This window comes from Mirounga angustirostris, unplaced genomic scaffold (genome assembly GCF_029215605.1).
Source record: "Mirounga angustirostris isolate CCGP_5_RB_7025 unplaced genomic scaffold, mMirAng1.0.hap1 SCAF_4, whole genome shotgun sequence".
Classification (NCBI taxonomy): domain Eukaryota; kingdom Metazoa; phylum Chordata; class Mammalia; order Carnivora; family Phocidae; genus Mirounga; species Mirounga angustirostris.
In genome coordinates this window covers 94,311,382-94,455,560 of record NW_026991712.1, presented here as the reverse complement: position 1 = coordinate 94,455,560, position 144,179 = coordinate 94,311,382, and the positions used below count along the sequence as shown (strand labels likewise).

Sequence of the window (144,179 nt, the reverse complement as noted above, 5' to 3'; positions counted from 1 at the left end):
TCCCAGGACCCTGGGATCATGACCTGAGCCAAGGCAGACGCTTAACAACTGAGCCACCCAGGCGCCCCTGACTGGTATCTTTCTTAAGTAAACAGAAAGTCTATTCTCATTCAAATTAGTGAGGGAGTCCAAGAAATAGGCATTTGGGGTATTATCAAAATGCTGGGGGAATAGCAAGATGGACGGTCCTAGTTATGAAACCCAAACTACCTCTTGTTGGATTAGACTCTGGATTCTGAAGCTGCTCGCCTGGCAGAGTGGGAGGACTGGGGAATGTAGCCCCAAAGTCCTATTAACAATGGTGGAGTCAGTGTGGGACCAAAGGGTGGGTAACTGTACTTTTATTTTAATGGAATTGGCTATTTGTTTTTTATTTTTATTTATTTATTTTTTAAAGATTTTATTTATTTATTTGAGAGAGAATGAGAGAGAGCATGAGGGGGGGGAGGGTCGGAGGGAGAAGCAGACCCCCCGCTGAGCAGGGTGCCCGATGCGGGACTCGATCCCGGGACTCCAGGATCATGACCTGGGCCGAAGGCAGTCGCTTAACCGACTGAGCCACCCAGGCGCCCCGGTTCCCTCATTTGTAATGCCCTCCTTCTTTTTTCCCCCTACAATCTAAAGCACTTTGGAGAGCTCAGTTTAGACCCACCTTCCGCTTCCTTACAGTAGTCTTTCACCAACCCAGCCCATATCCATCTCCTCTTTCCTCTTAAGTTCTTTTTTTTTTTTAAGATCTTATTTATTTATTTGAGAGAGAGAGAATGAGAGAGAGCACATGAGAGTGGGGAGGGTCAGGGGGAGAAGCAGACTCCCTGCCGAGCAGGGAGCCCGACGCGGGACTCGATCCCGGGACTCCAGGATCATGACCTGAGCCGAAGGCAGTCGCTTAACCGACTGAGCCACCCAGGCGCCCGGCTATTTGTTTTTTAAAACATCAATGTCATCATCTAATGTGCTGCAAATCTTTCACAAGTATGCTGATCAATTTTGATCAATATGTAAAACCATATGTGGTGGAGTACAAATTTACTTTTATTACACAGATGTGTACAGAAACTGTAGCTTATTTTCTATAATCTGCAATTTCTTGTGAACCCCTTATCCACCTTATTAGGTGGAATGGAAAAAAATAATTCTAGCTTTTAGTTGAGTCTGATAAGCTTAGTCTAATTAAGTAATTGAACAATTTCTTTAGGTAAATCAGATTCTTATGTGTGGTTCAGTTTTTCAGATTTGGCCCCTGAATTTTGATAGTAGAAATGGCCCTTAACAAAAGGCCCATATTCTAGATTCCTGATTGATGGAGTCATCTCCCCTGTTTTTTAAAGAGTTATCTCCAGAGATATCTTAACAACTTACCTGTGGCCTTCAGACTTATTATGACTCCAACAATCATGTCAGATTCCTTTGTGTATGTTCATACGTCCATTGCCAATCACCTAAAGACCAATTTGCCAAACAGATTATATCAACAAAATTCTGGAAGAAAATTCCCACTACCGTATCTCCTCTAGATAACATTGCTGGCCCACCGACCTCACCATTGCAGAATTTGCAAACAATACTTTAATATGGTCTTTTACTAAAACCCACAATTCTATGCAATGAAGGCTCTCCTGCAATTTCCTACACCATTGACCACAACCCTGTAGGACATCTACATTATGCAAACCAGAGGTGCTAAGTATGCACAACCACAGTGGCCCACAGGAGGGGCAATCCAGTGGAATTCCCTGTCTAATTCTCTTCTTGCTGTGCTTGTATAATCTGTTCCTATCAAAATCTGGAAGATGACTTTTTGGGTCCATTCAAAACCACCGAGGTAACCAACTCCATTGAATTCTACCCTTCATTATGCTAGTCTGTGATATTTTCCCCTATTACCGTTCTGTGTTGTGCCTCAGGAGGCCTGTCCTGCCCCCCCTTCTCCTGACGTGGGAAGCCAAAGTTTACAGCAGAAGATAATACTGGTTTTATGGAACCATAAACATCTCTAACACCTGGTCCACTGGAAAGGATTAGACCCAGAAGAGCTGTCATTGGAACCAAACTCCCACTTCAATAAGAATAATAGCAATACTGATGTTTAAAAAGTGCTTACTATGTGTCAGTCACTGTTCTAAGGACTTTATATTAATTAACTTATTTAATCCTCATGATTATCCTATGTATTAAATTCTTTTATTTCCTCCAAGTGATGCCTTATGCATTAGAGAACTTTAGTATTATCTGTCAAGCTCAAAATTTTCTTTTCTGATATTCACTACATATCCTAAATCAGTTTTTTTATTATACAAGCCCATAATTTCTTATTCAAAACCTTGGGCACCATGTGTTCTGAGATTCAGAAAATTTAAGATTTTAGAAAGGCACTAATCTCTGTGTATTGTACATTATATAACACCCCTGGCAGGATCTGGGGAAGTACTCATAATTAAACACAGATTTCTGCAGCAAATAAATGCATATTCATTTAATATGGATATTAAAGATTATATACAACCTCACTCAGTTTAGGCCACCAAAAAAACTCAAGTCGTGTTTTTTTGTTTTGTTACTTTTGAATACTAGCTTTTTTGAGATATCCATGTACCCTCAATGAATTTCACCCTCCAAAAGCCTATGATTCAGTGGTTTTTAGTATATTTTGAAAGTTGTGTATTGATCACCACTATCTAATTCTAGAAAATTCATTACCCAAAAAGAAATTCCATAACCATTAGCAGTCACTCCCTATTTCTCTCTCACCCTAGTCTTTAGCAACCTCTAATCAACTTTCTGTCTCTAATGATTTGCCTATTCTGAGTATTTCATATAAATAGAATCATAGAATAAGTACCTTTTCAGTCTGGCTTCTTTCACTTAGCATAATGTTTTCACAGTTCCATCCATGTTGTAGCCTGTATCAGTACCTCATTCCTTTTTATGACTGAATAATGTTCCATTGTGCAGATGTACCACATTTTATTGATCGCTTCATCAGTTGATGGATATTTGGGTTGTTTCCACTTCGTGGCTATTATGAATAATGCTGCTATGAACATTTGTGTACACGTTTTTGTGTGAACATAGGCTTTTGATTTTTAAAAATTTTTTATTGTTATGTTAATCACCATACATTACATCATTAGTTTTTGATGTAGTGTTCCATGATTCATTGTTTGCGTATAACACACGCAGTGCTCCGTGCAGTACGTGCCCTCTTTAATACCCATCACCAGGCTAACCCATCCTCCCACCCCCCTTCCCTCTAGAACCCTCAGGTTGTTTCTCAGAGTCCATAGTCTCTCATGGTTCGTCTCCCCCTCTGATTTCCCCCCCTTCATTCTTCCCTTCCTGCTATCTTCTTCATCTTTGTCTTTTTTTTTTTTAACATATAATGTATTATTTGCATCAGAGGTACAGATCTGTGATTCAACAGTCTTGCACACTTCACAGTGCTCACCATAGCACATACCCTCCCCAGTGTTTATCACCCAGACACCCCATCCCTCCAACCCCCCCCACTCCAGCAACCCTCAGTTTGTTTCCTGAGATTAAGAATTCCTCATATCAGTGAGGTCATATGATACACGTCTTTCCCTGATTGACTTATTTCGCTCAGCATAACACCCTCCAGTTCCATCCATGTCATTGCAAATGGCAAGATCTCATTCCTTTTGATGGCTGCACAATATTCCATTGTATATATATACCACCTCTTCTTTATCCATTCATCTGTCGATGGACATCTTGGCTCTTTCCACAGTTTGGCTATTGTGGACATTACTGCTATAAACATTGGGATGCACGTACCCCTTCAGATCCCTACATTTGTATCTTTGGGGTAAATACCCAGTAGTGCAATTGCTGGATCGTATGGTAGCTCTATTTTCAACTTTTTGAGGAACCTCTATACTGTTTTCCATAGTGGTTGCACCAGCTTGCATTCCCACCAACAGTGTAGGAGGGTTCCCCTTTCTCCTCATCCCCGCCAACATCTGTCGTTTCCTGACTTGTTAATTTTATATGTTTTGATTTTTATGGGCAAATACCCTGGAGTGGAATTGCTTGGTCATAAGGTCATTTAACTTTTTGAGGTACTGCCAAACTATTTTCCAAAGCAGCTACATCATTTTACATTGTCAACAGCAATGGATGAGAGTTCCAGTTCCTTTATATCCTTGCCAATACTTGTTATACAATTTTTTTTTAAAATTAGAGTCATCCTAGTGGATGGGAAATGGTATCTCAGTGTGTTTTTCATTTGCATTTCTCTAATGACTAATGATGTTGAGCATCTTTTCATGTGCTTAATGGCCATTGGTATATCTTCTTTGGAGGAGTGTCTATACAAACGTATTGATTATTTTTTAAATTGGATTATTTGTCTTTTTGCTGAGTTGTAAGAATTTTTTGTGTATTCTGGATTCAAGTCCCTTATCAAACATATGATTTGCAAATATTTTTCTCTATTTTATGTTTGTCTTTTTAGTTTCTTTATGGTATTTTTGAAGCACAAATGTTTTTAATTTTGATGAAGTCCAAATTACCTATTTTTAATTTGTTTTCTTATGTTGTAGGTGTAATATCTAAGAAACTATTGCATAATCCAAAGTTGTGAAAATTTACTTCTTTTTTTTGTAAGAGTTTTAAGTTCTTACATGTGGGTCTTTTATCCATTTTGAGTTAATATTTGTATATTATGGGAGGTAGTGAGGTTTGCTGCCAAATGAGTTATGAAAACAAGCTTTCATATTTCAGAGATTGTTGGATTTCAGAAGAATACTTAAGGCATGGAGGCTCTTATGATCCTGCCCTCTGACCAAAGGTGATCAAACTAGACATAGACAAATCACCTAAGCTGGAAAAAATGTTATTTTAAGGACAGTAGCCAGTCTCTGTATTGTGTGATAAAGCTTGGAATTGTTCTGTAAGCATTTTAGTGATCCCTTTAGTCTTGGAGATGTTGAGTAATGAGTAATTCTACTTAGTGTGTTGGGGAGGGTCCTGACCCAGTGAAACAAAACAAATTAATATGATTAATTTTGAGATAATAGATGTTTGGTTTAGTATTATGAATTATGTGCATCTTCTACATTGTGTGCATTTTTTTTTTTTTTTTATGGAACAGGCTGCTTACAGTTAGTTGTTTTCTTTATAATTCCAGAATTAGGTTGCTTTATGACAGAATATAATCATTATTTTTCTTTGGGAATGTGTCTATCATATAAATGTTTGTTTATGAGAAATTGGAAGAGCAGACCATAAGAGGAACATGAAGATCTGAAATCTTTTCATTGTAACCTGGAGGGAAGTGTGTGAAAAGGAGCTGGACTGGATCTGACATGGTGGCATCTGAGTGGGACCGTCAGTGAGCCACAGGTGATCTTAGTTAAGGTTGAATAAGTCAGACTTTCGAAACTCTACTGTCAACTATTATGGATTGGCTTCCTGCAGCCAGGGTCCATATCATATTTTGCATGGTGGGAAATAGGAGATCTTTTCTGAATACCATGCTCATTCCCACCATCAGTCATCCTCAAGGAGGAAATGTGGCTGCTAAGTAGAGAAGGCCAGCCTTTTACTCTGGCTGGGTTTGGGAAAGAGAGGGAAAGCCCATGGTCTGGGAAAGAAAAGATAACAACTGTTGAAAGGACTCCTAACTTTGGGAGGAGAACTGTCATTCTACAATACTATGGCCAACTGAAGATCATTTGTAGGGAACCCTCTGTGGTAAAGTATTGCCAGTAGATACCAGGGCAATGATGACTAAAATTTTGTTTTAAATAATCATCTTTTCCTGTGTTGTAGATTCTTTTATCTTTAAGTCAGCAGTTACACTGATGAACACTAAAGACTCAGGTTAGCTGTGCTTTGAGATTTTAGGGAGGTGCCTATGTCTACACTTGGCGCAAAGTTTTAGGTGGATACCCTGGGCAGGATGGAGAAAAGATTTTAAGATAGTAGGAAGAGATCTTGTGAGAAACAGAGTGGTAGGCTGGAGGAAGAGATGGCAAGAAACAATAATGATATATTTGTGGGGACATGTAAGCATTTCCGAAGGAATCTTAGAAGTACTTGGGGAATGGACAAAACGCTCTGAGGTCACATAGGATGGAGGCTTAAGCTGTGTTAGCTGGACATAAAAGAGAAAGGTGATCCCCTCATTTCTTCGGAATTTGGAGGATATTTGAAGGTTATATTTATAACCCAAAGAACCTTGGATACCAGGATATGTTAGAACATTTTAGAGGGAAGGAATCTGGGACAAGCCCTGGTTTTCTAAACCTTGGCAGGGTAGGTCTGAATGTGGGAAGTGAGAAGCTTTCCTGGGTGCTACACCTTTAAGTCAGTCTGGCAAATGTGAAAATGTCAGCTGTAGACAGGCTAGTACTGTTTGTGGTTATGTATTGAACTTCATTTCCTTTCCAATTCTGTTTCCATCTGACCCTAATTCTTGGCTTCACCTCTTGTTTACAGTTCTGCTCCTGCTCATTAGACTGGCATTGGTATTTGGTATTCCCTGTTGGACTTTTGGCCTTTCCTCAAGGATGTGGCTGACAGCCACTTTAGTATTTCAAGTCTCAGAATCAAGCTTTGTTTTGGGGTGATGAAAATGCTCTAAAATTAGATTGCGGTGATGGTTGCCCAACTCTGTGAACATACTAAAAACCACTGACATGTACACTTTAAATGTGTGAATTTTATGGTATATGAATAATAAATATGGTATGTGAATAAAGCTGTTAAAAAATCAAGCTCTGGATTACTGGCCAGTGCACAATAAAAATAATAGTAGCTTATATTTTTAGAGTATTGAGTATGGGCAGCAAAATGGTCTGAAGACTTTGTTCATAATTTGCACCGCAACTATATGAGGTAGGTATTATCATCGTCCTTACTTTTACAGAAAAGGAACATGTAATTTTCTCTCAGCCTTACAGCTTATCTGTGCCAGAGCCAAGATAAGAATTGGAAGTCTGGCTTCACAATCAGTACTCTTTGCCACTATGCTATAGTGTGGTGTTAGGTCAGGGTGGGATTTAAGTATGTCTGTTTTTCTCATGTGAAAAAGGAGGTAAAATTAGGCGCTGAGAATGGTAGTGGGGGTGGTCATTGAATGGTTGGAATAAAGTACTGAAGTGAATCAGAAGTTGTATCATTTATCTATTGCTACATAATAAACTACCCCCAAACTCAATGGCTTAAAACAATAACTATTTCTTTTGTTCACGTGTCTGCAGGGTAGTCCTTGTGGTCTGGGTCAGGCTGGGCTGATTCTGGTTTGTGATTGGTTGACTGGCAGGGGGCTAGATAGGAAAATATTTAAGTTGATTTTTCTGAGGCATTTTATTTTATTTTTTAAAGATTTCATTTTATTTTAGAGAGAGAGAGAGCGCAAGCGCATGTGGGGGCAGGGGTGGGGAGGAGCAGAGGGGGAGGGAGAGGGAAAGAATTTCAAGTAGACTCCCCTCTGAGTGCCAAGCCCCATGCAGAGCTCAATCTCACGACCCTGAGATCATGACCTAAGCCCAAACCAAGTGTCCGATGCTTAATTGATGGAGCCATCCAGGCACCTCTATTTTCTTAGGCATTTTACATTGGCTTAAGGAGTAATATAGAATATTATCAATTGAAGCGTAGTGGAAGTTCAGTTTTCCAAATCTTATTTAACAGTTATTCTTAATCATCTAGGAGAAAGAGGATACAATGTGTATTTGGGTTGCCAATAAATGATTGAGCCTGTTCGCTTAGATTACTTACGTTAGTTCCTTTTGAGACTTCAGTCTAATCTTTCATTTAGACACTATCCTGAAGATATTTTATTATCCTATGTTTCAGTTATTGAAGAAACATTCCTGCAATGTATCTTGGATAATCAAGTCTCCTCTGAAGCTCTATCATCTCATAGAATAGGAATTCACTTTAGATTCAACTCCCTGTGACTCTCTTAGTAGTCTTAAATGCCTTTTTCATACTTGACTTTACTGATCTAGCTAAAAACTAGAGGATCATTTCCTTGGCCATTTGGGGTTTACGAGATACCCAGGGACTTCTATTTCTATTTCTATTTTGCCCATTTCCATGATTTTTTCCCTGATGGATGGTTGCATGTCCCAGTGGATGTGAACTAAACTGTAGTCTTACATTTATGCCATAATACTGCCTTGGTAGACCACTCAGCTTAGTCTGTCAGTTCTTTTGATGGGTCTTGTATGAGATAGGCCATGTAGGACAAGCCGGGTTGTCCACCAGGTTGCTCCTAGGAAATGAGGATTGTGGTTTTTATTTCAGGCCTCTTTCTTTTCTGGGGTCACAAGGCCATACGTATTGTGGTCAGTGTTTTTTGTTTTTTGTTTTGTTTTAATTTAAAATTTGAGTATAGTTGACATACACTGTTACATTAGTTTCTGGTGCACAACATAGTGATTCAACATCTCTATGTTATGCTATGCTGTGATCAGTGCTTTTTGTTTTTGTATTTTAAGATTTTATTTTTAAGTAATTTCTACATCCCCAATCATCCAGGTTGAACTCACAACCTGGAGAGCAAGAGTTGCATGCTCCATTAACTGAGCCAGCCAGGCACCCCACTGTGATCAGTGTTTTGAGGAGGATAGTCCAGTTTATCTCCTGTGTTAAACTATTCCTTCCTGAACCACTATATAGGCCTTGGAGTTGAATATACCTAGATTTTATTTGGATAAACACCTACCAGCTGTGTAACCCTGGGAAACTGAGTCATTTAAATTTTCTGAGCCTCACTTCCCTCATCTATAAAATGAGGATTACACTAGTACCTGTGTAACATGATGGTTGTGGAAATTAAAGAGGCAATGTATACAAAGAACCAAGTATAGTGCCTGGCCCATAATTAGACTGATTGTGCCCATCTGGCATGATTTCAGGGCTAAACACAGAAAATTGAGGTGTAGAACTAGTCAGTTTATTGAGAAATGACTCATAAAGAAAACAGTCCTAAGATGAGGCAGAAGTAGAAAAACTGACCGTAGGGCTGGAAACACACATCCTGCCATGATACTCTTCAGTCATTACTGCAGATACCAGCTTACCCTGAACAGTTATCCATCCAGATTCCTGGGAAAGTTCCTTTCTGAAGGGGCCAAATAGCAACTCTGCCTCTTTTAGACTGCTCATCAGTTGAAGCCTGCTGGCGTCTGATGCTTTGGACAGCCCAAGTACCAAAATCCACTGAAAGTGTTTTGTCTCACAGCATGGACAGTAAAACACCAAGCAATCAAAACAGAACCCAAGACTTCTGCCTTCAGCTGAGATGTAGTAATGAGGACCAGATTCAACCTCCTGCCTGTTTTGAACCAACTAAAAAATCCACGAAATACATGCCACAATGATTTTCAAGACATTCGATATCAGCCAACATAGGAGAGTGGTCTTGAGAGAAGGGAAATCAGCAAGGAGAACCTTATGATTGCCCAACTTAACTACCTGCAGAGAGATTCCAGAAACAGCACAGGGAGGAGCTACCCAGGCAGCGCTGAGCTGAAGAGAAAGTGCTGGGGATCTGGGGAGGTCAAGGCATCCCAGAGTTGAATGGGCTGAGTATGGGAGAGGAGAAACCCTCAGGAGACAGAGAGAGACAGAAGGAGAGGGAGGGAAAGCGAGGGAGGGAGGAGGGGGGAGAGAGATGAGGGAGGGAGGAAAGGAGAGGGAGAGGGGGAGATAAAGACGGGGAGAGAGAGAGAGTGGCACATGAGCAGTGAGAGTACTCTGGAGCTTGGGACAGGGCTGGGACTAGGGTGAGGCGAGAGAGAGAGATGCCCACACCACAGACTTCAAGGAGGTACTCATTCTTAGGTTCTTGTTTGAGCCTGAGAGTTAGGGCTTTCTCAGATTTTTGGCCCTGAGCACCTTGCTTGCCTTACTCTAGTCCTGACCCTAGATCTGCAAAATGTCCCCTTAAATTCTTCAGCCAAGTACTGATCAGCACAAGCCTGTGAAGAAATTGCCTGAGGCTGGAGAAAGAACCACCTAAAAGATTAGAGGGCATTGTGCTGGAAACTCCTGGGTCAGAGATGAAGGGCTGTCTTTTTATGCTCTATAATCTCAGTAGCCAGAATATCAGCACTTTTGTGCTTTTCCCCAATCATCGATTCCCAAGATGACGTAGAGGGCCAGATGACACCTGCACCTGTAGAGGGGTGTGACATGAGAGCAATCTGGAGTTTAGGGAAATGAATCTTTTTTTTAAATTTTATTATGTTATGTTAATCACCATACATTAGGTCATTAGTTTTTGATGTGGTGTTCCATGATTCATTGCTCCATGCAGAACATGCCCTCTTTAATACCCATCACCAGGATGACCCGTCCCCTCACCCCCCTACCCTCTAGAACCCTCGGTTTGATTCTCAGAGTCCATCGTCTCTCATGGTTCATCTCCCCCTCCAATTTCCCAATGAATCTTTTCTTCTTTTTTTTTTTAAAGATTTTATTTATTTATTTGAGAGAGAGAATGAGAGAGAGAGCACATGAGAGGGGGGAGGGTCAGAGGGAGAAGCAGACTCCCTGACAAGCAGGGAGCCCGATGCGGGACTCGATCCAGGGACTCCAGGATCATGATCTGAGCCGAAGGCAGTCGCCTAACCAACTGAGCCACCCAGGCGCCCTCCCAATGAATCTTTTATAATGAGTAGTAAGCATGTGAGTAGTAAGCATGGCTCCCCCAGCCCCGCCCCGTTTGGTCTGGAGGGAGGCGCTATCTTCTCTTTGAAGGCTGTTTGCTATTCAAACATCTTTGAAAGGATAGTATGAACAAAGGGAGTGAGTGTATAGATTACAAGATGTGCAGATATATAAGCAATCCCTGGGGAATTGTCTCTCAACAACAAATTATTCCAAATACATACTATTTCCTTTTAGGAGTTGTAAACTCAAAGACCAAGAGGGACCAGACAGGAATTGTGAATGAGTTAATTGAGCTAAGTGCTAATAATAGGGAGTGGAGGGCCCTGTGGTGAAGGTGAATTCAAGGGAGTCTGCTTCCCCCACCCCCCGCCAGCCCTACCTCCTAAAGGCATTCAGGTTAGAACATTGAAAAAATACAGTGCTTGTCAAATAAAACTATGGTCACTGTTCACACCCAGTCAGAGATGAACACAACTCTTTCCTTACACATTTGTGTTTGTGGGCTCTCTATAAGACATTTGAAAAAATAATTGACCCATTTAATCATTTTCAAGTTGTCTTCTATGATTTTTCACCAAAAACATAAATACTTTTATTTTTTGAGAAGGTTAGGTAGGAAATAGTAAACATTTTATAATATAAGAATCGACTAACTGGAATAAATATTTAATTATATGATTTGATAAATTTGGCTTTAATAGTTAATTGAATAAAATACAGTATTTATTTATTTTTATTTATTTTTAAAGATTTTATTTATCTGACAGAGGCAGACAGCGAGAGAGGGAACACAAGCAGGGGGAGTGGGAGAAGGAGAAACAGGTTTCCCGCGGAGCAGGGAGCCTGAGGCGGGGCTCGATTCCAGGACCCTGGGACCATGACCTGAGCCGAAGGCAGATGCTTAATGACTGAGCCACCCAGGCGTCCCTATACAGTATTTATCCTTAGGTTTTTGCCAGTGTATCTAAAAAAACTTGGGTGTTTCACAAATATTCCATATATATTATGTATAAATGTATATAATAGATGTTAAATATATATCCAATTTATATTTAAAAGAATAACCCTTACTTATTTATACTGCTTCATCTGTTCCAAATTCAGAATATCCCAATGTGGGCCAAAATACCCAATTTCTAATGCTAGACCATAATAAGAAAGATAGGAAGCCCTATGAGTTAGTGTGCTTTGATTGTTAAGGGAGATTTTCCCCAAACTAGTATTTTCATTTATGCTTTTGTTTGATGCTCTGGAAGTATAACCCAGGGAAAATGCCATGGTAAGTTTTGGGTTTGATGAGAGCTATGTATTTCTTTTGTAAAGTAGAATTATTATTCTTAGACATATCAGTCTCATTCTTAGACATATCAATTGTAAAAAAAAAAAAAAAGGCTTCTTGGGGATCTAGAAATCCTGGAATGATGTAAATGTAGAGTCTGCTTTTAGGCAAACAGGATTGAGCAATAGAATATAGAAAGGGTCTACAGCAACCCCTAGCTGGATACCGACCGGCCCCTCAGGCGACCCACCTCAAGATATCCATAGGCCTTCACTGACCAGTGGGCTACTTACAACCAGGCACAGTTACCAAAAAAGGGAGAATTCCACAGTCACCATGCCTCCTCATTTTTCCCCTTTAAAAACCACCGCCACCCACCACCTCATGGCAGACAACTCTCCTCTGCTGTCCTCCCCGCTGCTCCCTTGTGATGTATTCAATACACTTCTATCTCCTCTGTTCAGCCTCAGGTGAATCGTTTCCCTGCTCCAGTGCCACTGGCCTCCACCTGATCCTTGCCCCACATTTGGGGGCCCCCATCCAATCGGACAGACACCCCATTTAGATACCACAGTAACGATGTTGTTGTGTGTTTCCAGGGGTACTGTATCCTAGTTTGTAGACACCAACTTACATTGTGCCCTCAGGAGCACCCTTTCCTTTGTGAACAAATTCTTTGTCTGAATTCTTCAAACTTATTTTCCAACTCACTCCCTTTTTTGAAGGTTGACTTTACCTTGGTAATGTTAGTCCCTTTGAACTCTCTCAGGAGATGGCTGTTAAAGGCAACAAAAGCAAAAATAAACAAGTGGACTACATCAAGCAAAAAAGCTTCTGCACAGCAAAGGAAATCCTCAACAAAATGAAAAGGCAACCTACTGAATGAGAGAAAACCTTTGCAAAATGTATATCTGATAAAGGGTTAATATCCAAACTAAAGAAATAATTTATACAACTCAAAACCAAAAAATCAAGCAATCTGATTAAAAAATGGGCAGGGGATCTGTATGGATATTTTTCCAAAGAAGACATAGAGATGACCAACAGACACATGAAAAGATGCTCAACATCACTCATCATCAGGGAAATGCAAATCAAAACCACAATGAGATATCACATCACACCTGTCAGAATGGCTAAAATCAAAATGACTTGAACTAACAAGTGTTGATGAGGACGTGGAGAAAGGGGAAAACCTGTGCACTCTTGGTGGGAGTGTAAATTGGTGCAACCACCATGGAAAATAATATGGAGGTTCCTCAAAAAATTAAAAATAGAACTACCATATGATTAGCAATTCTGCTTCTGGATATTTATCTGAAGGAAATGAAAACACTAACTTGAGAAGATATCTGTACGTGCAGGTTCATTGCAGCATTATTTACAATAGCCAACATATGGAAACAACTTAAGTGTCCATCAATGGATGAATGGATAAAGAAAATATGATACAGACACACATACACTCACACACACCCAGAGAGAGAGAGAGAGAAATATTCAGCCATAAAAGAGAAGGAAATCCTGCTATTTGTAAAAACATGGATGGACCTTGAGGGCATTATGATAAATGAAATATGTCAGACAGAGAAAGACAAATACCATACGATCTCAATTATATGTGGAATCCAAAAAACCCCAGAAAAACAAAACCAGAATAGTGGATACAGGGTATGGATTGGTGGTTGCCAGAGATGGGAGTGGGGGGGTAGGTGAATGGATGAAGTTGGTTAAAGTACACACTTCCAGTTATAAATAAATGAATCCTGGGGATGTAATGTAAAGCATGGTAACTATAGTTAGTAGTACTGTATTGTGTATTTGAAGATTGCTAGGAGAATAGATCTTGAGGGTTCTTACCACAAGAAAAAAAATTATAACTGTGTGGTGATGGATGTTGGCTGGATTTATTGTGGTGATTGATCATTTAGCAATGTATACTTATATTGAATCATTATGTTGTACACCTGAAACTGATAGTGTTGTATGTCAATTATATCTCAATGATTAAAAAAAAAAGAGGTGGCTGCTGCTCTCTCTTGGTCTTCAACTCCCTCACAGTTCCAGGAGATGAGGCATCTAATCCAATCACTGACCTAACAGTATGTTTTATTTTTTTGAGTGTAGTTGATACACAATGTTACATTAGTTTCAGGTGTATAACATAGTGATTCGACAAGTTTGTACATTATGCTATGCTTATCACATGTTAGTTACCATCTGTCGCTTACAACAATATTACAATATCATGGACTATATTCCCTATGCTGTGCCTTTCATTCTGTGACTTATTCATTCCATAACTGGAAGCCTGTATCTCCCACTCCCTTCACTCGTTTTGCCCAACCAACCCCAAATTCCCCTCCACCCTGGCATTAGTTTGTTCTGTGTATTTATAGGTCTGATTCTGCTTTTTGGTTGTTTATTCATTTGTTTTTAAAATTTTATTTATCTTTGTTTTGTTCTTTAAATGTTTTTATTTTTTATGCTAGTTTATTTTTTTTAAGTTTATTTTTCTTTATAATCTCTATACCCAATGTGGGGCTCAAACTCATGACCCCAAGATCAAGAGTTGCATAGTCTCCTGACTGAGCCACCAGGCACCCCTAGATTCTACTTGTAAATAGAATTATATGGTATTTGTCTTTCTCAATCTATCTTATTTCACTTAGCATAATACTCTCCAGATCCATCCATGTTGTCTCAAATGGCATAATCTCATCCTTTTTCATTGCTGTACAATATTCCATTGTGTGTGTATCTCACATCTTCCTTATCCATTTGTCTACTGATGGACACTTAGGTTGCTTCCATATCTTGGCTATTATAAATATGCTGTAATAAACATGGGGGTGCATGTTATCTTTTTGAATTAATGTTTTTGTACTCACCTTACACTTTCATTCTTTCATTTCTGCCTGAGATCCTTCAAGGCCCAAGTGAAATGTTTCTCATCTTTTGGATCTCAACTCAAGCATCTTTCATCAGGGAAACCTTCTAAAATCTTAGTTTTGGTTAGGTTCCTTTATTATATACTATCTTGTCTCAGAGCATTTATTTCATTTATGATGATTATGATGATTAGGATGATTATGAGATTACTTTCTGTTTCCTCACAAGATAGTCATCTGTATGAGTAGAGAAAATGTTTGTTTTGCCACCATTGATCCCTAGCACCTGCAGAGTGCCTGCAAAATAGTAATTACTGGATAAATATTGTGGAATAAATGAATGATGCCCTGTGGGTCTCCTGATCAAATTCCATTACTTGAATTTGAAAGCTCCTCATTTTGGTTCTGATAGTTAGACTTAGGGACTGTTGCTCTAACTACATTATGTGTGACAGAGGGTTTTGCTTTATATTCTGGACTTGGTCAGCAGGTGAAAATATGACTAAAGAAAAGCCAGCTACCATTTTTTAAGTTCTGTGTCCACTAAGATTATTAGCTGTGAACTGTAGGAAGAAATTCTGGTTGGTATGAATGGAGGATTGTTTATTTTCAGGATATTGGGTTGCCTGTGGAATCACTAGGAAGACTGGATAATCAGGTTCACAGTTGTGCGACCAGTAACAATGTTCTAGATCATGTTGCAGAACTTGTGTAGTGGAGACAGTATAATCACCCTCCTCATCAGTAGGTGGTTGGACATGTTCTACATACAGTCTGAATACCTTTGCTGCAGCTGCTCTAAGAACTTCATTTACAATTGCATTAACTACCACAGAGAATTCTGTGCTGTCATTGCTGTTGGGCATAGGTGGTAGGGGAGATGTCTGATCAGTTGAGCCTAAGGCATGGGCGCATATTCTAGGTAAAAAGGAAGATAGAAAAGCCACATTTTTAGTTTCCATAGTGGAAGTTGGGCTCTGCCTTACTGAGACTCGTAAGGAGAGGGAATTTTATAAATGAAAAATTTCAGATACCAGGTGGCTAGAAAGAGTGATAAATGTCAACTACAGATGCTTATTGTGGCCTGTGCTGATTATTTGTTTCTTCCTTTGCTATGTTTTCATAATTCTTTGTTTGCATAGAACTTATGACATTCTACTCTGTGTAGTATTACTTATATACGTGTCCTAGTCTCCCACTAGAAAGGAATTATGTTGCATTTATCTCTGCATTCCTCTAGTAGCCAAGGAAGTGCTTTGGTTATGGTCAGGTGGCAAGAGATTTGGGGTGGCAGTAATATTTGTTGTGAACCTACTATTGAGGTGTGCTGTGAATGGCTGAAAATTGAACTGAATTGAATTTGTGATTTCAGGGGCTGCTATCTAAAATAGTCTGATCTCAAAATTCTTTAACCTGGAATTCTTGTGTAATGTTTAATAAATCAAATCCTGATACTATCAGTTCTATAATCTTGAAATTCTGAAGATAATTGTAGTGGATGTTTCTAGAACAATTCCCTCTCTGACACTAGTTTCACCAGTGGTAGGTGATTAGAATTATGTTAACACTACAACAACTATTTCTACTGTCTCTTCCTTCTAATGCCTTTATTTCTATCACATTTATTCTTTCAGGTTGAAGAGAAAAGATCAGTTGTTCCTAATTTTTAGTGTTTAACTTCAGTTTGATAAAATACTGATGTGTGGGTACCAAGTGAAAAATGAGGTTGCTAAAGGTTAATGTTTTAATGCTTTTAATAACTATTAGTGCCCCTTCTGCATCTTGTCAAAATGAGACAAGTTCATTCTGGCGGGACTCAGAAGAGCTGCTAACAAAGAATTACTTGATTTAGTTAAACAACAAGAAAGAGCAACTATCCTCCTCCATAATTAAAAAAAAATACCCCTTGTGGGAACCCTCCTACACTGTTGGTGGGAATGCAAGCTGGTGCAGCCACTCTGGAAAACAGTATGGAGGTTCCTCAAAAAGTTGAAAATAGAGCTACCATACGATCCAGCAATTGTACTACTGGGTATTTACCAGAAAGATACAAAAGTAGGGATCCGAAAGGGTACGTGCACCCCGATGTTTATAGCAGCAATGTCCACAATAGCCAAACTGTGGAAAGAGCCAAGATGTCCATCGACAGATGAATGGATAAAGAAGAGGTGGTATATATATACAATGGAATATTATGCAGTCATCAAAAGGAATGAGATCTTGCCATTTGCAACGACATGGATGGAACTGGAGGGTATTATGCTGAGCGAAATAAGTCAAACAGAGAGAGACATGTATCATATGACCCCACTGATATGAGGAATTCTTAATCTCAGGAAACAAACTGAGGGTTGCTGGAGTGGGGGGTGGGGTGGGAGGGATGGGGTGACTGGGTGATAGACACTGGGGAGGGTATGTGCTCTAGTAAGCGCTGTGAATTGTGCAAGACTGTTGAACCTCAGATCTGTACCTCTGAAACAAATAATGCAATATGTTAAGAAAAAAAAAAAGAAGAAGAAGAAGGTAGCAGGAGGGGAAGAATGAAGGGGGGGAAATCGGAGGGGTAGATGAACTATGAGAGATGATGGACTCTGAAAAACAAACTGAGGGTTCTAGAGGGGAGGGGGTGGGAGGATGGGTTAGCCTGGTGATGGGTATTGAGGAGGGCACGTTCTGCATGGAGCACTGGGTGTTATGCACAAACAATGAATCATGGAACACTACATCAAAAACTAATGATGTAATGTATGGGGCTTAACATAACAATAAAAATAATAATAAGAAGAAAATACCCCTTGTAACTCTGGCATTAATGTAAAGAGAAGTGCCAAGTAATCATAAACACTACATTAAAAATGTGAATAATTTTTTATCCTTACATTTAGAGTCTGAGCTGATCTGTCAGTGCTGCATCACACAAAACAGACTGATAATGCCAAAAAAAGTCTATGCAAATCATGTGCATTTCTATAGTATTAGGCCAAACATAATATTGGTTAAAGAAAAGGGAAAGTATAATGGAAAAAAATTTAGAGTGTTTAATTCTGTATTTTTAATGTGCATTTATACAAAATATCTGACAGTCTAAAACCATGGGGAAATTTCCAGGTAAAAAGTGTTAGTGTCATAAATGGTGACTGAAATTCTCCCTGATATCATTTAATTCTTTAATTCATTACAGAGGAGATTTACCTGCCTCTTTAAACCAGATGGTGTGTATGTGTATATATACATATATATATATATATATATATTTTTTTTTTTTCTCAGAATAAGGACCCTTAACAGGTGCTTGTGTACCTTTGCCACTTTGGAGAAGAAGTAATATTTTTTTCATATAGATTTTCACTGGTGTTATGGAAAAATACTGGGCAGTTTTATTTTCCAGTTTTATCTTCCTTTATCTAAATTCCCAAATAGAAGAATTGTAACTGGAACATTAGAGAAATTTTCTGCTCTTGAAATTGGGGTTGTTATAAAATTTAATTTCTTCATTGCTCGTTGTATTAATATGATTTTTAAAAATGTATAATATTCTGCAAAAGACAAATGAAGAAACTTCATAAAATATTATTTAATGCTAATTAGAAGACATAAATATTTGGAGCCATTTCTTCATAACCCAGAGATAATAAGATTTTGAAAATACATTGCCATAAATAATTAGAAATACCCATGTCATTATCTACAGATTTCTGTATTCTGAAAGGTCTGTACTATATTAATACCCTAGAAATGACATTAAAATGAAGAAGAAAATATTTTAGAAAAAGTATAAATTTTGGGTTCAGCAAGCATTTACTGAGTATCTCTTACATGCAAGTCACTGTATTAAGCACCAGGGAAATGAGAATGAACATGGTATTTGCTTATAAGGTATCCATGATTAATTGGTTAGATAAATATGAATGAAAACAATTAAAGCCTAGGAAGATAAAGCACTAACAGATGCATAAACAAAGTGTCAACTACTAGTGCTCAGTTTTCCTCCTACAAAATGAGGATAAAGAAATCTTGAATTCAAAACTGAAGGTGTAAGATAATGAGCACCTTAACTGAATATTTTGACTTTCTTGAATGCTAGAGGCATTACTTTATTACATCTTCATTTTTAGTTTCTGCATAGTTAGCTCAGTTGGTTAGCATAGCAGTCATTCATTCTTCCTTCCTTCCTTCCTTCCCTCCCTCCCTCCCTCCCTCCCTCCCTCCCTCCCTCCCTCCCTCCCTCCTTCCTTCCTTCCTTCCTTCCTTCCTTCCTTCCTTCCTTCCTTCCTTCCTTCCTTCCTTCCTTCCTTTATTCATTCATACAAGAAATACTTACTGAACACCCATTATGAACCAGGCCCTGTGATGGGCACTGGCAACGCAGATTGCCACAGACCAAGATTCTGGTGGAAGAGTAATGAAAAAAAGATCACGGATTAAATCACCCTATGAGCCTTTTCATGCTTCATTGCTACTATTGATCTTTTAGCTAGCAAAGTGCAATTGTGAACTAGAAAAGAAGCTCAAAGAACATGCTCAGTTGATGATCTGCCACTAGCATCATTTATGTATATGAAGTTTGCATCTCACCATTATCCCTTATATTCTGAGTTAACATTCTATTTTTTTGCCTTATTTATCTAAAGTAATAATATTCTAAACTCTATAAAATATGAAGCCTTGGGGAAAAGGATTACAATAGTGGAGCATGTTTTCCTATAAATCATTAAATCATTTAAGACTTTGTGGTATTCTCATTAAATGCCAGTAGAACAATCTTTCAGAATACTTTAAATTTGTTTTTGGATATACAAGCTGTAATTTTGCTTGTATAATTTCTTAAACTAAGAAATATGTCTTAAACTATCTCCCATGCTCTTTTTTACTCAGTCAACTAAAAATTAAGTAGAATATAAAATAATGTCTCTAAAGGTAGCTTGATTAAATAGGAATTTGATTTTTATAATTTATAGACATAAGCAGCTAAAAACTCAGCTTTTCACATCAGTGGATAAAAACTATTGTTAAAATAATTTCTCTTGTATAAAAGAATTCAGATAACTATGCCAAGAGAAATGCTGTAGGTCCTGAAGGAATCTTTCATAATAAATGGAAAACAACAACAAAATAACTAGAATACTTTATAATTAGTTGCAGTAGATTTTGAAGAGCTGTTACTTTGCCCAGATCCTATTCTTTGTTTAAATTTTGTTTGACAAGTATTTTATAAATGATTATAGGAGGTGGTTTCTGTTTCATTAATGAAGCTGATAATGGTTAATTACTAAAGTGGAGTAAACAGTTCAAAACCAGATCAAGAATGAAAAGCCAATTATGTAGAAATGATCCAGCTGTACTAAATATGATTTCCTTTTGCTATTAAAAATCTCAGAAATATTTTAAAACTCTTAAGAAAAAAACCCAACCAAACCACCTATCTTGACTTTCTTACTGTTTTGTTTAGAATTGAAAGCCACATTTAGTTTAGTTTTCAAATTCAGTGAAATAGTTCCAAAACACAAAATTGAATTCACTTGATCTTAACATAAAATGAAAATCAGTACAACTTAAGAGAGAGACATTCTTTTTGACTGCTTAATATGAACTGCAACTGTAGAGGCAAATTTGGATCCTAGCTTTTCTTGTTTTTAAATTGAGATTCATGAAACTTAAAATTTACCATTTAAAAAGTGAACATTTCATTGGCATTTAGTACATTCATAGCATTCTGCAACTACCACCTCTATCTAGTTCCAAAACATGTTCATCACCCCAAAAGGAAAGCCCATACTCATTAAGCTATTACTCCCCACTTACCCCACCCCCAGCTCCTGGCAACCACCAATGTGCAGCCTGTCTTTATGGGTTTACCTATTCTGGATATTTCATATAAATGGAATCATACAATATGTGACCTTTTGTGTTTACCTTCTTTTACTTAACAGTGTTTTTGAGGTTCACTTACATTGTACCGTACGTCGGTACTCATTTCTCTCCCCTTTTTTTTTTAAAGATTCTATTTATTTATTTGACAGAGAGAGATAGCGAGAGCAGGAACATAAGCAGGGGAAGTGCGAGAGGGAGAAGCAGGCTCCCCACGGAGCAGGGAGCCCGATGTGGGACTCCATCCCAGGACCCTGGGACCATGACCTGAGCCGAAGGCAGACGCTTAACCGACTGAGCCACCCAGGCGCCCAGTACTCATTTCTTTATATGAGTTAATTAATATCTTATTGTATGTTTATACTACAGTTTGTTTATCTTTTTATCTATTGATGGGCATTTGTTCTGTTTCCATCTTTTGGCTAAAGTGAATAGTGCTGATATGAACATGTATTTGAATAACTGTTTTCAGTTCTTTTGGGTATGTACTTAGGAGTAGAATTTCTTGGTTATTTGGCAATTCTATGTTTAACTTTTTGAGGAATCACTGAACTATTTTCCATAATACTGAGCTATTTTACATTCCCATCAGCAATATACTAAAGTTTCAGTTTCTCCACACACTCACCAACATTGTTACTATTTAAAAAAAATTTTTTTTAAAGATTTCATTCATTCATTTCAGAGAGAGTGTGAGTGAGAGACCACAAGCAGGGGGAGAAGCAGGGGGGCAGGGAGAAACAGATGACCTGCTGAGCAGGGAGCCCGACATAGGGCTTGATCCCAGGACCCCAGGATCTGAGCTGAAGGCAGCCCCTTAACCGACTGAGTCACCCAGGCACCCCTTAGTTACTATTTTTTTAAAATTATAGTTATACCCTAGGGCGTATGAAGTGGTACTTTATTATGGTTTTGATTTGCATTTACCTCGTGGCTAATGATGTTGATTTTTTCATGTGTTTGTTGGCTATCTCTATATCTTCTTTAGAGAAATGTGTTATCAAGTCCTTTGTGCATTTTTAAATCAGATTTTTTTGTCTTTTTTGTTGTTGAGTTGCGAGAATTCTTGATATCCTGGATACTACATATATGATTTGCAAGTATTTTCTCCCATTCTGTAGATTTTATTTTCACTTTTTTGAGAATGTTCTTTGAAGCCATAGAAGTTTTTAATTTTGATGAAGTTCAATTTATCTACATTTTCTTTTGTTATTCAAAGTTTTGATGCCAAATCTGGGAAACCATTTCTGAATCCAGGATCACGTCAGTTTACCCCTTTGCTTTCTTCTAAGAGTTTTATGGTTTTTGCTCTTATATTTAGGTCATTAGCCCATTTTGAGTTAACTTTTTATATGATGTGAAGCAGGGGTCCAATTTCATACTTTTGCATGTGGATATCCAGTTGTCCCAGCATTTGTTGAAGGGACTATTCTTTCCCCATTGAATGGTATTAGCATTTTTGTAACAAATCAATTAGCCATAGATGAATAGGTTAGAGACTGGTTTTAAATTACTGCAAAACCAAATGGACATTTTTATCTTACTACAGAGATTCTAAAAAATTTGATCCCATTTTTATCTTACTACAAAGATTCTAAAAAATTTGATCCCAGACTAATGGGGGTGTATAAGGATTTTCCTGGTGTTACACATTCTGGTCTTTTGGTTTAGTTCTTACAACAGGATATGGTAGTGAGGAAGCATTTGATAGTGGAAAGAGCATTCTCTGTACACTGCCTAGGGTTTGAATCACATCTCTCTGCATTTACCCTTCATTGATCTTAGGCAAATAACATTACCTGCTTCTTGAGGACAATGTCTAGAGGTTTCTTAGTTGAATTTATTATTATGGTGGTCATTATTGGTAAGCTGCCAAACCCTGCAATCATGTTTCTGAACTTTGTTCTTCTACTGCAATGACAACTGTGTGGGAAAGGGTGTCCATTGGATCTTTGCTCCATGATAGTGTATTGTAGAAGAAAGAAGTTGGTGTTTACTTTTTCATTGTATATTCTGTTCTCCCTCCACCTTCCACTTAGTGGTGTGGATTCACAAAAGCAACTGTGTGCACTTTTTCCCAACTCTGTACTCTGTATCATCATGTTGGTAGTTTGATATTGGCCATGGTGGGAGTATATACACACCAGGGGAATGATCAAACACTACAAATCAAATTTGTTTTTTCCAGTGAGCTGGCTCAGTAGCTTACCATTGCTCCCACTCCTGTCTTCCTTATTAATTTTTAATAATTCTTTTAAAAAGATTTTTATTTATTTATTTGAAAGAGAGAGAGAGCACAGCAGGGGGAGCAGCAGAGGGAGAGGGAGAAGCAGGCTCCCCACTGAGCAGGGAGCACAACATGGGGCTTGATCCCAGGACCCTGAGATCATGACCTGAGCTGAAGGCAGATGCTTAACGACTGAGCCACCCAGGTGCCTGAGATTTAATAATTCCTTAAAATTCAGTTTAAGTGAACTCTCACTTTGGAAGTATGTGACTCCTCTCTGCTTTCAGAGAAACCAGTGCATAATTTTATTGCCTTTTCAATGACTTTTTTTTTATTCTTATGTTAATCACCATACATTACATCATTAGTTTTTGATGTAGTGTTCCATGATTCATTGTTTGTGCATAACACCCAGTGCTCCATGAAGAACGTGCCCTCCTCAATACCCATCACCAGGCTAACCCATCCTCCCACCCCCCTCCCCTCTAGAACCCTGTTTGTTTTTCAGAGTCCATTGTCTCTCATGGTTTGTCTACCCCACCGATTTCCCCCGCTTCATTCTTCCCCTCCCGCTACCTTCTTCTTCTTCTTTTTTTTTCTTAACATATATTGCATTATTTGTTTCAGGGGTACAGATCTGAGATTCAACAGTCTTGCACAATTCACAGCGCTTACCAGAGCACATACCCTCCCCAGTGTCTATCACCCAGTCACCCCATCCCTCCCACCCCACCCCCCACTCCAGCAATGACTTTTTAAGGAGCAAATTCAATGTCAGGATTTAACCAGAGAAGCAGAACCAGGGATTCTAAGGGAATTATTGCAAGGAATTAGCTGCCACAGTTGTGGAAGGTGGCTGAGTAAGTCCAAAGACCATAGGCAGAAAGTCAGGGAGAAAAGATCACAAGTAGGTTGGAACCCATGGGCGTGAGCTGTTTGGAGTCGTCTTCTTCATTCTCTTGACTCTCGTAACTGCATCGTTACACTCTCCTCTCTTCACTACCATCATTCCTGTCGTCTTACAAACATAGTCTGCTTCATGTTAAAAGCAACCTTAAATCTGGACCTTAAATCCCAGTCTAGATACCATCCCACTTCTCTGCTCCTCCATGCAGCGAAACTTCTAGCCAAATGAACAGAGAATGTTTCTATCTGTTGTGTTTTGCTACCTCTCCTCCAATTCACGTTTTTTTTAAGTCAACAACTTTTATTATAATTAATATATTTTATAGAAACAGGAATGTATCAAAGGTCAGGGTAATATGAAAAAAAAGTTTTAAAACTTCAAGTTTGAGCAGACGCTGTGGCCCTCCAGTTGCCCCCCAGCCGCCCCTGAAACCCAGCCATGATCAACCCCACTGTGTTCTTTGGCATCTAGGAAGACTGTGAGCACTTGGGCTGGGTCTCCTTTGAGCTGTTTGCAGGCAAAGTTCCAAAGACAGCAGAGAACTTTCGTGCTCTGAGCACTGGGGAGAAAGGATTTATTACAAAGTTTCCTGCTTTCACAAGATTAGTGCAGGATTTATGTGTCAGGGAGGTGACTTCACAGCCAAAATGGCACTGGCAGCAAGTCCGTCTATGGGGAGAAGTTCCATGATGAGAATTTCATCCTAACGCGCACGGGTTCTGGCATCTTGTCCATGGCAAATGCTGGACCCAACACAAATGGCTCCCAGCTTCTCATCTGCACTACCAAGGCTGAGTGCTTGGATGGCAAACGTGTGGTCTTTGGCAAGGTAAAAGAGGGCATGTGGAAGCCATGGAGCGCTTTGGGTCCAAGAATGGCAAGACTAGCTGGAAGATCACCGTTGCTGACTGTGGACAACTCTAAAACATTTGACTTGTGCTTTATCATAACTACACAGACCATTCCTTCTGTAGCTCAGGAGAGTACCCCTTCACCCCCATCTGCTCGAAATATCCCATAATCTTTGTGCTCTCGCTGCAGTTATATGGGTTCCCTATTTTCCTTACCCCCCTCCAAGTCCAGCTGGATTGCAGAGTTCAGTTTATGATTATGAAATAAAAACTAAACAACCACAACAAAATAAAGCTGCGGGTTTGTATGTGTTGCTCTATTTACATCTGGAACAGGCACAGCAGCTGCACTTGTCCGATGCCTCCTTGCAGATGCAGCCCTGCGCCCACGTGGCACCACCCACTGGGCAGCAGGAGTAGCAGCTCTTCTTCAGGAGGTGCATTTGCACTCTTTGCATTTGCAGGAGCCGGCGCAGATGCAGGAGCAGTTAAGGGTCCATTTTGAGCAGAGGTGAGGTTGTAGGTGCCAAGCAGGTGACACACAGGGAGACATGCTGGAGGCGTGGCTCCAATTCACTCTTCAATCTCCTATATAACCTGGTTTTATTCTCACCACAACTACTAAAACTGTTGTTTTCAAGGTCACCATGGCAGGCACTTTTGATTGACGAAGGCTTTCATTCCCAACCCCCTTTTCCCTTGTCCACTTTCTCTGTAGAGGCTAGAAAAATTAAACTCTCACCTTCCCAGAGCTTCCCTTGGAGTTCAGGGTGGCTGTATGACAGTTCTGAATAATGAGATCCAAAAGAATTCTGAGGATAGGAGTTTCTTTGAAAGTTTGTCTTTCACTTTTTTTTTTTTTTAACCTGGGCATGGAGCCCAAAATGCGGCTTGAACTCAACGGCCCTGAGATCAAGACCTGAGCTGAGATCAAGAGTCAGATGCTTAACTGACTAAGCCATCCAGGTGCCCTGGAAAGCTTTTCTATTCTCTCTCTCTTTTTTAAGATTTTATTTATTTATTTGAGAGAGAGATAGTGAGAGAGAGCATGAGCAGGGGTGGGGAGAGGGAGAAGCAGGCTCCCTGCCGAGCAGGGAGCCCGATGCGGGGCTCGATCCCAGGACTCCAGGACCATGACCTGAGCCGAAGGCAGACGCTCAATGGACTGAGCCACCCAGGCACCCCAAGCTTTTCTAGTCTTAATAAAGGGACATATTTGATGGGCTCCACACCCTTGCGTTTTCCCCCTTTGCCTTGTACATGAGTCCAGAGTAATGACACCCATCATGCAGCCATCAGGGAAAGTTGCCCCCCAGGGAATCACAGCAGCTCCAACATGCAGCTGCCAACTAGTGCCTGTAGCAGCTCATCTCCAGACTTTTTGTTGTGTGTGTGGGGGGGGGAAAGCAAGATTCTTATTTGGGTTCAACTTGATTTTTTGTTGTTGTTTCTCGATTCTGAAATCAGTTCTTATTAATAGAGTCATCACCAACTTTCATGCTGCTAAATTCAATAGACTCTTTGCTTTCCTGATCTTTTTTAGATTCTCAGCAGCATTCCATGCTGTTGAGCACCTTCTTCATGAAACATACGTCTCTTTTAATTTCTTATTTTTATTTTTATTATTATGTTATGTTAATCACCATACATTACATCATTAGTTTTTGATGTAGTGTTCCATGATTCATTGTCTGCGTATAACACACCCAGTGCTCCATGCAGAACGTGCCCTCCTTAATACCCATCACCAGGCCAACCCATCCTCCCACCCCCTCCCTTCTAGAACCCTCAGTTTGTTTCTCAGAGTCCATAGTCTCTCATGGTTCGTCTCCCTCTCCGATTTCCCCTCCTTCATTCTTCCCCTCCTGTTATCTTCTTTTTTTTTTTTTTTTTAACATATAATGTATTATTTGTTTCAGAGGTACAGATCTGTGATTCAACAGTCTTGCACACTTCACAGCGCTCTCCATAGCACATACCCTCCCCAATGTCTATCACCCAGCCTGTCTCTTTCTTAGTTTTTCTTTTTCCTTTTTAGCTACTCACTCTATTTTGCAAGTTCACTCTTCTTTTTTTTTTTTTTAAGATTTTATTTATTTATTTGACAGAGAGAGACACAGTGAGAGAGGGAACACAAGCAGGGGGAGTGGGAGAGGGAGAAGCAGGCTTCCCGCGGAGCAAGGAGCCCGATGTGGGGCTTGATCCCAGGACCCTGGGATCATGACCCGAGCCGAAGGCAGACGCTTAACGACTGAGCCATCCAGGCGCCCCTACAAGTTCACTCTTCTTAAACCAATATTAAATATTGGAGTTTCTCAAGGCTGTGTCTTATTCCTTGGTGATCTTATATATTTTAACAGCGTTAAATACCATCAATATCCTGAAAGCTTCCAGATTATTACCTCTAGCATTGGCTTCTCTAAATTCCAACTTCATATTGTCTAATTCTCTGCTTGATATTCTAGATGCTTCACAAACATTTTAGTCTCAATATATCCAAAGTTGAGCTATTGCTTTTCCATTAAAAATGTATTCCTCTTCCCCTCTTATGTATCTTACTAAACTAATACAGTCCGTCAGTCAGAAACCTGGAAGGCAACCATGATTCTTTACTCTCCAGCATCCTTAATATGGCAGTTACTATGGGTTGGCTCACCTAACGCCCACCGCAATAAACTTCTCCCTGCTTTTCTCTGTTTTAAAGAATGGAAAATGAAATACTCATTTCCTAGCCTCCCATGCAGCTGAGTGCCAGTGACATAGTTTTGATCAAGGAAATATGGATAGATCTTTTAGAAAGTACATAACTTTTTTTTTAAAGATTTTATTTATTTATTTGAGAGAGAGAGAATGAGAGACAGAGAGCATGAGAGGGAGGAGGGTCAGAGGGAGAAGCAGACTCCCTGCCGAGCAGGGAGCCCGATGCGGGACTCGATCCCAGGACTCCAGGATCATGACCTGAGCCGAAGGCAGTCGCTTAACCAACTGAGCCACACAGACGCCCCGAAAGTACATAACTTTTTAAATAAAGTTTTACTAAAAGAAAATCTTTGCAAGTCTCCCTCTGTCTTCATTACTGGAACTGATTTGTGGTACCTGAAGGTACAGGCATCCATCTTGTGACTGTATGGTTCAAAGCACATGCTAGTGATGAGAAAGCAAGGAACAGAAGTATCTTGAGACATTGATGACATCAACAGAACTACTGTTAAACTGTTAGATTTGTTACATTCAGACTTATTATTATATGGGGGAGAAAAACTCTCCACTTAACCCTTATACTCATTGTAGTAGACTATTAATTGCATCCAAATGCAATTTCTAACTCTAACCATTCAGTCCATCCACAAATCCTACAGGGTCTACAGCAAAATACATCTTGAATCTACTCACCTATCTACTGGGTCAGATTACTACCATCATCTAAGTCTAAGCTACCATCATCTTTCACCTGCAGTACTGTGATGGTCACCTAACTGGTTACCTCACTACTTCTTTTAGTTTCCTCCAATGTATTCCTCATAGAGCATCCAAAATTATTTAAAAACAATATTCACTCTGTGAATGAGGAATATAGGGGAATTACCTCAACTTGAGAGTATAAAAAAATATTGAGCCTGGGTGGCACAGTCAGTTAAGCATCAGACTCTTGGTTTTGGCTCAGGTCATGATCTTGAGATTGTGAGAAAGAACCCCGTGTGGGGCTCTGTGCTGAGCGAATCTGCTTGAGACTCTCTCCCTCTTCTTCTGTCCCTCCCCACTGCTCGCTCTCTTCCTCTAAAATAAATAAATCTTTAAAAAACAATGTTACAGTTGGGGTGCCTGGGTGGCTCAGTTGATTGAGTGTTTGCCTTCAGTTCAGGTCATGATGCCGGAGACCAGGGATCGAGCCTTGTGTCGGGCTCCCTGCTCAGCAGGGAGTCTGCTTCTCCCTCTGCTCCTCACCTGGTTCATGCTCTCTCTCGCTCTCAAATAAATAAAGTCTTTTAAAAAAATGTTACAGGGGCGCCTGGGTGGCTCAGTCGGTTAAGCAACTGCCTTCGGCTCGGGTCATGATCCTGGAGTCCCGGGATCGAGTCCCGCATCGGGCTCCCTGCTCGGCGGGGAGTCTGCTTTGTCCTCTGACCCTATCCCCTCTCATGTGTTCTCTCTCTCTCATTCTCTCTCTCTCAAATAAATAAATAAAATCTTTAAAAAAAATAAATAAAAAAATAAAAAAATGTTACAATAACATCACACTTAATGCTGAAAAACTAAATGCTTTCTCCCTAAGATTGAGAACAAGGTAAGGATTCTGTTCTTACCACTGTTATTGAGCATAGTACTTGAAGTTCTACCCTTTGCAAAAAATCAAGAAAAGTAATAAAAGGCAGGGACGCCTGGGTGGCTCAGTCCAGTAAGCATCTGCCTTTGGCTCAGGTCATGATGCCAGCGTCCTGGATGGAGTCCAGCATCAGGCTCCTTGCTCAGCGGGGAGCCTACTTCTCCCTCTGCCTCTGCTGTTCCTCCTGCTTGTGCTCTCTCTCTCTCTCTCTCTCTCTCGCTCTCTGACAAATAAAATCTTAAAAAAAAAAAAAGAAATAAAGGCCATACAGAATGGAAAAGAAGAAATAAAACTATTTCTATTTGCAGATGACATGATTGTCTACATAGAAAATTCCAAGGAGCCCCACATTGGGTGTGGAGATTATTTAAAAATGAAAATATTAAAGAAAAACTAAACCAAAACAAAACAAAGCATATACTTAAGATTATGTGCCTTTTCTGCATAGAATCCTTAAATGAGTTATTATACCTGGAAAAAAATTTAGGCTTCTCTCTAAGGCTCTTATGTTAACTAACTGGAATTTAAATAAAAACTTAAAAAAAAGAAAAAGAAAAATGGGAAAAATCTGGTTTATATTTTCTCTCCAGTATCATCTTAGGCTAATTTTGTCTTCTCTCCCCACTCACCACACTGGACTTCTTTCAGTGTTACACAAGCCAACAGACAACAGTGTTTTGTTCCCACTAAAACACTCCTCTCTCAGCTCTTCCTGTGGCTTTTTCTCATCCTTTAGGTCTTGGTTTGGATGTCATCTACTCAAGAGCCTTCCTAATGACACTTGCAACTTTATAGCAAACTAGTTGGTTAGATTTATAACTCTTTAGATTGTTTGTTACTGATAAGGTCACAATGTTAATATTTATTTTAAATGGCGTGTATCTATCTATCTGGGCTAGCTGCCTATTGAGTGACTATATAAAAAGAATAAACTTCAGGAGATTTCCCCATTTATGCTTATTAAAGAGTATCAGTGAACTATGTAATTATAAATAGAGTGCTTAGTTGGCAATAACCTGTATAAAATTTAAAAATATGTTCTGCATTACCTATTTAAAATATTAACATATATTTGCATATGTTTTCAAGTACTTTGGAATAAGTACTATGTTAACATCACAGTAAGTCTAGGGTATTATTATAAACCAGGGAAGTACATGTAAAATTTTTAACAGTAAAGTCCTGAATGAATTATTCTTTGAAAAACTAAATAAGGAAGCTTGTTGCCAATGAATTGTAATATCTCAGATTATGATAAGAGTGGGATTGAGGGTGTAAGTGGTCATGGTGATACGAATTAATGAGAAGTTTGAATCATTGAGCATTTGAGATACATCATTTGAATACAGAAGCTAATAATTGTAAGTAGAGGTTAAAACTGGTAATTATCTAAATAATAAAAGTTATTTATGAAACTCCTAGAAGAAAACATAGACTGTAAGCTCATTGCATTGGTCTTGGTGATGGTTTTTTTGGATCTGACACCAAAAGCAAAGGCAACAATGGCAAAAATAGATAAGTGGAACTACAGCAGACTAAAAAGTTTCTGCACAACAAAGGAAATCATCAAAATCAACAGAATGGAAAGGCAACCTACTGAATGGGAGAAAACATTTGGAAATCGTATATCTGATAAGAGGTTAATATCGAAAATATATAGAGAACTCTATAACTCAATAGCAAAAAACCCAACCAATCTGATTAAAAAGTAGGCAGAGGAGGGGTACCTGGCTGGTTCAGTGGGTGGAGTGTGTGGCTCTTGGTCTCAGAGTTGTGGGTTCAAGCCCCATGTTTGGAGTAGACATTACTTGAAAATAAAATCTTAAAAAGAAAAGTGGGCAGAGGATCTGTATAGACATTCTTTTTTTTTTTTTTTAAGATTTTATTTATTTGAGAGAGAGAGAATGAGAGACAGAGAGCATGAGAGGGAAGAGGGCAGAGGGAGAAGCAGACCCCCTGCTGAGCAGGGAGCCCGATGTGGGACTCGATCCCGGGACTCCAGGATCATGACCTGAGCCGAAGGCAGTCACTTAACCAACTGAGCCACCCAGGCGCCCTGTATAGACATTCTTTTAAAGAAGACCTAGAGGTGGCCAACAGGTACATGAAAAGGTGCTTGACACCACTAATCATCAGGGAAATACTTGTCAAAACCATGATGAGATATCATCTCACATCTCTTAGAATGGTTATAATAAAAAAGACAAGAAATAACAGGTGTTGGCTAGGATGTGGAGGAAAGGGAATCCTTGTGTACTGTTGGTGAGAATGTAAATTGGTGCAGGCACCATGGAAAACAGTATGGTGGTTCCTCAAAAAGTTAAAAATAAATCCTTTAAAAAAAGGGAGGTGCCTGTGTGGTTCAGTTGATTAAGTGGCTGACTCTTGATTTCACCTCAGGTGGTGATATCAGGGTCCTGGGATGGAGCCCCAGGTGGGGCTCCTCAGTCTAGCAGGACGTCTGCTTGAGCATTCTCTCTCTATTCCTCTTCCTCTGCCCCCTCCCCTTACTTGTGTGTGCTCTCTCTCTCTCTCAAATAAATAAATAAATCTTTTTTTTTTTTTTTAAAAACCACAATCCTTTAAAAAAATTAAAAATAGAACTACTATATGATCCAGAAATTATATTTCTGGGTATTTATCTGAAGAAAATGAAAACACTAACTCAAGAAGTTATCTGCACCCACATGTTAATTACAGCATTATTTATAATAGCCAACATATGGCAACAACCTAAGTGTCCATTGATGAATGATTGGATAAAGGAAATAGAATATAATGTATATATACCAATATAATATATATATATACACCATATATATATCATTTACATTTATAACAACATGGATGGACTCGAGGGCATTATGCCAAGTGAAGTAAGTCAGACAAGGACAAATATTGCATGATCTCAATTATATGTGGAATCTTAAAAATGCAAAATAAAACAATCAGGCTCATAGATACAGAGAACAGATTGGTGGTTGCTGGGTGTTGGAAGGTGGAGGGTGGGCAAAATGGGTGAATGGGGATCAAAAGGCACAAATTTCCAGCTATAAAATAAATAAGTCATGGGGATGTAATGTACAAGATAGTGACTGTAATTAATAATACTATACTGTGTATTTGCTAATTGTGAAGAGAGTAGATCTTAAAAGTCCTCATCACAAGAAAAAAATGTTGTAACTGTATGGTAACAGATGTTAATCAGACTTATTATGTTGGTCATTTCACAATACATACAAATATTGAATAATTTTGTTGTAAACCTGAAACTAATATAATGTTGTATGTCAATTACATCTCAATTAAAAAAATAAAAAATGATAAAATAATTTATAAATTATCCCTGGTACTTGTGTACTAATAACAAAAGGGCTGAAGTTATTTTAAAAATATTTTTTTAAGAAACAAATGTTCTTGGTAAATATTTAGAAGTTAAGCATTGCTTTTAAAACACGTCAAGAACTGTATGTTTGTTTTGCTGTATTTCATTGTAAGGTTTCTAATAGAGTGTCATTTCTTTTAAGACCTAATTTGGAGTCTGTTTTTGGAATATTTTAGAATCAAATAAATGAATTATAATGCTGGGACTATTATTCTTTGGTTCACTGATTAAAATTCACAGATACAGGGACTACTTTTTTTTTTTTAAGATTTTATTTATTTGAGAGAGAGAATGAGATAGAGAGAGAGCATGAGGGGGGGAGGGTCAGAGGGAGAAGCAGATTCCCTGCTGAGCAGGGAGCCCGATGTGGGACTCGATCTCGGGACTCCAGGATCATGACCTGAGCTGAAGGCAGTCGCTTAACCAACTGAGCCACCCAGGCGCCCCCAGGGACTACTATTTTAAAAGAGAAATAAATTCATATGAAAGGACTTGGAGATTTTATCATGAATTCTTCCCAGGAGTAGATAAGGACCCTGGAAGAAATCAGTGTCAATATAGTGGTTGTGAAGTCAGAAACTGAATGTGGACTGAGATCAGATGCCAAGAAAGGTAGAAAAATGTATCCTGCACCACGTGAATGTGACAGTAGAACCGGGGAGGACAGAGACCAGAGCCTAGAGTCCTGTACATTAGGTGAGTCAGCGGAGGTGTGCCCAGGAGAATGGGAGTTTAGTGGTAGAACACATTTGTAACTTTGCCTCTGTAGAAATGCCTTGCAGGGGTGAGGCCATGAGCTTGGTATCCAACAAACTTTGTTTACATAGATGACATTAAAAAAAATCATAGATGGGGCACCTGGGTGGCTCAGTTGTTAAGCGTCTGCCTTCGGCTCAGGTCGTGATCCCGGGGTCCTGGGATCCAGTCCCGCATCAGGCTGCCTGCTTGGCAGGAGCCTGCTTCTCCTTCTCCCACTCCCCCTGCTTGTGTTCCTGCTCTCGCTATCTCTCTCTCTGTCAAATGAATAAATAAAATCTTTAAAAAACATCATAGATGACATTTAAAAAATCATACTGGACTTATCTATATATCCTGTTCAGCTGTTTGCATTTGCATTGAGTTTCACCTCTGCTACTAACTAGCTATGAGTACCTGCACAAGGAGTAGTATCTATCTGTGTTGCAGTTTTTCTAAGCCAAAAAATTGAGAGGATTGGACTAGATGACTTGTACATATACACTATTGTACCCATCTGAATTATTATTCAAACTCTAATTGGATTAACTTTTTTTTTTGGTAGGTGATGCAGAGATCAACTTCAGATTGGATTGTTATAACACCTGTATTAGTGGAGTTTGAATTAATGAGGGATTTTCCTTTCCTGTGCATATTGCTTAGTAGTTTCCAGAGACCCAGTGTTTTGTAACCAAAATGGGAGAATGTCAAATTTAATCAAGAAAACAAAGTATTTATTAAGTAAACAATAAGGAACTCTGGGAGAGTGTGACCTGAAGGTCCCAAAGACCTCTATCCCTGATGATCTGGTTATTATTTGATTTATGTCAAATAATAACTGCCCTTGTTTTGACCCAAGAGAGGATTGTGTGGGAAGTTTGTGTATGAGATAGAGCTGAAGCGTTGCTCTGCAGAGTGTCTGGAGCCTAAGTGTATGCAGAGTGCCCCCCTCTCCGCTCCTTGATAAATAGGGAAAAGGTCCAGTTTGCTCCAGCTGGAAAGTTGAAGTCGTTGTTAAATCCATCTATCCTCGTTCTGTGAGGAAAAGGACAATCTCTAGTCATATTGTTTAACTGTGAGTATTTTGTCTTCTCTCAATAACCAAAATTTTATAATTTTATGCTGTCTCAATTAAATATGAGTGTTAATTTTGTGGGCAATTGAAACTATTATTAAACTGTAAGCTGTTAAGGGTATTTTTGGAACTCTATTTAGTTTCCACCATCATTCATTTTAGCTTTTGTAAAGTGAATAAGCCAGTTGTTGTTACTATGATAGTCAAACTATAAAAAGCATTTGCTCCTTGAAAATGAGAAATTTAAGTAGATTATACAGTGATTGGTTTTCTCCTGAAGAATGACAAGGCAATTTTGGGCTGTAGTTGAACTCCAGGTAACATTTGATGTAATAATGTAACTTGATTCACTGTGATATTTACTCTTACATTTTAAAATGAAACTTGTTTTTAATCAAGAACTTATTCTTAAAATACATTGTATTTTTTGAAACAATAGGTTTTATGTGAATTCAAGGGAACTTGACATATATTCTGATAAAGGTGTATTCAGGGAATTATACTTCTGTTCAAAATGCTATGATTATAAAAATTTATAAAAATTCTTCCAGATTATGGGAATGGACACAAAATATATTTCTATATCTCTGAATTATTTATTAATTTCATAGTCATGAATTTTCTAAATATATAGTCTGATTTCTCTTTTTTAAGCTGTGAAAATTACTTGACATAATATTAATTAAATACTTTTTTCATTTAAAACTATATATGGAATTGTATGATTCCATTTATATGAAATGTCTAGAACAGGCAAATACATAGAAACAAAGTGGATTGGTGGTTGCTAGGGATTGGGGGAGGACAGAACGGGGAGTGACTATTTATGGGTAGGGGATTTCATTTTGCAGTAATAAGAATGCTCTGGAATTAGATGGTGGTGATAATTGCACTCTCTCCGAATATTCTAAAAACCAAGAACTGTACATTTTAAAAGAGTGAAATTTATGTTATGTAAATTACATCTCAATAAAGCTGTATAATAAAACTCTATGTGAAGACTTCAGAGTATAAAGTCCTCCCAGTATTCTAAGGTTAAAGGACAGATTCTTATAAAGAAATCAAGAAGCCTTAATTTGTGCTGTTATTCAAATATATCCTTTTCATTTTCATTTTCCTTGGTTCCAATAAGCTCAGAGAATTTTGGCTCAAAGAATCTCTACTATGAAAAACTTTTTTATAATTATGTATCATAGAGCACTATCATTCATTTTTTTAGTAGAGGCTACTATGAAAACTGAAATTTTCAGCTTTTCTTGTGATGCCATCTACTTTTCAGTTATATTAATTTTATGCAATGCATTATTCATGATTCATGTGACATATATTGCAAGAGTAAAAATGTAAAAACTGTAAAATTCTTTAACGTGTGGATATAGTTCTGAAGAGTCAATATGTTTTTCCTGTTAAAGTTCTGGCTTTGTAAAAATTTACTAAGCACGATTTCTAGTTAAGGCAGAGGAGATGCAAATTCATTTCTGCAATTAAGCATCTTTTCAGTAAAATAGCTATTATAATCTATAAAAAATACAGCTTTATTTTATAAAGTTATATTTGTTAATGAAAAAAAATATAGACTTTGCCCATGCCAAATTGATCCTCTAGATAAAAGCTCCTCTCTTAACTGATTATTTTTGTTTTTAAATAAATATTTACCAGGAAAGATAACAAAACAGAATCCCTCCAGGCCTACTGTAACTTTTCTCTTTAATAAGATAGGAAGTTCTTGATTACATACCTCCCTCTATGCTATTAATAATCTACTTAAGTGTTCTTAAACTAATTGTATGAATACTTTATTTATGAAAGTTTTGTTTTATTATGCATACATATTATAATACTTCTATTAAACATCTAAAAGGCTGAAGAACATTTAATTAGTGAAAAATTTTATGTAGAAAATAATACAATATTACTATGAGCATATAAAACATAAATATTTCATATTTTAAAAGGCATATTTTTAATCAAAGCCTCTTTATGTATAGGTCCCATGAATGCCCTGGAATATAACTAGTCCATAAAAACAGGTCTGCTTTGGGGTGCCTAGTTGGCTTAGTTGGAAGAACATGCCACTCTAGATCTCAGGGTCATGGGTTCGAATCCCACTTTGGGTATAGAGATTACTTAAATAAATAAATAAACTTTAAAAAAACCCAAACAGGTCTACTTTAGATAATATTTTTGGGTGTTTATCTACCAGTATTGGAAGGACTTGGTTTCAGGACATTGTTATTTACGATTTGAACCCTGATAGTGGCATCACTATAAGATACTTATGTGTGTCTTTGTCAGGATATCACCAGTTTTGTTTTAATGAGCTACCTCTCGTTCGTTCTATATAATTTCTCAAGCTCTCACTCAGCAAAGTCTGTATCTAAGTAGTACCATTTTTAATTTTCAGTCTTCTTCAGATGTTCGATATTATATGAAGCCTAATGGTAAGTGCAGTAATTTTAAAAGAAGGGTGAGTAACAACTTCAAGTTTCCAGGTTCATTTATAATTTTCTAAAACCTAACAGGCTCAAAAGAGAAGTTTGGAAAGAACTGAACAAAACCATTGCTACAAAGTATCACATGTATTAAATGGATAGCATTCAGAATTGTTTCTATATGGAGAGCCAATTGACCTGTTGCAATATAGAAACACGGAAGTGTAGACAGACGGATCTTATTGTATTAGTCCTGACTTTTCAAGGGAAACTTTATATTAAAATTTCACTTATTTGGGGGCACTGCTTTTGCTTCATCTCTTTTATCCAGTGCTTATTCTATAGGACTACTGCTATGCTGTCAGAAGACTGGGAGTTTCAAGTGCTTTTAGAAGAACCTACATTCTATTAGATGATAAAGGGGACAAATTTCAAAGATATTACTATTGAAATCATCTTCATGGATGTAGAAACCTCAGCCATGAAGCTCGCACATGAAAAATAAATCAAAGGAAAAGATTTTTCAATATAATCTCAGAGGCTAAAAGTTTGTCACATAAATTTTTTGGCGTGATTTAAAACCCATTTTCTTTTTTTTTTTTTGGTTCTTTTTAAAGGTGAAAACCATTTTTATCTTTAATAGAGATGATAAAGCTATAAAAGACTATGGACTCTAGAGTGACCTTTATCCCAATAATTTTCAATTTCTTGAACTGTGATTTCCTGTTTAAGTTTATTCAAATTTTTGGAGTTCCTTTCTAGGAAATAACAAAAATAAATCATTTTTCCCATTAAGGGATCATCTTAGATTGTGAATAATTTTTCTTATAATAGCTTATGATTTTTAGGCTTTACTATTTAAAAACAATTCTTTAAAATTCAATTTAGTTAACATATACTATATTATTAGTTTCAGGGATAGAACTTAGTGATTCATCAGTTTCATCTAACACCCAGTGTTCATTATATCAAGTGCCCTCCTTAATGCCCATCACCCAGTTACCCCATCCTCCCACCGACCTCCCCTCCAGTAGCCCTCAGTTTGTTTCCTAGAATTAAGAGTCTCTTGTAGTTTGCCTCCCTCTCTGTTTTCATCTTATTTTATTTTTCATTCTCTTCCCCTATGTTCATCAGTTTTGTTTCTTAAATTCCACATATGAATGAAATCTTATGGTATTTGTCTCTCTCTGACTGACTTATTTTACTTAGCATAATACCCTCTAGTTCCATCCACCTCATTGCAAATGGCAGGATTTCATTCTTTTGGATGGCTGAGTAATATTCCATTGTGTATCTATCTATCTATCTATCTATCTATCTATCTATCTATCTATCTACCTCACATCTTCTTTATCCATTCATCTGTTGTTGGACATGTGGGGTCTTTCCATATTTGGACTATTGTGGACATTGCTGCTATAAACATTGGGGTGCATGTGCTCTTTTGATTCACTGTTTGTATCTTTGGATAAATACCTAGTAGTGCAATTGCTGGGTTGTAGGGTAGCTCTAATTTTAACTTTTTGAGGAACCTTCATACTGTTTTCCAGAGTGGCTGCACCAGCTTGCATTCCCACCAACAGTGTAAGAGGGTTCCCCTTTCTCTGCATCCTCGCCAACATCTGTTGTTTCCTGACTTGTTCATTTTAGTTCTAGGCTTTAGAGTTTACTATTAAAATAGGTTTACTATTAAAAATAAAACTCTTTTTCCAGTAGTCCATAAACTTTTTTCAATAAATAAAAAAATAAAATTTTAATTAGTCAAGCAGAACCAAAATTAATATTTTAATGTTTAGCAGATCACAGAGCTATGAAAATATTTAGAGTGGATTTAGAAGATAAAAACAAGTGCTATTGAAAGCCATTTTTTCCTACTCTTTAATTTCTTTCATGAAAAAGTCTAGTTTTTCTTCCTAATTCATCTTAATTTAGAACACTGAGATCTTGAAACTATTAGAATAGCGATTATGAGAATCAGTTATTAAGACAAGAACTGTGCTGGATTTTACATATATTAATTAAACTCTCCCAACAGTTTTGCTAGGAGGGTTTTATTATTTTTCTCCTACAAATGAGGAAACTAAGGTTTAAGGAGATTTAATGAATGGCCCATAAACAAGTGGTGAAAGCAGTATATGAAGCCTAATACCTAAGCTTGGTAAACTTTCAAAAGCCACCTTGATTATTACCAAGATTTATTGAGTTATTTGTAAAGAGCTGAGCAATAAGAAATTGGCAGAATTAATAATTTGGTGTATAGAGATATGAAAACTCAATATTCTTCCAGTTAAAGGATAAATATAAACATCTCATGTATAAATTCTGCTAAACTCTTTATTTTTCAAAAATCGTATTGTACTTTTATAAAATCATGCTGACTTGATGATCATACTTTCAAATAGTCTACAAAAGTTTTATTTCCTTCAGTTCTAGTTCAGCATTCACTGATGAATAAATGAGAATTGGAGCAGAGAATGGCAAATACTTATGTCACTACAGCTGATGGTTACTGTCTTGCTGAACCAGTACAGTACTATGGTATGTAACAAAAAGCTACAGTATAACAGTTGATAAAACACTTTTTGTGTGACATTATGGTTAATTACAGAGGTTTTTTTTTTAAAGAAATTAACAAGTAAACCAAGGACTTTATTTTTTTTTAAAGATTTATTTATTTACTTATTCATGAGAGACAGAGAGAGAGAGAGAGAGAAGCAGAGGGAGAAGCAGGTTCCCAAGGAGCAGGGAGCCCAATGCGGGACTCGATCCCAGGACCCTGGGATCATGACCTGAGCCGAAGGCAGACGCTTAACCATCTGAGCCACCCAGGCACCCTAAACCAAAGACTTTAAATTGTTCCCTACAAGAGGAATTAAAATAAGAAACTTAAAAATTATTCTCATACAAAAGAATATAATTAATTTCAAAAAAATCAGTAATACTAAAATGTTGTAAGCCAGAATCAAATGTAGAGAGGGAAAAGCATGATAGTCTAAAATTATATTTAATTTTTAAAATTTGAATTAACATGCAAATTAGAAGTTATTTTTAGGGGTTAGTTGAAGCTAGTTCACTTGCAATTTAGTAAATGTAGCTCATAGTAGCTATTCAATATACTTGAAATTTTCATCTTAATATAAGACTTTTATCAAAGGGAAAGAAATAGGAACAGAATGCAGGATACAATAGGAATTTTCTCCAAAAAGACTAAGGCTATAAGGTAAATTTAATTTAATTCTTAAATTTTAATTATTTTGGGGTTTTTTTGGAATTTTACTTATGTATTTATGTATTATTTTTATTTTTTATTAAGTTTTTTAAAATTTAAATTCAATTAACATACAATGTATTATTGGTTTCAGAGGTAGAGGTCAGTGATTCATCAGTCTTATATAATACCCAGTGCTCATTACATCATGTGCCCTCTTAATGTTCATTATATAAATTTAATTTTAAATGCAGTTTTCTTTTAGAGTTAAGTTTAGGGTTAAGGTTAGGGTTAGGACCTGAATTCTAATTTCCATGCCAATGGAACATCAGCTAGTATTCTGCAGTCTTTTGACACTCATTCAAGAAAGGTCCTCTTTAAAAACACAGTTACATTGTTTTTACTGATAACCTTTCTTTTTATATTAGGCTGTCATTAGTATTTTCTCAACACTTAGCATTAGACTGAATAGTATAAGATTGCAAGAGATTTATGTAAGTTAATAAAAATTATACTGTTCACCAATCTTGGTGGTAGAATTTTGAGGTTAAAAGTACCTGATTCAGCATCAGGAAAAGTACAAATATTACTAGTTAGCGATATAGAGCAATTCAGTATTCCTGGGTCCTTTTGGAGCCAATTTTCTGGATTTAGATTTAGAAATTTTCCTGGAAGCAGAAAGTAAGTTGGTGGCACGTGGGTGGCTCAGTCTGGTTAAGTGGCCGGCTCTTGATTTTGGCTCAGGCCATGATCTCAGGGTCCTGGAATCAAGTCGGGAGTCTGCCCAAGGATTCTCTCTCTCCTTCTCCATCTGCCCATCCCCCAGCTTGCGTGTGTGTGTGTGTGTGTGTGTGTGCGTTCTCTCTCTGAAATAAATAAATAAATCTTAAAAAAGAAAAAAGAAAGTAAGTTGGTGTTTGGGAGCTTCTGATAATTATAATAATGATATTCATTAAGCATCATTTTATATTTTATATATGCTTTTGCATACCATATTTTGTTTCATCCTTATAGTAACCTGGTAAACTAGGTGAATTTAATCCCCAGATAATTGCTAGTTAGAATTGTTAGTCAACAAAACACAAAAGAAACTAATAATTTAAATCAGGTCTACAAATGGCAAAGGAGAGTGTTAAGGTATATTTAATGAGGAGTTAAAACAAAAACATTTTTTTTTCTTGAAATAACCAGGTAAAATTGTACTTTAGTTTGATTTTTTTTGGAGGGGGGTGGGATAATGTATTAATTCATCTCTTTACTGACCTGATTGTACTGCAAACAGTTGTACCCACACAAGGGAAATGCAAAAGATGGGAAAACCTTCTTTCCTTCCAAACTCTGGGAAATATGCATTTCTATTTAAGATGGGAGGCTGGATTGGTATGTAAGCCACAGACTTAGCAACAGACTGCCCTTTCTCCCAGCTCCTGAGCAACCTCTGCATACCACTGAGATGGCAGCACTTAATGATGCACTTTAATTCAGTTTACTGCCTGTTCCTCATGCTGGCCAGGAAGTCCCTGGGACGTAGTGGATATGTTGAACTAACTGTTGAGCATAAACTCTTTGATATTTAAAACAAGTACGGAATTTTGACTTTTTACCATTTGTTCTTTTTTATGTTGAAAACAACTAGATATTCTGCCAGAGCAAATCAACTATCAGCTGCATGGCACTGATTTTCAAGAATCAGCTTATTGCCAGTATTCTACTGTCCAGTTTCCAACAGCTCTACAGTCCCAATCTTTACAAAGTCATTTCAACACTTATAGCTTGGACCCACAGTTCAGTGGTGAAGAATGTGGATTTGGTTCCTATGAATTAAATAAACCCACTTATGTGGTTGACCATGATGCTAAAGATGGATACTCTGGAATAAAAAGGTCCAGATTCACTCGCTCTTCCATTCGGATTAAGCAACAGGAAGAACTCTGTGTAGTTTGTGGTGATAAAGCATCAGGATATCATTATAATGCACTTACCTGTGAAGGTTGTAAAGGTAAGGATAAAGTTAAAACAAAACTGAAGTCCTAGTGTTCACTGAAGAGTCGTGGAAGTTTCGGCATTTAAGAATACACAACTAGGGCGCCTGGGTGGCTCAATTGGTTAAGCGACTGCCTTCGGCTCAGGTCATGATCCTGGAGTCCCGGGATCGAGTCCCACATCGGGCTCCCTGCTCGGCAGGGAGTCTGCTTCTCCCTCTGACCCTCCTCCCTCTCATGCTCTCTGTCTCTCATTCTCTCTCTCCCAAATAAATAAATAAAATCTTTAAAAAAAAAAAGAATACACAACTAATGAATCGTTGAACACTACATCAAAAACTAATGATGTACTCTATGTTGGCTAATTTTTTTTTAAGATTTTATTTATTTTTCAGCAGAGAGAGAGACACACAGCGAGAGAGGGAACACAAGCAGAGGAAGTGAGAGAGGGAGAAGCAGACTCCCAAGGAGCAGAGAGCCCGATGCGGGGCTCGATCCCAGGACCCTGGGATCCTGACCTGAGCCGAAGGCAGACGCTTAACGACTGAGCCACCCAGGCGCCCCTATGTTGGCTAATTGATCATAAAAAAAAAAAAAAGAATACTCTTACTTTTCGAAGTGTGAAAAATAAAACCGGGGAGAGCCATTGATACATTTAAAGGTGATCATCTGTGTCATAAAAGACATGAAAATGGAATGTAATAGTTTTGATTTAGTTTTTCATTTTTGATGAAAACTTTTGCCTTTAAATACAAAATTCAGTATTTATACAGCAGAAGGTTTCTGTGTTCTTAGATGAATCTGATATGGAATAGAAAATGATTTTTAGGGGGGCCTGAGTGGCTCAGTCAGTTGTGTGCTTGGCTCTTGGTTTCAGCTCAGGCTGTGATATCAGGTTTTGGGATCATGCCCCCAGTGGTGCTCTGCCCTTGGCTCAGAGTCTGTTTGTCCCTATCCTTCCCCCTCTGCCCCTTCCCCTCTACCTGAGCAGGGGGTCCTCCCTGCTCAGCACATGTGTACTCTCTCTCTCAAATAAATAAATAAAATCTTTTAAAAAGAAGAAAATGATTTTTAAAAATATCTGAATGTTAACTATTACATCTTCTCATGTGGTTGATATAATTCATGCATTAGAAGGGAATTTGAATTAAATGACTTCTATGATTCTTTTTAAATTTCTTTGAATGCTTTTTTGAAAATGGGAGGTTTGCAAGTGAAGATCATCATTGACAATAAAATTTTCAAAGAGTGAAATAGTCCTTGATGAAGTTTTAAGGTTTTGAAACACTTCTGCATTGTTTTTATTTACAAATGCAACATTGGAACAGAACCTGGAAATGATTAGGCCAATGCAGCTCTTGGTAAACATGTCTGTTAGAAGTTCAGGGTGAAGATTTACTGTCAGAATCTCACAACTCACCCCTAACAAAGAATAGCCAAATGAAGACTGTGGGAAATTAGGTACCATCTTTATGAATAGAATAGCTGGGCAAGTATTTGCTCATTCTTAAAATGCAGGGCCTTGATGTTAAAACTAGATGGAAGAAGGGGTGCCTGGTTGGCTCAGTTTAGCATCTACCTTCAGCTCAGGTCATGATCCCAGAGTCCTGGGATGGAGCCCAGCATCGGGCTCCCTGCTTAGCAGGGAGACTGATTTTCCCTCTCCCTCTGACCCTCACTCATGCTTGTTCTCTCTCTCTAGTAATCTCTCTCTCTCTCAAATAAATAAATAAATAAATAATCTTTAAAAAAACTAGATGGAAGATGAGGCATAGTTCTGGAAAACTTAAGCTGAGCTTTCTATTTCCTTCGATGAATCTAAATCACAAAACTCTCACTCTCAAGTGTGTCTACAGAAAAAAAGGGTATCACAGGTCTCTAAGAGGGGCATTGCCAAAGCATATCAACTTTACTGCTTGGAATGGATTAAGAGGAAGATAGTAGGGGTTATTGCATAGGAGTGGGGAACGAAAGAGGAAGTAGGAAGGGGGACTGCTATGCATGGATTTAAGAAGTGAAAGGGAAAATATAGACACCTCCCCCAAAACACACATACACATGCACATGCACACACACACACGCACATGCACACACACATACACCACGGCCTATTCAATTTTTCAGACCAAAAAAACCTAAAAACATTTTCTCACCTTTGGGAGTGCTCAAAAAGGAAGAAGGACAGAGGAGTAAGTTTCGAAGAATATCTCTTCCTATTTATGGGTTGAGGTGGAGATACGAGGAGAGAAGAGGTTTTCCTTACACTCTTACCAGAGCATATATTCTTTCAAGGGCACCTTGAGAGATGCTTCATGGAATCTTGATATTCTGTACAACATAGTTATAAAAATGCTTTTAGATGGTATATTATAACCATAATAAAATAAGAAGTTATTTTTTATTATGTTATGTTAATCACCATACATTACAGCATTAGTTTTTGATGTAGTGTTCCATGATTCATTGTTTGCATATAACACCCAGTGCTCCATTCAATACCTGCCCTCTTAAATACCCATCACCAGGCTAACCCATCCTCCCACCCCCCTCCCCTCTAGAACCCTCAGTTTGTTTCTCAGAGTCCATAGTCTCTCATGGTTCGTCTTCCCCTCCGATCCCCCCCCTTCATTCTTCCCCTCCTGCTATCTTCTTCCTTTTTTTTTTTTTTTAACATATAATGTATTATTTGTTTCAGAGGTTCAGGTCTGTGATTCAACAGTCTTGCACACTTCACAGTGCTCACCATAGCACATACCCTCCCCAATGTCTATCACCCAGCCACCCCATCCCTCCCACCCTAGAAAGTTATCTTAATGTGATGGAACTATTTTGTTCAATTTCCACATGTGATTATTGAAAGGAACAACCTTGGATTAGAAGATATCAATCATAAGAGAATATAAATGTATATTAAACTAAATCTTATTGATGAAAAAAACATTTTATTGAAATAATTTAGTTATTTCAATTATTTAACTCTACTAGGAAGGTATATATTAATAAAAAAACTAAAAATAGTAAAATTTTAAAAGTACTTTTTTTGTCATTAGGTTTTTTTCGACGTAGCATCACCAAAAACGCAGTATATCGTTGCAAGAATGGTGGCCACTGTGAAATGGACATGTACACGCGTAGGAAATGTCAAGAGTGCAGACTGAAAAAGTGTAAGGCAGTAGGAATGTTGGCAGAATGTAAGTGTTATTGTGGACTTTGGGGGTTCTTTTTTTGAGGGGGATTTTAGTTTTTCTTACCTTTTGACAACATAATGCATTCCTCAAGTTATCATTTTGAGCATTAACGTATTTCTCTAGATTGAAGCTATTTCTCTAGCAACTGATAGATTAGGATGACTGGTAACCAACCTAGATATTGTTCCATAAACCCTGTTCTATACTATATTGCTCTAATTTTGGCAATATTCAATATGTTCTTCTTCATTGGAAATCCTTGTATTTTCATATGACTTAACCTTAATTTATATAATGTATCTATAAAAAGCAGAATTTTAAATTAGTAGTCCCCCTTCTTTGGTCTTGTATCTTTAGAAGCCTACATGATAACTAGGTATGTAGAGCCTACTAACAACTCATAGGTGTCAAAACCCAACTCAACAGGCAGAAGTACTTAGGCTGTTTTGAGTTCCTTCTATGTTCACAGTGTTTTTAGCTTATACATTACATGAGGTCATGTAATCCTCAGAGTAGTACTAAGATTTTGGCATTATTTCCCCAATTCCTCCTATTTCCCAGGGCTCAAAATGTCATGGTGATTTCAAAATTCATTTTCTTAATAAGGTACTATTAATGTTTTCTTTTCATGTCTAATCTAGCCTTGTATAAACTCTTATTATCTTGCACTCTTACTGTTATATTAATTTCATGGCTATTTCTTCATTATCTCTTTTTAGTTCAGTCTACCTTCAACTGCTATGAATAATACTCTTCAATTTTTATTAAGTTACACTCCTGTTCAATAAACACCAATGCAATATTCTGTTTATATTATTCTGTTTATTTTAATAAAATCCAAACTCTTCAAAGTTCTTGACCGAAAGGATTCCTATTATTAAAAATTCCAGGGTTGGGGGCACCTGGCTGGCTGGCTCAGTTGGTGGAATGTGTGACTCTTGATCTCAGGGTTGTGAGTTTGAGCCCCATGTTGGGGATAGAGATTACTTAAAAATCTTAAAAAAAAAATTCAGGGTTGGAATAGATCTTAAGGTTATCCTGTCCAACCAGCCTGAATCCTTTACTTTATCCCTGTCTGAGAATGCTCAGGCTGCCATAACAAAATACCACTGTCTTGTCTTACTAGGAAAAAATCGACTTAGCTCATTTAACAAAATCACAAAATATTTTCTTGACCTTATATAAAAATCAAAGAAAAAAGCTCATAGATAAGGTAGTTGAATTTCTATATCAATTGATATTCTATGTTGTTTCCAAGATATGATGTGGAAATTTCTCTAACATAAAAAGGTCTAAATTTATGTTTTGGAGATGCAATATTGGTTTTTAATTTATGCCTAGGATGACTATGTACTTTTAAGTAGAGGATGGTTATGGATGGAAAAGGAGAAAGTAATGTAGTAAATTTAAATGCTGTGTACATACTTGCCAAAAAAGGAAGGTTCTTTGTGAAAAGACAAGTCTATAATAATATATGTGTACAGTGTAAGACAATTTTCATTGAATCCTATAATGTTATTTGCCATTCCTAAAACATTTTATATGAATTTTGTAATATCACAGGTTTGCTCACAGAAATCCAATGCAAGTCAAAGAGACTTCGAAAGAACTTTAAACAGAAGAATAGTTTTTACTCTAACATCAAAATGGAAGAGGGAGGAGTAGACAACAAGCTTGTATCATCCACCACTAGATCTGGAAAAGTGGCAAGACTCTTAAAAAATTTCTTTTTTCTTTAATGATGACATGTCTTGCTTAATACAAATTCATTATAGTTTTCCCCCTGTGTTTTCTTATAGATTCAGGAGAGCATGGAACTAACTCAAGAGGAACATCAGCTCATTAATAACATTGTGGCTGCCCATCAAAAATATACAATTCCTTTAGAGGAAACAAAGAAATTTGTATGTGTTCATTAATGGCAAGAAATAATTTATAACTAATTATGTTAGAAAACAATAGCATAAACATGAAAGTTAAAAATTTAAACAGTTAGTTGAAAGAAATAAAATCTATTACTCTCATTTCTTTTTGTTGGCTAGCTGCAGAAGTATGCAAATCCTGAACTGAGCTTCTTGCGACTCTCAGAAACAGTGGTCCTACACCTACAGGGGTTAATGGATTTTACCAAGGGACTCCCAGGTAATCACTTTACCTTTGGAAAATAATTTCATACTACTTAATTTTTAAAAAGTTCCCTGTTTTAAAGGCAGGGGACATTTTAGGAAAACAAAACCCTGTATTTTTCCACCAAAGCTGCTTCCAAATGCAAAAACATGTTCATTTTGTCTACTTTAAACAATCAGGTGTGGGGGAGTGCCTGGATGTCTCAGTTGGTTAAGCACCGCACTCTTGATTTCAGCTCAGGTCATGATCTCAGGGGCATGAATTCTAGCCCCACATTTTGCTCTGTGCTGAGCATGGAGACTGCTTAAGATTCTCTCTCTCCCTTTCCCTCTGCCCCTTCCCCACCTCTCGTGTGCACTCTCTTCTTTCTCCCTCTCTAAAAACAAAAAAAACCAATCAGGTGATTGAAAATATTAATATTTAAAAATATTCAAATGACTCCAAAGACTTAGAGCAAGACACATAATATGGTTGATTCTAACTTTTAATGTTTTGAAATTGTTTTTTTATATAAAACATGAAATAAATAAAACTGCCTGTATAATATGAAAAAAATCAAGCTACAGTTGGCCAAAACTTACCTATTTATATGCACAGATAACTCATTGTAAAAATAAATTCTTTGAGGCTAAACTTTGTTTAATTTCCTCTTGTCATATGGAAGTATTATTATCCAGTTCTGATGAAAGGGCTCCAAAATATTACCATGTGGAATCAAGAATTTTGTTCATATTTGAAATTACAGATCGTGATTATCCTAAGGAAACATTTAGGATTCATATTATAACTAAATGAATAATTAAATCTTATACCTGAAAATTATCTTTTCATTACTGATTTCAAACAATTATGTGATCTTTTCTTCAAGGATTTGAAAATTTGACAACTGAGGACCAGACTGCATTATGTAAGGGATCAAAAACTGAAGTGATGTTCCTTCATGGGGCCCAACTTTACAGTCAGAAAGAATGTCTTTCATCAGCTTCTGAAGGTAAAAAAGGCCAACCAACTTAATCTTAATGTTAACAGTTACTATTAAGTACAGCAACAAATTATATAACATTATTTTTTATTATATTTTCACTTTACTAGTTAGTATAGGAATAAGTACTTCATAATAGCTTTTCCAATTCATTGGTCTAGCTTTTGCTTTTCTTTAAAAAAAACAAACCTTTTTTAAAAATTATATGGCATCATGGAAAACATTTTTGCAGGGTTTTCTACACAATATTTATATAAAATCTGAACTATTAATCTCAGTTCATATTCCAATAATAAAAATTATAAAGCTACCATTTGTTGGGAATATTTCCTGTCTAACAGATTAGAGAGATTGGATTTACTATCTGTATAAAGATTTTTTAAAAATCAGACTTTATATTTTTCCCTGTTGCTAGGTACCATGAGAGTATCAGATCATTCAGATCATTCACTGAATTGTCACAATCAGAGTGATAATAGAAGTGTTATTTATTCTATGGAAACATTTTGCAATGAAGACTGTCCTCCTACTACACTGACTGGTAATATTACATACAATACAAAATATTATATTGGGCGGAAAAAATTGGTCAGATATAATGTTTCATTATATTATTCTGCTTTGAGAAAAGATGATAATGGCCATATGTTTGATTATACGCTATTGTCTGATGAAAATACATTTGATATTAATCTTTTTAGGTATTGCTGAAGAATTTATTACCACATTGTTTTACTTCTACAGAAGAATGAGTGAACTTAATATTACTAATACTGAATATGCTCTGCTTGCAGCAACAACTGTGTTTTTTTCAGGTAAAAACCATTCAGAAGAAAATATTTGGATTAAGATTGGCAATCAGATCATGATGTCTGTGGCTATTATATTATTCACTGATGCCAAATGTTAACAATTTTATTTTGACAAAATTTTTTCTTCGAGAGAATTCTCTTCAGCTTATGAACTTGCTGTAATTTCTTGCATCTTAAAAAAAAGCCTTCTTGACCTCTAATCCCTTTCAGCTATTTTCCCATTTCTCTGTTCTACTCTACAGAAAAAAAAAATTTTTGTCTGTACTCCTTCCTTCATTTATCTCATCTCATTTGCTCCTGAACCCACTGCAGTCAGAGTTTGTCCCCTTCTTTCCATTCTACCATAATTTGTCAAAGCTCTTCAGTAATCTGGCATTGCTGATTCCAGTTTTCAATTCTTAGTCCTCAGCTAAGCTCAATTCTTGACCCATCAGCTTCATCTGGCAGAGCAGATCACTTCTTCTCTCTTGGAAAACTTTCATCACTTGGCTTCTGTTGATCACTCCCTCCTTGTAGACACTCTTTTCCCCCACCTGATTTCCAGGACATCACACTCTCTTGATTTTCCTCCTCAGTGGCTGAGATTTCCATCTCCTTTGTTAATTCCTCCTCATCTCCCACACTGATAAATGTTAAGAGTGACCTAGGGCTCAGTTCTCTTTTCTTCTACACTTACTTCCTTTGAAATTTCATCCTCTCTCATGGCTTTAAACACCATCCACATGTTGACAAGTCCCAAAGTTATATAGCAACTTGGACTGTTCCCCTAGGCTCCACTAAATAGCCTACTCAAGATTTCAACTTGTAGTAGGTGTATCAAATTTAACATGTCCCAAGGTGAACTCCTGATCTCTCCCTTAATTCTTCTATATTCTTCCTCCATGTTTACTAAACGGCATCTCCATCCTTCAGGTTACACAAGCCAAAATTTGTGAAGTCATCCTTCACTACTTTCTTTCTCTTATACCCTATCAAATAGGCAACACCTCCTGTTGGCTCTAGCCTCAAAATATATCCAGAACTCAACCACTTCTTACTGTCTCTGTTCCTGCCACCCTAATTCAAACTAGTATCCTTTTTTGCTTTCCTGTTTCTGCCCTTGCCTCCCCAGAGTCTATTCTCTATATAGTAGCCAGAGTTGTTCTTTTGAAACGTAAGCTAGATCATTTCATTTCTCTGCTCATAATCCTTTCATGGTTTCCTGTTCTACACAGATTAAAGCCCAATTCTTTCTATTATTGCCTACTACTGTCCCTTTTGCTCACATCACCACAGCCACATTACTTTTGATACATATGTTACTTGAGAATGTCAAGCTGGCTCCTGCCACAGGTTGTCTTGTATTTGACAAATATGCTTGGAAAGCTCCCCAGGTAGTTACATGCCGCCCTCCTTCATCTCAGATCTCTGTTAGATGTCATCTTACCTCTGATTATCCTTTTAAAAATAGCCTCTGCCCTTCCACCCTGAATTCTTATTCTTTTCTGTTTTTCTCTATAACACTTATCATTGTCATATTATATTTTTATTTAAAATGTGTATATATCTCTTTTCTCACCCACTCCTCCCAAACTCAGGATATAAGCTTAAAGAGGGCAGGAAACTGTGTCTGTTATGTTCGCTGCTATATCTCCACCACAATGCCTGGATAAATAATTGCTGCCTAACCATTAAGAAATTCTTGGTTGGTTCTTATATTTTATAACTAGGTACTTAAGAAACTTGCCTTTTCCTTACTGTTGATCTTGAGGAAATTAATCTTTTTAAGTTTCACGTAAGCTTGAAACTTGCTCTTATATTCTTACAACCACTTACTGACCCTTCTCTTCCTATTTGACTTTACTTCTCTACCTCATAGAGTACTATGAAGATTAAATAAGATATTGCTTGAAGTAAGTTACTTAGCATGATATCTTGCATATATTAAGGGTTCGGAAAATATTTGCTATTTTTATTATCTACAAACTGTATTGTTTTAAATTAATTATCTTCTACTACTTTCCAGTATTCATTAAGATATATATGATGATGTTTTTCAGATCGTCCACACCTTAAAAATAAGCAACATGTGGAAAATATACAAGAACCGATTTTACAAATTTTGTACAAATATTCAAAAATTTATCATCCAGAAGACCCACAGCATTTTGCTCGCCTCATAGGGAGGCTCACTGAACTGAGAACACTGAATCACAACTACTCAGAAATACTTAGCACTTGGAAAGCAAAGGACCCCAAATTGGCTAGTTTACTCTCAGAGAAATGGAATTTGTATTCACATTGTTGAAATTTAGAATGTTGTTGTGGTTTGCCTTAAAACTTTCTAATTCTAGATCGTTGACTCTATCATCATAGGATGACTGATTTGAAAAACAAACAGGATTGCTAGGTTACCAATATATCACCATAAAATGGACATCATCAGTGCTCATCAAATTTTGTGGGATATAGGATGAACCACTAGAGGGACATCTAGGATTCTTTTCAAGATTTGACTCTAAAGCAGCAATGACTATTGTTACTGCATGGTTCCTTCAAAAGGGAATAATGCTAAACAGAGTTCTTATCTGAAGAAACTCTACTTTTTTCCTTTAGTAGAAAAATGGAATGAAAATATACAGATTATAGACATGAGAAAGGCTATCTAGTGGAAACAATTGTAATTAGAATAAAGGTAGTTTGTGACCCTCATTAATTAGGCCAGATTGATGGATAAAGAACATTTTAAATTTATTCCTGTTATAGCATTTTATGAATTATTAAAGAGGAACAAAACTTTGTTCAACTCTTACCTTTTCTTAATGTTGTTAAAAAAAGAAATCTTTTTAAGTCCACATTTTAAAAATCTGTGATGGCCAGATATTGAAAAAGTTTAAAATGACAAATCATTAAAATGTTTTAACATGCATTGGGAAATTTAGCACAATTTACTGCTCATTCTGGTAGACAATATTTTGACATTTTTGTCAATATGCCTTTTGTAGAAAAAATGAAGTTCTTAAAAACTGAAATCTTTCCACAAATATTTTAATCCTTCTAAAGATAGGAAGGTTATTTAGTAAGAATAAATTTCATGTGAAATGCATGAAATTGAGAAATTCTATGGTGGCACTATTGTTTTGAAAGACTGGGTGTAAGTAAATAAAATACTGTGAATTTAAGTTAATTTAATACTAGAAGTCGCATTTTGGTTTTCAAGAAAGAAAAAAAAGACTGTAGTTCAATTTTTTTAGTTATAAAACTTAAAAAAACTGGAATATTGAATTTATATCCTCAACTTCAAGAAGATCTTATTTAAATTCATTAATTATTGCCCCCACGGCGCATCTTGGGCATAAACCTGGAATCATCTCTTGGAGGGAATATTTTGTCTTTTTTAGGGTATCTAGACTGTTTCCTTAAAATGTAAAATGAAGGACTTAACCTGGATCAAAAATTTTTAAATTTTAGCAGTAACTCTTATGTCTCATAGGTTAACTTTATACAAAATTGGTTATTTAAAAATATTACTTAAGCCCTTTGGAAATCAATTATAGTACCTGGAGAAGTTTGACTACAAAGTCAAATGTGTTCAAAATGGAACTCGTTATCTTATTGCTCAAACCTAGGTACTCAGTACCACAATATTTATCGTATTTTCTCGCCCCAGCTTGAAGCCAAGCAGTGAGACTTCTTTCACGGCTTACTATTAAAAAACAGCCATCAAATAATCCTATTAATTTTACTTCCTAAATATCTTTTACGTTTGATGCCTCTTCATCTCCATTGCCACTGTCACGGCTCAGCTCTTCACACCTTACCCAGCCTATTAAAACTGTCTCCCAAACTCCAGTCCGATATGCCCGCCTGAGCCATTTGTCATAACGACAGATTTTCTTCCGAACTTGATCTTGCTTCCCTTTCTACTCAGACCTCTTCAAGATCCCCATCCATAAAGGCTAAAATCCACAAGCCTCTGGAAGGCCTCATATCTGCCGAATCTGCAGTCTCATCTCTTGCTGTTTTCCCACCTCTCCTCAACACACCGACGCCACACTACTTGGACTCTCTCTTGTACTCATCTCGCTCACAACCACAGGGCCTTCGCCTACCTTCCCTCAGTCAGGAATTCCCTTTCCCCACTGACTATGTAGCCCACTCTCTCTAGTCACTCTCTTATTCTCGAGGGAAGCCGTCAGAGAAGCCTAACACCTCTGTGTAGCCTCTCCTGACTCCCCAGGCCGCAGCAAGCGCCACTTCCCCTGTGTCCTAACCACCCTTTCAAAAGTACCACCTATAAATGATTACACCTGGCTATAATTATCTGCCCGTCTGTTTCTTCCCTAAGACTGAACTCTTGGACGACAGAAATGGATTTTTCACTCTCCGCTCCAATCTACCGCAGCACTTGTTAGTTTTCCTTGCATTCTCTGACAATAGCAGAAGCTTAAAGAACGTCTACGCGGAGGAGAAACAGAATCCCGCGAAGAATTGTTACCAACGTAAAGGAAAATCTCGCGAGAGTCGGGAGCCGGGCAAACTCTCGCGGCTGACGGTTATTTAGCCGTTGAACAGCCGTGCACCCCGCCTTTCCTGGCTGGCCGCTGAGGTGGAGCGATTCCCGCCTTTTCTGAGGTTCGGAGGCAGAAGCTCTAATTGATTCTTTTTGCTGTCCTAATAGACAGCAGGTAGCAGTTCGCGTGGGCACCGAGTCCATGGTTTCCCCCTGAATCTTGAAAGGTAAGGGCAGGTGTACTGAATTCCTTTCTTGACGACGGAACCCGGAGCTGGGCAATGATTTGATTCGATTCCGCACCTGCAGCGCTTGGCCAGCGGCCCCACTCCAGCCCCCCACCCCCGAACACCTCCTCGGTAGCCGGTAGCCCTCTAAGAACTCACGGTACGTCTCGCGGCTGGGTGATGCAATTTACCAGGGCTGGTGGAGGTAGAGCTTTCTTTTCGGGCTGTCACAGTGATGATACCTCGGAGTTTCTGGCTTGTCTAGGTCGCCAGCGTGGCCATTGGTGGTGGTAGATGGTGGGAACAACGGCGGGGTGTTTTTACTTTGACCGCCCAGTGATGTGACGCTGCAGACTCAACAGTGTAGCAGAGGTTACTCCTGCTCCTTTACATAGCATTTGTTATACAGACATCGCCTTTTAAAATAAAGCATAAAGAGTGTATTAATGAAACAATATAAAAACACTTTTTCCCCCCTGCCTTCTGGGGCAATAGATAATTACAACTGGAAGAGAGAAAATGGAAAAGCAAAAGCCTTTTAAATTGTTTGTACCACCAAGATTAAGTAGCAGTCAAGTATCTGCAGTGAAACCTCAGAGTTTGGGAGGAGATTCTAATTTCTTCAAGGTAAATTTGCATATGAATCTTGATTTGACTATTCTTCAGGTAAGGAGACACCATGTACTTTCTTACTGGTGTTATTTTATAATTTTTTCCCCCAGCAAATGTGGCCTGGTTTACCCAAGAATTTTAAACAAATTTATTTAAAATTAAAAAAAAAATTTAAATCCAGTTTACTCAACAGTGTTATATTAGCTACAGGTGTACAATATAGTGATTTCATACTTCCATACATCGCCCAGTGCTTACCACCAGAAGGGCCCTCCTTAATCCCCATCACCTATTTCACCCACCCTTCTCCCCTTTGGTAACCATCAGTTAGTTCTCTATAGTTAAGAGTATGTTTCTCGGTTTGTCTCTTCTTCCCCCCACCCCCATGATTGTTTATTTTATTTCTTTTTTTGTTTTGTTTTGTTTCTTAAATTTCACATAGGAGTGAAATCACATGGTATTTGTCTTTTTCTGACTGACTAATTTTACTTAGGATAATACACTCTAGCTCCATCCATGTCATTGCAAATGGCAAGATTTCATTCTTTTTTTATGGGTGAGTAATATCCCATGGTATATATACACCTCATCTCCTATAACCATTCATCAGTCGATGGACACTTGGGCTGCTTCCATAATTTGACTATTGTAAATAATGCTACAATAAACACAGGGGTCATACATCTTTTCAAATTAGTGTTGGGTAAATACCCAGTAGTGGAGTTGCTGGATCGTAGGGGAGTTCTATTTTTAATTTTTTCAGGAACTCTATACTGTTTTCCAGAGTGGCTGCACCAGTTTGCATTCCCACCAGCAGTTCATGAGAGATCCTTTTTCTCCACATCCTTGTCAATACTTGTTTCTTGTGTTTTTCATTTTAGCCATTCTGACAGGTGTGAGGTGATATCTCATTGTGGTTTTAATTTGCATTTCCCTGATGATGAGTGATGTTGAGCATCTTTTCATGTGTGTGTTGGCCATCTGGATATCTTCTTTGGATAAATGTCTATTCTTGTCTTCTCATTTTTCAATTGAATTATTTGTGTTTTGGGTGTTGAATTTTATAAATTCTTTATATATTTTGGATACTAATCCTTTATTGGATATGTCCTTTGCAAGTATCTTCTCTCATTCAGTAGGTTGTTTTTAGTTTTGTTGATTGTTTCCTTCACTGTGCAGAAGTTTTTATCTTGAGGAAGTCCCAATAGTTCATTTTTGCTTTTGTTTCCCTTGACTCAGGAGACCTATCTAGAAAAATGTGGTTATGGCCGATGTCAGAGAAATTACTGCCTGTGCTTTCTTCCAGGATTTTTATTGCCCAAGAATTTTGAATAGTATTGCCTCGAATGAATAAGGAGCATACTTAATGTTTGTGAGCATCGTTCATTTAAAAAAATAATCACCGCCTCTGTAGAACTCTGGATACATAATGAGTCCTGCTTATTTGAATCCTCCCTCTGTCCTTAAATGACTTGAGGCAATTTGTAAGACATATACAATGAAATAGCAAGATACAAAAACATATTAAGAGAATATTAGGGTCAAGGAAAAAATAAGAAAATTTGGACAAATATGTTACCATACTGGTAAAAATTAGTGTCTGACTAAGCTTAAAATTTGGCTTTGAGCCTCCTGGTTGCCAGGATAAAAAGAGAAATTCACTTATATAACAGAGTTCTTATCAGAAAGGAGGAATTATACCAAGTTTCTTAGTTTAAACAGCTTTTACTGCTAAATTATTTTTAAAATTTCTCTGTGGAAGTTTATATTGGAGATGGAATGAAGCAATGAATATTTCAATTTTACATGCTGTAGAAAAATTCCTATGGTCTGTATAGCTAAGAGTATAATATTAAAATGCTATTCAGTGAAGACAACTCTCAGTTTTATTAAGGGAAAGATCATAATGAAATTGAAGAAAACTAATATATTAAGCTACTAATTAAAATTACAATTTTTCTTGAATACTTACAAAGCATATATTTTTTGCTTTTTTACATAACAAAAACCACTTGATATTTTAAATATTATATATACCTTAAAGGATTTACAATTGAAGTCACTTCTTTAAGCAGATGCATGTTACATATATAATTACATATTACACTGCTAGTTATCAGAGTGGTTTGGAACAGTATGTTTAAGAACTTCTTTGTGTTTCTAGAGTTTCAACAAATATATTGAAGATGATTTTAGTTTTCCATTTGCAATGACTAATCTCTCCAAAAATGGGGAAAACATTGATTCAGGTAAGAGACTGGAAAAGCAATGTATCACTATATATAGAAGTACTTTTTACATACACATTGCTAGATATTGAAAATATAAGTGTTATATTGAGAGCCATGACATTAAAGTTAGATATAATACTTAATATAAAAAAATAAGATGTTGGCGTATTTAATACCAGTTGTCTTTTATCTTGCAGATCCTGCTTTACAAAAAGTTAAGTTTTTGCCCATGCTTGAACAGGTCAGTTAAGTATAGGGTACATAGATATAATCTGCTTAGGTATTGAGTTGCTTGTTTGATAAAGGAAAAAAATTCTTGTTGGATTATTAGTCGTCAGTACTTAATTGCTACTATTTGGAAACTCTCATCAGAAGTATTTTCTTACAGGAAACACTTACTCATTTTTTTTAGGTTGATAATTCTGACAGTTGTCCCTACCAGGAAGGACTAAAAGACTCTGATTTTGAGGTCAGAAGATTTCCCATCTATATTAAATTTCTTGTAATTGGAGTATCATTTATTATTGTTTGATTATCTCTTCCTTTTTGAAGCTTCTAAAGGATTGAAATTTGGTTAATGTTTTAAGTTCTATCCTTTATTTTTTATTTTTTAAAAAGATTTTATTTATTATTTGACACAGAGAGAGAACCCAGCAGGGGGAGCAGCAAAGGGAGAGGGAGAGGGAGAGGGAGAAGCATGTGGGGCTGATGTGGGGCTTGATCCCAGGACCCTGGGATCGCTTAACGACTGAGCCACCCAGGTGCCCAAGTTCTATTCTTTAAAACCATTTTTCCCCCTTTGTTTTTCTTTTAAAGTTGCTGAAACACTAGGCTTCTGCATTTTCCTGGGTTATGCAAGCATCCATTCTTTCGGGGCAATTTAATTTTAAACTACAGAGAGCAAGAATAGAAGAGGGAATGTGGATACAAGTGAAAAGGCTGAGACTCAAACCACTATTTTACAAACAATCCTTTAATTAATAAGTATGATTGTTTGGCTCATTTGCTGTCTAAAGAATTTATATAACTTGCGGTACTTTTTATTTTGGTTATAAAAAATCATTCTTACTTATGGCACGTAGATGTCTTGAAAACAAAAAAGAGGCACGCCTTGGCGGCTCAGTCAGTTAAGGGTCTGCCTTTGGCTCAGGTCATGATCTCAGGGTCCTGGGATGGAGCCTCACATCACATCAGGCTCCCTGCTCAGTGGGGAATTTGCTTCTCCCTCTGCCCCTCCTCCCCCTTGTGCTAGCTTGCGCTCTCTCTCTCCCAAAAAACAAAACAGAAATTCTAGGGCACCTGGCTGGCTCAGTTGGTAGAGCATGAGACTCTTGAGTTCAAGACCCATTTTGGGCATGAGTCTACTTAAAAAAAAAAAAAAAAAAAAAAAAAAAAAAAATTCCATGGCTTGATAAAGTGCTGTATGTCTGTTGCAGTGATTATAAATGTATCACAGAATTTAAAAATATGGAACTTATGTATTTTGATAACAAAGAGCTATCAGCAAGCAGAAATTTGTGATTTTAAAAAATATAAACTGGCATTTACCTTATAATGTTGAAATAGATAATGCAGAAAATCCAGGTAAAAGCTAAATAAAACTTCAGAATAAATGAAAGCTAGATCTTGTGTTAACAATTTTTTGTCATTATATTTTAAAATTCATGTCCTTTAGGTAATCTTCAAACTGTATAACCAAAATGTTTCAAGGCCATTGTAAAAATTTATAGATATCATGTAGAGTGACTTATTTTAGCTTTCAACCAGTCAGATTCTCTCATTGACTAAACTATTTCCAATATCTGGCTTAGGTATATTTTCAAGGTATTAGATTTTATTCAGTAGGGTTTAACTTAGTCAAGTGACCAGTAACTTTAGTGAAGTAGCTAATACTGCTAATAACTTTTAAAGAGTTAATGTAGTTTTCAGGATGCTATTAGGGCATAAATTGAGGCGAGACTTGTTCTCAACTATTAAGATACTTTATTACTCATAGATATTTTAAATAGGCAGCTGTAGCTTTTAATTGTTCAAAATTTTAGTCTAACCACTCTTTGAAACCTATTTATCTCAACAGAATTCAGAGCCAATGAGCAGACTATATTCAAAACTGTATAAGGAGGCTGAAAAGATCAAGAAGTGGAAAGTGAATGTAGAATCTGAATTGAAGCAGAAAGAAAATAAGTTGCAAGAAAATAGAAAGATAATTGAAGCACAGCGGAAAGCCATTCAGGAACTACAGGTATAATGAGATTTGGAATTGAAAATGTAGTGTAGCAGATTTTATCATACTACTTTTAAAATAGAGTTTTTCAGTGATGTGGATTTTAAGGACAGTGGTTTTTGAATTTTTACTGATACTGTGTTTCAACTTTAGGATGAGAACAGAGGACAAGTTGCACAAAGCTTAGTGTAAATGACTAGGGAAATAAATTACTTTAGATAAAGATTGATTTAATGATTCTAATTATAAACTTTTAATTTTTATTAATTCCTATTACTGATGATGTTTCATATAAATGTCTTTTATTAATTAGAATATGACATTTATGGATTTTATATTTGGAACTATTTAGCTTCAGTTTTGTGGCCGAGTGAAAGAAAGATGTTGAGAAAATGAAACATTGGGTTAGGACAAAGATAAAACATTTAAAAATGCTTAGGGAAGATAATATTACATTAAAATATTGTTGGATACTTTTTGGATATGATTCAGCAAACTTGATTTTAGATCTATGAAAGTGAGATCCATATTTTTATGGGAAATCCATAAGCTAATAACTTTGACACAAAAGTTTTGTGTGTGCAAAGAATTCTTATACTTCTTAGTTAGCAAAGAAATGCTGCTTAATGATTGTACTCTTTATTTTGTTAAGCAAAATGTGATGAACTGTTCTTTTTGTTTTGTAAATTAGTTTGAAAATGAAAAAGTAAGTTTGAAATTAGAAGAAGGAATTCAAGAAAATAAAGATTTAATAAAAGAGTAAGTAATAATTTAATGAATTTGTTCTTTCTAAATTTATTCCAGATTTATTAAAATGATTTCCAGAAATTTATTGAACTTAGTATTCTGTTATGTAATATTAACTTATATATAGAATTCTACCTGGGTACTGTGGAAGAAGGAAGAAATACTTATTTTATGTTCTTGTATTTGGCAAACAGTGGTCACTGACTAATAATTTCTCACTTTTTAAAATGTCAGGCAGGAGAAAAACCATTATTTGGTATCAATAGGTATCTGATAAAAAATCCTGTATCTACAACTGCCTATGTATATTGTTTACCTTTCTGTTTGTTGCAACATTTTAGGTGCAGCATTTGTAAAATAGTGCTCAATTTAGTTACAAGGTAATTCTTACTCTCAAATTCCTGTTTTTGTCAGTGGCCTAATGATTCTTCCATTAATGTTAGCTTAAAATTTTAGTGTCCTCTTTAGCTTTTCCTTTCCTTTGTTCTAGGCAATAGCTAAGCCTTATTTTATACCCTGATTACCTCATTCAGATTATATCATGTAGAATTTAATAGAAAAATGTAGTTGTTTATTTCATCTGCCAAGTAAATATTGAATAGTTAGAATGTAATGTATGGGTCCCTGAAGAGTGCAAAATTTATTTATTCCTACATGTTTAAGTTAAACATCATGGCTTTAGAAGACCTATCACTTTGTCAGTGAAGTTGCTGATAAATGAAAAAGGCTCTTAAAACAGATTGTTTTAGTCTAATTGAAAGACAACCTGTGGGGGTGCCTGGCTGGCTTAATTGGAAGAGCATGTGACTCTTAATCTCCAGGTAGTGAATTTGAGCCTAATATTGGGGTTAGAGATTACTTAATTAAAAAAAGACAACCTATGGCTTCCCAGATAAAATTCAAATGCTAAACCTCAATTTTTTCCCCTGCCTAATTGAGGTTTGGTTATTAGGGAGAAGGGAGAGAGAAGAGAAAGTTTCTAACATTGTGTGCCTATTGTATATTTGGTACTTATGGTCACTTTTGTATGGGTATATGATTGTTTCTATAGTATCTTATAGGACATCTAAAGCCTACTGTAGCCCTAATACCAGTATTTGATAGCTTGTGAGCTTTCTTAAGACTGCTGTTGCCTCCACTGACAAGTACACTTGAATTTTTGTTAATACTGTGACTGTTTAGTGACATAGTATAGTTTAAGGTAGTGTAGTGTGACATAATATAGAATTTATGCCATTTCTTTGAGGTGAGAGGGAGTGCATTTATTTTGGGCATGATTTCCTTCTATTTTAAGCAGTTTCAGTTGTGTGTCCGTTTTGGCCTCAAATACTGAATTATCAATTGTCATCTGAAGGAACCTAACATTAGGTAAGAGCTTTGTCAAAATATAGGTGAGAAACAAAGTTAAGGTAGAGTGACTTGATTATTGGATGACAGATTTGATATAAAGTTGCTCAGGACCAGCTCATTCACTGATCATGACTTTCTAAAAAGGATGTAGATTTTAAAGAGACTGGGTATTTCAAAACCATACGCCTGGCCTGTAATAGAAATTTGAGCAAGAATGGACACTTTGGTTTATTGACATTTTTGAGCAGGAAAAGAGTTTTGAGATAATTTAGATAATTTTGGAGGCATTTTTTTTTTGAATGGAGCAGGACCTTAAATACCCGATTTCCACCATTAGATGTAATAATAGTCTCAATTTTCAAATTTTAGTAGTCAAACCTGAAGCATCTACAATTACATATTTTCAGAAATACCCTTAAAAAGCAACATTTGATTTTTGTTAGACTCCTAGCTGGGATTTGTTTAAGTAATTTGATGAATTAAACCTGTCAAGCCCTGTAGCATGCATATGATGGTGGTTGTTGTCAGAGAAGGCTTTCTAAAGATGAGGATGTCTGAAGGATGAATAGGAGTTAGCCAGGAGGAGAATTAGAGGTTGCTACTCTAGCATTTCATGACATGCTAAGGAGTTTTGATTTTTATGTTGAAGTGGAGGTGGAGGGATAGGGGTTGCAGAGGGGTGGGCTGAAGAAAGAAAGACTGAGTGGTTATAGATATGGCTCCCTTCAACAAGAACAGCTTTAAGTATAATTTAAAATCTTGTGTATCCAGTTAAGATTTCATTTTGAAAAAGGATTTTGGTTCTAGGGGAAAAAAAGTTTGAAAATTGCTGCAGATGGCCATTTGGAAGCCAGTGAAGAGTTTTAAGAATTCTAAAATTGAGACATTGTGAGAACATAGTAGACTTGAATAAATATTTTTTTGATTGGATGATTGCTTGTATATGGAGTATATGGCTGGTTTTATGTCAGGTTGTGCTGTTCAAAGGGTCTTTGTGGTTTAGGGAACATATTGCTAAAGGGACTTTTGTCCTCTACCCCTCACCATAAATTAACAGGAAAAGGCTGAAAATGTTTTTCAAATTGTAATTGAAGAATTAGATTTATGGTCACTTGTTTTGATTTTTACAAAACCAGTAACAAAAAAGTCCCTCTCTAGACCAGTGGTTCTTAAGTTTTAGCAAGCATCAGAATTAACTGCAGAGCTTGTTAAAACATATACTGTTGTCCTCTGCCCCCTTACCAGAATTTTCTGATTCAGTGGAGTAGGGCTTCAGAATTTGAGCTTTTAACAAGTGATGTGGATGTTGCTGGTTCAAGAATCATCTTTTGGGAACTACTGCTCTGTACTAGAGAACAGTCTTAGGCTTTGAAATCCAAACCAAACCACCCTTTCTCTGACTGGCTTATTTCACTTAACATTATACCCTCTAGATCCATCCATGTTGTTGCAAATGGCAAAATTTCATTCTTTTTTATGGCTGAATAATATTCCAGTGTGTGTGTGTGTGTACATATATGTATATATGTATATATTGTATTGCATTGACTCTGTAAATTGTTTTGGGTAGTGAGATATATATATATATATATATATATATATATATATATATACACACACATACACACACACACCACATCTTCTTTATCCATTCATCCATCATCACACACTTGGGCTGCTTCCATAATTTGGTTATTGTATATAATGCTGCAATAGGAGTGCATATATCCCTTCAAATTAGTGTTTTCATATTCTTTGGGTAAACTGGGTCATAGGGTAGTTCTATTTTTAAATTTTTTGAGCAACTTCCATACTCTATTCTACAGTGGCTGCACCAATTTGCATTTCCATAGTGTAGGAGGATTCCTCTTTCTTCACATCCTTGCCAACACGTGTTGTTTCTTGTGTTTTTCATTTTATATGACCATATATGCATGGCTTTATTTTTGGGCTCTCTGTTCTGTTTTGTTGATTTATGTGTCTGTTTTTTTTTTAAGATTTTATTATTAGAAGAGTGAGTGAGTGAGTGGGGGGAGAAGCAGAGGGAGAGGGACAAGCTGACTCTGCACTGAACATGGGGCCTGATGCAGGGCTCAGTCCCACAACCCTGAGGTCATGACCTGAGCCAAAATCAAGAGTCGGATGCTTTACCTACTGAGCCACACAGGCACTCCTATGTGTCTGTTTTTATGCTAATACCATACTGGTTTTTTTTAAGTTTTTATTTAAATTCCAGTTAGTTAACATACAGTATAATAATTAGCTTTAGGTATACAATATAATGATTCAACACTTCCATATAATACCTGGTGCTCATCACAACAACTGCACTCCTTAATCCCCATCACCTATTTAATCGAACCTCCCAGGGTGCCTGGGTGGCTCAGTTGGTTGAGACTCTGACTCTTGATTTCAGCTCAGGTCATGATCTTGTTTGGGGTTGTAGTATTGGCTGCGTTGGGCTCTGTGCTCCACAGGGAGTCTGCTTGGGACTTTTTTCTCCTTCTCCCTCTGCCCCTCTCCCCTTTCAAATAAATGAATAAATAAAATCTTAAAAAAAATAGAAAAAAACCTAACCTTCCATCCACCTCCCATACTATTTTGATTATTATAGTTTTGTCATGTAGTTTGAAATCAGGAAGTGTGATTCTTCCAGCTCTTTTCTTCTTTTTCAAGTTTGCTTTGGCTCTTTGGTAATTATATACAGATTTTAGGTTTGTTCTATTTCTGAAAAATGCAATTGGAAATTTGGTTGGGATTGCATTGACTCTGTAAATTGTTTTGGATAGTGTGATTGATATATATATATATATATATATATATGAAAAAATGTATATTTTTGGTCATTCAGATGACCAAATATGTATTTCTTACATATATTTGATTTCGTCTACTATTCCTGATTCATAGTTTCCAAAATCCTTGGAATATCCTAAGTGCTGAGAATGACAAAGGTATCTCTTGTTATGTTAATGAGGTGACTTTTGGATCCCACATAAAGATGGGGCTAGTTGCCAAGAGAACTAACCATGTGATCAGATGGTTGGAACTTTCACCACTGCCCCTCTCTTCTGGAGGGGAGATGGTCTGGAGGTTGAATCAGTCATCAGTGGCCAATGATTTAATCAGTCACAATTACGTAACTAAGCCTCCATAAAAACCCAAGAGGACAAGGTTAGGAAAGCTTCCAGCTTGGAGAAGAGATTTGGGGAGAGTGGTGAGCTCAGAGAGCATGGAAGCTCCACACCCTTTTCCCATGCCTTGCCCTGTGCATATCTTCTATCTGGCTGTTCCTGAGTTTATATCCTTTTATAATAAACTAGTAATCTAACAAGTATATTGTTTCTTTGAGTTCAGTGAGCTGCTCCAGCAAATTAATCAAACCCAAGGAACCTCAGATTATAGGCAGTCTGTCAGATTCAGGTAACAATCTGAACTTGTGACTGGTGTCTGAAAACTAAGGAGTGAGTCATGGGAACTTTTGATTTATAGCCAGTTGGACAGAAGTACAGGTGAAACCTGGGCTTGCGACTGGTATCTTAAGTGGGGCTAGGGGGACAGTGGTTGTGTAGGACTGAACACTTAACCTGTAGAATCTGAGGCTATCTCCAGGTAGATAGTGTCATAATTGAATTGAATTATGGGACACCCTGCTTGTGTCCCAAGAATTGCTTGTTGGTGTAGAGAATACCCCTCCCCACATTGAAATTGGTATCAGGACCCATTTAGGTAGTGTGGACATTTTAACAATATTCTTCTAATCCATGAGCATGGAATATCTTTCTATTTATTTGCGTCTTCAGTTTCTTTCATTAATGTCTTATAGTTTTTAGTATACAGGTCTTTCACCTCCTCGGTTAAATTTAATCCTAGGAATTTGATTCTTTTTGGTGCAATTGTAAATGGGGATGTTTTCTTAATTTCTCCTTCAGATGGTTCATTATTAGTGTACAGAAATGCAATTGATTTTTGTGTATTGATTTTCTTATCCTGCAAACTTTACTGAATTTGTTTTATTAGTTCTGGTAGTTTCTGGTGGAGTCTTTAGGGTTTTCTATATATAATATGTCATCTGCAAATAGTGAGAGTTTTACTTCTTCCTTTCCAATTTGGATACCTTTATTTATTTTCTTGCCTAATTGCTCTAAGCCTTCCAATACTATGTTTAATAAAAGTGGTGAGAGTGGGCATTCTTGTCTTGTTCTGATCTTAAAGGAAAAGCTTTCAGCTTTTTTACTTTTTACTGTTGAGTATGAGGTTAGCTGTGGACTTGTCATATGTGGCCTTTATTATGTTGAGGTACATTACCTTTATACACACTTTGTTGAGAGTTTTTATCATAAATGGATACTGAATTTTTAAAATTGCTTTATCTGCATCTGTTGAGATGATCAGAGGTCATCTGATGCATGTAATGAAAGCCTAGTCAGAAAATTAACTGTTTAATGTTTTGAGGGTAAGACAGAATATTGCTGGGGTAATTAGTAAATGAAAAGCCAAACCCTCCTTTCTTATTTTTTTTCCCCTTAGGCAAAATATGGAACTATTTACTGAAATGTTATTGTTAGCTACGTGGGTAGAAACTTGTTAATAACAGGAACTATCATTTTAAAGGGAGGAAGTTACTAAATCATCTTGGCTAATAGTACAGTCAACCCATTTTTTTTCACATAATCATTTATGAGTAATGTGATATATATATTAAAATATAAGAATTTCTTTAAGAATTGTAACAATGTTTCATAACTTTTACAAACAACTTTGCTTTGAGATCAGATTACACTTAGGGAGACTCTTTGCTTTCTTTCAGGAATAATGCTACAAGGCATTTATGTAATTTACTCAAGGAAACCTGTGCCAGATCTGCAGAAAAGACAAAGAAATGTAAATATATTTCTTGTTTTATGTGATTTTTATCAATTTATTATTATTGTAATGGTGGGGGTGGAGAAGGGAAGAAATTGTTTTTTCGCTTTTTGGAACCAATTTTGATTTGAACAAGTTATATGTGCCTCATTCATTTTCTTTGCATAAGTAGTAATTTGATTCTCAGTTTTTGAGCTTGGAAAGCTCAAAATTTTTTGAAAGATAATATATTTCAAAAGATACATACCTTGACATGACATTTGTAGTTCTTATTTCAGTTAAAATGTGATCTTGAGACTAACTTTCTCTTTCTGGAACAACTAGCAAATTGAATTGATATATAGCTATGTTCATAATAGAAAATACTGGTAGAGGGCTATGCCGAAGGCACAGTACTTAAGAATAGTACAGTGTTTCTTTTTTTTTTTTTTTAAAGATTTTATTTATTTATTTGAGAGAGAGAAAGAGAGAGAGCACATGAGAGGGGGGAGGGTCGGAGGGAGAAGCAGACTCCCTGCTCAGCAGGGAGCCTGATGCGGGACTCGATCCCGGGTCTCCAGGATCATGACCTGAGCCGAAGGCAGTCGCTTAACCAACTGAGCCACCCAGGCGCCCTACAATGTTTATTTCTAATCTAAATAGAATTTTCAACTTTCTCCTAAAGAAAGAAACATGCTTTTAAAATATTTTACTAAGGTCATGGTATATATATATGAAAGTATTTTCATTTTATGCGTATTTTTATTTTACTTGTAAGAATTTTTTCATTTTGATGAAAAACCTAAAAATCTTATTTTCAAAAATAACAGTTTTATCTTTATCATTAATTTGACACTAGCTCTACTTTGTTTCTTCCAATAATCTATTAGGAAATACTGTCTATCTGCTTTTTCAGGATAGCCCTTATTTTTCTTAGCTAAAATTTTAATATCACACAGCTTACTGCTTATGAGCTTGGGCTTAAGAGTAGACAGCTTATGCTCAAATTCAAACTTTCAGTTGCTGTCTACTTTACCTTGAATAAGTTATATAATCTCTCTGACCCACTGTTTATTGATTAATGAAGTGCCTCTTAGCGTTTTGAGAATTAAATTAATAAATATAAATTGCTTAGAGCAGTGCAAAGTGCTCAGTGTTAGCTATTCTTCTTATTTCCAGTATGCACTATTGCTAGGGTTTTTTATTTTTGATCCCTGCATATTGGAACTATACTTTACATTTGGAACTATAAATACTTACCAAAATGTAGTGCACCACTACCAGCTCCTCCATTAAATCATCCTGTTTACTCAACTTTCAATATTAGCTTTTCCCATCTAGGTATAAAGAATGGTAAAAAGTATACAGATGGGGGTGGGAGGGATCGTGTATTGACTGCTTTGCAGAAAGCAAACTGGGCCTTGGAGACAAGGCTGCTAGTTTTTTTTTCTCTGTTTAGTTTATGCTCTCTAAATCAGATCAGATGGTGGGAGAGGTTTGAAGAATCTTAACAAAATTTTTAGGTGATCTCTTTTTTTCTTTTTTTTTAAAGATTTTATTTATTTATTTCACAGAGATAGCGAGAGCAGGAACACAAGCAAAGGGAGTGGGAGAGGGAGAAGCAGGCTTCCTGCTGAGCAGGGAGCCCGATGCGGGGCTCTATCCCAGGACCCTGGGATCATGACCTGAGCTGAAGGCAGATGCTTAATGACTGAGCCACCCAGGCGCCCCTAGGTGATCTCTTGAATGAACCAATGACCATATCTTGATGAAACATGTATATAGTTTTTCTTTTCTTAAGAAAGTCTTTAGGGGTGCCTGTGTGGCTTAGTCGGTTAAACATCTGACTCTTGATTTTGGCTCAGGTCATGATCTCAGGGTTGTGAGATCGAGCCCCGTGTTGGGCTTCGTGCTGGGTGTGGAGCCTGCTTAAGACTCTCTCTCTCCCTTACTGCCCCTCCTTTCTCTCAAAAAAAAAAAAAAAAGAAGTCTTTGTATTTATTAACCTAAACTCCATCTAGATTCTTTCCTTAAGTCTTTCCTTTGCTATTGTGATTTTTCTGTCTTATTTATTCATTCATCAGTTTTTTTTTTTAAGAGAATTTTTTTTTTTTTTTTTAAGATTTTATTTATTTATTTGAGACAGAGAGAATGAGAGAGAGAGAGCACATGAGAGGGGGAACGATCGGAGGGAGAAGCAGGCTCCCTGCCGAGCAGGGAGCCCGATGCGGGACTCGATCCAGGGACTCCAGGATCATGACCTGAGCCGAAAGCAGTCGCTTAACCAACTGAGCCACCCAGGCGCCCCTGGTTTTTTTTTTTTTTTTTTTTTTTAAAGATTTATTTATTTATTGAGAGACCGGTGGGGGGTGGGGAGAGAAGTCCAGAGGGAGAGAATCCTCAAGCAGACTCCTTGCTGAGCATGGAGCCCCACGTGGGGCTTGATCCTATGATCCATGAGATCACTACCTGAGGCTAAGTTTGCTTAACCGACTGAACCACCCAGGCACCCCTCATTCACCAGTTTATATTTTTATTCATTTATTTATTTTTAAAGATTTTATTTATTTGTCAGAGAGAGAGAGCACAAGCAGGGGGAGCGGCAGGCAGAGGGAGAAGCAGGCTCCCCTCTGAGCAAGGAGCCCAATGTGGGACTCGATCCCAGGACCCTGGGATCATGACCTGAGCCGAAGGCAGGCACTGAACCAACTGAGCCACTCAGGCATCCCACCAGTTTTTATTTTTATTTTTATTTCTTTCTTTTTTAAGATTTTATTAGAGAGCGTGCAAGCGTGAGCCAGGGAAGGGGCAGAGGGAGAGGGAGAAGCAGACTCCCCACTGAGCAGGGAGCCTGAGGTGGGGCTTGATCCCAGGACCCAGAGACCATGACCTGAGCTGAAGGCAGCCACTTAACCCACTGAGCCACCCAGGCGCCCCTCATTCACCAGTTCTTAAAGTGCCTGCTTTGTGTCATGAAATGTTCTGAGTGCTGAGGAAAACGGCAGTGAACAATTTCTGCTCTTAAGAAGTATGCATCCTAGTGGAGGGACACAGACCATAAATAAAAAAAATATATGTATGGTGATGATAACTGCTTAAGGAGAGAGTATTTTGGGATAGGGAGATTGGGGAAGTATTTTAGTGACTAATAAGTGAGGGAGTGAGCCATGTAGCCATTTTGGGAAATAGTAAGTGCAAAGTCCTTTAGATGAAAGCCTGTTTAATCTTTCAAGTCAATGAGGCCACTCTGTTGCACCTTTGATATTTCTTGCCTTGTGTGTATTTTTTATCTTTTTTTTTTTTTTTCGTGCGCCATTCAGGAAAATGTCTTTTAATCTGTCTTCCAGTACAAGAATTCTCTATTTCTAGTCTCTTTCTCTCTCTCTCTCTCTCTCATTTTTCTAGTCTGTTTCTGAATTCATCAGTTGAGGTCTTATTTTTACTGCATTTTTCTGGTTCTGGAATATTGGCTATTTTAAAAAATATCTGTAGTGTCACTTTTTATTTATTTTTTATTTTATTTTTTTAAAGATTTAATTTATTTGAGAGAGTGAGAGAGAGCGAGGACGAGTAGGGAGGGGGAGCAGCAGAGGGAGAGGGAGAAGTAGACTCCCCGGTGAGCAGGGAGCTAATGTGGGACTCAATCCCAGGACCCTGGGATCATGACCTGAGCTGAAGGCAGACACTTAACCAACTGAGCCACCCAGGTGCCCCTGTAGTGTCACTTTTTAGACTTCCAGGTTTGTTGCTGAAATTCTTAAAAATTGACATATAGTTAACAATGTTATGTTAGTTTCAGGTGTATAACATAGTGATTTGATAGGTCTATATATAATGCTATGCTCACCACTAGTGGTCCTTGCTGAAATTCTTAAGTTCAGCTTTTTATCTCCATGAACATAGTAAACATTGTTTTATTAAGGTTTCAATAAAGTTTATTAAAGGGGTCTATTTCTGGTCTGTTCTGTGGATTCTAGGGGTTTGTGTACTTCATTATCTTTGATTATTTGCTTGAGACCTAGAATGATGTCACATTTTCCTAGTTCTTTGAATGTTGAACTGTTTTGGATTATATCTTGGAGATTTTGAAATTATTATGGTGTGAGATTCTGGGTCTTTTATTTTTTTTAAATTTTATTATGTTATGTTAGTCACCATACAATACATCTTTGGTTTTTGATGTGGTGATCCACGATCCATTGTTTTCGTATAACACCCAGTGCTCCATGCACTGCGTGCCCTCCTTAATACCCATCACCGGGCTAACCAATCCCCCCTGCTTCTAAAACCCTGTTTGTTTCTCAGAGTCCATAGTCTCTCATGGTTCATCTCTCCCTCCAATTCCTCCCCCATTTTTCCCTCCCTTCTCCTAGTGTCCTCCATGTTATTCCTTATGTTCCACAAATAAGTGAAACCATATGATAATTGACTTTCTCTGCTTGACTTCTTTCACTTAGCATAATCTCCTCCAGTCCCATCCATGTTGATGTAAAAGTTGGGTATTCATCTTTTCTGATGGCTGAGTAATATTCCATTGTATATATGGACCCCATCTTCTTAATCCATTCATCTATTGAAGGGCATCTCGGCTCTTTCCACAGTTTGGCTATTGCGGACATTGCTGCTATGAACATTGGGGTGCATATGGCCCTTCTTTTCACTACATCTGTGTCTTTGGGGTAAATACCCAGGAGTGCAATTGCTGGGTCATAGGGTAGCTCTATTTTTAATTTTTTGAGGCTCCTCCACACTGTTTTCCAAAGTGGCTGTACCAACTTGCATTCCCACCAATGGTGTAAGAGGGTTCCCCTTTCTCCACAACCTCTCCAACATTTGTTGTTTCTTTCCCTGTCCATTTTTGCCATTCTAATTGGTGTAAGGTGGTATCTCAGTGTGGTTTTGATTTGAATTTCCCTGATGGCTAATGATGATGAACGTTTTTTCATGTGTCTGTTAGCCATTTGTATGTCTTCTTCACAGAAGTGTCTTTTCATATCTTCTGCCCACTTTTTGACTTGATTATTTGTTTTTTGGGTGTTGAGTTTGAGAAGTTCTTTATAGATCTTGGATACCAGCCCTTTATCTGTAGTGTCATTTGCAAATATCTTCTCCCATTCTGTGGGTTGCCTCTTTGTTTTGTTGACTGTTTCCTTTGCTGTGCAGAAGCTTTTTATCTTGATGAAGTCCCAAAAGTTCATTTTTGCTTTTGTTTCACTAGCTTTTGGAGATGTATCTTGAAAGAAGTTGCTGTGGGCGATGTCAAAGAGGTTACTGCCTATGTTCTCCTCTAGGATTTTGATGGATTCCTGTCTCACATTGAGGTCTTTCATCCACTTTGAGTTTATCTTTGTGAATGGTGTTAGAGAATGGTCGAGTTTCATTCTTCTGCATGTGGCTGTCCAATTTTCCCAGCACCATTTATTGAAGAGACTGTCTTTTTTCCATTGCATGTTTATTCCTGCTTTGTCAAAGATTATTTGACCATAGAGCTGAGGGTCCATATCTGGGTTCTCTATTCTGTTCCATTGGTCTATATGTCTGTTTTTGTGCCAGTACCATGCTGTCTTGGTGATCACAGCTTTGTAATATAGCTTGAAATCGGGCAACGTGATGCCCCCAGCTTTGTTTTTCTTTTTCAACATTTCCTTGGTGATTCAGGGTCTTTTCTGATTCCATACAAATTTTAGGATTGTTTGTTCCAGCACTTTGAAAAATGTCATTGGAATTTTGATCGAGATGGCATTGAAGGTATAGATTGCTCTGGGTAGCATAGACATTTTAACAATGTTTATTCTTCTGATCCATGAGCATGGAATATCTTTCCATCTTTTTGTGTCTTCTTCAATTTCTTTCATGAGTGTTCTGTAGTTCCTAGAGTACAGATCCTTTACCTCTTTGGTTAGATTTATTCCGAGGTATCTTATGGTTTTTGGTGCTATTGTAAATGGAATCGTTTCTCTAATTTCTCTTTCTACAGTTGCGTTGTTAGTGTATAAGAAAGCAACTGATTTCTGTGCGTTGATTTTGTATCCTGCCACATTACTGAATTGCTGTATGAGTTCTAGTAATTTGGGGGTAGAGTCTTTTGGGTTTTCCACATAAAGTATCATGTCGTCTGTGAAAAGAGAGAGTTTAACTTCTTCTTTGCCAATTTGAATACCTTTTCTTTTTGTTGTCTGCTTGCTGTTGCCAGGACTTCTAGTACTATGTTGAACAATAGTGGCGAGAGTGGGCATCCTTGACGTGTTCCTGATCTTAAGGGAAAGGCTCTCAGCTTTTCCCCATTGAGGATGGTACTCGCTGTGGGTTTTTCATAGATGGATTTTATGAACTTGAGGAATGTTCCCTCTATCCCTATACTCTGAAGGGTTTTAATCAGGAAAGGATGTTGTATTTTGTCAAATGCTTTTTCTGCATCAATTGAGAGGACCATATGGTTCTTCTCCCTCCTCTTATTAATGTGTTCTATCACATTGATTGATTTGCGAATGTTGAACCACCCTTGCATCCCGGGGATAAATCCCACTTGGTCGTGGTGGATGATCCTTTTAATGTATTGTTGGATCCTATTAGCTAGGATTTTGTTGAGGATTTTGGAATCCATATTCATCAGATATATCGGTCTGAAATTCTCCTTTTTGATGGGGTCTTTGCCTGGTTTGGGGATTAAGGTAATGCTGGCCTCATAGAATGAGTTTGGAAGTTTTCCTTCTGTTTCTATTTTTTGAAACAGCTTCAGTAGAATAGGTATTATTTCTTCTTTGAATGTTTGGTAGAATTCCTCAGGGAATCCATCAGGCCCTGGACTCTTGTTTTTTGGGAGGTTTTGATCACTGCTTCAATCTCGTTACTTGGTTATTGGCCTATTCAGGTTGTCAGTTTCTTCCTGTTTCAGTCTTGGCAGCTTATAGGTTTCGAAGAAGGCCTCCATTTCATCCAGATTGCTCAGTTTATTGGCATATAGTTGTTGATAATAATTTCTAATAATTGTTTCTATTTCCTTGGTGTTAGTCGTGATCTCTCCCCTTTCATTCATAATTTTATTAATTTGGGTCCTTTCTCTTTTCTTTAGGATAAGTCTGGCCAGTGGTTTATCGATCTTATTAATTCTTTCAAAGAACCAACTTCTAGTTTTGTTGATCCGATCTACTGTGTTTCTGGTTTCTAATTCATTGATTTCTGCTCTAATTTTAATTATTTCTCTTCTGATGCGTGGCTTAGGTGTCGTTTGTTGCTTTTCCTCTAGTTCTTTAAGGTGTAGAGTTAGTTGGTGAATTCGGGATTTTTCTATTTTTTTGAGTGAGGCTTGATGGCTATGTATTTCCCCCTTAGGACCACCTTTGCAGTATCCCATAGGTTTTGGACCGATGTGTTTTCATTTTCACTGATTTCCATGAATTGTTTAAGTTCTTCTTTGATTTCTTGGTTGACCCAAACATTCTTGAGCAGAATGGTCTTTAGCTTCCAAGTGTTTGAATTTCTGCCAAATCTTTTCTTGTAATTGAGTTCCAGTTTTAGAGCATTGTGGTCTGAGAATATGCAGGGAATAATCTCAATCTTTTGGTATCGGTTGAGACCTGATTTGTGACCCAGTGTGTGGTCTATTCTGGAGAAAGTTCCATGTGCGCTCGAGAAGAATGAGTATTCTGTTGTTTTGGGTGGAATGTTCTGTAAATATCTCTGAGGTCCATCTGGTCCAATGTATCGTTGAAAGCTCTTGTTTCCTTGTTGATTTTCTGCTTAGATGATCTGTCCATTGCTGAGAGTGGAGTATTGAGGTCTCCTACAATTAACGTATTGTTATCAATATGACTCTTTATTTTGGTTAACAGTTGGCTTATATAGATGGCTGCTCCCATGTTGGGGGCATAGATATTTACAATTGTTAGATCTTCTTGTTGGATAGACCCTTTAAGAATGATATAGTGTCCTTCTGTGTCTCTTATTACAGACTTTAGTTTAAAATCTAATTTGTCTGATATAAGAATTGCTACCCCAGCTTTCTTTTGAGGTCTGCTGGCATGGAAGATGGATCTCCATCCCTTCACTTTCAGTCTGGATGTATCTTTAAGTTCAAAATGAGTCTCTTGTAGGCAGCATATGGATGGGTCCTGTCTTTTCATCCAGTCTGCAACCCTGTGCCATTTTATGGGAGCGTTTAGGCCATTCACGTTGAGGATGATTATTGAAAGATATGAATTAATTGTCATCATGTTGCCTGTGAAGATGTTGTTTTTATAGATTGTCCCTGTAAATTTCTGTTGTATATCACTCTTGGGGTCTTTCTCCTTTCATAGAACCCCCCCTTAATATTTCTTGCAGGGCCGGCTTAGTGGTCACATATTCTTTCAGTTTCTGCCGGTCGTGGAAGCTCTGCATCACTCCATCCATTCTAAATGAAAGCCTTGTTGGATAAAGTATTCTTGGCTGCATGTTCTTCTCATTTAGTGCCCTGAATATGTCTTGCCAGGCCTTTCTGGCTTGCCAGGTCTCTGTGGATAGGTCTGATGTTATTCTGATGTTCCTCCCTCTGTACATAAGGAATCTCTTCCCCCTAACTGCCCTTAAGAGGGTTTCCTTGGTTCTAAGATTTGCAAGTTTTACTATTACATGCCGGGGTGTTGGCCTGTTTTCCTTGATCTTGGGAGGGGTCCTCTCTGCCTGTAGGAGTCGAATGTTTGTTTCATTCCCCAGATTAGGGACGTTGTCAGCTACGATTTGCTCAAATACATCTTCTAGTCCTCTCTCTCTCTCCACTCCCTCCGGGACTCCAATTATTCTGACACTGGAACACTTCATGGTGTCACTTATGTCTGATTCTATTTTCATGGATTCTGAGTTGTTTTTCCCTGGCCTCCTCTTTTCCCTTTTTATCTATTATATTGTCTTCCAGGTCGCTTATTCACTCTTCTGTCTCAGTTACCCTAGCTTTAGATTATCTAGATTGGATTGGATCTCATTGATAGCATTTTTAAGTTCTGCCAATTCAGCTTTCATTTCTGCCCTTAGAGACTCTATGTTGCCATTAATTGATTTCTCCATTCTAGGCATTGTCTTCACAATTGCTAGCCTGAATTCCATCTCCGACATCTTGGTTATGTCTGCATCCATTTGTAAATCTGCAGCATAAGTCATAATCTCTGAGTCTTTTCTATTTTGGGGGCTCCTCCTCCTAGTCATTCTGTTGATGGGTGTTTGAGGGAATGTATAGAGTCCAAATTATGGACCAGAACCCAAGCAAGATGCACCTGTTTTCTTGGGACCTTAGGGTTGCTGGCCTCTCGTTTTCCCAGCCTGTCTTCTGGGGGAGGGGCCTGCCGCGCTGTTACTCAGGCAACCCTGTTCAGTCGGAGTTGCCCTGCCTGCCTGTGGCGGGGGGTGGGCTCAGCGGGAATCAGTTTTGGGGGCTTTTGTTCTCTGGCAGCTTTCCCTGGTGGCCCTCTGCGTTTCTTCCGTGAGTCAGAGCAGAAGAGACCGTTTCCAACCCTCTGCCTCAGAGCACAGAGACCGCAGTCTGTTCTTCAGTGAGCTCTCCAGGTCACACCGTCTCGTTTCTGTCCGTGCTGCTATAAACTGCAGCGACCTAGGTTGTGCGCCCCTCCGCAGTGCCCCCAGTCCTGCCTCCAGGTCGGGGCATGTCTCTGCCCTTTGTGCTTCTAAAACTGCCAGCTGCTCCCAGTTCATACGCGCGACCCCGCCGCTCCGGGTTTCTGTCCCCGGGGGCTGTCCTAGAGTCCTTTCCCCGCCGCTGCCGGTCTGCGAGTCTGTGCCCCATCCCCAGTGTGTGAGGCTGTCGCTCACCAGTGGTGTAGGATCCCCACGGCCAGGCACCCTCCCGCTGCCGTTTATCCTCCGATATCTGCCCGTGGAATCATGGCTCCCTGCTTCGTACCTCGAAACCAACCACCTGTGATATTCTGTTTGTAGAGATCCAGTCTTCTTACATCTCAGGCTGGTTTCGTGGGTGCTCAGAGTGGTCTGGTAGATATCCAGCTCAATTCCAGGGACCAGTTGAAATAGGGTCCCTTACTCCTCCTCCATCTTTCCTAGTTCCATATCAGTAGACTTTTAAGTGAGCACTGAGTGTTATACACAACTAATGAATCATTGAACACTACATCAAAAACTAATGATGTAATATATGTTGGCTAATTGAACATAATAAAAAAATAAAGTTGTATCTATATTTTATGAGTGAATTTATTTCTCTGTAAACTAAATATATGTGAAACAGCATTTTCACTGTTTTGAGAAATATATGGATACACTATAAATTTCATGGTTTTTTTTTTAGGAGTCTGAATTGTTTAATCTCAAAAATGAACTTTTGTCTGTTAAGAAACAACTTGAAATAGAAAAAGAAGAAAAGGTAGGTTTTGTGGCATTATAGATAAAGTAATAACATTTATGTGCAACTTTCTGGGTTTTTTTAATTTAAATTTTTTTACTGAAGTATAACTGCCACTTTGTTTTTATAAACATGTCATATTAGAAAATATATTTGGGTAACTATGATTAAAACATATAATTTTCCCCCCATTAGCTTTTTTTCAGAAGTATATAGTGTATTCCTTTGTTTAAATATTGGACATATATATGTTACAAATTTAAATTGTGCAGCATGATTTCACCTGTATATATTGTGAAATGATGACCACAGTACATTTAGTTAATATCCATCATTTCACAAAAATGCAAAAAAGAAAAAAAATGTTCTTTTCCTTGTGATGAGAACTCTTAGCATTTACTCTCTTAACTCTCAAATATACCATATAGCAGTGTTAACTATAGTCATTGTGTTGTAAATTACATCCTTAGTACTTATTTATCTTATAACTTGAAGTTTGTACCTTTGACCACCTTTATCTAATTCTCCAACCCCCACACCTCTGCCCCTGGTAATCACAAATCTGATCTCTTTTTCTATGAGTTCTTTTTTTAATTTTAGATTCAACTTATAAATAAGCACATACAAGTATTTGTCCTTCTCTGTCTGACTTAAGTCATTTAACATAATGTTCTCAAGATCCATTCATGTTATTGCAAATGGCAGGATTTCCTTCTCTTTATGGCTGAATAATATTTCATTTTGTGTGTGTATGTGTATCACGCTTACTTTATCCGTTAATCTGTTGGTATCACTTAGTTGTTTCTTTATCTTGGCCATTGGAAATAATGCTGTAGTGAACACGTGGGTGTAGATACCTCTTCAGCATAGTGTTTTTGTTTCTTTTGGATATATTCCCAGAAGTGGAATTACTGAACCATATGGTAGTTTTATTATTAATTTTTTGAAGAACCTCATACTGTTTTCCATAGTGGCTTTACCAGTTTATAATCCCACCAACAGTGCAAAAGGGTTTTCTTTCCTTTTTTGTTTTTGTTTTTTGTTGTTGTTGTTTTAAGTTTTTACTTATATTCTAGTTAGTTAACATATAGTGTTATATGGGTTTCAGGAATAGAATTTAGTGATTCATCACTTACATAAACACCCAGTGCTCATCACAACAAGTGCCCTTCTTAATATATATCATCCATTTCGCCCATCCCCAACCCGCCTCCCCTCCAGCAACTGTCAGTTTGTTTTCTGTAGTTAAAAGTCTGTTTTATGGTATACCTCTGTTTTCTTCCCCCCATGTTCATCTGTTTTATTTCCTAAATTTCACATATGAGTGAAATCATATGGTATTTGTCTTTCTCTGAGTGACTTATTTTGCTTAGCATAATACGCTCTTGCAAATGGCAAGATTTCATTCTTTTTGATGGCTGAGTAATATTCCATTGTATATATATACAACATCTTCTTTATCCATTCATCAGCTGATGGACACTAGGGCTGTTTCCATAATTTGGCTATCATTGATAGTGCTGCTGTAAACATCAGGGTGCATATGTCTCTTCAAATCTGTATTTTTGTTTCCTTTGGGTAAATACATAGTAGTGCAATTGCTGGATCATAGGATAGATCTATTTTTAACTTTTTGAGGTACCTCCTTACTGTTTTCCAGAGTGGCTCTACCAGTTTGCATTCCCATCAACAGTGTAAGAGGGTTCCCCTTTCTCTGCATCCTCACGAACATCTGTGGTTTCCTGTGTTAATTTTAGACATCCTGACAGGTGTGAGGTGATATCTCATTGTAGTTTTGATTTTCCTTTCCTTGATGATGAGTGATGTTGAGCATCTTTTCATGTGTCTGTTAGCTATCTGGATGTCTTCTTTGGAAAAATGTCTATTCATGTCTTCTGCCCATTTTTTAACTGGATTATTTGTTTTTGGGGTGTTGAATTTGTAAGTTCTTTATAGATTTTGGATACTAACCCTTTATCAGATATGTCATTTGCACATATCTTCTCCCATTCCATAGGCTGGCTTTTAGTTTTGTTAATTGTTTCCTTCACTGTGTAGAAGCTTTATATATTGATGAAGTCTCAATAGTTCAGTTTTGCTTTTGTTTCTCTTGCCTCCAGCAACGTGTCTAGTAAGTTGTTGCTATGGCTGAGGTCAAAGAGGTTGCTACCTGTATCCTCCTCTAGGATTCTGATAGTTTCCATCTTACATTTAGGTTTTTCATTCATTTTGAATTTATTTTTGTGTATAGTGTAAGGAAGTGGTCCAATTTCATTCTTCTGCATGTTGCTCTCCAGTTTTCCCAACACCATTTGTTGAAGAGATTGTCTTTTTTCCATTGGATATTCTTAACCTCTTTGTCGAAGATTAGTTGACCATATGGTTGTGGGTCCATTTCTGGGTTTTCTATTCTGTTCCATTGATCTATGTATCTGTTTTTGTGCCAGTACCATACTGTCTTGATGACTACCACTTTTTAATATAGCTTGAAGTCTGAAATTTGATGCTTCCAGCTTTGCTTTTCTTTTTCAAGATTGCTTTGGCTGTTGGGGTGTTGTAGTTCCATACAAATTTTAGGATTGTTTGTTCTAGATGTGGGACAAATGCTGATGGTATTTTGATAGGGATTGCATTAAATGTATAGATTGCTCTGGGTAGTATAGACATTTTAACAATATTTGCTCTTCCAACTCATGAGCAAGGAATGTATTTCCATTTCTTTGTGTCATCTTCAGGTTCTTTCATAAGTGTTTTTTTTTTGTTGTTTTTTTTTTTCAGAGTATAGATCTTTTACTTCTTTGGTTAGGTTTATTTAGTATCTTCTTGGTTTTGGTGCAATTATAAATGGGATCAATTCCTTGGTTTCTCTTTTTGCTATTTCATTATTGGTATGTAGAAATGCAGCATATTTCTGTACACTGATTTTTGTATCCTTTGACTTTACTGAATTCGTATATCAGTCCTAGCAAGTTTTTGGTGGAGTCTTTTGGGTTTTCTGCATAGAGTATCCTGTCTTCTGTGAATAGTGTAAGTTTGACTTCTTCCTTGCCAATTTGGATGCCTTTTATTTTTTGTTGTTGTTGTTGTTGTTGTCTGATTACTGAGGCTAGGACTTCTAGTAGTATGTTAAATAACAATGGTGAGAGTGGAGATCGCGGTCTTCTTCCTGACTGTAGAGGGAAAGCTCTGAGTTTTTCCTCATTGAGGATGATATTAGCTGTGGGTCGTACATATATAGCCTTTATGATGTTGAGGTATATTCCCTCTACCCCTGCCTTTGTGAGGGTTTTTATCAGGAATGGATGCTGTACTTTGTCAAATGCTTTTTCCACATCTATTGAGAGGATCATATGGTTCTTATCCTTTCTTTTATTAATGTGGTGTATCACATTGATTGATTTGCAAATATAGAACCACCCTTGCAGCCCAGAAATAAATCCCACTTAATCATGGTGAATGATTCTTTTAATGTACTATTGGATTCGATTTGATAGTATCTTGTTGAGAATTTTTGCATCCATGTTCATCAGGGATATTGGCCTATAATTTTTTAGTGGGGTCTTTGTCTGGTTTTGAAATCAAGGTAATGCTGGTCTTGTAGAATGAGTTTGGAAGTTTTCCTTCCTTTTTAATTTTTTGGGACAGTTTGAGAAGAATAGGTATTAACTTTTCTTTAAATGTCTGGTGGAATTCCCCTGGGAAGCCATCTGGCCCTGGACTTTGTGTGTTGGGAGATTTTTGATTATTGATTCAGTTTCTTTGCTAGTTAGCAGTCTGTTCAAGTTTTCTATTTATTCCTGTTTCAGGTTTGGTAGTTGATATATTTCTAGGATTTTATTGATTTCTTCTAGATTGCCCAATCTGTTGGCATATAATTTTTCACAATATTCTCTTATAATTGTTTGTATTTCTGTGGTGTTGGTTGTGATCTCCCCTCTTTCATTGGTGATTTTATTTATTTGGGTCCTTTCTCTTTTCTTTTTGTTAGGTCTGGGTAGGGGTTTATCAATTTTATTAATTCTTTCAACAACCAGCTGCTAGTTTTATTGATCTGTTCTACTGGGGTTTGTTGTTGTTGTTGTTGTTGTTGTTGTTGTTGTTTCTGTATCATTTATTTCAGTTCTAATCTTTATTATTTCCCTTCTTCTGCTGGTTGTGGGCTTCATGTATTGTTCTTTTTTTTAGCTCCTTTAGGTGTAAGGTTAGGTTGTTTTGAGATTTTTCTTCTTGAGGTAAGACTGTATTGCTATATACTTCCCTCTTATGACCACTTTGCTGCATCCCAAAGGTTTTGGACCATCGTGTTTTCATTTTCATTTGTTTCCATGTATTTTTTTTATTTCTTCCTTAATTTCTTGGTTAACCCATTCATTCTTTAGTAAGATGTTCCTCAACCTCCATGTATTTGTGGTCTTTCCAAATTTTTTTTTTGTGGTTGACTTTAAGTTTCATAGTGCTGTAATCAGAAAATATGCATGGTTTGATCTCAGTCTTTATTTGTGACCCAGTATGTGATCTGTTCTGGAGAATGTCCCATGTGCACTCAAAAAGAATGTGTATTCTACCACTTTAGGATGAAATGCTCTCTTTATTCTGTTTAGTCCATCTGATTCAATGTGTCATTCAAAGCCATTGTTTCCTTGTTGATTTTTTCTGCTTAGATGATCTGTCCATTGCTGTAAGTTAAAGTCTCCTACTATTATTGTATTATCAGTGAGTTCCTTTATGTTTGTTATTAATTGATTTATATATTTGGGTGCTCCCAAGTGGGGGGCATAAATATTTATAATTGTTAAATAATCTTGTTAGATTGTCCCCTTTATTATTATATAGTGCCCTTCTTCATCTCTTGTTATAGTCTTTGGTTTAAAATCTAGTTTGTCTGATATAAGTATGGCTATGCCAGCTTTCTTTTGACATTTGTTAGCATGATAAATGGTTCTCCATCCCCTTGCTTTCCACCTACAGGTGTTTTTAGGTCTAAAATGAGTCTCTTGTTGGCAGCATATAGATGAACTTGTTTTTTTGTTGTTGTTGTTTTTAATGCATTCTGATGTCCTGTGTCTTTTGATTGGAGCATTTAGTCCCCTTACATTCAAAGTGATTATTGATAGATATGAATTTAATGCCATTGTATTACTTGTTAAGTCATTGTTTCTGGAGATTTTCTCTCTCTCTTTTTTTTTTTTTTTTAAGATTTCATTTATTTTGAGAGAGCAACAGAGAGAGGGAGGGAGAGAGATTGAGTGGTGAGAGGGGCAGAGAGAGACCATCTCAAGCAGACTCCATGCTAAGCATGGACCCTGACGCAGGGCTTGATCCCATGACTGTGAGACCGTGATCTAAGCCAAAATCAAGGTCTTGTCATAATCAACTGACTGAGCCACCCAGGCACACCTTCTCTATTCGTTTCTAGTCTATTGCTTTTGGTCTTTCTTCCCCACTCAAGAATTCCCTTTAATATTTCTTGCAGGGCTGGTTTAGGGGTCATGAACTCCTTTAATTTTTGTCTGAGAAACTCTTTATGTCTCCTTCTATTCTGAATGACAGCCTTGCTAGATAGAGTATTCTTGGCTGCATACTTTTCCCATTCAGCTGGTTGAATATATCATGCCATTCTCTTCTGGCCTGCTAGGTTTCTGTGGACAGATCTGCAAACCTGATCTGTCTTCCCTTATAAGTTAAGGACTTTTTTCCCTTGCTGCTTTCAGGAGTCTTTCCTTACCTGTTTATTTTGTGAAGTTGACTATAATATGTCTTGGTGATGGCCAGCTTTTGTTGAATTTAATGGGAGTTCTCTGTGCTTCTTGGATTTTGATGTTTGTTTCCTTTTCCCAATTAGGGAAGTTTTCAGCTGTAATTTACTGAAATGAACCTTCTGCTCCTTTTTCTTTCTCTTTTTCTTCTCCAGATTTGGGAAGTTCTTAGCTATAATTTCTTTAGATTATTTTTTTGCGCCCTCCTCCATCTTATTTCCTCTGGGGCTCTAATGTGTAAATTGTTTCACTCGATGGTATCCCATAATTCATGTAGTCTTCCCTCACTATTTTTAATTCTTTTATCTTTGTTGTTCCAATTAGATAATTTCTGTGAACTTGACAATAAGTCATTCTTCAGCTTGATCAAGTCTTATTTTAATGTTCTCTATTGTATTTTTCATTATTCATTGTATTTTTCAGCTCTAGAATTTGTCTAGTTCTTTTTTTATGATTTCTGTCTCTATTAAAGTTCTCCTTTTGTTCATATATTATTTTCTTGATTTTATTGAATTGTCTTACTGTGTTTTATTATAGGTCATTGAACTTCCTTAAAACAACTATTTTGAATTCTTTATCAGGCAAATTGCAGATTTCCATTTCTCTGGAGTTGGTTACTGAAAACTATTGCATTTTTCTGGTGGTGTCATGTTGCTTTGGTTTTTCATGTTTCTTCAAGTCTTGCATCACTGTCTTCACATTTGAAGGATGGTTATTTCTTCCAGTTTTTTTTATTGGTTACCTTCAACAGAGAAGTATCTTCTGTTAGCTCTGTTAGGGATTCTGAGGTTTTCTCAGATCTTTTCTGTATCTATATGTCTATTTATGTCTATGTCTATGTCTGTATCTATATCTGCCTGCTCTACACTTCTTGTTTGCTCTTTGAGGGGAATTCTTAAGATTGTATGCTTTCTCTTGATGTTGCAAAGGCTGGGTGCTGGCAGCCTCCTCTTTGCTCTCCCTAAGGCTTTGTTGAATGATCAGGTTTGTGTACTTTCTCCCAATTCTGCAGCATTGGGCCAGCTTTCTGCACATGTTCACTAGCCTTCTTCAAAGGCTCATGCTTGCCACCCTTAAGGGCATGTGCAGGTTGGCAGTGGGGTATTACGTGTGTGTGGTTGAGATGTGTGGAGCACTGGGGTAGTGTCCGTGGGCCAATTGATCTTCAGGCAAGATTTCCCCAGCAGCTCTTGGGCAGGCTTCCCACTGGAGTCCATGAAGTGGTTAGGATCTGTGTACCTTAAATACATTCTGAGCTTTTGTTGCTGTATTCCCAACCCCTCCTCACCCCTCACTCACGTAGTTCACCCTAGTATTCTAGATGGGGTGGGAAAGAAATAGTCCTCCTTGGCAATATCCTGCACAGTTGGGGAAGCTGGGTGTCCCTCTTTTGCTCTCACTTTTTCCCAAAGGAAAAACTGTTGGCTGAGAGATCTTTCTTGGCACCAAACTATGCTGTCTTGGGAGAGGGGATGACATGGGTAAAGTGAAATTGTTCCTGTTATCCTCTTCAGTGTGTTCAGTCTATGATTTTTTTGCTCCATTGGTGTGCTGGAACTTCTCTGCTGGCTTCTAGAACTTCTACAAAGGTACTCTCATCTGTGGATGATTGTCAAAATATGTTTTCTTGGTGAGGAGGTTGGTAGAAAACTCCTGCCATTTTGCTGACATCACTCTTCCCTTTTTCCTAATGAAAGTATTTAGTACTATAAATTTTTCTGTCAGTACTATTTTAGCTACAACCCACATGTTTCATATGTTGTTTTTGTTTTCATTCAGTTCTATATAATTTTAGATTTCTTTGTGACTTCTTTGACCCATAGATTATTTTAAAATGTGTTTTTAAACTTTCATGTATTCTAAGATTTTCCTGTAGTCTTTCTGTTACTGATTTTGATTTTGAGTTTGATTCCATTATGGTCAGAGAACACAATCTGTATGATTTTTGTATTAGTCTGCTTGGGGTACTATAACAAAAATACTATAGATTCAATAGGTTAAACAAGTATTTATTTCTCACACTTCTGGAGGCTGGAAATCTGAGATCAGGATGCCAGCATGGTCATATTCTGGTCAGAGTTCATTTCCTGACTTGCAGACAGCTGCCTTTTGGCTATGACCTCACATGGCTGAGAGAGAGCTCTAGTTTCTTCCTCTCCTGATAGGGACACTAATCCCATTGTGGGAGCTCCATCTCCATGACCTCATCCAAACCCAGTTACTTCCTAAAGGCCCCATCTCCAAACACCACACCACATTAGGAATTAAGGCCCCTGTATGAATTTTGGGGAGACAGAAATGTTCAGTCCATTCTTTTAAATTTGTTGAGATTTGTTTTATGGCCCAGAATATTATCTGTCTTGGTGGATGATCCATGGGTGCTTGAAACAACTGTATATTATGCTATTGTTGAAGTGTTCTATAAATGTCAATTACATCCAATTAGTTGGTTGTATTGTTTAGATTATATATACTTCTGCTGATTTTTCTGGCGAGTAGGTATTTCAGTTGTTGAAATGGAGGTGTTAAAGTCCCCAACTTTGTGTCCCTGCTCAGCTCATTCATTTTCTTTTTTTAGAGAGGAAGAGAGGGGCATAGGGGCAGAGGGAGAAGGAGAGAGAGAATCTTTAGCAGGCTCCATGCCCAGCATAGAGCTCCATGTGGGGCTCAATCTCACAATCTTGAGATCACGACCTGAGGCAAAATCAAGAGTCAGTTGCTTAACCTACTGAACCACCCAGGCACCCCTCAACTCTGTCATTTTTAAAAAGTTTCACTGATATCATTTATATACCTTTCAATCACCCATTTAAAGTGTACAATTTAATGGTTTCTAATATACTGATAGTTTTGCAACCATCATGGCCATGTAATTTAGAATACATGTATCACCCCCTCAAAGAATTCCCATATACATCAGCAGTTATTATCCCCTCCTTTTTTTTCCATCGCCAAATCCACCAGCTCCAGGCTACCACTAATCAAGCTACTTTTTGTCTCTATTGATTCACCTATTCTGGATATTTCACTTACATGGAATCATATAATATATGGTCTTGTGACTGCTTCTTTCACTTAACATTATGTTTTCAAGGTCCATTCACATCCCAGCGTATATCAGTATTTCCTTTCTATTGCTAAATAGTATACTATTGTGTGGCTATACTAGGTTTTATTTACCCATTCATCAGTTGATGGAAGTTTGAGTTGTTTCTAGTTTGACTATTATATATCATGCTATTATGAATATTTGTGTACAGATTTTGTGTGGGTATATGTTTTCATTTCTCTTGGCTATATATGTAGGAGTAGAATTGCTGGATAATATTATATTTCTATGCTTAACATTTTAAGGTACTGCCCAACTGTTTTCCAAGCCAATTTTACCATTTTGGGTTCCCACTATCAGTGCATGAAAGTCCCAATTTTTCCACATCCTCAGAAACACTTTTTTGGATTATAGTCATTCTAGTGAGTGTGACATGGTATATCGTTGTTTTGATTTGTATTTCTTTAATGCCTAATAATGTTATCATCTTGTCATGTGCTATTGCCATTTGTATATTTTTTTTTTTGAGAAATGTATATTCAGATGCTTTACCCATTTAAAAATTAGGTTATTTGTTTTTTTATTTTTGAGTTTTAAGAATTCTTATATATTCTAGATACCAGTCCCTTATCTGATGTAGGATATGCAAATGTTTTCTTCCATTCTGTGGATTGTCTTTTTATTTCTTGATGGTATTATTTGTAGCAGAGACTCTTTAATTTTGATGAAATTCAGTTTACCTAGATGCTCTTTATCAAGTTGGGAAAGTTCTTTTCTATTCCTAATTTGTTGAATGTTTTTATTATAAAAGCACATTGGATTTTGTGAAATGCTTTTTCTGTGTATATTGAGGTGATTGTGTGGTTTTGTATTCTATTAATACAAAGTATTACATTAATTGATTTTCAGATGTTAAACCAATCTTATATTCTTGGGAGAAATCCTATTTGGTCATGATGTATAATCTTTATATTCTGCTAGATTCAGTTTGCTAGTATTTTGTTGAGGATTTTTTGCATCTATATTCATAAAGAGATATTGGTCTGCAGTTTTCTTGTAATGTGTTTATCCTCAGTCTTCAGATCTTTCCACCAACTCAATGTGAAGCCCTAGAGCCCATGTATCTATCTGAGAGGATAAGTTGTGGTTATTCTTTTTCTTAAAATTGAAGTATTTTGACATGCAATGTTGCATTAGTTTTAGGTGTATAACATAGAAATTCAGACAACTCTATATGTTATGCTATGCTTACCCTAAGTGTAGCTACCCTCTGTCATCATACAATGCTATTACAATATCACTGACTATATTTTCTATGCTGTACCTTTCATCCCTGTGACTTATTCATTCCATAACTGGAAGCCTGTATCTCCCTATTTTCCACCACCCATTTTGTGAGCCCCCCACTCATCTCCCCTTGGGCAACCCATCAGTTTGTTCTTTGTATTTATGGGTCTGTTTCTGCTTTGTTTGTTTGTTCATTTGTTTTTTTAGATTCCACATATAAGTGAAATCATATGGTATGTGTCTTTCTCTGTCTGACTTATTTCATTTAGCATAATACTCTCTAGGTCTATTCATGGTGCTGCAAATGGCAAGATCTCTCTTTTTCATGGCTAAGTAATATTCCAGTACATGCGTGTGCGTGTGTGTGTGTATGGTTACTCACTTTTTGCCATATTACTAATCTCTCTTCAAGCTGAATTTCCTTACCCAATTTTATGAGGGAAAAGATAAGGATATTATGATTTAGTATATTCTACTTAAAGGGTGATAAGAGGAGACCAAGGAAAAGGACAAAATTCATGTGTTTTTTTCAGTGAATCACTTATTTTTGTGTTTTCTGCTCTTTCAGGGGAATCTTTTCTTTCTTTTTGTTTTGTTTTTTTTTTGAAACTTGTCTTTTGACTTTATTGCTAGTATGTTCTATTTATTGGCAAGGATAATTAATTCTTTATGGGCGTGGTTGTTGTGCTTTCTTTGTCCAGACTAGAGAGACCAAAATGAAAAAATTTAGTCATTTTTTCTGAAATTTTCACTCTCTATGCATTTTCTAGGCCTCTTTTTTAATGGACTGCCCACTTACCCCTCAGATACTTATTATCAATTCAGGTATATTAGTGACAGTTACTCTCTTTGTTATTTGTGTCTGCTTTCACCAATATTGTGCAAGTGGTGATTAGGTTAAGAGCCATATTGACTAGAGTCAAATCAGCACAAATATACTCTGTGTGGCTCTCATGCTGAGCCTCACTAGAATCACAAATTATGGCATAAGATTGTATGTTTTTGTTGTTGAATTTGTTTTTGACATTCTTAATTACTTCCTTCCCTTGTTAGTGATTTGTATATCTTGTTGGGAGAATTGTCTATTCAAGTCCTTTGCCCATTTTTTAGTTGTTGTTTTTGTTGTTGACTTATAGGAGTTCCTTATGGTTATTAATCCCTTATCGATATGATATATAATTGAATCATGTTTTTGTCATCTTATTTTACATGACATATTAATATTTATTTTATTTTTCTTTAAAGTGTGTGTGTGTGTCTGGTTGATTTAAAAGGTGTGTGTAGTACTTTCAGTTATTTTACTGGTTACCTTTATATTTTTAAACAATATATCTAACACTTTCTCGTACTGCCTCTTCTTCCACATACACAATTTTGATATTTATTTTGTTAATTTATGTTGTCAAGATTAATAAAAACATGTATTTGTTCTTTAACCATGGTTCTGGTTAAATTCTTTATATTCTGCTAGATTCAGTTTGCTAGTATTTTGTTGAGGATTTTTGCATCTATATTCATAAAGAGATCATGTATGTATTTGTGATATTATTGCAAAATAAGTTCATCTTTTATATGAAACTTTTTTCTTAGTTCTCATTTTTTATCCTAATCAATACACAATCCCTATTTTGGCCTCTGTTACTTACCCATTGGTATGACAAAACTGTTACTGGATAACAGTGAATTTAATTTTCCAATTAAGTTGGCTTTGTGGGACTGTGATAAATCACCTTCTCTACATCTTTCACGGTTTGATGGATCTGAATCTCTGCCTAGGTGAGATGTGGCATTTGATATATTTGTTTATATTCTTGATATGGAGGAAAGTTTCAGAGTCTTCCAGTTGGTCCTTCTAAACTTAAAAACTCTCATTTTGTGGTTAGAACCAATATGGAGATTATGGCACTTACTTGAGTTTATCTATTCAGCCTTTAGGATCTTAAGAAATGACCACAGATTAGGTTTATGGTTCCATGGGCTCACTGTAAGGTAGACTTGGATTAAATGCCATTTATCACCTGACTCCAATACACCTGCACTTGAACTAATGACAAAATAGTAACATTTTGGGTTATAATAATTGGTGTTAGTTAATAGTCAATGTCCAATTACCCATAAGTCTTAGTATCTCTCTCAGTGCACAAGATAGTAGAAGGGATAATGTATGTATTTGTGATATTATTGCAAAATCCTTCTACAACAGTTACCAGGCTTTCTTTTAATTTGGAGGATTCTAGGTTTATAAATTTATTCAAGTTTGAAATTTGGGTACAGGGCCATCATTCTCTATTCCTGTGGCTGAAGTCAATTGTCTGTTTGTCAGACCATATTATAGGCATATTTGATATCCAATTTAAATAGGGACCATAGTGGACTGCCTATCTCTTTGGTCTTAGGGAACTCATGATTAGTTAACCACTACTAAAGATATATGTTTGTGTATGAGCTAATAATTCACACCTTGGAAACACCTGTTGTATTAGAACAGACTGTAAGTAAGATCTCCAGACCAGCAAAAGTCTCCAGAATTTTATAGAGACAATGCAGTCATGGGAGGTGCTTTCTCCCTTCTGTCCTCTAGAAGCCTCTAGAAGTCCTCTGAGAGGCAGTGCAATTTTGCTAGTACAGAGGATATAATTTATCCTAGAAGAGAGCATTCTAGCCCTTTATTGGAGATCCCAGTTGTCACTATAACTGAAGATCAACTATTGGTCATTGATAGGATACGCAATAAGAATAGTGATTACTGTTACGTTAGCTTACTACCAGCTTCTTCATGGTGAAGTGAGTTCTCTGGTTAGGAGCAACACTCTGGGAGAGATAGCATGGTGTACACAAAGCATTCAGTAAGGTTGATATTGGCATAGACCTCATAGGCAGGCAAGGCAAGTTTGCTTAAAGTTCTCTGTTGGAACTTTCTCTTCTCTGCGTCCTTGAAGGCTTCCTGGGGGCTGTAACAATTGTGTTCTCCAGGTGACTGTCATATTAAAGGCATAGTACATATTCTTTTTTGTAGGCCAGAGTTAATTTTTCTTTTTTCTCTACTGAATATATACACCCTAATCTCCAGCAAAAGTGATGTATTATTTCCTAAGTATTTTGTACTTTCTTTCCCCCTCATCCTTGTTTATCTCATGTTAAAAGTTCATTATTCAAGGTCCAACTGAAATGTACCCTTTCTCAATGCACAGAAAAACTGAATTCTGCCTCTAAAAGCCCATAATATTTTGGATCTCTTTATAGCTCTTTACAGTTAGCTACTTTTGTGTATTTCTTCATCTATAATCTGATCCATCCACTTCATTTTACAAATGAGAAAGTTGATTCAGAGTTTTAAAAGACTTACCAAGATTCCACAGATACATACTGGACAGATCAGAATTTTAAAGATAATCAAAACTAAATAAGCTCTGTAGAAAGAAACTAATTTGTTTTTCTTTTTTTCTTTTCATTATTTTATAAGATTTAGAGTTTAGTATTCTTTCTTTGTTAATACTTCTTAGAAGTATTTTGATAATAACATTAATTTTTGATAATAGTAGTGACTACATTGTGTGCACTCATTTTTAATAGGAAAAACTCAAAAGAGAGGCAAAAGAGAACATAGTTACTCTCGAAAAAAGAGATAAGGTAAGAGTTTTATATAATTCTCCTGGTTTTTCTTTATAATCCAGCTTGTTTTCTAACATCTACCTGGAAATTTTTTTTTTGTTCATAAATAGGTAAGGAGCATCTAATATTAATTTCCAAATATAGAATGTGTTCAGATTATGAAAGTATATATCACATATTCTTATGGAGTTGTTTTGGGTCACGTATAATTCCAGTAAAATATGCTCATTATTTATTTCTGCTTTCAAGTAGATTAGTAAATGCCATATATTTTATCTGAGGTTCTGGATATATAAATTGCAAATAATGAGGAAGTAATAAAAGAATAAAAAATTTAAATAGGCTTTTATTTGCTATACTTTATTCCAACAATATTGAAATATCATAAGCCTTATATATAATAATTATTAGGTTTATCAAATATTTCTGATTTGGGCAAGTTACTTCTTTATGCCTCAGCTTGTTCAACTGTAAAGGGATAATGAATAGTATCTATTTTTTAAAGTTGTTAAAAGGATTAAATGAGATAATATTTGTAAGGCATTTGTAAATAAATAGTGCTTGGCACATAGGAAATGCCATATAAGTGTTTGTTTTAAAAAATACAACGATGAGGACTGAGTAATGTATAGAATTGTTGAATCGTTATATTGTACACCTGAAACAAATATAATACTATATGTTAATTTTACTTCAATTTAAAAAAATAAAAATACAACAGAAAATTGTGAATATTATGTATACAGGCATACCTTGATCTTGTGGGTTCAGTTCCAGATCAATGCAGCAAAGTGAATATCACAATAAAGCAAGTAAAATGAATTTTTTGGTTTCCCACTGCATATAAAAGTTATATGTACACTGTATTGTGGTCTGTTAAGTGTGCAATAGCATTATGTCTAAAAAACAATGTTCATACTTTAATTTTAAAATACTATATGTTGGCTAACTGAACATAATAAAAAATGGAAAAAAATAAAATCTTTAAAAAAACATTGTATTGCTTAAAAATGCTAACCATCATGTGAGCTTTCAATAAGTTGTAATCTTTTTGCTGGTGGAAGGTCTTGCCTTGATATTATTAATGGCTGTTGACTGATCAAGGGTAATGGTTGCTGAAAATTGGGATGACCATGGCAATTTTGTAAAATAAGACAACAATGAAGTTTGCTTCATTGACTCTTCCTTTCACGAACCGTTTGATAGCATTTTACCCACAGTTAGAACTTCTTTCAAAATCAGAATAAATCCTCTCAAATGCTGCTGCTGATTTATCAACTAAGTTTACATAATATTCTAAATCTTTTGTTGTCATTTCAACAATCTTCACCAGGAGTAGATTTCATCTCAAGAAACCACTTCTTTTTGCTGATCCATAGGAAGCGACTCCTCACTTGTTAAAGTTTTATCATGGGATTGCAGCCATTAAGTTACATCTTCAGGCTCCACTTTTAATTCCAGTTTTCTTACTGTTTCCACCACATCTGCAGTTATTTCTGTCAGGGAAGTCTTGAACTCCTTATAGTCATCCATGAGGGTTGGAATCAACTTCTTCTGAATTCTTGTTAATATTGATATTTGACCTCTTCTGATGAATCACAAATATTTTTATTTTATTTTTTTTAAAGATTTTATTTATTTATTTGAGAGAGAGAGAGAGCACATGAAGGGGGAGAGGGCCAGAGGGAGAAACAGACTCCCTGCTGAGCAGGGAGCCCAATGCGGGACTCGATCCCGGGACTCCAGGATCATGACCCGAGCCGAAGGCAGTCGCTTAACAAACTGAGCCACCCAGGTGCCCGAATCACAAATATTTTTAATGGCATCTAGAATGGTGAATTCTTTCCAGAAGATTTTGAATTTACTTTTCCCAGATCATCAGTAGAATCACTATCTATGGCAGCTATCGTCTTACAAAATGTATTTCTTATTAAATAATAAGACTTGAAAGAATGACTCCTTGATCCATGGGGTGCAGAATGATATTGTATTAGCAGGCATCACAACATTAATCTTGTACATCTCCATCAGAGCTCTTGGGTAACCAGGTGCATTGTCAATGAGCAATAATATTTTGAAAGGAATCTTTTTGTCTGAGCAGTAGGTCTTAACAGTGGGCTTAATATATTTAGTTAAACCAGGTTGTAATCAGATACGCTGTCATCCAGTCTTTGTTGTTTTATTTATAGAGCATAGGCAAGTAGATTTATCATATTCTTAAAGGGCCCTAGGATTTTCAGGATGGTTAATGAGCACTGGCTCCAACTTGAAGTCACCAGCTGCATTAGTCCCTAATAAGGGAGTCAGCCTGTCCTTTGAAATTTTGAAGGCAGGCATTGACTTCTTCTCTCTGCTTATGAAAGTCCTAGATGGAATCATCTTCCAGTATATGGCTGTTTTGCCTACCTTGAAACTCTTTAGTGTAGATGCCTTCAGTACTTAATTAGCTAGATCTTCTGGATAACTTGCGGCAGCTTCTACATTAACACTTCCTGCTTCACCTTGTACTTTTTTTTTTTTTTTTAAAGATTTTATATATTAGAGAGAGAGCATGAGTGGGGGGTGGGCAGAGGGGAGAGGGAGAAGCAGATTCCCGCTGAGCAGGGAGCCTGACTAGGGGCTGGATCCCAGGATCTTGGGATCATGACCTGAGCCAAAGCAGATGCTTAACCTAAGACTGAGGCACCCAGGCACTCCTCACCTTGCACTTTTATGTTATGGAAACGGCTTCTTTCCTTAAATCTCATGAACCAACCTCTGCTAGCTTCAGACTTTTCTTCTGCAGCTTCTCACCTCTCTCCACCTTCACAGAATTGAAGAGAGTTAGGGCCTTGCTCCGGATTAGGTTTTGGCTTAACGTAGAATTATGACTGGTTTGATCTTATATCAAGACCACTAAAACTTTCTCCATATCAGTAAAGGCTGTTTCACTTTCTTATTTGTGTGCTCACTGGAAGTAGCACTTTTAGTATCCTTCAAGAACTTTTCCTTTGCATTCACAACTTGGCTAAGTGGTTGGTGCAAGAGGCCTAGCTTTTGGCCTACCTCAGCTTTCAACATGCCTTCCTCTCTCTAAGCTCAATCATTTCTAGCTTTTGATTTAAAGTGAGAGACGGGTGACTTTTTTTTCACTTGGACACATAGAAGCCATTGTAGGGTTATTGACTGGCCTAATTTCAGTTTTGTTTTGTCTCAGGGAATAGGGAGGCTCAAGGAAAGGGAGAAAGATGGAGAATAGTACGTCAGTGGAGCAGCCAGAACACATAAAGCATTTAAGTTAAGTTTGCCATCTTATTTGGATGTGGTTCATGGTGTCCCTAAACAATAGTAACATCAAAGATCACCAATCACTGATTACTATAACAAATATAATAATAATAATGCAGAAATTTGAAATACTGTAAGAATTACCAAGATGTGGGGTGCTTGGGTGGTTTAGTCGGTTAGGCATCTACCTTCGGCTCTGGTCTTGATCCCAAAGTCCTGGGATCGAGCCCCGCATCCGGCTCCCTGCTCAGCTGGGAGTCTGCTTCTCCCTCTCTCTCTGCCTGCCACTCTGCCTGCTTGTGCTCTTTCTCTCTCTGTCAAATAAATAAATAAAATCTTTAAAAAAAAATTACCAAGATGTGACACAAGTGGCACTAAGCGAGCAAATGCTGTTGGAAAAATGGTGCTGATAGACTTGCCTGGATCAGGGTTGCCACAAACCTTCCAATTTGCAAAAACCAAAAACACCAAACAACACAGCATCTGTGAAGTGCAATAAAATGAAGTGCAATGAAATGAGATATGCTTGTACATGCATCACTGGAAGTGTAACATTCAGAAAAGAATGTGACTTGTAGGAAAGTACATGCATTTCTATGACTTATTATGAAGAGGTTTATTTCCGTATTCTAGAAATGGGGTGCATTTTCTTTCAAGCGGGCTGAAGTGTTAAATTCCCAGACTTGGCCACAAGATGGTGTAGTTGTCATTCTCAGGCTTTTGAGGAGAGAAAAATTTGTCCATGAAAACAGCAGAAAAAATTTGCTTTCATCAAAATTGTATTATCACCTATGATGTAGAAATATATAGGAAGGAGAATACAGAAATACAACTGTGTGAAAAAATGCTACCAAAATTTATACCTGCTGGAAAGAGGATTATGAACTGAGATCACTAGAACTGGGCAGAAACTTACAAATCATCTTTTAGTCCCTTGATTATATAGATGGATAAATTTAAGCCTAGAGATACTTGGAGATTACTTAATATCACCCAGCAAGATAGTATAAGATCCAGGAGAAAAGAGCCTATTACTTGACTCCTGGTCCAATGATTGTTATACACACACACACACACACACACACAGTGTTACATAAGTTCAGGTGTACAACATAGTGATTCAACAAGTTTGTACATTATGCTGATCTTCTGTCCTGTTACATTGCTATTACAATATCATTGACTGTTTTCCTTATGCTGTGCCTTTTATTCCCATGATTTATTCATTCCCTAACTGGAAGCCTGTATTTCCCATTTCCCTTCATCTGTTTTGCCCATCTTCCCCACATCTGACAACTATCAGTTTGTTCTGTGCATTTATAGGTCTGATTCTGCTTTTTTGTTTGTTTATTCACTTAACCATTTTTTTGGATTCCACATGAGTGAAATCATATGGTATTTGTCTTTCTCAGTCTTACTTATTTCACTTGGGCATAATACCCTTGAAGTCCATCCATGGTGTCTCAGATGGCACAATCTCATCCTTTTTTTACAGTTGTGTAATATTCTTCTGTGTGTGTGTATACCACATCTTCCTTATCTATTCGTCCATCAATTAGTCCGTCCGTGTTTTTATAGCACATGTGGTTACCTCTTAATCCTGCATTCTATAGCCTCCTAACTTAAATTTACTGCAGATTTAACCATTGAACTTTTGAGAATAGCTCTGTGTGTGTGTGTATGTGTATGTGTGTGTGCATGCGTGTTCCATTTTTTTCTTGTAGTTGCCACGATTGTATTCATGGAGATGGTGGTGATCAAAGGAAGTGATAAAATTAGAAAGCAGCTAACACAATTCCACTAAAGCGGTTATTATGAACTTTTACTAGAAAGATAGGTCAGGTCTGAAGGGAAGATACATATAAAGGTAGAGAGAAAGAAAATGGAAGAAATTGAGTTGAAATAAAGTCTAAGTATTTAGAGTAAATTTGTAATTTGTTTATCTTCAGAATTGAGGACAACAGTCATTTTTCTCCTCCTGGAAATTTTTTCTGGTTCTTTACTTTTATTATTTTTCTTCGCTATATTCCTTTCTTTTCTTTCTTTTTTTTTTGGTGGGGAGTAAGCCTGGTGGATAGGAAAAGGCTGATATTTTTATAGATGAGAGAGAGGAAATATGAAAGCATAAAAGAGAATGGATAGAAATGAGAATAAACTGCCCTCTGGCTTTTAGACTATTGTAATGAACCACAAAGAAAGGCTCTTTGCCAGCAGGAATAGAGATTTTTCTCTTCAGCAAATCGTCAACTTTTAGTCAGAGAGTTGAGACATTTTATTTCTTTTCATAGCAGCTCTGTGAAGACAGAAAGGCAGATACCATTTTCATCTTCAATGGGGAAATAAAGTGACAAGATAAGGATAATTTATTCAAAGTTATCTAATTAATAATAAATTTGAGGATAAATTCTAGTTTATTCCAGTGTTATTTCTACTAATTGCTGCACTTTAATTAAAATGACGTAGTGATGATTTTATTTCCTTTTGTTGTTCAATATAGAAAATACCGACACCTTTATTGGAAACACCTGAAACTCATTATTGGAAATTTGATTCTAAAGCAGCTCCTTCACAAAATATATCTCGAAACTTCACATCAGCTGACCATGGTAAATCCAAAGATAAAAGGGACTATTTATGGACATCTGCCAAAAGTACTTTATCTACACCATTACCAAAGGTTGGTTGCTAAAGTTTCTAAGAAGGTCATAATTTTTTTAGTTAAAGAAGGTTCTGGTATCATATACCATATATCTGATATCACACATATAAATATAAAACCAATTCAATTTTTGTGATACCAGCATGAAATAGTGTTTTTGTTTTGTTTTGTTTTGTTTTTTAATATCACTGTCCACTTAATGACATTTTGGGCAGATTCCATAACTTTCTGTCACTCACCTGATGGCATTCCCTGATGTGGGAAATCCGATTCTGACTTAACATTTTTCAGTATCACTCCAGTTACTACCGTTTGCTGTTTACTTTGTATCGTCTTGTTGCTAGAGTCCTTTACTTAGCAGTCAGCCCTCGGTGGATCAGGTGCCACCACCAAGATGGCTCAATTACTAGCTATTTTCACATGTTCACTTAATCCATGGGGAATTCATTCAACATTTCCATGCTAAACAGCAGTACGGAATGCTACATTTCTGACCCCACCTCCCACCATCCATCTCTCTCTAATTTCTTTTTACTCTAAACTATCCAGCCAGACACAAAGACAGATAAAATTTCTTCCTAAATTTATATCTAGTAAGGGAATGAGATGCCAATCCTTCTTGAAGGCACCCCTATTTTTTGTTAGGCTGCTGTTAAGAGTTGTCTCCTCACCTGCCTTGGAAATTGAAGGGAAAAATATTTCGACCTCTCTCTATCCCTCTAAGCTGAAATTTGATGCCTTTCCCTTCCAATTTTCTTAAAATAACTGGGAAGAAAGGAGGTGTTTGGTGATTGTAGGGCCAGTTTAACCACTTTTTAATAAGCCCTAGAGAAGGATCTGGCTTTAACCATAGGTTGCTTTCTTTAGAATATGGGTTTCTAACATTTTTTTTCTGCAGCTTTGTGCCCCAGTTGACAATTCCAGAGCAAAAGGAAGAGTCTCTCTCACATCCTATTATGTATACAGTATTATCCACACTGTGGAAATTATGAAAATTAGTAAACTACATAACTTAGGCTTTTACGTAAAATTATTTTGTTCTATTTATATTATTCAGAATATGAAGTGATCTTTGTATAGAATGACCTTACTTAAAAAAAACTTTATATTGAAATATATGCAAGAAAAATGCACAGATCTTAATTATGCAACTTGATGATTCTTCACAAACTAAACATGACTTTATAACCAGCATTCAGATTAAAGCACAGAATGTTACTATCACCTTGCCTCCCTTTTTGTCACTGGCTTCTCCCCCAAGGCCAGATACTGCTCCAACTCTAATATTAGATGTACCTGTTTTTGTATTTTCTCTTTTCCCTGTTTTTGAATTTTCTATAAATAGAATCATTATTTTTGTTTTGACTTTTTTCACTTAATATTATGTTTGTGGGACTCATCCATATTGTTGCTTGAAGTTGTAGATTTTCCATTTATATTTCTATATAGTATTCCATTGTGTGATGTACCATAGTTTATTTATCTATTATATTGTTAGTGGACTTTGGGTAGTTTCCAGACTGGGCTTTTATGCATAGTCTTGCTATAAAAATTCTGGTATTTGACCTGTATGCATTTTGGTTGGGTATGTCTTTAGGAATGAAATTGCTGGGTTATAGGGTTATGTATAATATGTTCCATTTTAGTAGATACTGCCTGAGCTGTTTTTTTTTACTGTGATATGAAACATGTGGTTTGGTTTTTTTTCCCATGCCAGTTCTCTGATTCTCCAGACAACACCTAGTTGTCCTACAACTTGATTAAGTTCTGACACTACCTGGAGTTAATGTAGACCCTACAGGTTAAGGGTTCAGTCCCACAAGACTGCTTCCACTTCAGACAGTAGTTACAATCCTGGTTTGCCCCTTGTTGTACTACTGACCAACCGGCTCTAAATTGGGGTTCCCATAACCCCCCTCCTTAGGTCTGCTAATTTGCTAGAATGATGATCAGAACTCAGGAGATTCCTTTACTTACTATTATCAGTTTATTATAAAGGATACAACTCAAAAACAGCCAAATGGAAAAGATAAATAGGGCAAGGTGTGAGGGAGGGGGTATAGAACTTCCATGCTTTCTTCAGGAGTACCCCCTTTCAGTACCCCTGTGTATTTGCCCACATGGAAATTCTCAGAACCCCATCATTTAGGGGTTTTTAGGGAGGTTTCATCACCTAGCATGACTGGTTAAATCATTGGCCATTGGTGTTTAACTCAATTTCCAAACCCTTTCCCCTCCCAGGAGGTCAAGGGGTGTAGCTGAAAGGGTTACAAACTTCTAATCAAGCCTTGATTTTTCTGGTGACCAGCCAGCATCCTGAAGTTATCTAGGAGACCTTTACTGCCAGTTATTTCATTAGCATTAACTCTGGTCCAGTTGAAAGGAGCTTATTTTGAATAACAGAAGACTCCTAACACAGGGGGACAAAGACCGAATATTGTACCAAAAGATGCCCTGATCACCCCTATTACTCAGGAAATTACATGGGTTTTAGAAGTTCTGTGTCAGGAACCAGGGACAAAGACTAAATATATATTTCTTATTGTATCACACTGCCAGTCATGTTTTTCAAAAAATTCATTACGTCAATTTTACATCCTAGCTGGCAGTGAATGAGAGTTCTAGTTGCTCCACATCCTTGCTACCACATGGTATTTTTTTATCTTTTTGATTTTAGCTATTCTCATGGATGTGGTGACCTTACTTTTTTTAAAAAGAACATTTTTTTACCATAATTTTAGATTTATAGAAAAGTTGCAAAGGTAGTATAGAGAATTCCTTTATATCTATCACCCAATTTTCCACATTGTTAACATCTTACATTACCATGTACATTTGTCAAAACTAGGAAACATACATTGGTACATCACTTTTAACTGTAGATTTTATTTTATTTTTTCCATTAATGTCAGAGCTTTTCAAAGCCCCTGTGGATGTCTCTTTTCCTACCTGTTCTTTTGAAGTTTTTGATTAGTCTGTCATTTGCCCTGTTAAAATTATTGCCTCATGGAGATGCAAAGTTAAAACACTTGCCTATAATTGTTTTGACAAATTCTATGCTGTATTTCACACCAAGGAGAAAGCTTTTTGTACTGAATGAGCTCTAAGTCAGGTTAAATACAGACAGCCTTGTAAGTGAGGTCTTTTAGAGAACCACTAGACAGTTTAAATAATGACAACTTTTTGGGAATAAAGCTTTGAAAGAGCTCTCAATTCTGTTCTGCTCTATCTAGTGGTCTCAGGCTGGACCAAGAGTATGGGATGTTATTTTTTTAAGGGTAACATAGAGCATGGGGGCTGGGATAAAGAAAAGTTAAAACACCACAAAGCTTGCTGTTCTTACAGAGGTTCAGCCATTAAAAAAAAATAAGCACTACAGTTTGTGGCAAGCTTTTGGTTAATTTCCAGAGTTCTGAAAAAGCTGACTTTGACCATTTTACTAGTATTTTTATTGCTTTATGAAAGAGCAAATTTTTGGAATACCTTACTCTGCCATTTTTGCTGATGTCACTGCCCTAACTTTTTAAAGATACTTTAAAAAAATTATAAAACTTACAGGGTAATATGGAATACTAAACACTGACTAATGTGAATTACTTTATGAACAAAATATAAACATACCTAATTTCTCATAAATCCGTAAGGATTTTTGTAGAAAGAGCAAAGCTCATTCAGTTCTTTGGTCTTAATTATTGTTAGAAAAATCAAAGTCCCTCTTTTCTTAAGATTGTTGACTGCTGATGCTGGAGAGTCTGTCTCCGCACCTCTCTCCTGCCATTATTTTATTCAGTAAGTAGAAGGGAAGGGCAAAGAAAAAGTCCACTATTATAAATTGTTTGAAGAAAGAAGTTTTAGTATCAAAAATATCTGAATGAAATTCTTATAAAAAGTCTCTACATCCCTCTAATAATGGAGAGTTATTACTGAAGATTCAACTTACGTTTATTAATAATACAGGTTTTTTTTGATGGGATAATATGTTGTTTTTCTTTTTGGATAGGCATATACTGTGAAGACACCAACGAAACTAAAAATTCAGCAAAGAGAAAACAAGAATGTACCCATGGAAGAAAGTAATAAAAAGAGAAAAATGGTCTTTGAGTTTGATATTAATTCGGATAGCTCAGAAACGACTGATCTTTTGGTAAAAACACCACAAATCAGTATTTATTACTTGTTTACATTATTATTTTTACACATTTTTTAATGTATATGTATAATATATACACATAGTACTTACCATTGCATATGAAAATATAGAACTCTATATAACACAGAACCCTATGCTTTTGCAGCATTTTGGAGAAATAGGGTTTAAATAATCTAACTTCAGAAAACATGGCATTTTGAAATACTTGATGTAACATAGTTGGCACATGAGGTGATTAAACCATCTTGTTTTCCAGCAGAGTGTTATAAAGGAGTTTTTACCACATACTCTTTTTCTTTTTTCGTTTCTTTTTTTCTTTTTCTTTTTCTTTCTTTTTGTCTTTCTTTTTTTCTCTCCTCTTTCTTTCTTTTCTTTTCTTTTTTCTTTCTTTCCTTCCCTCCTTCCTTCCTTCCTTCCTTCCTTCCTTCCTTCCTTCCTTCCTAATAAATATTGGTTAGGTGAATCTTGCTATGGCTAAATTTGTTATTTAGGGACCCTCTTGATTTTATGTATTATACATGTTCCTTATTTTATATATTGATTGAAATCTATATCAAGGTATTGGTTGACAAGTATAATATTTTTATCATTCTTAAAGAGTTAATGTATTAAAGATGAGTTGTTTAAGGAAGATATTATCCCTAGCAGTTTGTATTACTAATTATTCCCTGCCATGAGTGTATCCACACATACCAGTATTTTCTAGGTAATAATATTGATTTATTGAGAATAATTAAATTTAGATTCATTTAATTTAAAAACAAACCTCATCACACAAAATGAACAATATACCAAAGATTCTTAATTACAAAATTCCAGTTAAAGGCACTACTTTGTTTCATTATTACCACTTATATCTTTTGCGATCCTTCAAGCTTTTTTACTGCTTTGGGACACTCTGTTTTCATTTGTTCTGGAATAATGAGGAGCTGAAGTCTTAAAACTCTAATTATTGAAGTTAATTTATAGAATCCCTACCTAAGTATCTCTTTGTTTTATAGAGGATGATTAACATTTTAATGATTAGAACTCTGAACCAAGCACTTTTGCAAAGACTATATAGATTATTTTTTAGAACAATCTCATATTAGAAGTGTACACAATGTTGCTATTTTCATTTTACAGATGAGAAAACTAAGTCACACAGGTACCTTGCCCAAGATCACATAGCTAGTAAGGCATGGAGAAAAATTGGAACACAGTTTAGCTCCATAGCCTATGTAAGTCATTATACATAATAACTGCCAGCTCAAACTGAAGTCCAGATATATAGAAATGTAAGGAGAATTAGTAGAAAGACTATGAGCTCTGAAATTAGACAGTCCAGGGTTGGAATCCATACTATTTTTCTAACAGTGTGAATTTAGGCCAGTTTCTTAGCTGAGATTCAGAATGATTCATGGTTTCATTTTTAAAAGGAGCATCACAACTTTGTAACACAGTAAACATACTATAGTATTATATAAGTATGCACAACTATTTATACTTGCCTAAAAAGACACTTCACAGTCCATTTATTTGGTTATAGTTATCATTTGAAGTTACTATTTTTGTAGTTTTCTTATTGTTGCATTTAAATTTTGGTGAACATTCAAATAATTATAAAAAGTTAGATTTAAAAATGGATTGTCTAGAGTAACCTTAGAGAAGATGGGGGAGTAGGAAATACCACAAATTTATTTCTCTACCTAAACAGCAATTGTACTTGCAGAAACTCTCTGAAGTAACTATTTTGGAACTCTGGAGACTATTTGAATGCTTGCAATTTCAGTTAATTTTGGTCAATTTCAGCCTTAAGAATGGTAGTGACTACCTGTCATCCAGTCCATAGTCCTGTGGCAGGCAGCCATGCTCATGTCTTGCTGTAGCCAGGGTGAGCAATACGGACTTTTTCTCTGAGTATCAAGATTCAGTGCTCTGTATTATCATTGCTGCTTCTCATCACTGTGCAGGCACAGAAACTGGCTGCCACTATTTCAACCCTCGCTGGCAGAAAGTGTCTTACAGAGGATTTAAATGAATTGTACCTATTTTTTTTTTTTTTCACTTTTCTTCTTTGGAGGATCAGACATTTTAAGAACTAGGACATCAAGAGCAATCACATTTTTGGGATATTAAAAGCACTGCACATGCCCATGGAAAGACAGGCTCACAAAAAACCTAAGAAGATCTCAAATTTTTAACCCAGGCCAGTCCCTGGCACAGAAACTTGTACAACATAAAGCAAAACAAAACTAACTCACTACAGCAAACCCTGGGGAAAGGGAATAATCTGATTTGCAGATATATTCAGTTATAAGATTCACATGTCTAAGTTTCTTTTTTAAAAATTTTATTTATTCGATTGACACAGAGAGAGAAAGACAGCATGGGCAGGAGGGGGTAGGAGGCAGAGGGTGAAGGGAGAAACACACTCCCTGCTGAGCAGGGAGCCTGATGTGGGGCTTGATCCCAGGACCCTGAGATCTGAGCCGAAATCAAGAGTCAGATGCCTTACTGAGCCACCTAGGCATCCTGAAATTAACACACTTTTAATCAACTAGTGGATCAAAGAAGAAATCACAAGGGAAATTAAGACTAGATATGAATAAAAATGAAAACACAATATACCAAAACTTATGTGTTACAGCAAAAGCTCAGAGGGAAATGTATAGCTCCAAATTCCTACATTAAAAAAGAAAGATCTCAAATCAATAACGTTACACTTTATGGACTAGAAAAAGAAGAGCAAACTAAACCCAAAGCAGGCAGGAGGAAGGAAATAATGAAGATTCAAGGGGAGATAAACAAATTAGAGAATAGAAAACAATAGAGAAAATCAATGAAACCAAACTTTGTTTATTTGAAAAGATTAAAAAAATTTGACAAATCTTTAGCTAGACTAAGAAGATGTGAATAACTAGAATCAGAAATGCAAAGTGGGTACATTATTACTAATTATTTAGAGATAAAAAATACTGTGAATATATGCTAACAAATTTCATAACTTAGAAGAAATGGACAAATGGGTAGAATCCCTGAAACACACCAATTTAAACTGATTCAAGAAGAAATCTAAAACCTCAACAGCCTATCTATAGTCAGTAAAGAATTTGACTTAGTCATCAAAAACCTCTCAAAGAAAAGTCCTGGACCAGATGGCTTCATTGATAGATTGATTGTATCAAACATTTGAGGACCTAACCTTCTCAGACTTCAAAAAATTGAAGCGAGAACTCTTGATAACTCATTCTATGAGGCCAGCACTACCTTGATACCAAAGTAAGATAAAGACATTACTAGAAAAGAAAATTAAAGACCATTGTCCTTTATGAACGTCAGTGTAAAAATCCTCAGCAAAATATTAGCAAGTCAAATTCCACATCATATTAAAAGTGCTATTCACCATGACCAAGTGGGATTTATCCCAAGAAATTCCAGGGTGGTTCAATATAAGAAAATCAATGTAATATGTCACCATTAATAGAATGAAGGGGAAAAAATCCCATATGATCATCTCAATTAGTACAGAAAAAGCATTTGACAAAATCCAACATTTTTGCATGATAGAAACTCATAAAGCTAGGAATAGAGGAACAATTCCTCAGCATGATAAAAAAATACTTATGAAAACTTGCAGCTAAATCATGCTCAATGGTGAAAGATTGAGAACTTACCCCTTAAGTTAAGAACCAGACAAGGATGTCCACTTTCACCACTGCTAGTCAGCATTGTACTGGAAGTTCTAGCCAGAGCTATTAGACTATTAGACAAAAAACAAAGGGAGAGAAAAAGAAAGCAGACATACAAATGAGAATGAGGTAAAACTATTTGCAGATGCCATAATCCTATCCAATGAAAATCACGAAGACTCCACAAGAAGGCTAGTAGAGCTAACAAATGAATTCAGCAATTTGGAGGGGTATAAGAACACATGACATTGATTATGTTTTTATACACCAGCAATGATTAATCCAAAAGGAAATTAAGGAAAATTAAGAAAATCCATATATGATATCATCTAAACAAATAGAATATCTAGGAACAAACCCAACCAAGAAGGTGAAATATTGAAATACAATGAAAACTACAAAACATTGCTGAAGGAAATTAAAGAAGACCTAAAGAATTAGGAAAATAGTCTGTGTTTATGGATGTTAAGATGTCCTATATGCTGGCTGATTGAACATAATTTAAAAAATGTCAGTACTACCCAAAGCAGTCCACAAATTCAGTGCAATCTCTATCAAAATTCCAACAGCTTTTTGGCAGATATGGAAAATCTGATACTAAAATTCATATAGAATTGCAAGGGTCCCCAAATAGCTAAAACACTTTTGGAAAAGAAGGGTAATGTTGGAGGACTCATAGTTCTTGACCTTGAAACTTCCTACAAAGCTAGTAATTTAAACAGATTAGTACTAGGATAAGGGCAGATATATAGACCAATGGAATAAAGGAACCCAGAAATAAATTCTCACATATATAGTCAGTTGATTTTTGACAAGAGTGCCAAGGCCATTCAGTGGGGGAAAGGACATTTTTTTTTTTTCCAGCTAATGGTGTTAGAACTGGATATTGGTTATCCACATGCAAAAGAATGAAGTTGGACTCTTTATACCATATATAAAAATTGACTCAAAATGGATCAAAAACCAAAACTTAAGTGTAGAACTATGAAACTCTCAGAAGAAAATATTGGGGAAATTTTCATGACCTCAAATTTAGCAAGGGCCTCATGAGTATGACACCAAAAGCACATGCAAGAAAAGAGAAAACTGATAAATTTGACTTCAAAATTAAGACTTTTTGTGCACCAAAGGACACCATTAAGAAAATCAAAAGACAAGCTAAAGAATAGCAGAAAATATTTTCAAATCAGATATCTGGAAAGGGATAAACGTATGGAATACATAAAGAACTCCCATAACTCAACAACAAAAACCATACAACCCGATTTAAAAATGGGCAAAGGACTTGAATAGACATTTCTCCAAAGAGGATATACAAATGGCCAATAAGCACATGAGAAGATGATTGTTGCAGAGTTATAAGGACAGATACGGTTTTGTTTTAAATTGGGTTAATTATTTTTATATGGGCAGTCATTAATGAATAATTACTATGCACTGAGTAAAATTTTAATGATAGTTTACAAGATTTTAAAATAATTTTTCTTTTTAAAGCTGGTCAGTTGATACATAGTGGTTCTGAGTGTATTTGAAAAGGCAGCTTGTTATGACTTACTACTGAATTCTGCTAAAATCTTAGAGTTCATGAAAATCTGTTTGAATATTTTTATTCATGAGACCTCTGTAAATGTGACATTAGTGAGCAGGAACGGAATGTGAACTGATTGCTTACCAGACTAAATCTGTGTAGCATATTCATTAAGAAAGTGGATTTCTAGAGCCAGCCTCTCTGGATTTGAATCCTGGCTCCACCTCTTAACTAGCTGTGTAATCTTAGGCAAAGTATGTAACATTTCTTGTCTCAGTTCTTCACCTTTAAAAGGGGATAATGATGGTATACCTAATTTATTAAAATTATTGTGAGGATTAAAACTAAATAGGCAAAGTGCTTAAAACAGCACCTAACATAAAGAAAGTACTAAATAAGTGTTAGCTCTTATTACTTGGGGGAATTACAATACCCATAAATCGATAGTTGATAACATAATTTTTATAGGATTATACATGCTTATTATAAGGCTAAAGTGTGAGTTTGAGTAGATAGGTGGAGGGAAAGTGGGAGGAAAAGTAGTAGTATAAAGACAAACTGAAGTAGAAGTAGAAAAGTACTATTCATATACATGTTGTATTTCATAAAATACAGTATAGTTATTATTATTTCATATAATACAATATAGTTAATAGAATATAAACCCATGTCCTTGTTTGGAAGATTGAGTATTTTGTCATTGTCTTCAGTTTTTCTTCTTTTTTCTCTCCTTTCTCCTCTCCCTTCTTTTACCTCCTTTCTTCCTCCCTTTCCTTCCTTGTCTTTCTCCTCCTCTCTGTGATATGTAGACAAAATTTTAATATTAGTGATGACAGACCTCAAATTATAATTTTGTATTTTTCTTTAAGAGCATGGTTTCAGAAGAAGAGACATTGAAAAAATTATACAAGACTAATAATCCAACAACTTCTCATCTTTGTGTCAGAACACCAAAAAAGGTAGTTTATTTTTTTTTAAAGGTAGTTTTAAATTTTTACTTCAGAAAGCAAGTTTCAAAAGCTGGACTTTATCTTTTTAAATTAAACATATTTTGATTTGATTTTATTTTGTATTCAGACCCCTTCATCTCTAACAACCCCTGGATCTACGCTGAAGTTTGGAGCTATGAGGAAAATGCGGGAAGATCGTTGGGCTGTAATTGCTAAAATGGATAGGAAAAAAAAACTAAAGGATGCAGAAAAGCTATTTGTTTAATTTCAGAAAATCAATGTGATTAAGGAGCCTAATAACATCAAATTTATAGTCAACTTAAAAATGTTTTATTTTCTGAAGAGCCAAACATTTTCTGACATTGAGATTTTTTTATATTTGCATAATTTGTTTTTTATGATTTTTATGTTTTGGCCTAAATTACCACATGTTACCTGAAAACTTGTAATTCTATTACAATAATAAGATGATTATGTTTTGTTTTTACCTTTTCTTGTATTCATGAAAACTGTTTTAGCTAATTTTTCAAATTTGTAAAGTTATCCACTGGCTGCTAGGAATCCATTGAGATTTATTCTTTATTCTTTATTAAAATATCTTGATGCAAATAAATGCTTTTCATTGATTCTGTGAGGTCATCTGGACAGCTGATCACAATATTGATACTTATTTTTAAATCTTAAGGTCATTTTGTTGAAGTTTCACAGTTCTGAAACAGTTTTATCTGTTTATAAAATTGAGAAATGCCTTTTGTTGTAGGAAAAAAAAGACTATACCAGTATGGCTTCCTAACATTATTTATTCAACACTCATTAATTTAAGCAAATATTTATTGAGTGCCCACTAAGAGTCAAGTACAGTTCTAGATACTGGAGATATGACAATGAACAAAACAGAAAAATAAACCCTATGTTCTTCTAGAGCTTACATTTTAGTGAGGGAAATAGACAATAAATAAACCTGGATATGGCTTTGGGACTTCTGCTTCTGATATCTTAATTGAAATCTTATAATTAGTCTCCTGAGCAAGTATTTTTTAGAGCATTATTAGTCTTGATAATGTGATTTCTTTTTTTTTTTTTTAAGATTTATTTATTTATTAGAGAGAGCGAGCATGAGAGGGGGGAAGGGCAGAGGGAGAAGCAGACTCCCCGCCGAGAAAGGAGCCCGATGTGGGACTTGATCCCGGGACTCCAGGATCATGACCTGAGCCGAAGGCAGTCGCTTAACCAACTGAGCCACCCAGGCGCCCGATAATGTGATATTTCATATTTGAAGCTATGTATTTTCAAACATTTTAAAATAAAACAAGACGAGTGTATTAGTTGAGGTAATGCTAGCTTCTTTGGCTGATCGTTCATCAACTTCTCACTTCTCTAAAGTCCAACATAAATGTTCATATTTAGAGAGCAGCATTCCTCAGGCAGTGATTCAGAAAACCTGGCTCCTTCCAACTTTTAGTTCTGCCTTGCTCAACAACTGGCTTCCAAGGTTGCTGCAAAAGGGGAAAAACACCAAAAAGATTTGCTGACATAATGGCCTGAAATAAGAATGAGGTGAGGGAGAGAAGGAGCAAAGTTGGGTCTTGAAGTTCTATTTTAAGCTATGTAATATTTTTTGGGGGGGGAGGCACTATGTAATAGTTGAAATATCTCAGATATCTAAGTGGAGCAGTTGAGTAGGTCATTAAACAAATGAATCTGCAGTTCTCCAGGAGGGTCATTATTTAGTAGTCATTGGCATATACATGCCATTTAAAGCTTGGGACTGAATGCACTCTCTTTATGGATAGGGAGTGTATAGTTATAGAAGAGAAAAGAGTTGATACTGAGCCTTGGGATACTGGAACACTTAAAAGTCAAGCAATAGAGGAGTTGCTGCAAAGATTAAGGAGAGACAGGTGAAGTGTAAGGGGTCATGGAATCTTAAAGAGCAAAGTGATTCAAGAAGGGAGTATTCCCCTGTGTCAAATCCTTCTGAGTATCAATACCTGAAAGCATAAATCATTGGATTTGAGATTATATATGTGATGTATAATCTCTGCTTTCAATGACTTGATGTCCAGTAGCAAATATAAATGTGTATGTACCCCTTATTTTCACTACATCTGTATCTTTGGGGTAAATACCTAGTAGTGCAATTACTGAGTCATAGGGTAGTTCTATTTTTAACTTTTTGAGGAAGCTTCATACTGTTTTCCAAAGTGGTTGTACCAGCTTGCATTCCCACCAACAATGTAAGAGGGTTCCCCTTTCTCCACATTCTTGTCAACATTTGTTGTTTCCTGCCTTGTTAATTTTTGCCATTCTAACTGGTGTAACGTGGTATCTCATTGTGGTTTTGATTTGAATTTCCCTGATGGCTAGTGATGTTGAACATTTTTTCATGTGTCTGTTAGCCATTTGTGTGTCTTCTTTGCAGAAATGTCTGTTCATGTCTTCTGCCCCTTTTTTGCCTGGGTTATTAGTTTTTTGAGTGTTGAGTTTGAGAAATTCTTTATAGATCTTAGATACCAGCCCTTTATGTGCCCTGTTATTTGCAAATATCTTCTCCCATTCTGTGGGTTGCCTCTTAGTTTTGTTGACTGTTTCTTTTGCTGTGCAGAAGCTTTTTATCTTGATGAAGTCCCAATAGTTCATTTTTGCTTTTGTTTCCCTTGCCTTTGGAGATGTGTCTTGAAAGAAGTTGCTGTGGCTGATGTCAAAGAGGTTACTGCCTATATTCTTCTCTAGGATTTTGATGGGTTCCTATCTCACCTTGCGGTCTTTCATCCATTTTGAGTTTATCTTTGTGTGTATGGTGTAAGAGAATGGTCCAGTTTCATTCTTCTGTATGTAGCTGTCCAGTTTTCCCAGCACCACTTATTGAAGAGACCCCCTTGAAGCAGTGTCCACAACAGCCAAACTGTGGAAGGAGCCAAGATGCCCTTCAACAGATGAATGGATAAAGAAGATGTGGTCCATATATACAATGGAATATTACTCAGCCATCAGAAAGGATGAATACCCAACTTTTACATCAACATGGATGGGACTGGAGGAGATTATGCTAAGTGAAATAAGTCAAGCAGAGAAAGTCAATTATCATATGGTTTCACTCATATATGGAACATAAGGAATAGCACAGAAGACCATAGGGGAAGGGAGGGAAAACTGAAGGGGTGGGAATCAGAGAGAGAAACAAACCGTGAGAGACTATGGACCCCAGGAAACAAACTGAGGGTTTCGGGGAGGGGAGGGATGGGGTAGCCAGGTTGATTGGTATTAAGGAGGGCACGTGTTGTGATGAGCACTGGGTGTTATATGCAACTGATGAATCTTTGAACACTACATCAAAAACTAATGATGTACTATATGGTGGCTAACTGAACATAATAAAAACATATAAATGTGTAAACAATTGAATCATAATGTAAGTAACTCAACAGTATGTAAATGTAAGGTACAGAGACATGAAAGATAATTTCGTGTTTTGGCTTCTGAGGCCTTCTAGAAGAGATGAGTTTTGGACATAAATAAGAATACTATAGGGGTGCCTGGGTGGGTCAGTCAGTTGGGCGACTGATTCTTGATTTCTGCTCAGGTCACGATCTCAGGGTTGTGAGATTGGGCCCTGCCTCGGGCTCTCTCCTGAGTGTGGAGCCTGCTTAAGATTCTCTCTCTCCCTCTACCCTTCCCCACCCAATTCACATGCTCGCTCTCTCTTTAAAAAAAAAAAGTTATAGGTGTATAAGAAGGACAAGAGAAAATTAAGGCAGAGGAAATAGCAATCTTTAGAAAGCTCATTAAAGGTAAATTGGAACAGGGTGAAGCTATTGCAGCTATTGAAATAGTCCAGGTGGGATATGGGAAGATTTCTTAGACTAAGAATTTAAGTTCCAGACTTTCAGATTATATCTAATACCTAGCCTAAGAAAAATATCCATGATTTTGTCACTTTAACAGTAATAAAATGTCTCCCACTTCATGTAAATGTAAATTCATGATGTCAAAGAGCAACTTGCTTTGGTTGATATAAAGGTTAGAAATAAATTATTTATAATTCAGGCAACCTGAATTCAGTATAATTAATAGTCCACAGGCTATAGAAGTACATCCAGAACTTTAATCAGTGGCAGGTCAGCTCTGGGTTGGAAATAGGAAATAACAAGTAGGAGACAGATAAGACTTAATATTATTTAAGTTATGAAATCATAGAGTGTAGAGCTGGAGGGAACTGAAAAGATTTAATTTCAACAGATCAGTAATTTGAGGCAATCATAAAAGCAATCAAAATTAAAAGGAAAAGATAGTTTTGAAAAATGACTTGATTTTCTATATGCATATACATAATTTACATCAGTACATAAATATAATCCTATAAAATCTTAGTGCCCTTTTTTTTATCCCCCCTTTTGCTTTCGTCCTCACCCTCTCTCTTTCCCTCGCTACACACATCAAGGCCCCCCTCTGCCAAATCTCCCTCTCCTAAGGGAAAAAAATCTTTCCTATTTTTCTCAGTGACAGATAGATGTTGATAATAAATATAAAGTACTTAATTACATATTTTCACATATGCATGTATGCACACAGGATTCTCTGGTCATGGTTAATTTATGAAAATGGGATGATATATATACTTTTCAGTATATATAATAAAGTATAATAAAGTCCCACCTGGACTTTACTTACTATCTCATGAAAATCTCTGTAACATATGGCATTCTTCCAATTCATTCTTTTAAATAGCTGTAGTAATATTTCATGGATGTACCATAATTCAGGTATTTATTAAAATGTGATAGAGACTTTTATGATCACCAAACCTAGTTGTTTTCCTGTCTCCTTCTGGGCATGTGAAAAGATTAGACTTCCATTCCCATCTTGGTGAGCCTATATGATAAGTTCTGGCCAAAATTTTAGGTAGAACTGTTGTGCATTAATTACTCTTGTGACAGAGTATTTGATTAGTAGTGTGAGACCTTCTATCACACTCTCTCCTGCTGCAGCAATTTGTGATGTTACAGATGATGAAACTCCTGTCATTCTATGTCTGTGAGTAAAAATTACATAGAATAAAATTTCCCCAAACCCCTCATGGTCATGTAGTATGAATAAGAAATAAGACTTTGTAGTGTTAAGCCCCTGAGAGTTCAGGGTTGTCTATGATTGTTGGCATAACCTACTCTAAACTGATATAATGTGAATTCTCTTTGTTTCCAGTTTTCTGCACTATGAACAATACTGTTAGTGATTTTATTTCTGTATATTATTAATTTTGGAATTAATGGGCCTACAACTATGTAAATTAAAAATTTTAGGAGATACCTCATTGTATAGGAGTTGTAAAATTATGTAATCACTGGTATGGAAATATATATTAAATACATAAATCATTATGTAATTAAGAGTTGAAAATATATTCTATGACAAAAATGTATTCTACAAAGTAAACATTATGCTCTTATAAAAGTGCTAACCAAGAGATAGAAACTGTAATACAAGTTGTCTAATTATTCTAATAATTTCCAAATTATTTTTTAATTTTTAAAAAGTGTTTCTGTGTTACTTGCTTGATGTGGCTCTTAAAAGAAGCCTCTCCCTGATTTTTGATTTGTCAAATATATCAGTTTTTTCCAATGACTTTCCAAGGAAATTGATAGTCATTAAATGACCTAGTCTCAATAAGTAGAGAATTTCTCTTTTCACCAACAGTATTGTTCATAGTGCTCAGTCCTCTCTCTACCTATACTAAATTAACAATTATTATGTTAAAAAAATTTTAGTCCTTATAATGTTTGAGATTTTTATATATTCTGTTTATCAGCTAAGTTACAAATATAGTTTATTAGATTATCATGTTTACTTAAGTAAAACTAATTCTTCAGGCCAGACTGCATGTTATATGTCTTAGTTAAAAGTATGTGTTTGTTTTGTTTTTTGGGTTGACTGAATTTGTAATCCTAACACTGCTGCTCAGTTCATGGTCTGAATAATAACCTCTGTGTGGCTGAGCTTTTTGAGGTCTATAAAATGATGATACTTAAAACTAGAGAAAATAAGTTAATAGACATTTTGAAAGGTGTCCAGGACAAAGCAAGTGTTAGTCATGGTTGGCTCTCATTTTTATTAATAAAACCAGTCTTATGAATGCCCAAGACAGGTGGGCTTTCAATGGGTTTTAATGGATTTGAAGATGAAAATTCAACAGGGGCAGCGAAAAAGGAGGACCTGTTCTCTAGATGTTCCCTAGCTCCAAATTGGCCATTGGACTTTCTCCAACCTCAGAAGCCTCTTTCTTGTTCTGGGAGTACCTGAAATGTCAGTAGAACCCATATTGCTAGACTGGTGCCTGCAGTAGTCATTATTACCACACACCTGCTTCTCCCAGGTTCTTTGAAAACTTAGAATTAACTTGGAGGCTACAGTTCCTACAAAATGGACATATGAGAGGCTAACCCCAGGCAGCTCTGGCCAGTAATGGATGGCCACCGTCTATGAAAGGCCAGATTGGCATGGAGCACTGATCTACTATTGCTAGCTCTACTGACTGAGGAAGTCTGCCTTATTGAGGTCTGCATCTGCTTTAGAGGACTCAGGAAATGGTGTTTGGTGCATGGGAACTAAGGCAGGTTACCTAGCAGGACAGCAGGTAGATGGGCCTAAGGATGGCCCCCTAGCAGTACCCATCTATAGTGCCTAGGATCCAAAAAGGAGGTGTGAGTGTGGTATGTCCAGGCCCTCCAGATATGGTGTGGCAGGGGGAAGATGATGATGGAGATTTTTGTCTGTGGAGGTGGAGATTTTTGTCTAATGAACTTGTATCCCAAACCTTGATAAACTCATTAGTTCCAGTAGCATTTTTATAGATTCCTTAGGATTTTCTATGTGGATGATGTGATCTGTAGCTAAGACATTTTTACTTCTTCCTATCTATATGTTTTTTTCTTTTTATTGCCTTATTGCGCTGGCTAGTACCTCCAGTACAAGGTTGTATAGATAGAATTTTCTTGCCTTTTTCACAATGATTGAACCTTAAGAATTATAATAGATACATTTTTTTTTTTTTCAGATTGAAGAAGTTCATTCGGCTAATCTGTTGAAAACTGTGTCATGAATGAATGTTGAATTTTCTCAGGCTTTTTCTGCATATTTTTAAAAAGATTATTTATTTATTTATTTGACAGAGCAAGCATGAGCAGGGAGGAGGAGCAGAGGGAGAGGGAGAAGCAGACTCCACACTGAGTAGGGAGCCCGATGTGGGGCTCGATCCTAGGACTCGAGATCATGACCTGAGTTAAAGGCAGATGCTTAACCAACTGAGCCACCCAGGGACCCCTTTTTCTGCATATTTTGACATGATCATATGGTATTTTATTTTTAGTCTGTTAATATGCTGAATTACACTGATTGATTTTTGAATGTTAAACTAACTTTGCATTGAAATAAACCTCCCTTGGTCATGATGTATTATCCTTTTTATATATTATTGAATTCAATTTGCTTAAATTTTTCTGAAGAATGGTCTCTAGTTTTCTTTTTTGTAATGTTTTTGTCTGGGTTGCTATCAAGGTAATGCTGGTCTTACAACATGAGTTGAGAAGCATTCCCTCATTCTAAATTTTGGAAAGAGTTTATATCAAATTGGTATTATTTCTTTTTAATGTTTGATAGAATTCACCAGTGAAATCATCTGGAAATGGGAATTTTCTTTCTTTCTTTTTTTTTTAGTTTTTGATGTAGTGTTCCATGATTCATTGTTTGCATATAACACCCAGTGCTCCATTCAGTACGTGCCCTCTTTAATACCTATCACCAGGTTAACCCATCCCCCTACCCCCTCCCCTCTAGAACCCTCAGTTTGTTTCTCAGAGTCCATAGTCTCTCATGGTTCGTCTCCCCCTCCAATTTCCCCCCTTCATTTTCCGCTTCCTGCTATCTTCTTCTTTTTTTTTTTTTTAACATATAATGTATTATTTGTTTCAGAGGTACAGGTCTGTGATTCAACAGTCTTACACAATTCACAGCGCTCACCATAGCACATACCCTCCTCAATGTCTATCACCCAGCCATCCCATCCCTCCCACCCCCCGCCACACCAGCAACCCTCAGTTTGTTTCATGAGATTAAGAATTCCCCGTATCAGTGAGGTCATATGATACATGTCTTTCTCTGATTGACTTATTTTGCTCAGCAGTTCCCTATGTCTGTTCTTGTGTTCCATAATTTCTTTTTCTCTTTTGTTCAGCTTCATTATTTTCCATTTTTAAATCTTCTTTATTACTTATTTGTTCCTCTGCTTCTTCCATCCTTGTGTTTATTGCATCAAGTCTGTTTTAAATCTCAGTTATTGTATTTTTCATTTCTGACTGTTCTTTATTTTTTTATTATTTATTTATTTTTTTAAAGATTTTATTTATTTATTTGACAGAGACACAACGAGAGAGGGAACACAAGCAGGGGGAGGGGAGAGGGAGAAGCAGGCTTCCTGCTGAGCAGGGAGCCCGATGTGGGGCTCAATCCCAGGACCCTGGAATCATGACCTGAGCCGAAGGCAGACGCTTAATGACTGAGCCACCCAGGTGCCCCTTCTGACTGTTTTTTAACTATCTCTGCAGTAAGGGTCTCCCTGAAGCCTTCCAATCTTTTCTCAAGCCCACTGAGTATCCTTATGACTGTTGCTTTAAATTCTCCACCAGTCATGTTACTTATATCTGTTTTGCTTAAATCTCTGGCTAAGACTTTATCTTGTTCTTTCATGTTGGATGAATTTCTCCCATTTTGGCATTATAAGTCTCTGTCTTCTTCTCTGTGTTAGAAAAGCCCATTATGTTTCCTGCTCCTAAGAGTAATCGCTTTATGAAGAAGAGGTCATATAGTATCCAGGGCCTGGTGCTTGAATTCTCTGGTTGGGAGACATGGTGTGGGCAGGGGTTCTGGTGATCTTCTGGGAAAGGGGCCCACCATGCTGGGACTGAGGCAAACTTGACTGAGAAGGGCAGTACCGCCATGGTGCAGGGGTATGCGACTTGGTGTAAGCAGGGTACACAGCCAGTGTCAGTGCTGCCCTATTTACCGCAATTGGCTCTGTATTTATACTGAGGGGTGCAGGAAGGAAATGGAGCCAGCCAGCCCCCTTGTCTCTGAAGGGGAGTCTCCATGCACACTGCTACTTAGGGAAGCACTCTGAGAAGAGTAAATAATCTCCTCACTGGTTTGCCCCAGGCATTTTTCAGATCGATCACTGTTTGCCTCTGGTTTGTTTGCCTGCCTTCTTTCCAGGAGCAGGGCAGTGCCCTCTAGGCTCTATCCCAGCCAAGCCTGCTGAGTTTTTTGTTTTTTGTTTTTGTTTTTTTTAATTTTATTCTTATGTTAATCCCCATACATTACATCATTTGTTTTAGATGAAGTGTTCCATGATTCATTGTTTGTGCACAACACCCAGTGCTCCATGCAGAATGTGCCCTCCTCAATACCCACCACCAGGCTAACCCATCCTCCCACCCCCCTCCCCTCTAGAACCCTCAGTTTGTTTTTCAGAGTCTATTGTCTCTCATGGTTCGTCTACCCCTCCGATTTCCCCCGCTTCATTCTTCCCCTCCCGCTACCTTCTTCTTCTTCTTCTTTTTTTTTTTTCTTAACATATATTGCATTATCTGTTTCAGAGGTACAGATCTGAGATTCAACAGTCTTGCACAATTCACAGCGCTTACCAGAGCACACACCCTCCCCAGTGTCCATCACCCAGTCACCCCATCCCTCCCACCCCACCCCCCACTCCAACAACACTCAGTTTGTTTCCTGCGATTAAGAATTCCTCATATCAGTGAGATCATATGATACATGTCTTTCTCTGTTTGACTTATTTCACTCAACATAATACCCTCCAGTTCCATCCACGTGGTTGCAAATGGCAAGATCTCATTCCTTTTGATGGCTGCATAATATTCCATTGTATAGATATACCACATCTTCTTTATCCATTCATCTGTCGATGGACATCTTGGCTCTTTCCACAGTTTGGCTATTGTGGACATTGCTGCTATAAACATCGGGGTGCACGTAGCCCTTCGGATCCCTACTTTTGTATCTTTGGGGTAAATACCCAGTAGTGCAATTGCTGGAAGCCTGCTGAGTTTTAAAACTCCAGGCTTTAGGGATGTGGTGTGGACAAGGGGCCTGCACTGGTCTTCTGGGGAAGGATCTTGTCACCCTAGGACTAAGGCAGGCTTGACTGAGCAGGCCAGTTGTGCCAGAGCACAGGGGTATGGGACTTGGTGTAAGCAGGTTAGGCAGTCAGTGTTGGGGCTGAGCTGCTTCCCACAGGTGGCTCTGCATTTATGCTGAGGGGCAGGGGAGAGAAATAGTGCCAGCCAGCTCCTTTGTCTTCAGAGAGGTGTCTCTGTGAATGTTACCTCTCAGGGATGTGCTCTAAGAAGAGTGAATAATCTCCCCTCTGTGTGCTCCAGGTGTTCTTCAGATCCCTGTTTCCATGTGGTCTGCCCCCAGGTTTTTTTTTTGCCTGCCTTCTCTCTAGGAGCAGGGGAACACCCTCAGGGCTCCATATCTGCCAAGCCCCCTGACCTTTAAAACACCAGTCTTTAAACCCTCCTGGTTGCAAGAACTCACAAAAATCAGTCCCTCTCATTTTCCCAGCCAATGGCTTTGGGGAAACATTCTCCTTGTGAGTTTCCTTGTGTTCTCCTCTCTCTCTCTCTCTCTCTCTCTCTCGCCCTTCTCCATGATCATGGCTTCCCCCCCTTCACAGCACCTACGACAGTTTTCCCCCCATACCACATCTTTGCACTCCCTACCTTCCTCATGGCCTCTTCTTTCCCTCTAGTTATGCAGTTTTGTCAGTCTTCAGGTTGATTTCTGGGGTATTTAGAATGATTTGATAGTTATCTAGTTGGCTTCAGGGGATGAGATGAGTCTAGGGTCCTCCTACTATGCCATCATCTTAGCTCCCCCAACCTCTACTTTAATTTTTTGAGGAAACTCCGTACTGTTTTCTGTGGTGGCTGCATCATTTTGCATTCCCACCAACAATGCATGAAGGTTCTCTTTTTTCTACATCTTTCCTAACACTTGTTATTTCTTGTCTTTTTGATAATAGCCAGTATGACAGGTATGAGGTGATATCTCATTGTGGTTTTGATTTGTATTTCTCTAATGATTAGTGAAGTTGAGCATCTTTTCATGTGTCTGTTGGCCATCTGTATGTCTTCTTTGGTGAAATGTCTTTTCAGATTCTCTGCCCATTTTTTTATTGGTTTGTTTTTTTATATTGAGTTGTGTGAATAACTAATGATATTTTTAATGTCTCTGTAGTTTTGCCTTTTACAGAATTCCAGAATGTCATATAGTTGGAATAATATAGTATGTAGCCTTTTCAGATTGCCTTTTTTCACTTAGTAATATGCATTTAGGGTTCCTCCATATTTTTTCATGGCTTGGTAGCATTTTTGTAGCTACTGCTGAATAATATTCCTTTGTCTGGATATACCACAATTTGTTTATCCTTCACCCCTTGAAGGATATCTTGTTGGCTTCCAAGTTTTGACAGTTATGAATAAAGCTGCTATTAACATCTGTGTATAGGTTTTTGTGTGGACATGGTTTTCAAGTTTTTTTGGGTAAACCCCGAAGAGTGAGATTGCTGGATCATATGGTAAGAGTATGTTTAATTTTGAGAGAAACTGCCAAACTGTCTTCCAAAGTGGCTGCAGCATTTTGCCTTCCCACCAGCAATGAATGAGAGTTCCTGTTGCTCCAAATTCTTTTAGTAATGTCATTGTTCTAGATTTTGACCATACTAATAGGTGAGTAGTGATATCTCTTTGCTGTTTTAATTTGCATTTCCCTGATGACATATGATGGGAAGCCTCTTTTCATATGCTTATTTGCCATCTGTGTGTCTTCTTGGTTGCAGTATCTCTTCAGATCTTTTGTCTGTTTTTAAAATCAGATTGTTAGTTTTCCACTGTTGAGTTTTAAGAGTTCTTTGTATATTTCAGATAACAGTCTTTTACCTGATGTGTCTTTTGCCAATATTTTCTGCCAGTCTGTCTTCTCAATCTTTTGACACTCTTGGCTTTTTAGCTATACTTTTATTTTTAGTGATTGCTCTAAGATTTGCAACATCTTCAACTTATCATAGCTTACCTTCAAATAATGTTATAGCACTTCACACATAGTATAAGAATCTTACAGAAATACATTTCCATTTTCCATTCTTGTCCTTTGTTCTGTTCTTGACATGTAATTTACTTTTTTAAAAAATATATTTTATTTATTCATTTGACAGGGAGAAAGAGAGCACAAGCAGGGGAAGTGGCAGAGAGAGAGGGAGAAGCAGACTCCCCACTGAGCAGGGAGCCCGATGCGGGGCTTGATCCCAGCACCCTGGGATCATGTCCTGAGCCAAGGCAGACGCTTAACTGACTGAGCAACCCAGAGGCCCTATAATTTACTTTTTTATAACATATGTTACAAATCCCACAATACATTGTTACTTTTGCTTCAAGCTGTCAGTTGTCTTTTTTTTTTTTTAAGTTAGGTGAAAATTACATAATAAAATTAAACATTTTAATGTGAACAGTTCTGTGGTATTTAATACATTCACAAGGTTGTGCAAGCACTACCTTTATCTAGTTTCAAATCACTTTTATAACCCCAAAAGAATATCCATTTGCTGTACCCATTTGCTGTTATTCCCTGTTCCCACTCCCTGAAGCTCTTGGTAACTACCAGTGTGCTTTCTGTCTTTATGGATTTACCTATTCTGTATATTTCAAATAAATGGAGTTGCACCATATGTGATCTTTTGTGTCTAGCTTCTCTCACTTCAATTTTTTTTTTTTTTAAGATTTTATTTAGTCATTTGACAGAGAGAGACACAGCAAGACAGGGAACACAAGCAGGGGGAGTGGGAGAGGGAGAAGCGGGCTTCCCACCCAGCAGGGAGCCCAATGCGGGGCTCGATCCCAGGACCTTGGGATCATGACCTGAGCCGAAGGCAGACGCTTAACGACTGAGCCACACAGGCACCCCTCACTTCAATTGTTTTATACACGCATGTAGTGAAGGAAGTTAACTGCACTATTTATTATTTCTTGGGTACCACAGATTAATTTGCTAACAGAATCTTTTATTGATTTTTGCATATAAAATACTGTGAACTTCTTTTAAAATAAAAGGTGTACTAAACAAAGATGAGAAAAGTTGAAATAATTTTTGGTGAGATTAATAACCAAAAATTAGTGTTAAATTGTTGATTAATATTGTTGATTAGCTGCTAGGAAATGGCTACACATGTTATTATGAGTACAGTTAATACTGCTCATATTATTCAGCCAGAGAAATACTATCTAATTACTAAGAGTTTATATGAAGTAACAAAAATAGAGTGAATGATATTACACTAAGGGATCAAGAGATAAGTTTTTATATACAGGAAAGAAAATTTGATACTGATCTGACTTTATAACACTATGAATTTTATTACTGAAGATGCTAGTAATTCCTATTAACATTTATATATAAACTTAATTTCAAAAATGTTTTGAAATGGTTGGAAAAAGCTTATGTAAATTCATATAAATCTGGCATTTTAGGGGCTTTAAAATGTTCCCAGAAGAGAGAAGCAAATTGACATAATTTTTATACATATTAAATCAATTTTGTCTCTCTACTTGGGAGCTTCAGGATAATGAAATGGTCAACATGCACATTAGGTCCAACTCTACTTGCTATCATTTATCTCTACTGTTTAAGAAAAAAAGCATTAGAAAGAGTTTAATAAACAGGTTTTGCTTCAAATGGCAGACTAGTCTAAGGTGACCCTCTCAATTCAGATAGATAAACTATTAAAAAAAAAAAACTGTTGCACAGGGTTTTTAGAATTTTATGGAAGTAGAGCAAGCTAGAAAATCAGTAAGTCCCAGATTCATATTCCAATGTCGCTCCTCTGTTTAGCTAATTGAAGATTGTGGGTGGCTTTTTTTTTTCCCTTTTAAAATGAGTTAAAATTTTAATGCAATATAAGGACATCAGGAAACTTGAGTTTTAGCCTGCCTCTGCCTGTAACTATCTATAGAACATCAGAGCAGTTGGGGCGCCTGGCTGGCTCAGCTGGTAAAGCATGTGACTCTTGATCTCAGGGTGGTGATTTAAAGCCCCATGTTGGGCATGGAGCCTACTTAAGAAAAAAAAATGCAAAAAAAAAAAAAAATCCAGAACATCAGAGTAGTTAATAACATCTCTATGTTTCTAATTATAAACTCTGGGAAAAGCATATCTATTTCCATTTATTTACGCATTCAATAAATATTAATTGAACATCCAGTATATGTAATAGGCTGGTTTGAATTCTAAGGATACAGTGATGACCAAGACAGATAATCCCCTCCATTTAGGGTGCTTACATCCTACTTGGAAGGGGAGAAATAGAGAATAAACATGTTAACCATCAAAGTTTTAACATCAAAGTTTTAAGTTCTATGAAGAAAGTATGAGATAATGGATTAAAAAATGACAGCGTCGGCACACATGGGTGGCTCAGTTGGTTGAGGATCTGAATTTGGCTCAGGTCATCTCGGAGTCCTGGGATTGAGCCTGGTGTCAGGCTCCCCGCTCAGCAGGGAAATCTGTTTGTCCTGCTCTTCTGTCCCTCCCCCTCCCCCTGCTCGTGCCCTCTCTTTTTCTCAAATAAATAAAATCTTAAAAAAAAAAATAAATGACAGGGCCAAGGTGCTATAGTAGACTTGGTGAAGGAAGGCTTTTCTGAGGAAGTAGTTTTTAAGCTGACCTGATGAGGAAGCTATTTGGAGAGCTGGTGAAAGAGCTCTTCATAAGGAACAATAGCAAATGAAAAAATCCTGTTATAAGAACAAGTTTAGAATGTTCAAAGGAACATTGTAAGTAATGGGTAGAGTGTGAGAGTGGTATGACATGAAGCCAGAAAAGTGGGCACACATCATTTCTACAGATTGGATTTTAAAAATGGCTTTGTTGAGGAATAGTTGACATACAATAAACTGCATGTATTTGCTCCCTATGGGCTGCCATAATAAAGTACCACAAACTGAGTGGCTTAAACAACAGAAATTTATTGTCTCACAGTTCTAGAGGCTAGAAGTCTGAGATAAGATGTTAGTAGGGCCAGGCTCCCTCTGATGGTGCTGGGAAAGGATCTGTTCCAAGTCTATGTCCTAGCTTCTGATAGTTTTTTGCCTTGTGGCAGCATAATTCCAATCTTCATTTGGCATTCTCCCTGTCCATGTGTCTGTGTCCAGATTTCCCCTTTTTATAAGGATACCAATCAGTTGGATAAGGAGACTACCCTACTCCAGAATTGCATCTTAACTAATTACATCTGCAGTGCCCCTGTTTCCCAAATATGGTCACATTTCAGAGATATTAGGGGTTAGGACTTCAACATATGAAATTTGGGGTACACAATTCAAATCATAACAGTGCCTATATTTAAAGTACATAATTTGATGGGTTTTGACATATGTATATGCTGTCACAATCAAGATAACATCACAATCAAGATAATAAATATATTCATCCCCCCTAAAAGTTTCCTCTACCCCTTTGCAACCTCTCTTTTCTGCTCTTCCTTCCCGTTCCCCATATTAGGCACTCACTAATTTGCTTTTTCTCTTATGATTAATTTGTATTGTCTAGAATTTTCTATAAACAGAATCATAGTGAGACATACTTTTTTTTTGGTCTGGCTTTTTCACATAACAATTACATTTTGAGATTCATCCATGTTATTACTGTATCAATAGTTTATTCCTATTTATTGAAAATATTCCATTGTATGTATATATCATCATTTTTTTAATCACCTTTGGATGGACATTAGGGTTGTTTCTAGTTTTTGGCTTTTACAAATAAAAATGTTATGAATGTTTGTATATAAGTCTTTGTAGGAACATGTCCTTTGATTTCTCTTGGGTAAGTAGCTAAGAGTGGGATGGCTGGGTCATAATATAGGTGTATGTTTAACTTTTTAAGAAATTGCCTATTTGGGGCGCCTGGGTGGCTCAGTCATTAAGTGTCTGCCTTCAGCTCAGGTCATGATCCCAGGGTCCTGGGATTGAGCCCCATGCCAGGCTCCCTGCTCTGCGGGAAGCCTGCTTCTCCCTCTCTTGCTCCCCCTGCTTGTGCTCCCTCTCTGGCTGTCTCTCTCTCTCTGTCAAATAAATAAAATCTTAAAAAAAAAAAAAAAAGAAATTGCCTATTTGACAAATTATACCATTTTATATTTCCACCAGCAGTGTATGAGAATTTCAGTTGTTCCACATCCTTGCTAACACTTGATATGGTCAATTTTAAAATTTTAGACATCCCAAGAAGTGTGCAGTAGCACATCACTGAAGTTTTAATTTGCATACTCCTAAGACTCATGATGAACATTTATTTATTGACATAAAATGGAACATTAGTTTCAGGTATACAAAGTGATTTGACAAGTCTATAGGTATGCTATCCTCACCACAAGTATAGCTACTATCTGTCACCATACAATGCTATTATGATACCATTGATTATATTCCTTCTGTTGCACATTTTATTCCTGTGACTTATTCATTCTGTAACTGGAAGCCTGTATCTCCCACTCCCCTTCACCCATTCTGCCCATCCTCGCACCCCCTTCCCTCTGGCAACCATCAGTTTGTTCTCTGTATTTATGGGGCTTTTTCTGCTTTTTATTTGTCTATTCATTTCTTTTATATTTTATACTCCATGTGTAAGTGGGATTATATGGTATTTGTCTTTTTCTGTCTGATTTATTTCACTTAGCATAATACCCTCAAGGTCTATCCATGTTGCAAATGCAAGATCTCTTTCTGTTTAATGGCTGAATATTCCATGGTACATATATACTGTATCTTCTTTACCCATTTATCTACCAATGGACACTTGGGTTGCTTCCATATCTTGGCTATTATAAACAATGCTGCAATAAAGATAGGAGTGCATATATCTTTTCAAATTAGTGGGTTTTTTTTTTCCTTTGGGTAAATAGTAATGGAATTAACTGAATCATGTGGTATATGAATTTTTAATTTTTTGAGGAACTTCCATATTGTTTTCCACAGTGCATAGTTTTTATGGTTTAGTCTGTTAGTATAGTGAATTACATTGATTGAATGCAAATTAAACTTGCATTCCTAGAATAAATTCTATTTGGTCATGTTTTATCCTTTTATATATTATTTGATTTGATCTGCTAAAATTTTGTGAAGAATTTCATGAAGGTTATTGTCTATGGTTTTCTTTTCTTATAATGTCTTTGTCTAGCTTTGGTATCAGGATAATGTTGGCTTCATATAATGTATTGTGATGTACTTCCTTCTCTTCACATTTTTGAAGAATATGAGTTTGTATACAACTGGTAACGTAGTTCTCATCATATGAGTTGAGAAATGTTCCATTGTCTGTTACTTTCTGGATTTGTGTAAATTTTGTGGTATTTCTTTTCTAAAAGTTTGGTGGAATTTCCCTAGTGAAGTCATTTGAGCCTGGAATAGTATTTCTGGGAATGTTTTTAACTACAAATTCAATTTCTTTAATAGATAAAGGGCTATTCAAGTAATCTTTTTTTTTTTTTTTTAGCATTAGTTTGTGTCTTTCACAGAATCTGTCAACTTTATCTGAATTGTTGATTTTTTTGACATAAAGTTCTTCATAATACTCTTATTGTTTTATTTTTTATTTTTATTTTTTAAGTTTTATTTAAGTAATCTCTATATCCAGTATGGGGTTCAAACTCATGACCCTGAGATCAAGAGTTGCATGCTCTTATGACTGAGCCAGCCAGCAGCCCCCACCACTTACTATTTTAATACCTGTAGAGTCTGTAGTGATGTCACCTCTCTCATTTCTAATCCTAGTAATATGTGTTTATCTTTTTCCTTATCAGTATGGCTAGAGGATTATTGATCTTATTGATCTTCTCAAGGGATTAACTTTTAGTTTCACTGATGTTTTTCTACTGTTTTCTTGTTTTTTATTTAATTCATTTTCTTTTTGACCTTTATTTCCTTTCCTTTGCTTATTTTGGGCTTATTTTGCTCTTCTAGGTTCTTAAGATGGAAGCTGAAGTCATTTTTTGAGACCATTATCTTTTCTAAGGCATTATCTTCCCAGGCATGCAGTGGTATAAATTTCCCAATAAGTTCTGCTTTAGTTGCATATCCCAAATTTTTATGTGTTGTGTTTTAATTTTCATTCTATTCAAAATGCTTTCTAATTTTCCCTTCAAATGTTTTTTTCAACCCAGGGGTTATGTAGAGTGTGTTATTTAGTTTCTAAATATTTGAGGTTATTCCTGATAACTTTTTATTACTGATTTGTAATTTAATTCCATTTTTGTCAGAGATTATACTTTGTATGACTTGAATCTTTTTATAAGAATGTGTATTATATTGTTTTTGGATAGAATGTTCTACAAATATCAATTAGGATATGTTGGATAATATTGTTTAAATCTTCTCTCTCTCTTTTTTAAGATTTTATTTATTTATTTATTTGACAGAGAGAGGGAGAGCACAAGTAGGGGTAGCAGCAGGCAGAGGGAGAAGCAGGTTCCTCTCAATGCAGGGCTCAATCCCAGGGCCCTGGGATCATGACCTGAGCAAAATGCAGATGCTTAATGACTGAGCCCCCCAGATGCCCTTAAATTTCCTCTATCTTTAATAATTCTCTGTCCTTATCTATCAAAAGTTGAGAGAAGGGCATTGAAATTTCCACTTATAGTTATGGTTTTGCAGATTTCTCTTTGAAGTGCTATCATTGTTTCATGTAATTTGAAGCTTTGTTACTATATGTCCTCTTGATGGATTGGCTTCTTTATAATTTTCAAATGACACTTTTTAACCCTGGTAATGTTCTTTGAAATCTAGTTTGTTTTATATTAATATAGTTACTCCAGCTTTCTTACTCCATCTATATTGATGCTAGTATAGTATATCATTTTATATTTTTAACTTGTAACCTACATGTTTAAAGTAGGTTTGTTATAGGTGGCATATAATTGAGTAGGTTTTTTCCCCCTCCACTCTGACAGTCTATGCCTTTTGTTTTTTTTTTTAAAGATTTTATTTATTTATTTGAGAGAGAGAATGAGAGAGAGAGAGAGAGAGCATGAGAAGGGGGAGGGTCAGAGGGAGAAGCAGACTCCCTGCTGAGCAGGGAGTCCGATGCGGGACTCGATCCCAGGACTCCAGGATCATGACCTGAGCCGAAGGCAGTGGCTTAGCCAACTGAGCCACCCAGGCGCCCTTAATTGGTGTTTTTATAACATGTGTTAGTTTGCTGAGTGAGAAATTACCACAACAGCCATTTAAAACAACATAAATTTATAATTTCATAGTTTACATGGATCACTGGTCTGGTGCATCCTACGTGGGCTCCCTGCTCAGGGCTTCACAAGGCTGACATCAAGGTGCCAGTAGGCTGCATCATCATCTGGAGACTTGATTATGGAAAGATCTGCTTCCAAGCTCCCTCAAATTGTTCGTATAATTCAGTTCCTAGCAGCTGTATGAGTTCTTGCTTATGATCAGGGGCTACTCTCAGCTCCTTGCCATTTGGCCCTCTCCTCAACATGGCAGTTTGCTTCTTCAAGACCAAGAGGAGGTTATCTGTTATAGCTTTGAATCTTTCTTTTTCTGTTTCTGATCTTCTTTTAAAAGAGCCTACCCATATTTGCAAATATCTTCTCTCATTCTGTGGGTTGTCTCTTTGTTTTGTTGACTGTTTCCTTTGTTGTGCAGAAGCTTTTTAAGGGCTGGTATCCAAGATCTATAAAGAATTTCTCAAACTCAACACCCAAAAAACAAATAATCAAGTCAAAAACTGGGCAGAAAATATGAAAAGACACTTCTCTGAAGAAAACTTACAAATGGCTAACAGACACACAAAAAAATGTTCATCATCATTAGCCATCAGGGAAATTCAAATCAAAACCACATTGAGATACCACCTTACACCAGTTAGAATGGCAAAAATTGACAAGGCAAGAAACAATAAAAGTTGGAGAGGTTGTAGAGAAATGGGAACCCTCTTACACTGTTGGTGGGAATGCAAGTTGGTACAGCCACTTTGGAAAACAGTGTGGAGGTGCCTCAAAAAATTAAAAATAGAGCTACCCTATGACCCAGCAATTGCACTCCTGGGTATTTACCCCAAAGACACAGATGTAGTGAAAAGAAGGGCCATATGCACCCCAATGTTCATAGCAGCAATGTCCGCAATAGTCAAACTGTGGAAAGAGCCCAGATGCCCTTCAACAGGTGAATGGATAAAGAAAGGATGAATACCCAACTTTTACATCAACATGGATGGGACTGGAGGAGATTATGCTAAGTGAAATAAGTCAAGCAGAGAAAATCAGTTATCATATGGTTTCACTTATTTGTGGAACATAAGGAATAGCATGGAGGACTTTAGAAGAAGGAAGGGAAAAAGGAAGGGGGGGAATGGGAGGGAGAGATGAACCATGAGAGACTATGGACTCTGAGAAACAAACTGAGGCACAAACTTGGGGGGGGGGATGGGTTAGCCTGGTGATGGGTATTAAGGAGGGCACGTACTGCATGGGGCACTGGGTGTTATACAAAAATAATGAATTGTGGATCACTACATCAAAAACTAATGATGTATTGTATGGCGACTAACATAAAAAAAAAAAAAAAAATACCCCAAGAGCCTACCCATAATCAAGGGAGGGAATTATACAGGGTGTACATAATAGGAGTCAGGAATCTTAGGGGCTCTCTGAGATTCTGCCTACTACAGACTATTTAAATTAATGCAATTATTGATATGGTTGGATTTAAATTTATCATCTTGTTGTTTTCTATTTCACCCATCTGTTTTGTTGTTGTTGTTACCTTTTCTCTTCTTTTTATGACTTCTTTTGGATTGAGCATGTTTTATAATTCTATTTTATTTACTTTGTTGGCTTATTACCTATAATTCTTTGTTGTGTTAATAGTTTAAGTATTATGTCTTCATTCATCTTTAACTTAATCTTAGGCTACCTTCACGTGATATTATATCATTTTACATGGGGTATAAGAACATTATAACAGAATACTCCCATTTCTGCCTCTTGGCCATTGTGTTATTATTGTCATATAATTTACTTCTTCATATATTATGACCCCTATATTATTATTATTTGTTCCCTAAGCATTCAATTATCTTTTAAAGAAATGTAAATAATGATACAAAAATATCTTATGCATGTAATTACCATTTCCAGTGCTCTTCATTCCTTTGTCTAGGTTTCCATCTGCCTTCATTCCCTTCTGCTTATGGTGCAGATCTGTTGGTGATAAATTCTTTCAGGTTGTGATTGTATATGTCTGGGAAAGTGTGTATTTTCCCTTCATTTTTGAAAGATACTTTTGCTGACTTAAGAATTCTGTGTTGATAGTTTTTTTTCTTTCAGTATTTTATTTTTTTTATTATTATGTTATGTTAATCACCATACATTACATCATTAGTTTTTGATGTAGTGTTCCATGATTCATTGTTTGCATATAACACCCAGTGCTCCATTCAGAACATGCCCTCCTTAATATCCATCACCAGGTTAATCCATCCCCCCACCCCCCTCCCCTCTAGAACCCTCGGTTTGTTCTTCAGAGTCCATAGTCTCTCATGGTTCGTCTCCCCCTCTGATTTCCCCCACTTCATTCTTCCCCTCCTGCTATCTTCTTCCCTTTTTTTTTTTTTTAAACATATAATGTATTATTTGTTTCAGAGGTTCAGGTCTGTGATTCAACAGTCTTACACAATTCACAGCACTCACCATAGCACATACCCTCCCCAGTGTCTATCACCCAGCCACTCCATCCCTCCCACCCCCCACCACTCCAGCAACCCTGTTTGTTTCGTGAGATTAAGAATTCTCCATATCAGTGAGATCATATGATACATGTCTTTCTCTGTTTGACTTATTTCGCTCAGCAAAATACCCTCCAGTTTCATCCACATCATTGCAAATGGCAAGATTTCATTCCTTTTGATGGCTGCATAATATTCCATTGTATATATATACCACATCTTTTTTTTTTTAAGATTTTATTTATTTATTTGAGAGAGAGAAAGAAAGAGAGCACATGAGAGGGGGGAGGGTCAGAGGGAGAAGCAGGCTCCCAGCCGAGCAGGGAGCCTGATGCGGGACTCGATCCCAGGACTCCAGGATCATGACCTGAGCCGAAGGCAGTTGCTTAACCAACTGAGCCACCAAGGCGCCCTATACCACATCTTCTTTATCCATTCATCTGTCGATGGACATCTTGGCTCTTTCCACAATTTGGCTATTGTGGACATTGCTGCTATAAACATTGGGGTGCATGTACCCCTTCATATCCCTACATTTGTATCTTTGGGGTATATACCCAGTAGTGCAATTGCTGGATCATAGGGTAGCTCTATTTTCAACTTTTTGAGGAACCTCCATACTGTTTTCCAGAGTGGCTGCACCAGCTTGCATTCCCACTGACAGTGTAGGAGGGTTCCCCTCCCATTTCTGCCCCCCATTTTCATTTGGATTTCCCTGATGCCAAGCGATGCTGAGCACTTTTTCATGTGTCTGTTGGCCATTTGGATGTCTTCTTTGGAAAAATGTTTGTTCATGTCTTCTGCCCATTTCTTGATTGGATCATTTGTTCTTTGGGTGTTGAGTTTAAGAAGTTCTTTATAGATTTTGGATACTAGCCTTTTATCTGATATGTCATTTGCAAATATCTTCTCCCATTCTGTCAGTTGCCTTTTGGTTTTGTTGACTGTTTCTTCCACTGTGCAAAAGCTTTTTATCTTGATGAAGTCCCAACAGTTTAGTTTTGCCCTTGCTTCCCTTGCCTTTGGCGATGTTTCTAGGAAGAAGTTGCTGCAGCTGAAGTCAAAGAGGTTGCTGCCTGTGTTCTCCTTTAGGATTTTGATGGACTCCTGTCTCACATTTAGGTCTTTCAACCATTTGGAGTCTATTTTTTTTTTAAATATTTTTATTTATTTATTTGAGAGAGAGAATGAGAGAGAGAGAGCATGAGAGGAGGGAGGGTCAGAGGGAGAAGCAGACTCCCTGCCGAGCAGGGAGCCAGATGCGGGACTCGATCCCGGGACTCCAGGATCATGACCTGAGCCAAAGGCAGTTGCTTAACCAACTGAGCCACCCAGGCGTCCCCTGGAGTCTATTTTTGTGTGTGGTGTAAGGAATTGGTCCAGTTTCATTCTTCTGTATGTGGCTGTCCAATTTTCCCAACACCATTTGTTGAAGAGACTGTCCTTTTTCCATTGGACATTCTTTCCTGCTTTGTTGAAGATTAGTTGACCATAAAGTTGAGGGTCCATTTCTGGCTCTCTATTCTGTTCCATTGATCTATGTGTCTGTTTTTGTGCCAGTACCATGCTGTCTTGATGATTACAGCTTTGTAATAGAGCTTGAAGTCCGGAAGTGTGATGCCGCCAGCTTTGCTTTTCTTTTTCAACATTCCTCTGATATTTTGGGGTCTTTTCTGGTTCCATACAAATTTTAGGATTATTTGTTCCATTTCTTTGAAAAAAGTGGATGGTATTTTGATGGGGATTGCATTGAATGTGTAGATTGCTTAGGTAACATTGACATCTTCACAATATTTGTTCTTCCAATCCATGAGCATGGAATGTTTTTCCATTTCTTTGTGTCTTCCTCAATTTCTTTCATGAGTATTTTATAGTTTTCTGAGTACAGATCCTTTGCCTCTTTGGTTAGATTTATTCCTAGGTATCTTATGGTTTTGGGTGCAATTGTAAATGGGATCGACTTCTTAATTTCTCTTTCTTCTGTCTTGTTGTTGGTGTATAGGAATGCCACGGACTTCTGTGCATTGATTTTATATCCTGCCACTTTACTGAATTCCTGTATGAATTCTAGCAGTTTTGGGGTGGAGTCTTTTGGGTTTTCCACATAAAGTATCATATCATCTGCAAAGAGTGAGAGTTTGACTTCTTCTTTGCCGATTTGGATGCCTTTGATTTCTTTTTGTTGTCTGATTGCTGTGGCTAGGACTTCTAATACTATGTTGAATAGCAGTGGTGATAGTGGACATCCCTGCCGCATTCCTGACCTTAGGGGGAAAGCTCTCAGTTTTTCCGCATTGAGAATGATATTTGCTGTAGGTTTTTCATAGATGGCTTTTATGATATTGAGGTATGTACCCTCTATGCCTATACTCTGAAGAGTTTTGATCAAGAAAGGATGCTGTACTTTGTCGAATGCTTTTTCTGCATCTATTGAGAGGATCATATGGTTCTTGTTCTCTCTTTTACCAATGTATTGTATCACATTGATTGATTTGTGGATGTTGAACCAACCTTGCAGCCCAGGGATAAATCCCACTTGGTCATGGTGAATAATCCTTTTAATGTACTGTTGGATCCTATTGGCTAGTATTTTGGTGAGAATTTTTGCATCCATGTTCATCAAGGATATTGGTCTATAATTCTCCTTTTTGATGGGGTCTTTGTTTGGTTTTGGGATCAAGGTAATGGTGGCCTCATAAAATGAGTTTGGAAGTTTTCCTTCCATTTCTATTTTTTGGAATAGTTTCAGAAGAATAGGTATTAATTCTTCTTTAAATGTTTGGTAGAATTCCCCTGGGAAGCCATCTGGCCCTGGGCTTTTGTTTGTTGGGAGATTTTTGATGACTGCTTCAATTTCCTTAGTGGTTATAGGTCTGTTCAGATTTTCTCTTTCTTCCTGGTTCAGTTTTGGTAGTTTACTTTTAGTTTGACTTGATTGTTCCAGTGAGAAATCTCCTGTCATCATTATCTTTGCTCTACTCTGCATTATATGTCTTTCTCTGGATGCTTTTAAGATTTTTCTCTTTTTTCCTGGCTTTAAGCAATTTAATTATTATGTATCTTGGTTTGATTTTCTTCACATTTCTTATGTTTAAGGCTCACTGGGCTTTTTGAATCTGTAGATTTGATCGTGTTTATAAACTTTTTTGGCCATTATATCTTCAAGTTTTTTTTTTTTTTTCTATATCCCTTGCCTTTAGGAGTCCAACTACATACGTTTTTTGGGATCTTGAAGTTGTTCCACAACTGAATCATTTATTCATTTTTTTCATTCTTTTTTCCTCTGTGTATTTTATTTAGAGTAGTTTGACTTGCTATGTCTTTAACTTTACTAATTTTTTTTTTCTTGGCAATGTCTCCTTTACTGTCAACTCATTTAAATGTATTTTTCATCACAACCATTGTTGTTTTCATCTTTAAAAGTTCAGTTTGGACCTTTTATATCTCCTGTCTCTATATGCTTAATCTTTCCTCTACTTGAACATATGGAAATTAGTTATAATATCTTTTCCCCGAGTTTATTTATTGAGGAATAATTGACAAACTAATTGTATATATTAAAATTATACAACATGATTTTATACACGCACACACGCACACATACATTGTGAAATAATTACCAAGATCCAGATAATTAATACATCCATAATCTAACATAGTTAAGTCTTTTTTCTTACATATTGAGAATGCTTAACATCTGCTCTGAGCAACTTTCAAGTATATACAATACTGTATTATTAGCTATAGCCATTATGCTGTACTGTAGATCCTCAGAAATTATTCTTCTTATAATTGGAACTTTATATCTCCTTTGACCTACATATCTTTGACCTACATATCTTTGACCTACATATCTCCATTTCTCCCTATCCTCCGCTCCTGGCAACCACCATTTTATTCTCTGTTTCTATGAAATTGCTTCTTTTTTCTTTTTAGATTCTGCATATAAGTGATACCATACAGTATTTGTCTTTGTCTGGCTTATTTCACTTAGCATACCGTCTTCCAGGTTCATCCATATTGTTGAAAAAAGACAGGATTTCCTTCTATTTTATGGCTGAATAATATTCTACTGCATACATATATACCACATCTCCTTTATCCATTATATGTTGACAAACACTTAGGTTGTTTTCATATCTTGGCTATTGTGAATAATGCTTCCATGAACATGGGAGTGCTGATATCTCTTTGAGATACTGATTTCATTTCCTTTGGATGTATATCCAGGAGTAGGATTAATGTATCATATGCTAGTTCTACTTTTAATTTTCTAAGAAACTACCCTTCTGTTTTCCATAGTAGCTACACCAATTTACACTACTACCAACAGTATATAAGGCTTTTCTTTTCTTCATCCTTGCTAACATTTTGTATCTCTTGTCTTTTGAATGATAGCTCGTCTTACAGGTATGGAGTGATATTTCACAGTTTAGATTTGCATTTCCGAATGATTAGTGATATTGAGCACCTTTTCATGTACCTATTGCCATCTGTATACCATCTTTGGAAAAATGCCTATTCAGGTCATTTGCCTATTTTTAAATTATATTATTTGCTTTTTTGCTATTTAGTTGTATGAGTTTTTATATATGTTGGATATTACCTCCTTAACAGATATCTGGTTTGCAAATATTTTCTCCCATTCTGTAGGTTACCTTTTCAATTTATTGACTGTTTCATTTGCTTTGCAGAAGTTTTTAAAATTTGGTATAGTTCTACTTATTTAGTTCAGCTTTTGTTACCTGTGCTTTTAGAGTCAGATCCAAAAGATCATAGCCAAGACACATATCAAAGAGCTTTTTCCTGTGTTTTTTTCTAGGAATTCTAGTTTCAGCTCTTACATTTAAATTGTAATCCATTCTGAGTTGCTTTTTTTGAATAGTATAAGATAGGATCCAGTTTCATTTCTTTGCATATGGCTATCCTATTTTTTTTCAATATCATTTATTCAAGAGACTACCCTTTTCCATTGTGTGTTCTTGCCTCCTTGTCAAGGATTAGTTGACCATGTTTATATGGGTTTATTTCTGGGATCCCTGTTCTGTTCCACTCTTTTACATTTTTTTTAAATGTTACTATCATACTGTTTTGATTACTATATCTTTTATAATATAGTTTTAAATCAGGATGTGTGATGCCTATAGCTTTGTTTCTCTTTCTCAAAATTGCTTTAGCTATTCAGTCTTTTGTGGTTCTATACAAATTTTAGGATCATTTCTATTTCTTTGAAAAATGCCATTGGAATTTTGATACAGATTGCATTGACTTTGTAGAATGATTTAGGTAAATGGACATTTTAACACTATTACTTCTTCTAATCAATGAAAACAGGATATCTTTCCATTAATTTGTGACTTCTTCATTTGCTTTCATTAGTGTCTTATAGTTTTCAGTGTATAGGTCTTTCACCTCCTTGTTTAAACTTATTCCTCCTTGTTTAAATTTATTCCTAAGTATTTTATTATTTTTTGCTGCTATTTTATTTTTTTTTAACATTTATTTATTTATTTATTTATTTATTTATTTATTTATTTGAGAGAGAGAGAATGAGAGAGAGAGCACATGAGAGGGGGGAGGGTCAGAGGGAGGAGCAGACTCCCTGCAGAGCAGGGAGCCCAATGCGGGACTCGATCCCGGGACTCCAGGATCATGACCTGAGCCGAAGGCAGTCGCTTAACCAACTGAGCCACCAAGGCGCCCATTTTGCTGCTATTTTAAATGAGATTGCTTTCTTAATTTTTCTTTCAGGTAATTTATTATTAATGTATAGAAATGCAAGTGACTTGTGTGTGTTAATTTTATATTTGGCAAATTTACTGAATTTATTATTTTTTTTTTCAAGTAACTTACTGAAGAGTATTTTCCATATCATTAAATATCCTTGTCCATTGTGCTTTTCAATAGATGCATAGTTTTGCATTTTATGCTCCTCCTACACACACACGATTGTTATATCCTTTTGATTGACCCCTTTATTATCACAGAATGACCTTCTTTGTTTCTTGTTATAGTTTTTTTTTTAATTATGTTATGTTAGTCACCATACAGTACATCATTAGTTTTTGATGTAGTGTTCCATGATTCATTATTTGCATCTAACACCCAGTGCTCCATGCAATACATGCCCTCGTTAATACCCATCACTGGGCTAACCTATCCCTCCATCCCCCTCCCCTCTAAAACCCTCAGTTTGTTTCTCAGAGTCCATAGTCTCTCATGGTTCGTCTCCCCCTCCAAATACCCCCGCTTCATTTTTCTCTTCCTTCTCCTAATGTCCTCCATGCTATTCCTTATGTTCCACATCTTGTTATAATTTTTTACTTAAAGTCTATTTTGTCTGACACAAGTATAGCTACTCCTGCTCTCTTTTGGTTTCCATTTGCATGGACTGTCTTTTTCCATCCCTTCATTTTTTAGCCTATGAATGTCCTTAAAGCTTAAGTGAGTCTCTTATAGGCAGCATATCATTGGGTCTTTGTTTTTTCCCCATTCAGTCCCTCTAAGTCTTTTAATTGGAGAATTTAAACCATTTACATTTAAAGCGATTATTGATATGTAAGCATTTACTATCACCATTTTGTTATTTTCTGATTGTTTTGTAGTTCTTTTTTGCCCCCTTTTCTTCTCTTGTCATCTTTCTTTGTGAATTGATGATTTTTTATAGTGGTATGCTTTGGTTCTTTTCTCTTTATTATTTGTATATCTATTATGGGTTTTTCTTTGTGATTATCATGGCATTTATATAAAACATCTAATGTTTGTAATTGTCTATTTTAAGCTGACAACTTTTCTTCATTTGCATAAAAAGTTCTACATATTTACTTGCCTCCCCCATTTTATGTTTTTGGTGCCCCAATTTATATATTGTGTATCCATTAACAAAATTTTTTTCAGCAGTTCTCTTTTAACTAACATACTAGAGTTCAATATGATTTACATATTCTTCAGTTCCAGAACTTCTGTTTAGTTATTTTTTATTATTTCTGTCTCTTTGTTGAACTTCTCATTTTTTCATGAGTTCATTGAATTGCCTACATTCCCTCGAATCTTGCTGAGCTTCCTTAAAGTAATTATTTTGGATTGTTTTTCAGGTAACTCCCAGATTTCTATTTCTTTGGGATTAGTTACTGAAAAATTTTGTATTCTTTTGGTAGTGTCATGTTTTGATGTTCTTTGTCTACTAATTCTGTTATCTGTACTATTTATGGGTCAGTTTCAATTGACTAATTTCCTTTTCATTATGAATTGTATTTTCTTGCTTCTTTGCCTGACTACTAACTTTTTAATTAAATGCCACATATTGTAGATTCTACCTTCTTGGGTGCCAAATATTGTTGCATGCCTATAAATATTCTTCGGCTTTGTTCATTGACAGTTATGCTATTTGCAAAGAGTTGATCCTTTTAGGTCTTGTTTGTAAGCTTTTTTTGGCAGGGTCAGAATAGCAGTTAGTTTAGGGCTAATTTTTCGCCTCGCTGAAGCAAAACTCTTCTGAGTATACTGCCTGATTTCCCATGAGTTAGGAGATTTTCCACTGTTGCTGGTGGGTACAAGCACTATACCTATCCCTGTGTGAGTCCCAGGACTATTCTCTTTAATCCTTCCAGATATTTCTTTTCCTAGCCTCATCTAATTTTATCACATGCATGAGTTTATCATTTACAACTGAATACTGAAAGGGATCCTCTGAAGATCTCCAGATTTCTGTGTGTAGTTCTCTCCTCTCCAGTATTCCTCTCTGTGAATTCTAGGACCCAGATTCCATGGACTCCCAAGTCCATCTCCTCATTTTGGGGACAGTGCTGGCCTCAGCCATGCATGGTACATCTCCCTGTACCACCTGCCAGAAACTTTCTCCAGGCAGTAAGCTGTAGTTCTCTTGTTTGTTTCCTATCTCTCTGGGATCACTTTTTGTCGTTGTTGCCTAATGTCCACTGTATGCAAAGCATTGTTTTATATATTTTGTCCTGCTTACAGTTATTTTAGGTGAGAGAGTAAATCTGGGCCAGAAGTGAAAGTTCAGTCTGCCTGGATTCTTTTAAGAGTATGAGATCATATCAGGCGCCTGGGTGGCTCAGTTGGTTAAGCGACTGCCTTCAGCTCAGGTAATGATCCTGGAGTCCCGGGATGGAGTCCCACATTGGGCTCCCTGCTCAGAAGGGGGTCTGCTTCTCCCTCTGACCCTCTTCCCTCTCGTGCTCTCTCTCTCTCATTCTCTCTCTCTCAAATAAATAAAATCTTAAAAAAAAAAGAGTATGAGATCATATACATGATATTCCCTTTGAAAAGAAAATAATTACCCAAATATATGATATATTTTAATAGTTTTTTAAGTAATAGTAAAAGTATATATCAATTCTATTATACGTATATATATTTCTCAGGGATATGTATGTAAATGTGCTAGAAACTGAGTTCCTGAATTAATAATTTATACAACAGAGGTACTACTTCCGCTAGAAACAAACATCTAATGTTCCCAGTTACTGTACTGCTGTCTTAATATCTTGCTTGGAATCACATGAAGCAGGTTAAGTTTGGTATCTTCATTTCCACTTTTCCTGTTTTCAGAGTTTTTCTCTTATTACATAGTAACTTATATTTCTGAGATTTGGAGGCCTCTGGAATGGCTATTCCTGGTAAATATACCAGATTCTGCCTTGATCTCTCCATCCCACCACCAGGGAGACTCACCTATACCCAGACTCATTTTTTTTTTCATTAACCTTTGATAAAGACTAGGATAAATGAAGATCAATGGAGTTGTCAATAATCAAGAATAGTATCTATGATTTATTGAGTATCTACCATATGCCAGATGTCCTATTATTTTCTCTAATTCTTTTAAAACCACTAACCATGAGGAAGGTCTTGGGGAATCAAGAGAGGGCTTTCCAGAAGGTCTGCTTTCTCACTTAACTAATGAAGGATGAGTAGGAATTAGGTGGGATGAGGCATGGAGTGGGGGACCAGGCAGATGTTCTAGACAGAGAGAATGGCATATGAAAGGACTTGGAGGCAAGAGAGAAAGTGACTAATTTGAGGAATTCCTTTTAGTTTGGCTGAAGAACATAGAAAGAGGAGGGAGGAGGGAGAAGATAGGGGGAGGGGTGACAGATAAAACCAGAGAGACAAAATAGATTGCAAGGTATCTTGGGAAATAGATTACAAGTATCATTGTAATGGACTTTTTTTCTGAGGGCAATGGAAAATTCTCATTGAACTTTTGGCATATTACCTTGAACAGAGAGGAAAATGGATTGAAAGAAGTAAAATTGAGTACAGCCATGGGGATGGAGAAAAGTGTATGTTGTTTTAAAAAATTCAATAATTTTTTATTCATGCACTCCCTCAGCCATTTATGCATTAAACATATATAATAACTGCCTGCTACATACTAGGCAATCTGACAAAATAGTTATTAAATAAATAAGTGTTGAATTATTAAATTAGCTATCATTTATTAAGCACTTATTATATGGCAGACACTGTGTTAAGTGCTTTACATAAACACTGATATTACCTTTAAATAGGGGACAAAACGGAAATAAAGCTCAAGCATGCTAATGTCATAGTAGATGGCAGAGCCAGGATTTGATTTCAGATCAGTTTGACATCTTGTCAGATTTGGTCATTTACTTAAATGACTGTTCTTACACACATGTAAATTGTATTTATTATTTTTTCAAATCCTAAGATAAAACAATCAAATATTCTGAACTAATTAAGGATTTATTTTTGTTTTAATCAGCAACACATATGCTATTTGCCCTGGATTTCCATTAAAAAGTTGCCTTTGTTTTGTAGGTAAGCAATAATTTTATATATCTGTAAATGAGAATTTAGGCAAAATTTGGGGCACTCAAGACCGAAATAAATTCTTTATTCTCAAGACTAACTTAGATGGTATTGAGTTTTTTATTTTTTCTCCTTCTGTGTATATCCTTTGTTAGTATTAATAAATATTAATAAAGGATGTATTTAAAAGGGTAATTTTATTTTGAAATAGGAGAGAGGAAAATTCATGCTGTAATAATGTCAGAGTTTCCAGAGGAGTATGTTGTGAAATTGTTTGTCTAAACACATTTTATTTGAGGTTCAGTATGAATTTTCAATAGCTGTCTTTTCAGATAAGAAAGCAGTAATTCAAACGCAATTATATAAACAAGGAGATCAGGGAGGATTTATCCTGAAGGGTATAAAATGAACCAAGAGTTTTTAGTCTGGCTCATTATACGATCAGCTCCCCAATGCAAAGTAAGGTAGGTGTCTACACTGAGAAGGCTTTGTGAAATGAAATGTTCTCATTCTAATTCTTTTTTTCATTTTCACCATTTTAGTTGATATTCAAAAATGGCAAATTTTAAGTGATAATTTGCTTCTATAGCCTCTAAGAATTCTAATAATTGCTCCAAAATTGTTCAGTGGTCGGTAAAGGTAGGTAAACTACATATATAAGGATAAGAAAAATTTCATTGACTTCAAGTAAGAGGAATAACTGGTCAATTCCCTCATAAAGGCTAATTGATGTTCATGGCTTTCTCTGTCTATTTTGATTTAAACATTTTTATTAATTGAATAATCTGTATATTAAATCCTATAAATTACTAATGGTTATCTTTGATGATCATATACCTCTGGGGAAACTTACAGTAAATTCACTTTGGATAGTGTCCAATGTACATTCCCTGCCTTATAGTACATATTGGTTTCTAGAAAAATATATTGTTTTAGTGAAGTTCCTGGATTGCTTGTAGGGTGGGCAATTGATTCTTTTCATAGCATAGTAAGGAAATTGGAGAGAAAAAGTTGGCAGAGAAAATTGGAAGAGTAGAGAACAATGTGTTTATTAAGAATGAAGGTAGTAAGAACAAAAAGAGGGAGGGAGGGAGGGAGGGAGGGTAAGGTGGGGTAAGTGGTAAAGGAAAGAAGATATCTTATAATAAGGTAAAATGTTGAAAGTGTAGACAGATGGTCATGCCACTGAAAAAGGCATCTCTCATTATTTAGGGCCTGAAATCATATCATGCCTTCTGAGCTTAGGTGCTCAATAAATCATTTATCATGATTTTAAAAGAGGCAATTAAGTTGCAGAGATTAGAATCTAGGTGACAATAAAGGAGAAATTATGGCAGATCATATAGGGAGGTATTAACTAATACTGATTTATATAGTGTTATATAGTTACTAGTCTTTCTTCCATATCATTCCAAGAGCTTCACATATATTGTTTTATTCTTTTTATGATTTTAGGAAGGGGCATATGGAAAAATGAAGGCAAGAAGATATTAAGTTGCTCAGTTACACATAATTGTAATGAAATCTAGAAGCAGAATTCTAGATCACTGACTCATATAGAATAGGGACCTGACACTAGTTTATCACATAGAATTACAATCTATTTGTGCTGAAAAGACCTTCTCAATCATTTTCTGGTTCTAAGCCTTCCTTTTATAGATGAGGAAATTGAGGCTCAGAAAGATTCTGTAGGTAAAGTTTTACTATTTGCAACAAAGGGGAAAGAATAATTCTTACTTTTTTTAAATCCACAAAATTATACAGCTACCATTGCTAGTAATTCAGCCCTTTTAGTTTTTCCTTTTGTTAGTTTAGAGTTTTACACTTATAAGAGGAACTTTGAAAAAATATAGTATCCATAATGAATATGATAACAGTGGGTAAAAGTTCTAAAACAGTGTTTTCTCCTATAATTAAAAATAGGAAGGGAAAACTGAAGGGGGCGGGGAGTCAGAGGGGGAGACGAACAATGAGAGACTATGGACTCCGGGAAACAATCTGAGGGTTTCAGACTGGAGGGGGGTGAGGAGGGATGGGGTAGCCTGGTGATGGGTATTAAGGAGGGAACATGTTGTAATGAGCACTGGGTGTTATACACAAATAAAGAATCATTGAACACTACATCAAAAATTAATGATGTACTGTATGGTGACAAACAACACATTAAAAAAAAATAGGGTTGGGTTTACTTGCCTCTCTATGTTTTCCAGATGAGAAAATAAGGCCCAGACAGATTAAATATTTTAGTCAGTTTCTCATAGATCCATGGGAGATCTTGAAATAGAATTCTATTCCTTGACTCCAGAACTCACCACTAGATCACCACACATCTATTTTATGTAGAATCACAGAACTAAAATATGTGAGTTATTTTTTATGCAAAAACCCAGTAGTTGGCTGGCTAGAGAGGCAAGAACGATACGATCATGATGGCTGAGTATTTTATGTCATTTTTAGAGGATCTTCTAGGTCTGTGGCTCTAAAATAACAGAACCAATTCTGTACCATAAAGGGAGCTTACATTTGCAAAGCACTTGAGAAAACCAGACTCCATGAGGAAGGAATTCTTATATTTTTGCTCTTTAATTGAAATACGAAAACTTTCTGAAGAATACTTGAATATGCAACATTTTATCTAAAGGAGTTAACCAGGAAAACTTTTTTTTTTTAAGATTTTATTTATTTATTTGAGACAGAGAGAATGAGAGAGAGAGGGCACATGAGAGGGGGGAGGGTCAGAGGCAGAAGCAGGCTCCCCACCGAGCAGGGAGCCCGATGCGGGACTCGATCCAGGGACTCCAGGATCATGACCTGAGCCGAAGGCAGTCGCTTAACCAACTGAGCCACCCAGGCGCCCCAACCAGGAAAACCTTTTAATGGATTACTTCACTTCCTTGTTTATACAGAAGAAATTTTTGATAATTTTGTGTCTCGGAGTCATAATTTGGACTCTTTCAGAGCACTTAGAACAATATTTTTTTTATTAGTGCTCAATCTTATCTCTGGTTAGACTGTCAGCCCTTGAAGTCAAGGACCATAGTTTATCCATTTTGTATTTCTCATTGCCTGGTTTAAATGCTCAGTATATATTTATCTAATTTATCTGCCATTAGTCATAACTTTATCCAGCTCATTATGATAACTAGAGTTGATATTGAACAAACTCTTCATTAGACAGGTTCTATTGATATACATATTCTTCTTCTGTCTGAGGCACAATGGACCCTCTGTTGTCTTCCATGCAGCCAAAACTTACTCTCCTTTCCTGGCTAACCAACAGTGGGTCTGTCCTTGATGGTCTTTCTCTGTGTCAACCTATATTTTTTGCATATCCTCAGAGTGGAAAAAAGGAGGGTTTCTAGATTTCTGGGCTAGCCCTTTAACACCAGTGGTGATTTTAGTTACCTATTCTGGACATTCTCTAGCTTTATCTTGTCTTCCTTGATAGACATTGGATAGAATTATATGCAAGATTATTTGCGCTGAGATGTACTGAAGTTTGATTATACTTTTTCTTAGTTTCTTTAGGCTTTCTGATTATGACTGGTCTGTTGGCCTTTTAAATCAATGAACTAAAGTTTTTAGAAAACTACAGTTCTGAGAAAGCCCCTACTGAGGCCTCGCTTTTAGCTGACATCTTATAATTAGAGGCAGGTATTCAGACTGTTTCCCTGAGTGAATTGTTTTACACTTAGTTGACATTATGTGTCTCTGCCACTGTTCTGTTGTGATGTTTCAGGCTTTCCTTTACACTGCCCAGTGTTGCTAAGTGACACTTGCAAGCAGGACCTTCACTATGTGAGTTCCTACATTATGAGGTATGTGACTCATAGTCACATCTAAATGCATAAAGAAAGGTTATTGAGAGTATTAACTACGTAAAAGCACCTAATATTGGGCCTAGAATGAAGTAGGCATTCAATAAATACAAATATTCACACACACACACACACACACACGCACGCGCACACATTTTAGCTCTTTCTAAATGTCACTTCTGAATGTCCTAAAGGATACATGTAAAAGATTCTTTAATTTTATCTTTGATTTAGCATGACTGCTATCTACCTGATGTCCATGCTTTTTGGCCTTGCATGTGGGCAAGTAATGTCTTTTTGTTTTCCAACTGAGTATACGATGCATGTCGAAAGGAAAGAGTGTGCTTATTGCCTAACCATCAACACCACCATCTGTGCTGGATATTGTATGACACGGGTATGTAGTTCATCTCACTTCTTTTGGCTGAAATTAGATAAACCTAGACTCAGTCCATTTCTATCCAGAAAGGAAATGAGATAAATAACAACCTCATTTCCTACATCTAATGGTTATTGGCTCCTTAGAGGCAGAGTCCCCAGGTTATAATATTATATTGATCTATTTAGCACAATTGGTACAGATAATTTCATGATAGTTTTACTTTCAGAATTTATTTAAACCTTATATTGTTCCCATGATCAAGGATAAAAGAGAGGGGTGTGTGTGTGTGTGTGTGTGTGTGTGTGTGTGTGTGATTTTTGTCTCTATAGGATTCAGTGTGGATATGTTGACTTGGTAATGGGGAATGGGACTAAGGAATCCTCCCCAGTCTTATTTGTGTCAAAGGAATATAAGTGAATTAACATTATGCTCCCTTTTCTGTTCTTTCATCAGGATATCAATGGCAAACTGTTTCTTCCCAAATATGCTCTGTCCCAGGATGTTTGTACATATAGAGACTTCATGTACAAGACTGTAGAAATACCAGGATGCCCACGCCATGTTCCTCCCTATTTCTCCTACCCTGTAGCTATAAGCTGTAAGTGTGGCAAGTGTGATACCGACTATAGTGACTGTATACATGAGGCCATCAAGACAAACTACTGTACCAAACCTCGGAAGTCCTATGTGGTGGGATTGTCCATCTAACTTAATAGTGATGTGACTTGCAAGTCAGTTAAATGTGTTCACCTGGAGTAGAATTAATAAAATATCAATGTATTTCACAACACATTGTGTATATTTTGAATACTATTTCATCCAAATCTATACCCACACATGCATTAGAGAGCCTACAGGCTTTCGAAGAAAAGGTGAATGAAAGAGCCTTTTGAGCTCATATGAGGGAGAGTTTCCACATGAAACGGCAGAGTGCAGGTAAAATGGCAAACAGGGATATGAAGTACTAACGAAGGCCAGCCTTGAGCAGGCTTTCTTAACAGAAGCCCATGACATGAGGTTTGTCTTGACATAGAAAATGAATATGGGGATGCTGCCGAGTTATAAGGGTAATGTGATCAGAAGCTGAAGGAACATAGGGCGACACTTGCTTCCAAAAGCTAGAAGCAGGACTGGAGAGGACATAGAGAGTAAAAAATATGTGAAATCTGCAACATAACACTGTATTCTAGTTATTCAAATACACAGGATAGAACTTAACCAAAACTCAATAGACAGTATATTCCATTCTAAAAACTGTTCTCTTTAATTTAATTACTCTGATGGGCCAACTGACTTATGAAAGTTATACCCCAAAAGCCTAGAAAAGAGGCCATGATCATTTTACATGTGGAAGTCTAAATCCTTTGTATGCTTTCAAGTAATAGGAGACACTTTTCAGTATTTATATCAAAAGCAACTTGTGCTGTTTTAGCTTTTGGTGTCCTGAAAAATTAGTATGATTGTGAAAGATTTTAGGGACGGGGGAGAGTGCTAAGGGATTAAATAGCATAGGATCATCCTAAATTCTAATCTAAACCTTCATCAATATTGAAACACTGTTTTCTGGCAAAGGAACTCCGTAAGTGGCTGTTTATTTATTTATTTTTCCTTCCTTAGGTACTCTTTCATGAATTTGGTCTCAATAGATGCGTGAAGTGAGACAGACCTAGTGCCTTGCAGACTTGACCTCAAAAAGATGATTTATCCTATATTTGCCCATTTCTCTCCGTCTAAAGTGCTACCATCAGGGTAAAAATCAATTATCATCAGGGATGGTTGTCTTTGCTGTATCCCACAGTCACTGGATGCATTCAGCTGGGCATCTTGTAAATGCCTACATGCTGACAGTGCCCTGTGTGTGTGTGTGTGTGTGTGTGCGTGCGCGCGCACAGGTGGTGAGGTAGTGTAGATGGATTAGTACCAAGCTCATGCTCTGCCAATGGGGAGGGAATAGTTGAACATTTATATACAAAGTCAGGGATCCACATTATGCTTACCTTAAAATTTGAGGTTGACATCAGCATAGTCTTCAAATATTAATCTGGAGGTTTGAGTTCTCATATCACTTGATAACATGAACACTTAAAGCTGCAGGATTATAACATCTCCTCTAAGAACTGTATATGAAACACAGATCTTTGATTAATGAGTAAAATGTCTAATGTTCAAACCTAACTGGCACTAATCACATATGACTTTCATGGGACCTGAAATTGACAAGACATCTTGGGTCACGAGAGCTCCCCATCCTAGCTGGTGGATGCCATTCTGAACAAGATTTCCTTTTATTAATTTTCACATTTTGATCAAGATCTTTCTTTCAAAGCCTCACTGATCAAGAGTCAAGTTCTTTCTATTTAATGGGTTTGTCCCTTGGTACCAGGAAGGACTT

General features: G+C 36.7%; 3 protein-coding genes and 1 pseudogene across 3 annotated transcripts; all 4 read left to right on the top strand.

Moving 5' to 3' along the window:
• Positions 1-24,263: 24,263 nt before the first annotated feature.
• On the top strand, positions 24,264-24,749 carry LOC123858265 (peptidyl-prolyl cis-trans isomerase A-like; annotated as a pseudogene).
• A 14,352-nt stretch (positions 24,750-39,101) lies between these two features.
• On the top strand, positions 39,102-48,146 carry LOC123860276 (bile acid receptor-like). Its single transcript, XM_054513209.2, has 7 exons — positions 39,102-39,165; positions 41,472-41,834; positions 44,868-45,008; positions 46,569-46,711; positions 46,805-46,909; positions 47,048-47,147; positions 48,001-48,146. Exons 1-7 carry the CDS (start codon positions 39,102-39,104, stop codon positions 48,144-48,146), a joined length of 1,062 nt encoding a protein of 353 aa, XP_054369184.2.
• Positions 48,147-53,311: 5,165 nt separating this feature from the next.
• SYCP1 (synaptonemal complex protein 1) lies at positions 53,312-106,531 on the top strand. Its single transcript, XM_064587526.1, has 15 exons — positions 53,312-53,805; positions 54,141-54,272; positions 56,422-56,506; positions 56,686-56,729; positions 56,901-56,957; positions 58,566-58,730; positions 59,404-59,471; positions 65,620-65,715; positions 75,705-75,714; positions 75,949-76,023; positions 89,668-89,724; positions 95,471-95,650; positions 99,633-99,776; positions 105,851-105,940; positions 106,059-106,531. The coding sequence occupies exons 2-15, from the start codon at positions 54,165-54,167 to the stop codon at positions 106,194-106,196; spliced, it is 1,317 nt and encodes a 438-aa protein (XP_064443596.1). The 5' UTR covers positions 53,312-53,805; positions 54,141-54,164; the 3' UTR covers positions 106,197-106,531.
• An 8,183-nt stretch (positions 106,532-114,714) lies between these two features.
• On the top strand, positions 114,715-142,575 carry TSHB (thyroid stimulating hormone subunit beta). The gene is made up of 4 exons (XM_045895362.1): positions 114,715-114,818; positions 137,920-138,051; positions 141,640-141,802; positions 142,241-142,575. The coding sequence occupies exons 2-4, from the start codon at positions 137,993-137,995 to the stop codon at positions 142,493-142,495; spliced, it is 477 nt and encodes a 158-aa protein (XP_045751318.1). The 5' UTR covers positions 114,715-114,818; positions 137,920-137,992; the 3' UTR covers positions 142,496-142,575.
• The last annotated feature ends 1,604 nt before the right edge of the window (positions 142,576-144,179 follow it).

What these genes read in the sequence shown, in the direction of transcription:
- LOC123860276 (XM_054513209.2), top strand. Translation starts at nt 39,102, where the DNA reads ATGGCAAATACTTATGTCACTACAGCTGATGGTTACTGTCTTGCTGAA. An exon ending in TGAACCAGTACAGTACTATG is followed by an intron (nt 39,166 to 41,471) that starts GTATGTAACAAA and finishes GAAAACAACTAG; the next exon opens with ATATTCTGCCAGAGCAAATC. An exon ending in CCACTAGATCTGGAAAAGTG is followed by an intron (nt 46,712 to 46,804) that starts GCAAGACTCTTA and finishes GTTTTCTTATAG; the next exon opens with ATTCAGGAGAGCATGGAACT.
- SYCP1 (XM_064587526.1), top strand. Translation starts at nt 54,165, where the DNA reads ATGGAAAAGCAAAAGCCTTTTAAATTGTTTGTACCACCAAGATTAAGT. An exon ending in GAGATTCTAATTTCTTCAAG is followed by an intron (nt 54,273 to 56,421) that starts GTAAATTTGCAT and finishes TTGTGTTTCTAG; the next exon opens with AGTTTCAACAAATATATTGA. An exon ending in CAGAAACGACTGATCTTTTG is followed by an intron (nt 99,777 to 105,850) that starts GTAAAAACACCA and finishes TTTTTCTTTAAG; the next exon opens with AGCATGGTTTCAGAAGAAGA.
- TSHB (XM_045895362.1), top strand. Translation starts at nt 137,993, where the DNA reads ATGAACCAAGAGTTTTTAGTCTGGCTCATTATACGATCAGCTCCCCAA. An exon ending in GCTCCCCAATGCAAAGTAAG is followed by an intron (nt 138,052 to 141,639) that starts GTAGGTGTCTAC and finishes TCTTTGATTTAG; the next exon opens with CATGACTGCTATCTACCTGA. An exon ending in CTGGATATTGTATGACACGG is followed by an intron (nt 141,803 to 142,240) that starts GTATGTAGTTCA and finishes TTCTTTCATCAG; the next exon opens with GATATCAATGGCAAACTGTT.